Source organism: Salminus brasiliensis, chromosome 2 (assembly GCF_030463535.1).
Source record: "Salminus brasiliensis chromosome 2, fSalBra1.hap2, whole genome shotgun sequence".
NCBI lineage: Eukaryota > Metazoa > Chordata > Actinopteri > Characiformes > Bryconidae > Salminus > Salminus brasiliensis.
In genome coordinates this window covers 10,754,340-10,898,518 of record NC_132879.1, presented here as the reverse complement: position 1 = coordinate 10,898,518, position 144,179 = coordinate 10,754,340, and the positions used below count along the sequence as shown (strand labels likewise).

Below are 144,179 nucleotides of genomic sequence, written 5' to 3'. Positions count from 1 at the left end.
GTGCACTCAAAATCAGCTGTGTCAGGTGTGTCTTTAGCACAGCGTAGCAGCACTCAGGAAGCTGGGCTTCATAACTGTATTAATGCAAACTTAAATATAATCTGATACCGTGTGTTTGGAAACTGCGGATGGAAGAATGGCAGTAGTTTAAAGCGCTGGAGAGTAATGAGCCGCTGTGAGCTGACTCGGTGTGTTAATGTTGTGTGTTGAGATCACGGTGTCTGATAGACTTTGCTCCGTATGATCCACCGATCTTGTTAATCTAAAACGGTGTTAGAAATCAGGTCTGGCAGGCAGGAGAATGTGTATCTCAGCTATGAGTGATTCTGCTTGTAAAAACAACGGATACAAGAAAACATAAGTACAGTAAGTAACAAGAATTTCGCATATAGAAGAAAGTAGTTGAAGTCTTGTGAGCTGGTTTGGAGAACAAAGCTTGGTTCCAGATTTGTCCTGGATGCCCCCAGCCAGCGCATGGATTGAGCGGATAAACATGAACCTATTGGCACTATGCCTAATACCATTGTAAAGCCCCCAGCATTGAGCTGTGGAGCTGTGTTCTCTGGAATGATGGTGCTCCATCCAGTACTTTTGAGGGATGAGGTGTGGTGAACAAAAATCCTCCAAAATCTAGCACCAACTAAAATCTAGCACCAACTAAAATCTAGCACTCCAACAAAAGCAGAATGAACTCTCTTTAATAACCTTGGTTTCAGAAGAAGCAGTGACTGAGCTGGTGCCCCAATCCCAGTCCATATAGTGTATATGTATATATTCAGTTAAAGTGTATGTGTGATGGTTAACTCTGGTGATTCTGTGTCTCTGCAGGTGTTGGTGCTGCTGCTTTTGCTGGGTGTGTGAGTGTGTGTGAAAGAGAGAGAGAGAGAGAGAGAGAGAGAGAGGTAGTCCCACTGTACAGTGATGGAGCAGTGTGCGTGTGTGGAGCGAGAGTTGGAGAAAGTGTTGCACAGGTTTGTGACGTACGGGCACCAGTCCGAGGAGCGTCTGGACGAGCTGCTCAGGAACGTGTGTGAGCTACGCAGCCAGCTGGTCACTTTCGGTAAAGTGTTTTGTAGTAAATTCCACTGTGTTTCTTTTTGGTGTGTTGACCTTATTATTAGGTTTAATATTGAGTATAAAAAGACATGTTTGTGAAGATGTAGAATTGATTTTTAAAGGCTTTCTATATGTCAGTTTGGTTTATGTAGTTCTTCCAGTTTTGGTTAAGTAGTTTAAATAGTTCCTCTAGTCACCATCTTCTACCTCCTCTTATCCTTCTAATTCTTGTGCTGCTGCTGCTGCTTCTTCTTCTGATTCTGCATCTTCTTCATTGGCTTCTGCTCCTGCGTCTTCTCCTTGGGCTTCTGCTCCTGCATCTTTCTCATGGGATTCTGCCCCTGCGTCTTCTCCTTCTTCTGCTTCTTCTTGTGCCCCATCATTTTTCTGATTCTTCTTCCTGTACCGCCTTCTTGTAGCCCTCCTTCTGCTTGCTGCTGCTTCTTGTGCATCGTCTTCTCCCCTTTTTCTTGGGCTTCTGCTTCTTCTCCTTGGGCTGCTGCTGCTACTTCTTCTGCTGCTGCTTCTTCTGCTTCTTTCTGTGCCCCCTCATTCTTCTGCTGCTTCTTCTTCTTGCACCCCTTCTGCTGCTGCTGTCTTGTCTTTTGCCTCCTTCGTCTTCTGCTTCTTCTGCTCCTCCTTCTCCTCCTCATTTACCAATGCCTTTGACATCAACCTCCTAACATCGCAAAAAAACTAAAATCCCAACCCCTAGAGTGTATAAGCGACTTCAGGAAAAAAGCCCAGTTGTTTGAGTGTTCATAGCACTAGCCCCTCCTCCTCCACACCCACTGTACACTTATGACATTTGACTGAATGTTTGAATGTTTCAATTGTGTTAAAATGATGACCCCTTGTCTGCTAGCGAGCTGGAGGTGGGGCTGAAGGAGTGTAAGTTTACATCTGTGCTGTAGAGTTTGTGAGGAGCAGTGTAGTGTAGATAAATTGGCACTGAAGAAAGGTCAGTGAATGGCCCTTACTGGAAAACAAGAGGCTACAACATAGATAAAAAAACAGGGGCTTTGCTTGTGCCGGTAGGCAATGCAGCCCACCCTGTAGATAAGGAGAAACCTGCATTTCTCTGTTAGATGATCTCCTGAACCCCTTGCCCACTCTCAACAGCTGCTTACATAAGCGCAGCTTTGTTTTATACAGATGATTCATACTATTGGTTTAATAGTAGGGCACGGATTTGCTCTCCTGAAGCCTGTTTTGTTCCTCTCAGGTGTACAAGATGCAGATCTGTCTGTGCTCTCTCAGACGATGGCGCAGTGCTGCAAGGAAATCAAAGAAACTGTGCAGATGCTCGCCTCTCGCCACAAGGACATTCATGGCAGCGTGTCCAAAGTGGGCAAAGCTATCGACCGGGTGAGTGGCAGGAGTGGTTGTTTGTAGAGGTGGCACCATACCACTTTTTACACTTACGTTTTTGGTGTTGTCTAAAGTGACTTACATTTGAGTCATGTTACACAGGTAGGAGAATGTAGTGTTAAGAATCCCTATTGGTGTAGTGTGCTTACTTGGCCAGGGAATTGAACCCTAGTCTGTCATTGGGAAGGTGCTGATATCTGCTTCGTTTTTCATACTGATACTGCTCTGATATTTCCAACTTTAATAACTTTAATAACTCCACTCGGGCCTTTTAAGCTGTTTTTTGAGCGTTAGCGTCTGAAATGACAAACCCAAAATAACTCAACTACAGCTTCTTAAAGCAACACTATGTAGCAGTCATACACTAAAATTACAGGCGGAACTGATTACAGAACTCATGGTTTGGATTAGATCACAGTTTTTGAGTTACGGATTGAATGAGTGAAAGTTATACTTAGGTAGCGCCTTCCTAATTCCCAAGAATGCTTTGCCATCAACACTCGTCACAATCCTTTACGGTCAGCACTCAACAAGTACACACTGAGAAGCGAGAAGTGGTAGCCAATTGTGCACAGCATACTCTCAACCAGAAACAACCGTCCATCTGGAGGACTGCGGCAAGCACTGGGGGGTTCAGGAAACCCCTGAAAGAACCCAGGAAAGAATGCCCATGTGGGCATATAGACACACACCAGAGTAACCAGTTCACTTGATTTCCGTGTTTTTGGACTCTGGGAGGAAATCTGAGTCCCATCAGAAACCATGAGAACATGGAAACTCCACCCAGATGGGACTTCACCTTCAGACCCCAGACCCCAATTTTTTGAATGTTGCTCTTTGCTAAAACACCGAAGTGATGTTGCTTAAAATGTGTGGCTGTGCTTGTGTTACCACGATTATATATAGAGATAGACATGCTGTGTCAAAAACTGTGTGGTTCACTCTCTGCTAATTATTTCATTACTTATTAGCAAAGCTAAGGAAACTGACTTCAGAAACTAGACATGACTTGGCTAATGTAGGAGGGCAGACATTTGTATGTGTTTGCACGTGTCTGGTCTGCTGTAGAAGCATGTTGTAATGAATTGTTGTTGTAATAAAAATGTAATGAGTAATATGTAATGAGGTGTTGTCCTGTGTAGAACTTTGATGCAGAGGTGAGTGCGGTGGTGGCTGAGACTGTGTGGGACTCTCCAGAAAAACAGAGAAACCTTAGCGAGACCATTGTGGAGCACCTGTACCGCCAGGGCATGCTAAGTGTGGCTGAAGATCTCTGCCAGGTACGCTTCATATAAAAGTAAAAAAAATGATGCCTTAGAAGTAGTACCTTTGGTTCTCAATCTTTCTATAGGAGGTTCTTTAGATAACCAAAATGATAATAACAGCAGATATTGTCCAAATATGCTAAACAATAAAAGCGACACACTGATGTTATCAGCATTTTTTTGTCCAAACAATAAAAGAGGGTATTTAATACTACATATACAAAATATACAAAGCCTTAATATTTTTAAACATGTGGACATTTGATCTTCATTTGCAAATGGTAAAAGATGGAGATAATATAACTAAACACACAAAACTGAAAAATTAATAGAAAAAGTAGTTGTCAAAAACCCCCCTCATGTATTACTACTGAAAACACCTTAAATTAGAATCAGGTGCAGCATATCTGCTTCAGATGAGAAGAACATAGTTAGAGAGGATTCTGGAGGAGCCTGTCTTATTCTGCATGGAGGAGTGGGGAAAGCTTTCTCTCGGTTGATAATCAGACTGATAGACGGTATATGTTAAAGATGAGAAGGGTTTTCAATTGGGTGTCTTATTTTTTTTCACATGACTGTACAAATAGTCATGTGCAGGTAATAGTTGAAGAATCCAATGTGTGTTTTTCCTGCTGCAGGGTTTGCAGTTGCGAAACTGTAGCAGGTGTTTAATTTGAACAGTATCGAGTACCTTTGCCTCTCCGCTGATTTGTCTGTCTGTGTTTTCCTGCTGTAGGAGTCCGGAGTGGTTATCGACATGAGCATGAAGCAGCCGTTTCTGGAGCTCAACCGCATTCTCGAAGCTTTAAGAATGCAGGACCTCAGGCCAGCACTAGAGTATGCAGGACTCGTCTCTTACACAGCCTCTCCCATCCTTAGACCAGCTAAAAATGCTATGATAACGTGGCTAAATCAAATGATGCAGCGCAAGCCCAAGCCCATCCCCCCTCCCCCCCATTTTTAACAGTTAAAGAGATGATCTTTTGATGAAAACCTGCAACATTTTTTCTCCAAACACACATTTGCTTATTGTGGCCAAAAAGATCCATCATAACTTCATCAGTCCAGTCTTCCAAAATGCATCAGGTTGATTTTTTTTTAATTATTATTTTATTTTATTTTTTTCCCCCTTTGAAAAGGTCTGACTCCGTATTTTTGCGGTGAGCATGTATAAAAGCTGTTCCATGAAAGTCATATTTATGCAGGTGCTGTTGCACAGTAAAACACTGTACCACCACTCCAGATTCTGCTAAACCTTTCTGAAGGTCTTCTGCAAAACATCTTTCTTATAGGTATTTGATTGGCCTTTCTAGCAGTCTTATAATCAATTCGCTAAGAGATGTCTTGGTCCTTTAAGCCTCAACTTGAACTTTGCTGTTCCCGTTGCTCCCATTTCTTACTTAAGGCCACAAACATACTCAACGCAAGTACGCAAACATAAATGACAACACCCAATGAACGTTCTGTAAACACGTGGTCCTCGATATGTGTTCTTACATTATTGTGGTGGTTGGACACGCAGTACTCACGGGGACAATAGGAAGAGAGACATGTCAAACTCACAGCTGGTACAAGACACCTTGGCATTCATGTCCTTGCATTAACTTTTTTCATGTCCAAGAACTGAGGAAACAGCTACCTGAATCCCCTAAAAGCCTTCTCCTGCTTTAGCCACCAATTGTAAGGACATGATTTGAGGAATTTGCGAAAGTTGCAGCATCTGGCTGATCCTAACGATGGCTTTGAACAAGCCATAGCCCTAACAAGCTGATTAAGGTCTTAGAACTTGGTGATTTTATGAGAGAAGTTATAAGAGCTCAAATCTCTTGGGGTGACCAAACTTTTGCATGGTGCTCCCCCCTCCTTCTTTACTCAAATTCACAGTTCAAAACAGTTCACACTAAAATCTCTTTCACTGTTACGTGTGTGTGTTAATGTGTTGGTTACTGTGTCTTGTGTGCTAGGTGGGCTGTGACAAACCGACAGAGGCTGCTGGATCTGAACAGCAGTCTGGAGTTCAAGCTCCACAGGCTCTACTTCATCAGCCTGCTAAACGGGGGCGTGGACAACCAGCTGGAGGCACTGCACTACGCTCGTCACTTTCAGCCTTTCGCTGCGCAGCACCAGAGAGGTGATGGCAGGGGAAACCCAGCTCAGGATGCAGATTACACTAGATCTTTCAACTGTATCCCTTGAGAACTACTGCTGTGTGTGGTTTTAGATTCCTTTAAGTGCTTCTTATTTCAGTTAATAGATAAATCAGTGGTTTTAAAGCAGTATAAACCCACATTATACCAAAACCCAGGGGTACAGTACTGTACAGTCAAAAATGCATGTTGCCATTGATTTCAGTGAGAACAACAAACAGCAGGCACTAACACATAACCTTGCATAAAAAATAGATTCTGTTGTCCTTTTATTAAAGAAACAGTGCCTTTAAGATGAGCATACTTTGATATACCCATGTGTCAACCTATAGGATTTATTGTGGGTTAAGGCTTCTACCTGTTGCATAGCTTTTAAACTAAATGAAAGAGAAATCAGTTGCTGCTGTCAGCTCAAATCTCTTTTGAGTAAGCAGTAGCAAAGAAAAAGAACTAAACGATTTAAATAACTAGACAGAAAAAGTGAGATGATAAAGAGCTATGGCTAATGCAACAGCAAGACACAGATTTTTGAGAATGTGCTTGGTGTTAATGTTTATACACAGCTATGCAGTATCTAGCATGGCGTTAATGAACCAATGCAAGGACCTGGTAAAGTGTAGCATCGCAGCAGGGGAGTGGGAGCTCAGGGGAGAGGCAGCACCAGGACAGAGCAGTAGAAACAGGGCATCTTAATAAATAGAAAAGGGATGGAGTAGAATGACTGGAAGGAAGGGAAAACAAAGTTTTAGGAGAGTTAGGAGGGTCCTGGCAAATCTAGGAGAGTTTGCACAACGGACCCTGAGGAGAGCTTGACCCTGAGGTCAGGGAGGCAGCAGCACCCAACCACGACATTTATTATTATTAAAATTTTACTTTATTTATTTTTATTTTTTTGTTTACTTGGAGAGTAAGGATTATGTTTAACATTAGGTCTAGCACTAGCTTGTCAGAAGCAGATTTGCATTCTCTAACATTAAAACGGCAAGTGTTTTTTCAATAATAAATGTAGAAAAGTTTTTATAGCTCTTTGTGCTTCTGGACTGTTTTCAGTGTGTTAGTATTGGTGTTACAGGTGCTACCAAGTTGCCAAACATTTGTATTGTACAGTTGTACAATTACTTCTAAAAAATTACTTTTACAGTCTGGAACTAAGGATGAGTCAAACAGTTAGACTCTTCAAGGGTCCCTCAGGGTTCTTAAGTAACAGACTTGTCTGTATAGAACCATGACAAGTCAAACAACCACAGACTGCTGGATTTCTTAGGGGTTTGCAAGCAATATTTCTTTTGTCTGTTGCTCCTGTGTAGATATTCAGGTGTTAATGGGCAGTCTGGTTTACCTTCGTAACGGCATCGAAAACTCGCCCTACCGCAGCCTGCTGGAGACTAATCAGTGGGCAGAAATCTGCAACATCTTCACCCGAGACGCCTGCGCCCTGCTTGGCCTGTCCGTGGAGTCGCCCCTCAGCGTCAGGTCAGAATTATGCTGTGTGTTTGGGGTGGGCAATATGACAATATACCACTATTGCAGGTATATCACGAAATGAAGTTTATCAGTGTTTGACTGGATGTGGTGCTGCTTAATTGGCTTAATTTTTTATATACAGTCATGCCCGAAAGTATTCATACCCCTGGCAAAGTTTGACTTAAATTTACTTTTATTTAACCAGAAGTTATATTTTTGCCTTGAAACGACACAGGCATCTCCCAGGAGATAACACGATGATGTACAAGAGGCATCATTGTGGGAAAAAGTATTTCTCAGCTTTTATACACATTTGAACAAAAAGTGGCATGTCCAAAATTATTCATACCCTTTGAAAACTGTCACAGTATATGGGAAAATCCAAAGTTCTATACCATTCCAAATAGTCCAAGCTGTTTTAAAGCATCCTAATTACCCTGATTCATTGGGAACAGCTGTTTTAATCAACTCAACAGGAGAAAAACAGCAGCTCTCTGCAGTTGGTTTGTGGACAGTCATGGCTAAGACAAAGGAGCTCACTAAGGACCTGCGGCTGTGCATTGTGGCCGCTCACAAGTCAGGAAAGGGCTATAAAGCCATATCAAAATGTTTTCAAGTTCCAGTGGCTACAGTGCAAAGTATTATTAAAAAATACAAGAAGTTCCGCACTGTGGAAAATCTCAGAAGATGTGGTCGGAAGCCAAAAGTGACACGTGCTGGCCAGGAGAATAGTGAGAGAGGTGAAGAAAAATCCAAGGATCACCACCAAGGCCATCCTGGTGAATCTGGACTCTGCTGGTGGCGACATCTCAAGGCAGACAGTTCAACGGACACTGCACACTGCTGGGTTCCACGGACGCAGGCCAAGGAGGACACCACTTCTCCAGAAAAGGCACACAAAAGCCCGCTTGACCTTTGCAAATGCTCATCTGGACAAAGAAGAAGACTTCTGGTGTTCTGTTTTATGGTCAGATGAAACAAAAATTGAATTGTTTGGCCACAATGATGTGTGCACCATTTGGCGTAAAAAAGGAGAAGCCTTCAACCCTAAGAACACCATCCCCACTGTCAAACATGGTGGTGGGAACCTAATGTTTTGGGGGTGTTTTTCAGCCAATGGACCAGGGAACTTGATCGCAGTAAATGGAACCATGAAAAAAGAGCAATACATCAAGATTCTCAACAACAACATCAGGCAGTCTGCAGAGAAACTTGGCCTTGGGAACCGGTGGACATTTCAGCACGACAACGACCCAAAACACACAGCCAAAGTGGTGAAGAAATGGTTAGCAGACAAAAACATTAATGTTTTGCAGTGGCAACGTTCTGGTCCTCCTAATATCTTCTTTTGTGCTGCACTGTATGTTCAGAAGTATCCAGGAACCCCTGAATTCTCTTGGACCCTGTATACATGTGGTTGCCTTATCTGGATAGTGTAAACACACCCACACTTATAAAGCAGATACAAATACCATCACTCACACACCTCACTACAGGAGGTGGTCTGAGACGCATTTGATGTTATAATTGCATATTACAGTCTGACTAACCGGGGACACATTTGACTATAGAGTGTAAATGCATGTGGCTAGTATCTGGAGTGTATCCTGGTGGGATTTAAGTGACCAGGTGTAAACAGGGTCTTTTATTTTAAGGTGCTGACACAGCTTGTAGACTTGATTTGTTAGCCTCTCAAGATGTCTCATTTTCAATGAACACAACTACAAAAAATATAAACCCACACCACCAGCACACAACTACTGTATATAAATAAATAAGTAATTACATCATGAAACCATAACAAAGCAATTTATTCTGCTACAGATGAACTGCAATTGAAAGTGCCCACATTAAAAACATGAACTAGTTGTTTTAAAATGAGAAACTCATCCCATCATTCTACAGATTAAGTCAAAGGGGAAGATCAGAATCTCCATAGAAAAGCATTGATCAGTACAAGACGTCGCTCTGGAGCAGCTGCACATGAACTGAAGATCACCATGTCCAGTGACAAGTGTAGGCTAGAGGGGTATAAAGCCTTCCAGCATTGGGCCACTCTGAGTGACGATGCTCAGTCCAATACCTTTTTGGGATGTGGCGGAACTAATCATCCAACGTCAGTAGGTGACTTCAGCAAAAGATGACAAAACACTTCAGTTTGTTCTCTACGTTCTGACTGATCTCATCAGCAGCGCTAAAGACCAGCAGCAATGTTGAGTCTGAAGTAGCCGGGTGGTTACATCACATGACCCACTCCTCTGCATGTGTTAAAAAAAAAAAAAGAACATTGCCTCCCACCATGCCGTTTAGTGTCTCATCTCCGACCCTCTGCTGAGAGCCTCGAGTTTCAATGTTTTCATGCCTTATTGACGGTAGTGTGTTCATGTAACTGTCATGAAACAAAAAGAAAAAGAGAGCATTCAGTGAGATATCTGAAGGGACCATTGCATTTTTAAATTACACTTTTTAAATTTTATTTATTTATTTGTTTGTTTGTTTATTTTAAGCAGACACTCTTATCCAGAGTGACTTCCAGAAGTCTACTACTGTGAACAGACTACAATAGAGTCCAAAGATGCAACAGAAAATATTGGGACAGTTTATACCCCTCTATGCATTAGATATGGTGCCAATGGGCTCATGGTTATCTGCTCTAGAGAGTCCTGTTCTACTGGCAATGTTCAAAACCCAAAAGGCTCTTGGTACAGATCAGGTTTTGATCATTGGTTTCAGGTGCAAGGGTTTGTTAAAAATCTTTGAGAGATGGCAAATGTGGCGTGAGGGCATAAGATTAGAGCCAGTTACATAAGTCTTAAGGTATGTCAGAGTTGGCAGCCCTGCACTTGTTTCTGAAAGAATCTAAATGACCTACAGTCATGTGAAAAACTAAGCACACCCTATTTGAATTGTATGGTTTTATGTTCCAGGACATTATAAAAACATCTGGTCTTAAAATTAGAATTAGACACCCTTACTGCTCCGACAGGAATTAAGAGGGCAAATAGCAGCCAGGCGCTGCTAATCAGATGCCCTTGATTAGCTGATCAAGAAGCAAGACCGTGATCATCTCTGTATACCGAAGTATCAAATATATACCAAAGAGTCAAATGTAAGGCCGTCTATACAGCTTGGCCCAAATTGGATCATGCAACAGGACAGTAATCCCAAGCACACCAGCAAATCTATAACAGAATTGCTGAAATAGAAAAAAAATCAAGGTGTTGCAATGTCCCAGTCAAAGTCCATAAACGAAAGTAACATTGTAAGGAAGAGTGGGCCAAAACTCCTCCAGAATGATGCGAGAGACTGTGAGTCATACATAAAAAGGGTTACTTCAAGTTATTGTTGATAAAAGTGGTTCTGCAAGCTACTGATTTATGGGGTGTACTTTTTTGGAATTTTGTTAAATAATGAAATGGGGGAATCAATTTTGTAATTGTGTTAATCTAAGGTTGTATTTACCTAATTTTAAGACCTGCAAAGGACCAGATGTTTATGTCCTGATACATAAAACCACAGAAATCAAAGAGGGTTGTTCACATGACTATATACTGAATCACTAGTAACTCAGCAGGAGATCATTTATATAATGCAATGATCATTGGATTTGCTTGCTAGTATTTATTGTGTCTGTGTGTGTCTTTTTACCTCAGTTTTGCATCAGGCTGCATGGCGTTGCCCGTACTGATGAACATTAAGCAGGTGATCGAGCAGAGGCAGTGTAGTGGTGTCTGGACACACAAGGACGAACTGCCGGTAAGCCACTCGCTCTCACATTTTTATACCATGTCAGGATGTGGGAACGTACAGAGTTAAAATGACAGGGCATGCTTCTTATTGGGCAGTTTAAAGTATTTGCTTGCAGTTGACTGGGGCAGCTCTAGCAGGGCCAAAAATGTGGTGAACTGACCTGTTAAAAGGTGGCATCCTATGACCATGTCGCATATAAAGCCACACTCGCTGCTAATGAGTACAACGTAATGTTTTGTGTAATAATTAACCAGAGGATTAATTAGTAGATTCGGCTAGCACTGAGCGCATATCTTGGAGGTTCTGCTAAATGCCATAAATGTAGGTTTGTAGTGCAGTAGATTAAATAATTTAATGAAGAAAATGTCTTTGGAGTTTATGAGAGTCTTTTAAGCAAATCTTTTGTTTGAGTCTCTTAACTCATCAGACAGTCATTAAGGTCTTCTGTACAAACCTCTTCTTTTGCACGTAATGTAGTGTTTCTCTATCTGTCTTCAGCCATCTAATTTGAAAGAAGGTGCTGGCTGATATTAAAGCTGTCTGGAAAACATCTGATGTGCATTTCCCGTACACACACACTATAGTCATCTTAATCAGAGCCAGGAGTACAAACCCTTCTTGTTCTTTTATGCTTTGTTACTTTCCCTTTCTCCACCCTCTACTTGCTGTTTCAGTGGACAGTGGAATTTGGATGCATTCCAGGACCCAAAGGTGTCTTTAGAAAACTGCTGAGCAAGCACACTGCCTTTGGAGAAAAATGAGGCTGTTGTGATGCATTATAAATACCAAAAAAATCTATTTTTGGCTTAGTTGTGTGCTACTGCATTATTACTGGAATATGCATAACTATACTTTATTTATGTTTTCTGGCTAGAAAACCCCCTGATAGTGAAATCTACTGTGAGATTAGTCATTGCAAAATACTTTTATAATGGTAATAAAAATTAACTCTTGTCTTTTCAATAGTTTTTATATGGTGGTTCTCAGTTCCAGCAATATAGACTCAATACAATACAATATTTAGCAAAACATTATCATAAAATGTTTTGATACCCCTACAGAACATATCAACGCTGTCGCCCAGAAACCTTGCAGTTTTTCACTTTGTGATCAACGGACCAATAGAAATGCTACAAAATTACTCTGAAAACATCTTTTACATTGACGTCCAGTGAGACGTAAAGTTATTTCCTTCTCCTGTTTCGATTTTGGAGATGCAAGGTTACAGCGATACAAGCTTAGTGGAAGTTTAGCGACTTACTTAAATTGAGCTCAGCACAACTTTAGGCAAATGAACAGTGATGCCTGGTGACTTCCATTCCTTCTACTATCACTAAAATAAAATGCACCAACAGTCAACAAGACAATCACTCTCGTATCCGTAGGGGATTTCTACTTTTGAGAAGGGTTCAGTATTTTTACAGGACAATTTCCCATAACATTTAGTTTTTGAAGGAAGCTGTTTCTTTGTGAATAACAGCAGCAGATTCTAAATAAATTAACATGTTCCAGTTTATTGATGGATCCTTTTTTTTATATATATAAACTGTTATGTTGTGAATATTTGGTGAATAGAAAAAGGCCTCCATAGGCTTGGTTTGTTTATACTGGTGCTGTTCTATTAAAAACGTGGTTTGCTTGACTATGTACTGGTCAGCCGCCTTCTCCTCTACTGCACAGGTGATGCTGAGTGATCTATTCATTATGGCTATTTATTAGTGCATAATTTGAAGTCATGTAAAACACTAATTGCATTATTAGTTGTAAAAATACACAGTGTGCACTTTACCACCCTGTTATGCAAATGTACTGCTGTACTTGTCTATAATTACTGATATATAGAACCTTTAGTACCTAAATGTCTATTACACAATATGCAAGCTGGACAGATGTTAGTTCAACCCTTTTTACCAACCAATACTGATCAACAAACTGAACTGTAGCTCATAGTGATGTAATAGATTTTGCAACTAAAAGTATCTTAATTAGAGACTTAATGCAAATTGCCTCATTAAAGACTTACTTGGAGTCTCTAATTAGTGATTGGAATATGGACCATTCCTTGATTTATTAGTGATTATTAAACTCAATAAACTTCCATAAATCAGTAAACCTGTCACTACCACACACCCACATGAATCAAAGTACTGCCAGTTACACATTAATGACATACAAGTTATTGAGCATGAATTATTACCTAAATGTACCTAACAGGATGGTTACAAAGTGTCTATTGTTTATAATTACAGTTAATAATATATATATATATATATATATATATATATATATTTTTTTTTTTTATATATATACATAACAGACCTCCCAGTTTTGTAAGAATAAAGATTAATGCATTGTGAATAAATAATTTAGACATACTTAGACCAATCCAAACAAAGAAGACAGTGACTTTAATAAATTCCTAATTTGTATTTCTTAAAAATAGCTTTACCGAGGGGAGCATCTGCAACATTGGCAACTGCTGACAGAATGTGAATGTTAGTCTTACTGCCAGTACACTTTGTAAAGACACTATTTGTAAAGGTTGATGTTATGTGTGTCTGTGTGCAGATTGAGATAGACCTGGGGAAGAAGTGCTGGTATCATTCAGTGTTTGCATGTCCCATCCTGAGGCAGCAGACATCAGAGAGTAATCCACCCATGAAGCTCATCTGTGGGCACGTCATCTCCAGAGACGCCCTAAACAAACTCACCAACGCTGGAAAGTACGTTTCTTTCCTCCTTTGGTTTTTAATATAGAGGCTGTTAATGCAGTCAATATAAAGAAAAGCACATACTAATGAAGTAATTCTGATGATTATTCATATGTCATTCATAAGTAACTCCAATGGAAAAAGATTAAAGGAAAAGGATACAGAATTTAATGAAAAGAACACCTCTCAAACTGTTAAATTGGTGGGTGTATCATGCTTTGGACTTGTATTGCAGTCAGTGACATTGGGAGCTTTTCACAGTTGGAGGGAAGAATGAATTCAATGACAAACCAAAAAATTCTGGAAACAAACATCACAGCTGTAAAAAAAAAACCAAACAAAACAACAAAACAAGCTGAAGATTAAAAGAGTATGACTTTGACAGGAGGATAATGATCCTAAACATTACTCAAAATCTACTTTGGACTAACTAAAGAGGTGCATGCTGCTGTCTGTTTTACAGTAAGCCCCCAGTCCCCAGACCTAAACATCAATAAAAGTTGTACAAATCTGAGAATAGACCTCAAAAGAGCAGCAAGTGCAGCAAGACCACCATAGAATCTCACAGTTATAGTGCAGGAAAGAATGGGTGAAAGTCTCCCAAACAAGAAAAACTAAAAACTGTGATGGTTGCCAAAGAGGTGTTACTATGTACTGACCAGGCAGGTGGCCCAAACCTTTGCTCTGGGCCCTTTTACTTTTTTGTTAGTTTTAAATGGTATAAAATGTGAACTTCCTCCCTCCCCCAGGCTGAAGTGCCCATACTGTCCAATGGAGCAGAACCCCTCGGACGCAAAGCAGATCTACTTCTGACTTTGGAGGAGAGCGGATTAAAGCAGCGGAGGCTCTGAGGTGTCGGAGGCTCGCTATACTGGACTGGTTGAGTTGGAATGATCCACGTTCATGGGCACGGCGAGGCCCCGCGTGGCGGCTCGAACCGTGGAGCCGCTTCCTCTCCCCCCTCCCAAGCTTTTAGTTGGCAGAGGCCGGTGGTCATGACAACACGCACCTGTAGATCCGAGTCAGTAAGTGATAACGTCACACGGACAAATCTCAACGGGTCATTTGTTCATACGCACTCAGACTCACAGGCTTTTATAAGTATACGTGTGTCGTTTTTTGTTTTTTTTCCCCCTCATTATTAATTTGGTTTTACTTTCAACCCCTGTACCCATTTTTTTTTCTCCCCACTCTTTCCTCCCCCTCTTAATAACTAGGAGGGTGGGCTGTATGCTTGTGAACAGGTGTGTGACCTCTTACATAGTATGTTGCTTCTTTCCCGATATTTAAACGACTATATATAGGGGTGTTCTGCCTGTGTACATGACAGAAGTGGCTTTTCAGCGAGTATATTCACAGAGATGTATTGAATAAGGCCGTGAGTTGTTTGGTGGAGGGCTTGATGGTGACGTTTTGAGCCTGTGGTGAACAGGACGCTGATTGTAACCAAATGGCGCCACTCTTCCTGATGGTGTAATGATATAATAAAAAGTGTGATTGGACTGGCTGATTTTTAATTAAAATTTGTATTTTGTTATTTTTTATTATTATTATTGGTAAACGTATCTGTTTGGAGAATCGTCAGAGGTTTAATTCCATGAGTGGAAAATCAGGATAATGTCTCGTTCCTCAAAGTTAAAGTGTCTTGCTTTGTGTATATATTTAAGAAATATTTAAAAGGATAACAAAAAACCTATTGCTGTGAACTGTGACTTTAATTTCCCTTCCAGTAGTATTTCAGTCTGTTCCAGGAGATGTTTGTGGAAGAAGCTCAAGCTCATCACTGTTTTCTGAAGTAACTAAGCAGTTACTGATAACTCTAACTTCATTGGATCTACCTTCTGTAACATTCATTAATGCAACACCCAGAGTCTCACTATGAGGAAGAGCCAATATTAAAGTCTTGAAATGGTTCCATCTATATAAACGATACAGCATTTGAGCCACAGAGGCATGTAGGGTACCATCTACCTTGGATAAGAGATGTAATCCACTCATGTCTTGGAATCATATAAAGTGTCTACCAGTGTTTAGCCCTCAGGGTGAACAGATGCATTTTTGTTCCATGCTTTTTAAATGCAGCTTGATGCTAATTTGCTAGCTGTCCCTGTTTTGAAGTGGGAAAGTATTCGGAGCGGTCGGACCAGTGTGTGTGTGTGAGTGGACGTCTGTAGTAGTATAAATATGATGATGAACTCTTAAACCGCCCCCACTTCTTTTTTTTGTAGCAGCTTTTTCTTCAGCTTGGTGATGGAGAATGTACCAGCATAGCTAATCAAGACTGGCTGAGGTAAAACCTTCCTTATTATTTAAATTTCCCCCCCCCAACGCAGCATTTAACCTCACCTTCACACTCCCCACACAGGCGTGAGTGTAATTTATTTTATTTTTTATTCATTTATTTATTTACTAGGTCATCCCTCAGCGTACACCTGAGGGCGCTGTTGTGTGTTTGACACGTTTTTCATCAGTAGACAACCGTGTGTTGCCTCCATAAGCATTGGGCCGCCCTCAAATAAGGCCACCTGAGGTCAGCTTCTCTTCTTTGCCCGTCTTTCCTTGGCCGCGTTTGGGAGCAGTTCAGGCAGGCAGTGTTGGCTGCAGCAAGGTGGAGAACAGGTGTGATATTTGAGTCTGCTCGTTAAATTAAATTAAATTCCATATAATTTTACGTACTTTTTCTGTGACGTTACTGTGTTGGAGAATAAAATCTGCCCCAATAACATAATGTAAAGCTTGCCAGGTTGTTTCAAGTGGTTTAACAACAGCAGTAGCAGTAGAAGACTTGTGTGAAGCCTCTGGCATTTCACATATAAAATAACGACCAAGTCAGACCAGGTTTGGTGGTTTTGGGACCTTTTTTCTTTATAACACAGTTGCTTCAGGTTCATGCATGGTCTCCGTGTTCTCACAACATGGCTGAAGAACCATTGCCCCTTGTCCTCTATCAGAAGTGTTTCCGTGCAGCATGTACGGTCGTTGTGGAAAGGCACAGTAAGAGACAGAGGCTGCAGGTGGAGGTTTGGTAGAAAACTGCTGGAGTGTTGCTTTCATGTGTCTTGAGCAGGGTAAACACGTTGCAGTGTTGTGGACACCTGTGAAAACACCTGTGTACAGGTGTAAGCAGTGCAGTTCAGCGTCTCTGCTGCCTGTGAACGGGTTGCTGGTTCACTGATGACTTGAATATGTTGCGTTTTAGAGCAAGACGAACTGTTTTTTGTAATCAGGACTAGGTTTATATCCGGAGTATATGGAAGGCCATTCCTGCCAGGTAGAGCTGAAATTGCCTTACTGTTCTGGCAGCAGTGTGTCAGTTCTGACCCATGTTTTTTTGAAAACACTGGCTTGCTGTGTGAATTGATTTTGTCCAATGTCTTAAATTTTATATATATATATATATATATATATATATATAAATATATATAAACAGAAGATTTTCTTTTTGGGAAAATTATTAACTCCATAATTAATAACTTTCATTCATTTCAACATGGTATTTTAGAATTTTCTTTTTGACTCAAGAAGAGTCAGAATTTACTTAAAAAATAAAATAAACAAAAAAACAACCAAAAACCTTTTGGACTTCCAACTATTTCACTATTTTGTGATTGCATAGCAGGCTGCATACTCACTGGCACCCTTGGTAAAGATGGGTATGAATCCAACACTGAGAGTCCAACCAATCCAACACTGGGAATATAAGAGAAAATCAAACTTAATGGAAGTACATTTTCCCCTTCACGTCTATCCGTACATCCATACGCTTTGGTGTTGAATCATGTGTTTACATGACTGTAAGTCTTTTTCTATAAAATGTAATGAGATGAAAATCAGAGCAAGGACTCTGAGAACACTCAATACAGAATCTCTCCAGGTTTCATCTGTTGGATTAACCCCTGTCAGGAGGCTGGGAGGGCCATGTCAGAAGCTTGATTGTGCTCATGAAACTATTTTTGCGTGGATCGGGACATGTTTTGGATCACTCTCCTTTTGAAAGATTCTTTTACAACCCAGTGTTAGTTTGTTGACCGAGCCAGATTTCATTAATCTCCTGATACTTCAACAGGATTCATGATGCCATAGATGCTTCCCACAGTTTGAAAACAGCCTGAAAACATCATTGATTCTCCACCATACTTAACGTTGGGGTTGAGGCTCTTGCCTGTGCATTCACGTTACTTTTTTTTTATTTATTTATTTTTTTTTAACATCAAACTTTACACAATTTGCATGTTGAAACCGAAACGGAAAAAAAGGAGTTCTTCTCTACCTGTTGGGTAATGGACTTCCATAGCCCTCCTTGTGGCCCAGACGTGTTATTAATTGGATTCATTTGAGGGACATTAAGACCTGTCAGTAAGACCTTAAATCTGGTTTTGGTGGTGGTTTTAAATCACAACAATAGTAAAACACTTTTTGGTGCTATATAGAACCATCTACCAAAGGCTTTTCACACATCTAAAAAACATTTAATCATCCAGATGTTTTTTTTCCCAGCTGTTCTGGTTCTATATAGACACACTGGTTTCACTAAAGAACCTTTGAGAGTGTAGCAAAGTGAGGAATCACGAAGTACACACCTGGTCTAAGCCCATTCAGAAGAATTCAGAAGTATCGTTCCCCCTTTAAAAGCAGAGCTCCTGGTGGGAAGGCCTGTCTGCATTGCTCCAAAAAAAGGCCGTCAGGGAATAATGGCCTTTGGGTGTCATTTTGGTTGTGCGATTATATATGAAATCTGCATTTCCGGCTAATTTAATGCAACCTTTATTGTAAATATTTATCATTACAGTCTGTTTATTATACTTGCATCAAAATAATAAAAAAACAGAATAAAAATATTTATACTCAGTTTCAGTGTTTCATATGTATTAAAATGAACTGCCTGATTTATATATTGCAGGAATTCTTTATTTTTATATAGGAAAGGGTTTCATTTGAGTCTGCTTCTATTGTGTTACCTGAATAACCTTTAAACATTGTGTGATGTGCCAAAATCCTAACAAGCCGTAGTCCGTTAAACCTGAGGGGCAGTGGTGGCTCAGCGGTTGGAGCTCTGGGCTATTGATGACAGGGTCGTGGGTTCGATACTTGGGCTCGGCAAGCTGCCACTGTTCCCCGGGCGTGTGTGCTCACAGTCGCTGTGTGTGTGTCTCACTCTTGCTGAGAAAAAGCCAATTCCTTCAGCAGCTCACCTGACCATTTACCAAACCAGGTGTTTGAAGGTAACTATAAATAATACTGGACTCCTTGATGAGAGCTTTGAAGAGGTGCGTGGATGTGTGAATAAATGATATACACACCATATGAAAAAAAAAAAAAACACTTGCTCATTCATTGTTTCTTCCAAAATCAAGGCTATTAAAGAGTCCTGTCTTTACTGTCTAGGGAAGGCTTTCTACTAGATTTTGGTGTATTGCTCTGTGGATTTGATTACATTCAGCAACAAGAGCTTTAGTGAGGTAAGAATGTTAGATGATAACCACCCACCTCATCCCCAACTCCCTAACTCTTCCCAAAAGTACTGGATGGAGCACTACCACCATTGTTCCAGAGAAGCCCTCTAGCCCACACCTGTCATTAGGCATGGTGCCAATAGGTTCATGGTTATCTGCTCCAAAGAGTCCTATTCTATTGCCACTACTTTTCTACAGGGACTTGGACAAGCTGTGCATGTGCATTTGCACATCTGTGTCAGCAATGACTGCAACTTAAAGTAGTTGAATGCATTCATTAGAAGGGGTGTCCACAAACATTTGGACATATTCTAGAGCGAGAGGGAGATAGATATCTTTACACAGCTCAGTATATTCCATTATAACACACTTGACAAAGCAGCTCATGGTTTTTTTTGAGGAACATCATTAACCAGAGCTGAGTTTCACCAGAGCACACACTCTTAGACACCCAATCAAGGCTTAAGCCTAGCCCTAGACCAAATTGTACTTTCAGTGAAGAATCAACATTCAGACTGGGCTTAATACCCTCTATCTTCAGGTACTCTTCAACACTAAGATGCTTTTAGGAAACAGGGCTCAAACCAGGTGTGTTTGACATTTCCACAGGCTGCAGTGGCCAAAGGTGAAGTGACCCTTCTTCACCACTAGAGGGTGGTGTTACCATAGAGTGTAGTTAGGGTCAGGGCCCTGTGGTGATGTATGTTAGCAACATGTATGAGTGAATTTCTGCAGTAAGAATAGATGAACCCTGATAAACATGCAAAAAGAAGCCCACAGCTTTGTCAGGTGTGTTACATAAAGCGCACCTCATCTTATTTCAACAACACTTGAAATAATATAAGCGGATGTGTCAACAGTTGCCTACTAAGTGTGTGTATACACACACACACACACACACACACACACACACACACACGCTCATACACATCCTCTCTCGTCCTCTCAAGTGTTGCCTTACGTAAAGCTCTATTTATGAAGAGCCAGTCCGTGGTGTTTATGTAATTTTTTTTATATAAAAATAACACATGAGCCGCCCCTCCGACCTCACACTGTTGCTGGTGGAGTTGAACAGGATTGGTGAAGCTGATATTGTGTCTAACAGCAGGACTGGTCTTATATGTCCATGAAGGAGCAGAATTCCCATATGCCCTGAAATATGAAAATGAGAAAAGTATTGTAAATATTAGTGAGGTCCTGGAAAGGCTGAGCTGTTGAGGTCCTCAGATTGCATCATGTAGCTACTGATGTTCTGTTTATTAAGGTTTGTAATGCTCCACTGTCATGTGGCCAATAAATGAGCCTAGAAAGTAGGTGGTGTCAATGTTACGACTGATCGGTGTATGACTAGTTAAAAATACAGTGAGGATATGTCACCCTGGTGATGTGACTAGTCGTAATGTCTATAGAGCTGCCGATCTGATATTATTACTGGTAATATTTCATAGGTCATATCTGAAATGAGAGTTTATACTGGGAAACTGCATTACAAAGGTTTCTCTACTGGTAAATGATGGTCTGTATCACTGGTGGCATTTTAGGCTCAATCAGCTTGCTGTAGATTCTAACACACTAGTGCTTGTTACCTTGGTGTTTCATATGGATTGGTGGTTGGTTTGTGTCTGTGATCTTTAAAAAAATAAGAAAAACAATTCTGTTGGTTCCTTCATCTCAGTAGAGCGGATTTACACCCCACTGAGAAGGTCTTCTGGAGCTGTGTTGGGAAATGCGAAAAAGTAAAACCTCAAGCACTGTAGGCAGGGGTGCTGTCTGGGATTTTGGGCCCCCAACCCTAAAAAAATGTCAAATATGACTAACAGTTCTGCCAAAATACTCGAGACAAACACATAACTGTGGCAAATTATTCAATAACTCCTACAGCCCTTAACTGAACCTGCTGAACCAGTACCAGACCAACACTAGACCAGCATGATGGACTGTGCTATGGAAAAGTAACGACGGTGTTTACATTATTGCTAATAATCAGATGAAATTCCCACTGAGTCAGTTTTGTTGCTCAACACAGTGCTGCTCATCTCCTTCTTCAGTTGGGAGTAGGGCTGTGATATGGAGATGGGGTGCAGGAACAGCTCATTTAGTATGAAAAGCTGATAAAGACTTTGCCTGTATTGATTAAATTTTAATGCTAAAAGAGGAGGAAAATGTAAACACTGATTTTTTATGAAGATATTATCTAACTTGTGTTAGCCTATTTCACTACATTTACATTTATGGCATTTAGCTGAAGCTCTTATCCAGAGCGACTTACAAGGATACCTGTACCTGGGGTTTCGGGTGTTGAATGTGTCTTGGAGAGAGGGATGTGTTTCCAGTGCTATAACATGTGGCTCAAATGTGTCTCAGACCTCCTCCTGAAGTGGTTTGAGTGATTGTATTTGTATCTGGTTTAAATCTTGAGTCTTGGGTATGTTTACACTTGCATTTTTATGTGGTTTGACCTTATCTAGCTGTAATCCTGATACTCAAGATGCATAAAGTGACCAGAAGCAAACAGGGTTTTAGTGTCCGGTTCCTTTTGTTGTTGTTGTACATTCATGTTGTGGTGTTTAAAACCTTGAATGACTGTGAACAGTTCATTTCCACTTACGGGGGCTGTGTAGCGCACAGCTCCTGCAGGAACACAGTGGGCTTGGAGCGTTTCTGGAAGCCTGTGGTCACCTGAGAGCCGGGGAGCTGCAGGCTGGGGAAGAAGAAAAGACTCCACCTGAAGACAGAATAAGAGTGTTCATTGTCCTCCAGACGAGCCGAGCGTCCTCTCTTGATCAGCCAAGGACAAAATTCTTAAGAGAACCTTTAGCTCCTGTGCAGGTGTGTCTGATCTCTGTGTGTATCTGTGTGTGTGAGGAGCTATAAGCTACTGCAGGTCTTCCTCTAAACAGCTCAAATGTGACTCATGGGTGGAACTGCTTACAGTTGTAGTGTTTAGTTTTAAGAGGTTTCATTTTATACTGGTTTGATGTTTTAACAACAATAATACATTCAAATATGCAGGAACTCAACAGGAAAGAGGAAACCTCTCATTGAAAATACTGAAAAAACATTGAATCTGATTTGGGCCAATTTCAAATATGGTACTGAAATCTGATACATATTCGATACGCTACAATGCGAGGTTTTCATTGTCAGGAGAGTAAGACCTCATTAATATTTGGGGTTCTGTCTCTGTGTTTGAAGACATTTTTTGAGTTTGTTGAATTTTCCCTTTTTCTTCCAATGTAGTACTTCAAATGAACCCACCCATTCATAGCCCCCCTAGCACTTGCGATGTTGCCATCTCCTTTGAGGACTGGTTACTCCTTCTACAGAAGCTCGAAGTCTTGGTGTAGTCGTGTATGATCAGTTATCGTTCTCAAGTCATGTTGCAAACGTAACTCGGTCATGCAGATTTCTTCAAAGGATCTACAGTGGACCATCCAAGTAAAGTGAGACCCCTACAATTACTTAAGTATTTTCTAAACTGGAGAAAAGTTAGAGGTGTAATTGAATGTACATGAAAGTCACATAACATCACATAACGATGTTCTTAAGTAATTTTGTATAAATGATGTCATAGGTTTAAAGGATGCTCTGTTTTAGATCATTCACAGTGAGTAAAGAGACAGAGGTAACAGACAAATATTGAACTTTATTACATAAGAAAACAGAAGAATCAGGCAACATCTGTACACAGTAATATATACATATACAGTCAGCACATAACCCAATATTGACTCCAGTAGTTATGAACACAGCACAATTTCACCTGCTTATCTAAATCCAGTATCAGGGGACATGTTTAGCTCTTCTCCAGGACTTTTCTGTACATAAGTATGAGTCTTTATGGTACCATGATTCTCTACATGTTGAATGTCCTCTTCTTGTCGCAGTGCGAGCTAAGGGCTTTCCATTATAACCATTTATTACTGTCCAATTATCTTCTTGGTCTAAAATCACAACAGACCTTGTTACGCAGTTTTAACAGATCATATTAAATACAATATACACCAATCAGCCATATCATTAGTACCTAATATTAAATAGGCCCCCTTGTGCCCCCACAACAGATCTTAGCATTTGAGGTATGGACTCCACAAAAGCTCTGAAGTCATCACCACCTTCAAGACCTGGCTGTTCACTGGCTGCCTAATATATCCACCCCTTGACAGATACCACTGTAGATGCAGATAACTGTTTTTCACGTCACCTACTAATGTTATGGCTGACTGGTGTAATTTAAAGCGCAAAATCATCAAACAGGCTCTATTAACAGCAATTTAATGATTATCTGGTTTATAAATGAGCATATAAAAATGTATAAGATTTTTATAAGACTTAATGCATCACTTAATGCATGATTTTAGGCTTAAATGATCTGGCTAAACTGAGAAATCCTGCTTTTATTACATACCCAGACAGAGAACCATAGCATTACAATTGGTGTATTAACAGCCTCTGCGCATACACATGATTACTGGGTGTACTATTCATCACATGGTACAATATGCAAATTTTTCCCAGTAATGCAAATCCCTCCTGTAAATCATTTGGTTCAATTAATAATCAAAAGATATGCAACCTCAGTGTCTCAATAGCTCATTTTTTTCAGGATGTCACTAATATATTCAGAACGTTTTCAGCATTTTTCTTATGATCTTTTACATTTCCAGGTTTTTAAATTTACCAGGACATTAGGCTAAATCTGCGGAATATGAATATATCTGCTGCATTTATAAATAATGAACCAATGCTGATGTATTCATATTTTAGATGAAGTACTGCTTAACAGAGCAAATCCTCTAATTATTCAACATTTATACACAATCCAGCTGTTGCAGTGTACATTTAGAGTGGAGGTTCAGTGTGAAATTGCACTGTAGAGAGACTTACTGATTTTTATATATATTTTTTTACAGTGGTGGTTATAGGAGCCAGGGGCCACCATGGCCACACAAACACAAATACAGCCGTTTTATGTACTATCCAAACCCACCAGCGAAGCTACCACTGTGGTAGACTGGGGTTCGATTCCCGGTCTGGGTGACTATGCTGCGCTACACCAATAAGAGTCCTTGGGCAAGACTCCTAACACTACACTGGCCCTCCTTTGCAATATTAGTACCCTTTGTAAGTCGCTCTGGGTAAGAGCGTCTGCTTAATGCCATAAATGTAAATGTTAATGTACCGCCACCATGTGTCTTCTAGTTTTATACATAATGTTGATGATGGTCAAATAGTAGCAACAAAGTTTTAGTTGGGGACTATATTTTACATTTACAGCATTTAGCTGAGGCTCTTATCCAGGGTGACTTGCATTGGAATCAGGTTACACAGGTCAGAGATGTAAGGTTAGGAGTCTTGCCCAAGGACTCTTACTGGTGTAGTGTGATGTGAATCGGTAGAGGGTGTTACTCACTACATATACCTACCAAATGAAAGCTAAGCCAATATCTTAGGAATCAGGCAGCATATTCGTAACTATTTAATGTAATAACTTTTTGTGATGTAGCTTTTAGAGACGTCTATGAACTCTGAACAATTCTACAACTCTAATTGGGTAATATTCTCTATAATGGAGCCTTTCACACCAGACTGCTAGTATATTTCTTGGAATTTCACTTTAAAGGACAGCTCAGTACAATAGCACAGAGGAACTGAAAAGGGGACGCAGCCATACGCATCACTATAGCGCAAAATAAATGTCCATTAGGAGACAGAACTATGGCCATTCACCATGTTCTGATGAATTCCAGTTGTTTCTTTAAAGTGCAACATGCCTATTGTGGACAGCTACTGAAAACCACTTAACGTCTTATGTCCCACCTTACTGTCTCTGCATTTGAGAATGACTAAATGAATATGATATACAGTAGGCCTATCTGTTTTACATTAATCTTTAACAGCCGTGAGACAATCCTTACAACAGGATACAAATAACAACACAGAGCCTGAATACGACGTGCATGGATGCTGCTGTACAAGCCTGCTGTGGGGATTTCATTTTCCCTCCCCATGAAATACAATCGCGTGAAACGTTTAGGACACCCAATGAAAACATATAATATATATATATATATATATATATATATATATATATATATATATATGCTCTTCAGTTACATACATATATATACATTCAGTTCTTCTAGGTATTTTACCTCCATCTTGATGCCAAATGTTTATATATAGAAATAAACACAAAAACAACGGTTTTCATGGGGTGTCCTAACTTCATCACAAGACTGTATTAGTAGGAAAGCAACTCTACAACATCAACATCTAAACACACAGTTTATTTAAGCAAAGGAAACGTGTCTAATAAAACACTTACGCATTCTTACAGGTCTGTGCATATGGGACGGAGTCTCATACAAAAAAAAAAAGCCAGCAGGACAAATTCCCTTTAATGAAAAAAATATCCCTTGAATCCAACTGGAACACGGAGTAATCTTTTAGCTGTCTTCTGCCTTTCAGTTTACAAGATAAGACCAAATGTAATATAGATTTTTTCAAACAGAAATGAAAGTGGGACGCTCTTAGCGTGCGTCTCAGGTCGAGCTCCGGCATCGTCTTCCAGTGTCAGATCCCTCATTTTGACTCTGTCCAGGTACAGTACTACAGACCAGGGCTGTCCTAGTTCTGACCCCTGAGATTCCAGCAAACTGATTGGTGGAGTTCCTGGTCTGAACACTTCTGATGAGTCTGATATCTAATGCTGCAGTGGAGCCAAAAACACCTCCTATTCACTTTCTGTGGAAACAGGCAGCAGTAGAGGAGGAGGACTGTGGGAAGAAAGCAAGCAGTGTGCCGTGTTACGTCTGAAGCCGGGTAATGTTTTGATACCTTCTTTTAACCCTCACGAACATCTCATCTGTTGATTGCTGGGTTTAAATGGACCAGCATGTGAAACTGGAGCTTACTGTGAGCGACCATGTTTTTATCACTGTGCAACAGAGGCGCTATGCTCTTGTTGGATGCACTGTGATGGCTTCGGAGTGAGAAATGCCTTCTCTTTGAAGGAAAAGCTAGTTTCAGTGGACTGTTAGACTGAAGAATAAGGTGCAATCCAAAAAGCTGATGGTTGTTGCAAGGTTGCAGGTGAATAAGGTGGAATGACACTTAACAGCCAGACGTAAAATTGAGCAATTCCTGCTGTTCTCCGTTCATAACCTGATTTTACTGAGCAGATCTTTGAGCAAGAACTTACAAAGCAAAATTTTCGAGTTTTTAAATAGTTTGTGTCCCGAACTGAACTGCTATGCCCCCCCCAATCATATGACGAGTGCTGGGAGGGTTACGGTTAAGGTTCCTCAGAGTCATATGCAGCTCCGCCGTATCGAACTGCTGCTAATGCAACATGATTGGTGATTGGAGCTGAACATGCTTGGTTGAGAAGGTTGGTTACATCAGGCAACAAGTCTCTGTACTGATTTGCATGAGAGGGAGTGCCACTACTCACCCTGGAGAGAACGATACCAATTACGCTCTATGGGACTGGAAACAGATGGCTGTGGCATCACTGGGAATCAATTGTGCATTCTCAAGATGATGGGGGCAGGTCAGAGGGTAGGGACCATTGTTATCATTACTTTGAAAGTAAAAGTGAAAATTATTTGAAAGGAAAATAAGAGCTTACCAAGCAGTACAGTGCCCTGGGTACGATCACACACTCCAACATGCTCAGCCAACATGTGTTTTATGTAGCCATGTAAAACATAGAACTGCGACCATAACCATGACTAACGTAGACATGCATGGGGCGCCGTCTTGTGGCAGGTTTAAGAAAGCGACTTTCTTTATCTCCTGGGCCTGGTACTGAGTCAGCCATGTGCACTGGGCTGAACTGAACTGTTTTTAGGTGTTTCTGAACAAGGAAATCAACCAAGCTCTGCTGGACCAGGGCCCTCCACAGTGATCAGTAATGCACTGGATTTGCTTGATACACATGACTTATTACACAATTATCATATAATTTATTATTATATATGTGTGGAAATTATGCACACATTTGATTGAAACTAAATTCAGTGCATCACTTTTCCTCTGGACACCTTCGCTGTGCATGTTCAGATTTCCGAGGACTCAATCCTTTCGATCCAGGGAAGGCCAGAAGGTGGTTTCTCTGGCTCCTCTGGAGCCCCGCCCCCAGCCCCACCCGCTCCATCCCCACCCTCTCTAAGCAGCCTTAGTTCTTCTTCCAGGCTCTCGTTCTTGCGGTACATTTCCAGGTAGCTGGCCTGCAGCTCTCTCTGGTAACGAATCACCTTCTCCTTTTCCAGCTGCCAGGTGTTGCGCTCTGCCTCAAAGGCCGAGGCCTGGGCCTCGCTCTGTCGCCGCTCCAGCAGCAGCTCTGCCCTCAGGCGCTCCTCTGTGGCTCCAGACTGCCGGTTCTCCTGGGCCTGGCCGTCCTCGAACGTGCCACCCTTGCGGCGCTCCGACTGCAGGGCCAGCTGCAGCAGGTCGATCTGGCTGTCCCTCGTCCGCACCTCTCCCCGCGTCTCCCTGAGCTGAGTCTTAAGCAGGAAGATCTCGCTCAGCTTCTGCGTCACCTCGGCCTGGGAGTCCCTCAGCTGCTGCTTCAGTAAGGAGATCTCGCCCGTCTTCTGACACACCTGCCGGACACATGATACAAACCCGTGGGAATGAGCATTTGAGGCACATTTCACCACTACTCGAACCCTAACCCCAGTTAGATCCGACCACACAGTGGGATTGGCGGAGACGCATTCTATGCCAATAAGGACTGGGCTGCTTTAAAACCAGGCATGACAATGTGACCAGTTTTCACTCATTTTCTATAAGGTCTGGAGATTTCTGGACACAGACGTTGGTGAGTTTAACTTTACACAAGTTAGGAACCACATGATGTTGTGAATTCCGGTGGGAACAGAGCAGGGTGGTGCGTTCTTCATCTCCACCACTGTGAGACAAGGCCCCTTTCCTTAGTTCATAGATATCTGTTCCTACTAGAGATGGATAAAAAGCTTGAATAGTGCTTTCGTCTCAAATAAGCATCAGCCTTGCCAAGAACAAACAGGTTTCTTCTCATACTGACTGCACAGACTGTGATGCACCACGCAATTTAGAAATTCAAGACCAATGCTAAATTTCACTGAAGGATTGTGTTTATTGTGGGAACAAGTCTTATTTGTGTTAAAAGCCATGCGTGAAGGAGTGTGATTCGGGATTTGTGGTGTGTACACTCTCTAGCAGCTATAGCCAGCATTTTCTTAGGGCCTGGATTCTGTTTACACTTGCCATCAAAATGCGTCCCCAGTGTGACCAGATTAGATCCGATTTTACTTTCTTGTGTGAAAAAACACACCAACATGTAGACCATTCCCGTTTTACTTCCTGTAAGTAACACTCACAAACACACATACACAACAGAGAGAGATATGGAGCAGCTAGGGAGTAACTGAAGGAGCTGGAGAAGTGGTGTTGTAATGCGGATAAAATTCTCATTCAAAACATAAATTAAGACACTTAAAACGGACTGTGATCAACTACAGCAAACTGAAGTCTCTGCCGTAGCTGTGAATATAAATTGCGTATTCGTAGACCACCACAAACTTCTTAAATTCGCTGCTTAAACTCCCTGTTGTATTCTGATTGCGGCACTCTCAGTGACTCTCAGTGCGGCACTCTCAATAACCACTAGCTGTTAGATCAGTACCAGCCTGATTTAAAATGACAAAATTAATTAAATCCATCATAAAGAACTAAAATGCATCTGGACAGCAAGCATCAAAAAACAATTACCCATAAATAAAGGTGCTGATTCTCCCACTGTGAAACTGTGGTTAATCCAATCCAACATGGTTAAAACAGTCAAAAACCGAATGAGCAACTAATCCAGGTAGAGAACAGATAGTAGTATTACCCTTCCTTTACATTTAAAGCAACATTATGTAACATTTGTACCTTAAAATAACAGCTTCAGAATCATGGTAATGATTCACTGACTGTAATAGAGGGCATAGTGTCTCTATCATTGCTAATTCATGCTGCTATGAATTTAGCTTTAATGAAGCAGGCAGGAAAACGCTTGTGGGAACTGTGTAAAGCAGCAGTATGCAAGAATTCGTAACTCACTTTTACTCCACTGCAGTAAATACAAATCAGCCCCCCTAATGGACAATATGCAAATGCATATGCTGACAAGCTGAGAGATACAGAAGCAGCATCTGAAGTGAATAAATCATGTGGACTGAGGCGGTAGAGTGATATTACAGGCTACGCAGCATTACGAAGTTCTGGAGAGAGGTCTCGTACAGCTCCACCAAAGTTACAGAGTGCAGTAGCAGTTTTCCGGCCCAGACTGGCAATGACTGAGACACCATTCTCCCATTACAGTCAGTGGAGCAGCAATTCTGAGGTAAAAATGCTACAAAAATGTTGCTTTAAATACAGTAAAGCTTACTTTCTAAGCAGAGGTCTTTTTCTTTACAGTTGTAAACAAGCTTTTTTGTCAGTTGCGTCTTCAAATTGAATAATAAATATCAGTAATCATCATCAAAACTGAGGTCTACCCACAATAATACTTAGTACACACCTCCCACTGGGTCTCCTCCAGTTGTGGGTGGAGCTCGTGGCTGCTGCTGGCAGCTCTGTGTTTCTGCAGGCTCTGGCACTCAAGGCGCAGAGTCTGGAGCTCGTCCTGCAGCCGGCTGCGCTCCTGTTGCGCCTTGTACAGTTGCAGCTGCAGGGTGCGCTGAGAGCGCTGAGACTGCTGGGAGACTTGCCGCAGTTTAGTGGCGTACAGCTGCTTAAGCTCCGTCACCTCCTTCTCCCACAGCCGCTGCTTCCCTTCAAACACCTGCAGCACACACACACACACACACACAGGTTGCACATTAGAGCATGTATGGATGATAATACTAAGGGGGTACGAATCTGCATTGCAAGCAGTTAGAAAACTACTCCTCATGGGAGTCTAGTACTATTTATAGTGATCATCCAACACCTGGTTTGGTAAATCAGTGCTTAATGATGTTCAATCAGGCGAGCCGGTGAGGGAACTGAACACATCCTCACGCTGGCTGGAGGCGTCCAGGAGAAATCTGGAACCAAGCTTTGTTCTTCAGACTAGCTCCGAAGATCTCAACTAGTTTGGTCATGTTACTTTTTACTGTATTTCTGTTTACCCACATCTGTCCTAATGTGATATTTTTTACAGTAAACACTCTCTTATTGCTGAGGTTGATGCTTTATTGATTAACTGCTATATAAAAGGTTCTGTAGTTCTACATATTGAACCACTGCCTTTATTCAAGAACCATTGAAGAATGCTTTCTACTAAATTTTGGAGCATTGCTGAGAGGCAAATTGTCCGTAACAAGAACGTTAGTGAGGTCAGGATACTTGATTATCACCACCCTTCCTCATCTCCAACTCATCCCAAAAGTATTGGATGGAGCACAATCATCATTCCAGAGAACACAGATCCACTGCTCCACTACTTAATGCTGGCATTAGGCATTAGGCATGAAGGCAATAGATTTATGTTTATGTTCTCCAGAGAATCCTATTCTAATGGCAGGATTTCTCTGCAGGGACTAGACAAGCAGTGTGTGCATATATCTGTACACAGTGTATTGAGGAAAAAGGGTTCTCCTCTCGTTGTGAGACAAAAAAACTTTTTTAAAGAGAAGTAATGGTTAATTTTATTACACACCCTATTTTACAAACATATAAAGCCTGTAGAGGGTTCTGTGAGACAGCTGTAACAGTGCTTTAAAGAAGAGATTTCTGAGAGCTTATAAAAAGCGGTGATAAGAATTACTGAGAAACTGTAAAAACCTGCTGGTGCTCTGGAACAGAACTGTAGCAATAAGAGAGATTTCTACCAGACTGTAAAAAGCTGTAGCACAATTAAAAGAGAATGAAACACCAGGCCAGAAGTACTGCAGGCAAGTTTGGAAAACAACGAGTTTCACCACAGAACACTGCAGTGGTGCAGCTGTCCTGCACTCCTACTAGAGTCTGTTCTATAAAAAAAAGCCTTTGCTGATAAAAGTATGGTTTTAAACTCTTTCTGCAACTCATTTGAAGTTGCAAGTCTCTCTCCAAATTTCCAATACATCTATATATAGTCATGTGAAAAACAACATACACCCACTTTGAAATCTATGGTTTTACGTATTAGTACATTATAAAAACACCTGGACCTTAGAAAGTCTTAAAATGAGGTAAATACAACCTCAGATGAACAACAACACACAACACATTCCACCGTGTCATTGTTAATTTCACAAAAACTAGGCCAAAATGCAGAAGCAGTGTGTGAAAAACTAAGCACCCCCTTACTGCTTCCACAAGCATTCAGAGGGTAAATAAAACCAAACACATATCAGCACAAACACCTCATACAACCTGTCAAACACTGCGGTGGAGCAGTGATGATTTACAAATGGTTGTTTTGCAGCCACAGGCTCCTGGCACCTTGCAGTCATTGGGTCGCCCTTGACCTCCTCTGTATACCAAAGTATTCTAGAGTCAAATGTGAGGCCATCCTCATAGCCCACTGCTAAAGCTTGGCTGAAATTGGGCCATGCAACAGGACAGTGATCCCAAGCATACCAGCAAACAGCTATAACAGTATGGCTGAAAAAGAAAAGAATCAAGGTGTTGCAATGGCCCAGTCATAGTCCATAAACGAAAGCAACATTGTAAAGAAGAGTGGGCCTCCAGAAATTCCTCCGGAACGATATGAGAGACTCAAAGGTTACTGCAAGTTATTACTGCTAAAGGTCGTTTTACAAGCTATTGATTCATGGGGTGTATTTAGTTTTTCCCACATGGCTTTTCCATTTTGGCTTCATCATTTTTGTTAAATAAATAATGATACGGTGGATGGTGACACATATAGAGGTGTGTGTGTTAGACCAGACCTGTGCAATGGCGTCCTCGCTTTCGTCCAGGTTCCTCCTCATCTGCCGCAGCTCGTGTTCCTTCTCCTGCAGACGTTCCTCCAGCTCCCTCACCACCTCCTCCAGTGAGTGAGACAGCTCGTATGGGGGTGGAGCCTCACTGCCGCCGCTGTAGCCCTGCAGGCGGCTGAGGGTGGCCATGCTGCGCCCCGTCGGCCCGCCACCGCCCCCCGAGCCCAACAAGGCACGGTCCAGAGAGCCGATGTGGTCGATGTGGCCCATGGAGGCGCTGATGTGGGCGAGGTGGGGGCGGTAAGGCGGGCGGTACGGCGGCAGGCTGCTCATGGAGTTGTGTCCCGAATCGGAAGCAGTCTCTTCACCCTCCTGGCTCAGGGCCCGGGGCGTGGCCAGGACACCCTTGTTGGCACTGGTGGCCCCACGAGACGGAGATGAGGAGGAGGAGGATGTGGAGAGTGACTTGGAGGCAGTCTTGCTGCTGTTCGCCAGCTCCTCTGACTTGGACGGGTAGAGATTTTGCACAGAGCTGAAGTTCTTTGGCGTGACCGGCTTAAACGCAGACGGCCTGAGACGAGGCTGTTGGAGAAGAGGCCGGACAGTTCCTTAGTGCTCGTGTTTAGATGACTGTATAGTAAAATGTTGAGAACTGTGCTTTATTTAGAGGATTTGTGCTTCTATACGGTCATGTGAAAAATAAGGACATCCCATGAAAACCATAGTCTTCATTTGAAAAATATTGTGAGATGACAGTAAAATAACTCAGAAGAAATGTCTTTAAAATCTAATGAAAAATATAATATAAAAAATATAATGTAAAATATAATGAATTAAAATACTATTTTATTACAATCAGATGCAGCACATCAGCTACAGATTATCAGAACATGGTTAGAGAGGATTCTGAGGAGCCTGTTATAGTTAGACCTCAGGCATTTAGTTTAGTTTGCTCTTGATTGGTAAAGTTAGAGGTGAAGATCATCATGGTGAGATCCAAAGAGCTCTCTGATGCCTACAGAAAGAAGGTTGTAGATGAAGAGGCATTAAAGGGGTTGAAAAAGACCCCAGAACACTTAGAAATCAGCCGTTCCACTGTCTGCTAAATTAATTACAAGTGGAGTACAACTGCCCACATGGCCAGGCATGGCCATCCTAGCAGGATCAGCCCAAGAGCAGACCCCAAGATGCAAGTCTTCAACAATCCTAAAATCTCATCTTGTGATCTACAGGTAGCTCTTGCCACCATTCATGTCAAAGTACAGCATCTACCATCAGAAAGAGCCCACACAGGTTGGATTTTCATGAGAGGTGTGTAAGGAGGAACCCTTTGCTGTCAAGAAAACACTTCTTGAAGGACACCAAAACAAAGAACATCTGGAACAATCTGGAACAGCCTTTTCCTTATAAGGAAACTCTTAATTACATTTTACATTTATTTAATTTTTCTTTTTTTTATATATTCTTTAGTTATACGTGTTTAGTTATGTTATATGATATATAGTTATATTATCCCTATCTCTCAATATTGTTCAAATGAAGATAAATGGGGTACCCTACTTTTTTACATGACTATACACATGCAATTTGACCAGGATGCACCAAACCTTTGCATATATCTGAACCCAAAGAGAATTGAGGTACTCAGAAAGGTACAACTTCAACATAAACTTAATATTGCATGTGAATGTACTGATTAATAAAGCTAACACCTCTGACAGGTAACATACTTTCCTTTCCATCCAATTGTTTTAGGTTAATTCAGGACAACAGCAACTCAAGTCCTGAATCCCTGCCAAATGGCATAAATTAATTTAACTCAGTCCACTTCCCCCTCATCTACATTTACCTCGCTCTTCTGTGCGGCTCACTCAATAAATCCACTAGAGACGGGTAATATTTGATTACAATGCTGAATTCATTCCACTAGTCAGGCTATAGGTCTGTAGAGGCCTGGTGAGTTTGTGTGATTTACTCCAGAGAGAGACAGGACGGTGCTGTCTACCAAGCAATCAACTGAACTCACCTCAGAAGAAAAACGCTGCTTTTAGGCAGACAGATTGAACATACTGTCATTATGGCTGCGTTACATTTACAGCCCCTGACAACTACAATGGGGAAAGCATTAATCTCGCTTAAAGAGGCATTACTCACTGACTGCGCTTCAGAGGAAATTGAGGATGTACGTGTCCTGAAAGGCAACTTCAGTGTGTGAGGAATAACAGTTTATTGTATATTCTATATATACAGCTCTGGAAAAACTGAAGAGACCACTTTTTAAATAACTAAATTTGCATCTCTAGCCATTTTATCCCAGGCATTACATTAAAGAAAGCTGAGTTACCTGAATCTGCAGACTATGAATGGCATAAAGTCACCCAACAGCAATGTGACAGACTAGTGGAGAGCCTGCCAAGACAGTGATTTTTGAATGCTCTCGAAGTTTAGATATTACACGCCATAAAGTCGCATTCAAGATTCTGTTGATGCTGTCGCAAAATTCTCCCAAATGTCATCTATCAGTCATGTTTGGTGTCTGAAGTTTGCTTCTGTAGTTTTGCTCTGCAGATACAAGCTTTAAATTAATGGAAGCTCATTTCCCACCAATTAACACTGTGGAAACTGCATGCAAGCCTACACTTTCACACACTCGCCTCGATACCGCATCAAGTCTTCAAATATACTTTAAGGTGATGTGTTGGAACTAAATGGAAATGGCCAGATGGCTGGGCCAAATGGCAAACAGGTCTTGTTGGGTGTTCCCGGTATGCAGCAGTCAGTCCAAAAGTACCAAAAGGGCTCTAAGGAAGGGCAACTGGTGGACGGCCACTGGCTCACTGCAGCAATCCATGGAGGCTCTGCCTCACAATTTACCGGACTTTAATCTACTGCTTAAAGGAATATCTTGGTGCCAGATACTAGGGCTGAGCAATTAGTCAAAAATGAATCAACACTGACATTCAGAACGTATAATTGAGGTGATCTTGCTCATGTGGATTATTTAGATTTTTTTTTTAAATTCAGTTTGTACCTTCCTCACTGTGTGTATTCATGTACAGTCCCCTTAAAAACATACTACTGCTTGTGTAATCATGTGAATCCAGTGTGTGGCATGGAAGCAACATTATAATAATAATTATTTATCTCTCTCTCTCTCTCTCTCTATATATATATATATATATATATATATATATATATATATATATATAATAGTTATATATATAACTGTTCATGAATCGTAATCAGGGTCAAATGTTCAATTAATCTTGATGTTGATTTGAGGTCATATGACCCAGCACTACCAGATACCACCAGAAACTTTCTGAGGTCTTGTGGAGTCTTGTGGATTCAACAACATGGCTACTACTGTTCTTAGCTATAAAAAAACCACACACTTGTCTTGGATCCATTTGAGGAGAGGGGCCAACTGTTTCAACCTGATTTTTCACTAAATTCTTCCTTTACTCTAACAGACCTGATTCAGCTCAACCTGATGAAGCTCTTCAACAGCATCTGAAGAGCAGAGTCAGCGACTAACACCTACGTTTTTGTGGCAATGATGTCCCCATTTTAATCAGGACAACTTGTCAATGTTTGCTGGTCGAGTAGATCTTGAGGAGCTGGGCTGGACACTACACAACTGAAGGCTCTTTCCCTGACATCCATCTGTTTGTTCTCTCATACCTTGTCAAACTTGCCGCCGATCGGGAGCGAGTTTTTGCCCACGTCCACCTCTTTGCCGTCTTTGTGGTAGATCTTGGCGTAGACGTTCTCCTCCTCACTGGAGTGCTCCCTCTTGATGGAGGACGTGCCGGAGATTATGTGCTTGCCTGCTTTGGACTCTTTCTTGGTGATGTTGAGGTAATTGAGCAGCTCTCTCTGGTTAAAGCCCTTCTTCAGCAGCCCGTTGCTCTGGCGCTCCGGCACCTGGGGGACTGCTCTGTTGCTTTTGGTAGGAGAAACGTCTGGCGACTCGATCAAACTGCCCACGCTACCCATGATGCAGTCAGCCGATGCCAAAGAGGACGCTGGGTAAAGGGAGCTGATGCTCTTGCTGGGGTCTCGGGTCAACGGCAGGGCTTGGACAGTTGCCATTGGTTACAGGATCGGGTGGCTCCACCGGGAGGTCTAAAATTGATAAGTGAGAGAGAAGGTAATGAGTGCTTTCTCCAAATCCATTTTTCAGAGCATGCCTGCAAATTTGGCTGCTACTGTAACAATTGGTGTCTCTCACTGGTCTCAAACACCTACATTTATTGTATAGGTACATAAAAGTTTTGGGTCCAATGAGCCCTACTGTGCTGAACTTTAGCAAGGAGATCATTCTGAGGAGATTATTATTATAAGATAAGATAATTCACTAATGAGAAAATAATAATTCAATGGAAAATACTCAAAAACAACAGGAGTTTTCTAAACTGGAGATCCAGAAAATGGGTACTCCTAACAACCGTGCAAGACCTGGTAGACCACCCAAACAGGATACTGTTGTATTATGTTGAAACTGTATTACGGTATGAAAAAAGTGGATTCTGCCCAACCCTATTCCAAATACTGTACTGAAATCGTTACACCCATTATACCAGCAAACATCATGTGAAAGAAAGAATGGACCTCAAGTCTGTGGGTGGGTTTTACCTACACCTGGGCAACTGCCCCAGTTAGGTCAGAAGCAAGTGCTTCTGAAATGCAACTCGACAGTATCTGCCTACATGATGAGGAAAACAACACTACATCATTTCCTAAGGCCAAATCTACCTACGCACAAAGCTCCAGCCCACAAAGTTTATAGAGCTAAACTGAAAAACACATAAAGAACATGATAAACAGTGTACAGTAGATGTAACGATGACAATTCGGAAGTTCAGAAGGCGCCCACTTTTCCACATCCAGCTAGTCCAACAACAGGCGATACAAGACTAATCAGAATCAGAATCAGATTGAAATGAATCTAACAAGTACCCAGATATCAGATAAGGCCCAACTACGGCCGAGTAAAGGCACCTACGGGTCAATTACCTCACTGGCAAGTGTACCGTGGGCAAAAGCCGACCCAGCAGTTGCTGCAACATCTGGAGATTGGGTTTTCAATGGCTAAGTGTATCGATTTTTTGTTATTGCTTTTGAACTTCAGGGCCTAACCCTAACCTACATGCAGCCCCCTAGCATTTCTATTATGGCCCAAAACTGGTTGAGACGTAGCCAGCTGTGACTGCGTTCCAGCACCCAGATTCAGACAAAGTCAAGTGTAGACCAGAACTGGGCCATGACTCATTTACCATCTGAAGAAAAGTCACAATGCATTAAAGTAATGGTGGAAACTGGGAAATACCAATTGTCCTACTTGTAAATCCCACTTGATCAGTCAACATGGGATTACAGATCAGTGGCCCACAACCCTGGTAAATGTTCACTGGCCTCCAGGGCCAGGGTTGTGGATCTTCTGAGGAGCACCTGAATGCGGCATTAGGCTACGAACACGAAGGGGGGAACAGTTATTTTCCCACAGAGTTACTGAAATAATATAATAAGCAAAATCAGTTAATCTGAGAGTTGAGCAGCTTTGTCCAAATGCAAGTTTACGAGTGTAAGTTATATAAGCACAGTGAGTCAAACTCCCACACAAACCCAGATCCTGTGAAACCCAGGACAGACGCCTGGGGAGCATCATAAACCCGAGTGTGATTCAGAAGCCAGTTAGAGCAGCTTTAATTGATGTGTAGCGCTGTTCACTAATCCACTGCTGTAGTGAGAGAACTGCTCTCTCCCTGTCTCAGTCTTCTACACTCTCCATATCTCTCTCTATCTCTCTCTCTCGCTCTCTATCTCTCTCTCTCGCTCTCTTTCGCTCACAGCAGGGAACTGCCCGGATAAAGAGAACCCAACTTCTCCAAGCACTGACCCATTCCCACAAGGGTAAGACCATCACTCAGTCATTCTCTCCCTCCCTCTCCCCCTTATTCCTCTCTCCTCTGCCTTGTCTCCCCAAATTCTCAGGCTTCTTCTCCTCACTCCTCTCTCCTTCTCCTCCCTCCTGTCTCCCTTCTTCTCCTCCCTCCTCTCTCCCTTCTTCTCCTCCCTCCTCTCTCCCTTCTTCTCCTCCCTCCTCTCTCCCTTCTTCTTCTCCCTCCTCTCTCTCACTCTTCTTCTCCCTCCTCTCTCTCCTTTCTTCTCCCTCTTCTCTCTCTCCCTTCTTCTCCCTCTCCTCTCTTTCCCTTCTTCTCCCTCTCCTCTCTCTCCCTTCTTCCTTCTCCCTCCCTCCCTTTCTTGTCCCTCCTCTTTTTTCTCTCCATCCGTTGTTCTTCTTTTTTCTCATCCCCTCGCCCACTGAAGCTTTCCTTTTCTTTTCCCGGCCGCCTCATTAAGAGTGTAGTGTGTATTGATTTTGCTCTGGTGGTCTCTCTCTCTCTCTCTTTCTCTCTCTCTCTCTTTCATGGTAAAAATAAACTCTACTGCCTCCAAACTGCCACAAAAACTAAACACAACACACACAGAGTTCCTGCTTGGGTCTAAACCTCTTCACGCTCATGACTGATCCATAATCGAGAGAATTCAGCAGACAAGCCGGCGATGAAACTTGCTCATGAATAAAAGAACATCCTCTCTGGAGAAGCTCCTCGGCTCTCCGTCCTCGTTCTGGGTCACAGCTAAGCTGATTCCGAGCAACATGAAGCGGATCTGTTCCGAGGACAGAAACGGCTTGCCCAGCATGGCATTTTGCCCATCCAGGCTGGTCCTCCGTTGCCTGTCCTCCATGCCGTTGCTGCTGCTGCTCAGGCTCGTGTCCACCATCTGTGCATGTGGCTTCATTAGCCCCATTCTGCACAAACACTGACCATCAAGTACGGCGCAATCAAACCATAATCAATGAATCACAGCTCTGAGCCGCTCCGGGTCTGTTAGGAAGTTTTACTAAATTAAAATTTGGGACCAGATTCCCAAAAGTGCCCCAAGAAAGCAACTCTTCATATATCTGATTTATTTCTTTATGCTTTTTAAAGAAGAAAAGTCAAGATAGTTCATCTTTAAACATTGTTAAAAAAATGATTCTTAATATAAGTATTTTCTTATGACGGTCTCATCCAGAAGGTTCAGAAGGTCAGTCTAGAATGATCAGTTTGGTCAGAGTCGGTTTACTAGAATAAAAGGAACAGGAGTAAAAGTGGAGATTGTCCTTAAAGCACTTTTACTTTCTACATCAGAAAAACAGCAGCTGTCGTCAGACCACAGTTCTCACTGGACGATCCTCAAGCTACATTCTTGTCTGTACTCGTGATCCTGTGGACCTGTGAAACGTCGTCAGTCGCAGGATAAGCACTGTTCCATTCAAAAGTCTGCCTCTAGCCCAGTGCAGTCCAGATGCCCAGATGTGTTCATGTTCTTGTTACCAGTCTTATTGAGGTACAGCCAAATATCCCAGAATGCATAACGCTCGACGCTGCTGTTCCAATCACAAACTGATCGTACATCCTCTGGTGTTTATACTTGCGAGACGAATCTGCCAAGTCAATTCAACCAAGTACACCAGCCCGAACTTGCCGTACTTTGCCTTGAAAATTACATCTATTTTCCAATGAGGAGTTTACTTCTAGTTCTGGTTTACTGACATTTTCAGAACACTTGCATAATTCTAGTTTTCCTCCATTTTGCAGTGATTCAACTAAATAACAGAACTAACAGGTTATTTGATTTTTAAGAAATGTCTGATGTTGTTGAAAACGGTGATTAGAGTTGCAAAGGGGTGGAACACTTCCAATAAACTTCCAGTAAATTACCGGTAACTTTCCATGGGAACTTTAGCTCGGGAACTTTAAAAGTATTCCAAAATGTAATCTTTCCATGGAAATTTTGGGAACTTTGAGAATGTATGGGACTTTAGTGGAACTAATAGGAAATATTGGATCATTTAAAGGAACTTTATCATATACTATCATCAATGTACCATTTTTTTGTCAACAGCAGACATCAAGACATAACAAAACAAAAATCAATTAACAGGGAATGGGAATAAATGGGAATGATTATGGGAATTAACAGGAATTAATGGGAATAAAATGGGAATATTTGAAGCTAAAGGTAAAAAACTTTGATATAGTTGGTCAAAATATAGTGAAGCATAATCTTGGCTAAAATAATTAGATATGATACCAAAACAGTTGAATAGCAAAGCTGCTCCTTAATCCTAGACACCTGGCACATTACACACTGAAGGGCTATTGAGAGCACAGCCCCTGCATTCACTGTTCGTTACTCCATCACATGTACAGCATATGTCCAGATGACGTCTACTAGTATATTTTTTATGAACTATATGTAAGTTTCTTACCTTTAGCTTCAAATAATCCCATTTTATTCCTATTAATTCCTGTTCATTTTCATAATTACCTGTTAATACCTATAATTCCAGTTAATTTCCATGGTAAATTTCCCAACTTTGAAAATTTATAGAATAGAACGGTTCTCATTAACTTGGTAGTGTTTACTAAGGGGCCAGATTCACAAAGCTAGGGAATAACTTATAATATTAAGACAAAAAGTTCATAAAAAATGTTCCTAAATGCAATTCTCCAAAACGTTCTCTACTAGTCTTTCTTCACTGTTCTAATGTAGCTGTTGGTAACATAATGTTCACTTTGCTTTTTACAGCCCATCTTTAACAACATGAAACACACTTTTCATTCAAATCATCCTTCCCTTAATTTCATTGTTCAGTTCAATCTGTGCAAAATGGCAACTAAGCTTAGTGCTGGGTGATATGATCTCTAATCGATATCACGATTAACTGAACAGTTTATCTCAATTACGATTAACGAACGACTATATAAGCTGCTTGAATTGCTCAGCAGGCTCAGTGCTCGAGTTCTCCTCTGCGTTGATTCCATGTTGCAGACTGGACGGGGTGGAGTCATGTGACTAAACACACAGTAGTATTTTTAAGAGGACAGTACATGAACACACTGAGATTTTTTATATATATATTAACAATTAAAAAATATATATTAATTGCCCAACTCTAACTAAGCTTCATATTTCAGTAAACAAGAACTAAAAGTGATGGTGGAAAAAACAAGAAAAAAAAATAATATATATAGTTAAGAACAGATCTTTTTAAGAACTGTCAGCCCCTCGGTATCGCGCCCTCCCCCAGGGAGATTCCGAGCCGCCGCCCACAGGCCCAAATAAGAACTTCCCCCTCGTTTTTGGTCATGTGTTTGGTTCAATTGTATCAGTTCATGTTTGTTTTGTTCATGAGTTACACCTGGGACTGGGGGATATTAAAGGAGCCTAATTGTACGTACTGGAGCCTCCAGGACGACCTGAGGTTCAGGATTTACCCACGTTCAGGAGTCGGTCTCCCGGCTACTCGTGTATCAAGCGAGGCTCACTCACTTCCTGTTTGGATGTTTAAGGTACCCAGGCTCCAGCCAGGTGACCCAAGCTCTCAGCGGCGCGCAGCAGTCCCAGGTTTGGTCGGCCTTGCCGTTTGGTCTAGCGGTGGGTTCCCCAGCCCACCTCATTTTGTTAACGAGCGTTGCTCATTTACTTTCCGTTAATGAGCGTTATACCCCCTCTATGCCCAGGCGCTGCCTAAAGGGTTTAGTTCTATCTCTCTTTTGGTTCCTCTCCTGTCATTCTCCCCTTTGGTTCCTGCTCAGCTCCCAGCTTCTCCCAGTCCCAGGTTTTGTTCTGTTCTGTTCGCCATTTCGTTTGTCAGGTTTGAGTTTTTTTGTTCATCACTGTTGGTCACTGTTTGCTGCATTTTGCCTCACTTGCCTCCTTCTTATCTGTTTTTGTTAATAAATCTGTTTGCTTTGAATCAATCTCTGCGAGTGTTCTTCCCATCTTGGTCAGGCCTAACACGCCATAACAAGAACACTGATTTTCGTAATCTAAAAATTAAGATAAAAAAGAAGATTTTTGTATAGCTATGTATAATTCTTTGTTTTAATTTCTTAAGACACTTTTTTATTATTCAAGTCTCAGATCTTGGCGAGAGAAATCATCCTAAATATCCTAGAAATCATCCTAAATGTTGTCCCAGTGTTTACATATTGTAAGTAATGTAATCTATAAAATCTTCCTATTTCAAAATGATCTTATTTAAATGACTTAAATGAAGTAAAAACACCTGTAAACAAGTTACTTACCTACCATCTCAAAATAGGAAATATTAGGCACTATTACTTATCAGCTTCCATTTCCTGTTAGCTACTTGTCCCCAATGTTAGTTACAGCCTCAATCAACAATTCATGAAGACTCTCTGACTGGACTATGAATAAATTAATCTGGGTTTGTCCACTGATGACCTACATTTGCACAGAGAATCAGTCTATATAAAAACAAAAGTAGGTCCTTATTTCGGGCCGCCTTGATGTTCTTAGCAGTTCTCATGTACTGGAGTAGGTCACTGCATAAAGTGGCCATGAAGTCATATTAACAGTTCAGCTACCGAACACTGAGCCTAAACTACATCAGAACTGAACACATGCTGGAAAAGACCAAACAATGGGTCAGTGCCTGCTGAAATCACTACATCATCCACAATGTGATATGATATGATCACACTGGACATGTATATCATCATCAGCCCAGAATTCCTATATTGCTGCATCAATGATTTTACGAAGATTCTTGAGCCACTATACTTCTATTTCGAATTTTAAAGGATTTGTTACAAATTGTGAAAACTTGACTGAAAATGATTATTTTATTAAATATTTGATACAAATTATTTGATATATTTATATATTTAATATTTATATAGTGCTTTTTACAACACATTTACCAGGTCCCTTTTCCCCATGGTAAATTTCCCAACTTTGAAAATTATAATTTTGCAACCCTAACGGTCATAGCGCATTCAATAACTTGGCAGTGTTTACTAAGGGGCCAGATTCACAAACCTAGGGAAAAACTTACAAAGAATATTAAGTTCATGAGAAATGTTCCTAAATGCAATTCCCCAAAACGTTCTCTAATAGTCTCTTAAGAAGGTCTTCTTCATTCACTTCACTGTTCTAATGTATTTAAATTTTCCAGGTCCCTTTTGAGCAAGCCAGTGGCGAAAGAGTGAGAAAAAGTGAGAAAAACTCCCTCAGATCGAGAGGAAAGAACCTTGAAAGGAACCAAAGACATAATAATAATCAAATCTAAATAAATAATAAAATAGAAATATTTGAGTCTGTGTGTGCTGATACTATTTTTACCCAAAATACTGAAACAACATGCGGTACAGTCTAAATGCTAGTAATGGCATTAACCTCCCCCTACTCACAACCCTTCACGGAATGAAAAATGAGCTGGTACTGGCTTACATCTGCCACCAGAGGACTTACACTGCATGTCTGTTTACACAAAGCCTAGGAAAAACAGATCAGGGTGTGGAATCAGCGCTTTCTGTGAGCTACCATGTTTTTATTGCTGTATAAAAGATACATAGGTGCAAGTTTTATTGTTGGATGCAGTGTTTTTTCCTAAATGCAGTTTGAATCATTAAGCACTTAGGTTGTTTTTTTATTAATGATAAACAAGTCATTCATGTTATTTTCTAGTTTTTAAAAAGTGAGAGTTTCTGAGACTAAAAAAAAATAAGAATCTATGATAATATTGATCATGTTCTTTACATATCGAGTAAACGCAGCAACGTCAGTGAGGCGCCGTGTTATCACTAGAGAAAAGTAGGCTAAACATCAGGAATGGCAGCCACTCAGGTTCCTCCAGGAATGGGTTAATAAATGTTCATTATGGGGACTGACCCTGATTTTTCATATGGGCGTGTCCCAAAATCCACCATCGTTTTAATGCGCCCTGCTGGAGCTGGTGCTCTCGTGCAAACAGATAGAAAGAGAAGGTTCAGTGGTGCTCAAATGCTCGCCTGGAGAGATCAAAAAGGCTCCTCATGCTTTTATTCATGAGAGTTCGGGAATGAGTGGCTCCCTCACTCTCTCACTCACTCGTTCTCTCTTACTGCCTGGAGAACGCGAGAACTTGCACTGTAACCAGCTGGGCACTTGCGCAGTGCAGTAGTTCCAGACACCTCCCAATTACAGCTTCAATCACGCCGACATGATTTCAACCCTGAAAACATGAACCTGCTCATTACACTGAAACAGCTGCGAGGGAAAGGTGAAGGACTGGGGGTCAAAATTCAGTACATTTAGCAAACAAGCTTCTTTGAGACCGCCAAGTATCAAAGCAGTACTACATTACATTACCCAAGTACTCACTGGTAGATCAATGGTGATTGGCTGTTTAGGTTACATGCCATAACGCTACAGGATAAAGCCGACCAAGTGTAGTCTACAGCAGGCTTAAGTAACACTGGAATGGATGTACTTTACGTAGTGTTGTTATTCCTATATATCAGGAATTCTGGGTCTAAGCAGTTTTCCTCCTTCCTTAAAATAAGGTATTGTCATGCATACTTTTCTCCTCTGAAAGTCTCAGGGGTCCTTTGAATTACAAGGTTGCTAGGAAGCTAAATTTTCATTAAGCCAAGATCATATTAACTGTCCAAATGTAGCTTTTCTTTAGGTTGTGCATTGGAGCTACAACACTACAGCATTACTAATACATACCAGAAGTCAATAGTCACCCAGATTTGTACTGAATGTGCATGCTGACACACTTCTCTCAACCTGCTTAAACCTTCTGTATGATGCAGCAAATATCCGATAGTCATCCTACGGGATTCTGATAGTATGTTAGAGCGAAGAAAGTGGCAACACACCTTTCCGGCCATTGTAGATTCAGCACAAACGACACACCCAAAATTACTCCCTGCTGAAAAATCTGGCTCATGGCCAGCTTTTGCTGGTAGCTGGTTTCAGATGGTCTATGCTGGTCTTTGATGGTCAAGGTGGTAAAATAAAGTTGATCATCCAGACCAAAACATACCCTATGCTGGTACGCTAGTAGGTTAACCAGCTCTTGACCAGCATGGTGTATGTTGCATTTTGGTGATTTTGATCACACTTGGTCATGATGGTCAACCAGACAAAAAAACAAAAAAACGTGAAGATCTAAGCTGGTCAACCAGCTTAACCAGCATCACTAGATATGTATTTTTTAATTCCCAGAAATCATCAGGACTTCTCTGAAGATCTAGAAGACCTTGAGGATTTCACTGGTACTGATTTTAATGTCGATTTTGTCGGTCTGTACTGACTGAACTACTGACTCATGATTCATCTTTGGCTCAAAATAGGGTGTTGAAGTGACTGTGATATGTGTGTGTGTGTGTGTGTGTGTGTGTGAGTAAGCAGTGAGTGTGAGGTTGATCATGACAGTTGATTGTCCTGTGGAGCTGCACCCCCTCCGACACTTCCTCCATCAGCACGCAATCCAAACCCCCTTCTGTCTGATGTACTTACACACACACACACACACACACACACACACACACACACACACACACACACAAAATCTGATATAGCCTACAGCCCACATGCATAATATTAAATCAGCTAATAAATCCCAGCAGTGGTGGCATTAGCTTCTTATTATTAATTCAGTCAACTGTATTTCTGTTAAGGTCCTATCCAAATCATCCTAAAAAATCTCACAAAAACATACACCAACTGACCGGTGAAGTCAGTGAACAGTTATTGAAGCAGGAACAATGTGGGTAAGAAGTGTAAGTGTAAGAATATGAAACACTTTGACAAGAACAACCGGACCAGAGAATCTCCGGTCTTTTGGGATGTTCCCGGTATTAAGTGGTTCATGGGCACCCAAGGCTCACTGATGTAATCCATGGAGGCCCCACCTCACAAATCACAGGCCTACTTCAGAGGTCTTTGTAAGGACCTTCAGAGGTCTTTGTGAAATCCATGCCTTACCTTTTTGGAGGGGTTTAGATTGAAGGTTTAAGGGTTTTATAGACAGTTTAAGTAACAGGGCACAAGAGGGCGCCAGAGAGAGTACTGCTTTAACAAAACCAAGGATCGGAAGTGGATCGGGCTTTAAAATCCAAAACCTGATCCATTAAAAATTCCTAAATCAGCCCCTCATCCCACCCCCAGTCACTGGATCGAATCGAAACATCCCTATTAATAGTAGACACTGAATCGCTTATTGTGATTACTGAATCATTTATTATAGATACTGGATAATTTATGAAATATTGAATAATTAATAGATGTTGCTCATGATAATTACTAATACTACTAATCTTTAACCACTTAAATGGTCAGTGGCCCGCTGACGGCCCAAACATTTCATTACACACTTCGTTACCAAATAACAGCCCCACCAGTTTGTACAGAAGTCCCTGTAGTTACTGAATACTACATCTCAGTGATACATACGCCTTGAGTGAGTGTTAAGGGGTTAATATTGAGAACTGCTACTAATAACAGATCTCAACAGTTAACATAACAGTCTAGGGTTGCAGGGGTTAAAAAAGAGAAGGTGGGGGAGGCGGGGGTTGGGGGGGGGGGTTTGTAAATTAGGTAAATGATGATTAATGGCTTTAGGCTTTTAGTCTTGATCAGACTCCTAAAAGCTTCAGGTGTTATAAATCTGCAGCACAGTCTTAGCTGACGCTCCTGTTGGTGCAAACAGGGAGGCTGACCTTAAAACCCCAGTTCTACGTTCTGTGGAAAGTGTAAAGAATGTGTGAGGCTGATAACACAGAGCCTGCAGCTTTCAGACGACACAGCGGAGAGCAGAGAGGCCTTTTAAAGTGCGGCCGCAAATCTTTCAGCTTTAACAAAAAAAAAAAAGATGCATCCAGTTGTTATCTGCATCTGCTCTACAGACTGAACAGCCAGCATGAGCTCAGGTTTGATTTACAACCCTGACAACCTGAACCCCCCCCAACACACACACTCACACTACTATGTGGAAAAGCCTTAATTAAAGACTTGAGTGTTTCAAAGGTACAAAGGAGCACCTGAAATGCTTTCTTTCTCTCTCTTTCCACATCTAACCCACCTGTGGACAGGGCCCTGCCTGACCCTGAGAGTTAATGCAGGGCGAAAGCTCTTCACATGCAAACTGGGTCATTTGGGTAAAGCATGAGAGGTGACTCAACCCCCGACAGCATGTCGTAATTCTGTAGAGAAGCTCTATTGGGAGGTTTTTATAGGGCGATTCTGCAGAAACTACAGATTCGAAACTTTGAATACCACAGTTGTGAAGAGCAAGTATTTTATTAGGATTGAAAGTGGATGAAATTTTACTTTCATGTTTTGTGTACAGTCTCTCTTTGTTACCTGAAAGAAAGCTCTAGAATGGAAGCTACAGTTACAGTACGGTACATGGAAGTGACAAACTGTGAACCTCACACACTGTTGTTCCTCCTCCAGCTTTACAAGAACAGAGCTGTAAAACGGGCCAATTCCAAATCCCCCAAACTGTTAAATCATCAAACTGACATAAACCCAGCCCTCTAGAGAAAGCTCTATTCAAAGCTGGCGAAACGGTAAAATATGATGCCGACTTTGGGGGAATTTGGTGGTGTTAATACTAGAAAGCAGCTCATCACCATCAGTCTCTACTAGTTATGGGTTGCAATGTAAAACCAGGCCTCATGACTACAGCTTTTCTTGTACCAGTGTCCACAGATGAGATGCACAGACTCACAAACATGGTGAAAGCAAATGCTTCTTTGCTCCAACCCCAACTGCCACGAAAACAAACTGGACTACCTCAGCTCAGCCAAACTGGAGCCATACACACACACAAAGGGAAATAACTGTTTATTTTTCACTGGTAAGACTTGAGAAAGCTGAACCAAGAGAAGCCAAAGGGGCAAGGCTAAAAGCTAACCAGCTACGACCTCTTCAGCTTGCTAACAGCACATAGAGCTGAGAGGACACAACCAGAGGACAGAAACACTATTCGGTAAGATTTGTTGTTGTGATCTAATAAAAACAGAGCTTTTTTTCACAAACCCACCGTTAAAGGAAAAATCTGCGTGTTTCATTCTGAGGTAAAATAACAGGGTTGTAAAAATGTTCACCCCAACCAAAGTCACTTACTTACCATTTACACTATTACTTACACTATTTACCTATAATGCATTCATCCTTGACATATTTTCATATATAAAACGGAACAGAAAAGGCCAGATTTGAGCCAGTCGATAAAGAACAGAAACCAAACGCAATGTACTTTATGTAACTAATTGTGAAACTGAGCTTCGATAATGAGGCCAGTACAAGCATAAGAACTCCAGACATGTGTGGTTCAACAACACAGCAGCTCTGGAGTCTGCAAGGGGATCTGCTGGTTGAATGTATAAACATCTCATCTGAGCCAGCATGCTGGTACTGAGCTTTGCTCACATTAATCATGACTAAATGAGGTCATAAAAGAACTGTACAGAAGCACAAGATCATAAAGGAGTTGAGTGAGGATACCTGACTTTGGCTTTGTTGTAAAAATACTCCTGTAGGTGGTTAGTGGGGCTGCACAATATTGGGAAAACTGACATTGCAATATATAATTTGCTATATTAGAACAAATAAAAACAAATACAACCACAAATATGGTTGGTGTGGCGCTATGGATAGCACCACTACCTGCCTGTGAGTTGCCACACCACGTGGGAGACTGGGGTTCGATTCCCAGTCTGGGTGACTATGCTATGCTACACCAATAAGAGTCCTTGGGCAAGACTCCTAACACTACATTGTGTAACCTTGTAAGTTGCTCTGGATAAGAGCTTCTGCTAAATGCCATGAATGTAAATACAGGAATTTTAAAGAGAACAGAGTGAATTTTCTTTTTGTATAAGAAGCAAAACAGCTGACTGCACAAGACATTGCAGGTCATGATTGTAAGATGATATATTGTGCAGCCCTAGTGGCTAGGCCTCAATTCACAATTTCAACCACAACACAAGAACCTTAGTTTACAGTGTCCTCAGGTGTTGGATGTTCTTGCAGTTCTTTATCGCTGCATTACTGATTAGTAAGAAGTGCAGAAGAATCAACCCTGTTCTTTTTTAATTGCATCCCTTTGTTAATGGATATAATTATGCTTACGTTGAGTTTTTACATTTATGGTTGACGAGTTAGCTAATGCCACATAGCTGACTGCAACAAATGGACTTTTCCAAAGTCAAGCTTCTGGTGCGGTGAATGCTGTTCAGCTGGCGTACATGATCCATGTCGTTACTTACTTTTCTTTGGGCTATTTGGACAAGATATTGTGCACATAGCGGCATGTCTGCTAGCTAACATTTAGGGCCCAAATTTAAAGATCTTAGGCGAGCTGCTTAATTTACAATTGTCAGTGTGACTTTGATTTAATGGGACACAAATGGATAGAAGTGCTATCTTGGATTGTGCACCCAGGGCTGGTGAGGTTCTGCTGACTTTCAGACTAGGAAATCCCACCTGTGGGGGGCGTTCCAGTTGAAATTTCCTACTTGGAACTTGGAAAATCCGACATCCCAGTTCAAATGGAGCATAAGTCTTTAAATGCAGTATACTTCTTTATAAGGGGACCTTCTGGACAATAGTTGAGGTAGCCAAGGTAGCTAAAGTTAGCAGTGCTTATTTTATCTGAAGACACATAAAGGACCAGAATGGCAGTGGTTGTGTCAATTTTCAAATAACATACAGTAAAGTGTCTGTAGATTTTTAGATGATGTCAAACTGAAGTGTATTGGGCCCAACCGGTACTGCGTCTCAGCCATTTTTGTTCGAATACATTAACTTTACAGAGACATATGAATCTTTTATCTTTTAAACCAGCTACTGGACAATTATTTTAATGGATTAGCTGTTGAAGCCCTTTTTAAAATTCTACCCAGACTATAAGTCAAATATCGAGGCTGGGAGAGAAGCAGGTAAAGCTCAGATGTGCATGAAGGCAATCAAATTCCAAAGGCAGGTTAAGTCTTGCCGTCCACCTGATGCACCACAGGACTACAGGAGGGCTCACAGCCAACCAGACTCACATTCTCCTAAAAATATGCCCTCCTTCACTTCCTCATCTGAGCTTTTGATGTTAAAAAACGCTGTTCCTTCCTGTTCACATATTTCTGAGACACTCAGCCTTGATCCTTGTGACGCATCCATCTACTGCACTGATTGATGGGCTCCATTAAAATGGGAAAAAAATACTGCATGGTCACAGATGTTTGAGCTTGTAGGCCTTTGGGGGTAACTCTACTCCCGTGCTGGACGTCTAACCCGCTGCCACCTCACTGTTGCAAATGGCACACTGTCCATCAGCTGCCAGCTCCAGCCTGGTTCATCTGCTGACCCTCAGCAATAAACCCTCCCTGCTATTGATCAGCTGTAGTGTGTTGAGGCTCACAGGCACGCAGCTTTCTCAGCTGCGCAGGAACGCAGACGCTGCAAAGCGAGGGCTTCCCGTGCCAATGAAGTGTCAAACGACTGATTGATGTCACGGGGGCGAGTTTGGGCCGCATGCCGGAGCCAAAAACACTTTCAGACACAAAACTCCAATAATCATTCCCCAAAGCAGCGTGGCGGCACAGGCCATAAAGTAAGAAGCCTTTAACCTCAGGGAACACGCTATGCACAAATGAGCCTTTTCACTGTTAACAGGTAACCAATCACGGAAACAACAAGCTCCAGCCCACAGACACTACATACTGTAGGTGTGGCTACATCAGAGCAACCACACAAGGCCCTGGGGACAGACGCAGCCCCCTCCATTAAACTCTACCCGGCCCCTCTATAAACCTTTAATGAGGTTTGTAATCCTGTTCAATATGGCTGCACGACACTGGAAGAAAACAGACACTGTGATATATTTTGTTCTGCGATATACGTTGCGATATTTAAAAAAAATACATTAAAAAAGAATAAAATACATTAAAAAAGACATAAATTGGCAACAGATTTCCCCAGAGGTCAATAATGCAACATGGCATGATATTAATAATGCACTTCATGTCTCCAAGATTTCAGCTAAAAAGTTGTAGTGTGATGTGTTTGGTTTCATTTGCCTCACATGACATTGCATGTCCTGCGATGTGACTACTGCGGATGTGCAAGCTGACATAATGATGCTGAAATGATAAATTGTGAAGCCCTAAGAACAAACATGTTTTTTTTTATGGATCAAAAATGTATAAATCCATCTGAAGCTCCCTTTATGTTTAGGAGGGTTTTTTGGAAAACGCAGGTTTATCCTCTCAGTCTTCAGCAGAGCTTCTGAAAATCTCTACAATCACATGAGAATGCAAAAAAAAGGCCCCAAAACGTTCACCGGAACATGCCACCCCAGCATGAGGCGTGAACACCTCACAAAGGTTAATGTCCAATTCCTTAAAGCAGCATAATGCGAGATTGGACATTTCTTGCTCCTGGTCTCCCCCTACAGTCGGCAGGAGGAATTTGCTTTACACATGCATTTGTGGATAGGCTGAGGTTAAAGAAGAATGTGGACAGAAGCGGCAATAAGTAATATTACAGGATTTTATACTAATATGACTCTAATAGACACTATCCTGCCAATTACAGATCAGTGGAGCATCACAGTGATTTTGAAGCTGCTATTTAATGGTAAAATGCTACATAATGTTGCCTCAAAAAGCAGCGTAAGCAGCGGCCAAAACAGAAGTAAGTACAGTATGAAGCCGAAGCACATTTTTTCAGAACTGCTCACCGTGGTGATGAATGGAACTATGATTAGAAATACTTTGTTTGGCATAAAACATGTTTTGTGAAGCCCTTCATGGCAGAAAGGGGGAAAAGAGGGCAAAACAGTACACAAATAAAACAGGCTGTTTCAGGTCTACCATTATTTGACTATTCAAATTCTGAAGTCTTTTCTGCTAGTAAACAAATGGTACCCATCACCACCACTGTAAAAAAGTTTCTCTATAACAAATACAAGTCACACCAATCCCACCCTGAATCACTTTGCTTACCTCCCAAACACTGAGTTACAAAGTTTGAACAATCAGCAGAACAGTGTGTGTTGTTCAAACAGCAGGTCTCTCAAACTCCATCTCACACACGGCCCAAACCCTGATTTGTACCAGGAACAAGCTCACAATCAGAAAGCAAATCTAGCGTTGGGGTTTTTACATTGCCGTGACGCCGACTGCAGTCATAGAATCCCTCACAAACTTCTGATCAGGCAGAGAAATGGGAAAAAAAGCTGTGTTTTGTCCATCCACACGAAAACTCTGAAAACTGACGAAAGGCCAAAGCACAGAGAAAAAGCCGGACTGGGTCTTAAAGCATTATTTAGCATTACTACCTTTTTTGGTGATCGAATCACATTCAGATTGAACTGAAAAGCCAAGTGGAAACACCCCCAAGTCGTACTGCGATCAGATTACGATCGGATCACTCAAACCAAATTTGCATTGCATTGGTTTCAGTGGTAAAATTCCTGACGATTCCTGGCCAATGCAGATATTGCCAACTTTGGTGGGCTAGAGAACACTGATGACTTGTTGAGGGTTCGATACCCAGGCTCAACAAGCTGCCACTGTTGGGCCCCTAAACAAAAGCCCTTCCCCCTCTCTGCTCCCCGTGCGCCACAGCAATGGCTGCCCACCGCTCCGGGCAGGTGTGCTCACTGTCATGGTGTGTGTATTCGATCATTAGTGTGTATGGGTGTGTGTTCACTGTTAAAGACGGACGGCAAATTCTATCTGTGTCCAACACAAAAGGTCAATATGGTTGTCTCGTATTGTCAGAGGTGGTCAGAGACGGATCTCGTCCACATTCAATACGAGTGTAAATCAAATGAGTTTCCTGTAATCGGATTCTGTCTGTTGATTACTGGGGATCTTGGCTTCTCTCTCTCTGTCTCTCTCTCTCTCTCTCTCTCTTTCTCACTGTATGTGTGTACGTGTGTGTGCGCACCCTCATGCTTGTGCTTAATGGTCGATAAGAGCAGCAGTACAGAGTTTGTTCCCTTGTGGCTTAAATAGCTCGTTATGGGAATGTGAGAACCATCTATTGTTCCACAGTGTTGTAGTATCCTGGAGCAGGACAGGTTTGATGAGAAACATCAAATTGGTGGGATTTTTACATGGGAAAGTAAAATCAGATCTGATCTAATCACACTGGGCACGCATTTTAATGACAAGAATAAACAGAATCCGGTCAAAGTAGATCCAGATACCATCCAGATACAACACGTAAAGTGTGTCCTTTAGGGAAGGCTCAAAACATAAATTACACTAACGGTAGGGGGAGGAGCCTGAAATACCAATTCTCTCATAATCGCATAAAGCAGCCATGAAGAGAGCGGACAGATGTGGGTGTTGTTTGGGCATTTATCTGACTTTATGAAACCGATCCTTGTATTTAATGGGCTGGAGAACCCCCAGCCTAGTTTACAGCAGAATTACCATTTTATGAGTAGTTCACAGTCACCAATTCATAGTCCAACCGCAGAGTGACCAAGCAAAATGTCCTTCTCCATAAACAGCATTAATTACGCAAGGGCCAGATCATTTAGTCTTAAGGCCATGGCTCCACTGTTCCCCCAACACTGCTCTGCTTTATTGGAGAGCAGTTATTTATCTAGGAGAGTCCTTCAGTCCTTTCACAGACACGTCTTTCACAGTCCACGCTCCGGCACACAGGGGCCATTCTGCCGTTCAGAGTGCGGGGGCACTTTTTCTTTTTAAGGCTCCCAGTGAGGTCAATTTTCTAGAACCGGTCTAGTGCCAAAGAGGTCACTTGCAGTTCAGAGTAGTGATTTGCAATTTGGTCATATTTGAGTATTTTTTAAAATATCACAAAAATAAAAAAGAAATATATATATGACCAGTGAGATGACCAGTGAACCCACATGTCTTCTCATACACTGGTCCAATTGAACACAATTATTATCTTTGCATATCCTAGCTTAAAAAGACTGGGCCAGAGCACAGGATCAGCCATGACACAGCACCACTAGAGCAAAGAGGGTTAAGCGCCCAACAGTGGTTGTTTAGTGGACCTAATCTTAAACCCGCAATCCTGTGATCAATAGCCCAATGGCCTACCACTGTCTAATGATTTTATCATGGATTTTATAATGACTGCCTAAATGATTTTATAATGGATTTAATCAAACTTCACACATGTGGGTTCACTGGTCATTTTGGCTCATGAACAAATGGGTCCCTATAATCACTGTAAAATGTTCACACCAAAGCCACCAAAGTCACACCAACAGTTTGAGCAATAAGTGAAATTCCCCTATACTGCAGTGCAGGTGGCCAACGTGCCTGGTCAGGTTTCATGATGGTCCACTCATCCTTACCAAAACTGACACACTTATAATGGCGATACCAAGCAAGTATTTCAGCACTCATAGTGCCACCTAAGTAGTTGCACCTCCATCTCTGACACTTACTCAAAACACTGATATGACAAAAAACATGCTGACCAGAGAGTTGCCTTTTCGTCAACACCACAGAGACTGTATCTATGCATCTACAGACCATAAAAGCAGGTAAGCCTGCTTTTATGGTCTGCTGTCAGAGCCAGGAGTAATTACACAAACTGTGAGGCCTGATTCTGGTCAATGCTTAAATTCAGCAGATGTATCAGTGATCAACAGATATACTAGATAAAGCACCAATAGTTGTAGTGTAGTGGGTAACAGTGGCCTCACTGTGACTGACTAGGGTCCGATTTTCAGGGCTGGTGACTACACCATGCTACACCAATAAGGAGATTTTGGAATCCTAACTATACATTCTACTACCTGTGTAACATAATTCAAACCTAAGTCACTCTGGATAAGAGCCTCAGATAAATACCATAAATGAAAATGTAAATATCAGCCAAACATCAGCTTTATTAAACATCAGTAACATACTGTGGAGACCCTAGTCTTAGACTTCAACATGTAAGAGTTTGTTACCTTCCGATGCTGATTCTGTATATCTCAACTTGTCAACAAATGCATGTGAGCATCTGTCCATGAGGGAGCGCTTAAAGCAAGATTTGTATTTACTGCAATGGAGTAAAAGTGAACTCCATGCCACTCCACAACTGCAAGGGGATCCCAAGAGCAGAAAATACCAATACCTCGCACTCACAGTTGCACAGTTCTTGTGAGCGTTGTCCTGCCCGCTTCAATTAAGTTACATATTACAGTTAACAGCATGCGGACCCTGGAATTTCAATATAAGGCCTGACATTCTCAAAGAAAAGAACTTTTTTAGTTCCAATGATTTTATCCAACGCCAGAAAACTGAGCTAAACTTAGCACGGCATGTTGCTAAACTACTAATAGCTTATGGTTTACCGATGGAACTTGCCACTTGGGAAATTTGGTTCCATATTATGCTCATAAGTCTTTGCACTTAGTCTACTGTGGTCATTTTTTATGGTTTATGAGTAATGTGGGCGTTGAAACTTTGTGTAAATGTTAGAAAGGAAACTTCAATGGTTTCTGGTACCCTACAATATAACGGCCATAAAAGCAATCGGGACATTCTTGAAACATTGTAGGGAAAATATGTCCCTACAATATGTAGGGACTGAAAATGTGTCCCTGTATGTTTTTGGGAACTATTTTCTATTCCAATTTACAACTGTCAAGCCACTCTGAGGATGTCAAATGCGAGTGATGAGGTTTATTAGTAATAAGGGTGTTGAAACGTGAATGTCAGAAAAAACAACCGTTCAAAGATGAAATTTGATTCTGCATTACGCATATGAGTCTTCGCACTCAGTCTTCTGTGTGTTCTCTGTACGATGGCATGGACTGAACTGCAACCTCAAGATGATGTACTGTTACATCCCTACTGATAATGCTGGCTAGCTAGTTAGAAACTAAAGCCAAAAATCTATGTTAGCATTATGATAATGACGTGAATCCAAGCCAATTGTTTTAATCATAAAGTGGAGACTAAAATAACACCCCCAGACAAGTTTCAGTCCAACCAGTCAAGTTTAAGAATGAGAGAACCTTGAATTCACTTGCATTCTCATAGTTATTCAATGGTAAGTGTTTTTACAGCTATTTAAACCAGATACCAAAAGGTATTTTAGATGCAGATATTTCAAAGCTACTTACTAAATAATGAATAATCTACTGTAGTAACGCCTCAAATCAAACCGTTCAAAAGTGATCAGACATGCATTATGTTGCTCAGACATACATGCATAAAGATGTGGATCGCTTAGAAGGCAGACACCACAGACGCCACAGCACCACTGGCTAGGACCTAGATTTCAGAATGCAGCTCAGAACAGTTCTGCTGACCTAGAAACAGACTTTATGGTTAAAAACGGAATAAATATGCAAATGAGGTCTGATCTTAGATGTTCTGTGAATACCAGTCCTGCTCCACAGATATAGGAGTGTAAGTGAGTTGCAATATGTAAGTGTGTGTGAACATGTGTGTAAGGCTACGTTCACACAGTCAAGCACAAATCACAAAAATCTGATCTTTTGACACAAAATCCATAATTTTTTGCAAAGTTCAATGTTTATCTCCAACAATGAACAGCTGAGAGTTGTTCGGAGCAAATTATCTTCACAGAGGGTGGGTGGGAGGGGGGTAGTGCACTAAATAGGTCATGAAAATAGGGGCTTCTGTATTCAAACAGCACATTATATGTCTAACAAAGAGGCAGTCAGCCTGTGTGAACATGAAGTGTTTACGGTGCATTGAATCCATAGTTTCATGACTTACAGAGTGCACTAGGGACCAAATTATTCGGAGAACGTCTATATAACATTATTTTATACCCATTTGCAACTTTTGGGTCATTCCAGAAACATCCTAAAGATGGTGGTGGTTTAATAAGAAATGTAGTGAAAATGTAGTGATGACAGATGTCAGAAAAGACATTGAAAGGACACTCAAACAATTTTTGGGATCCTCCCCAAAAAACATCCATATAATGTTATTTTAATATAGATTTACAATGTTTAAGCTATTTTGAGGATGTCAGAGAAGACATGGTTTTCTAAACGATGGAGACATTCTTGAAACGTTGTGAGGACATCAGAAAAAATGTCCCTTGAACAGTTTCTGGGACCCTTCAAAAATAACGTCTATATAACGTTACTTTTATTCCTATTTACAACTTTCAAGCCTTTCTGAGGACATCAAACACAAGTGATGAGGTTTATGACAGCTGAAGCGCTCTGAGGTGAGGTTGACCGGTGCTGTTTTAAGAGGCTAAAACGGTGTCCATGTACACACACTCAAATACACACACACGCAAATACACACACATACACACACAGACACAAAGTGCACCCCAACCCTTACTGTGGCTGAGCGACTTAGTGCATGTGCACTTCCCTAATTAAGTGTGAGGGAAATCTGGACTGAAGCAGCTTCACGTGTTCCATTACTCAGATGAAACAAGCAGGTCAAACTCTCAGAGCACTTATCTCCACAGCTTCACACACTTCAGCAAAGTGGGGCTCTGGCAGTTAAACGCACTGCATATTCAGCACAAACTTCTGCAGTCTCATTCTGATGGTAGATGCTGTACTGTGCAGGTCACATGAAAGACTCCTCCAAAATCCTCTCCAACCCTGTTCTAATCATCTGCAGCTGATGTGCAGCACCTGATTCTAATTTTAGACATTTTCAGTAGTAATAATTGTGTGTGTGTGTGTTTGTGTGTGGTCATTTCTTCAGCCTTTCTTTAGTTACATTACCTCCATTTACTATATCGTTTATTATATGTAAATAAGCCCACACAGGCATCAGCTCTTCAAACTACAGTCTGAATAACCACATCTGATCAATGCGTCTTGATACTGAAGCATCTGCTTATTACTTTCTGTGTCACACAGAGTCTGTAGCAAATCTCCACGTCCATCTGTGCTAATCCAGTGACCTTTCAGTGCTGGATGATTTTCAGAGGTAAATAATCATCCATGTTAATCTCAGCAAACACTAGATCTGCCTAACAAAAACAGGTGACCCAAGAAGAAAAGATGTTCATAAAATGAACATAAATTTTCTTTCATTGTTTCGGTGTGGCATTAGAGCTGAAGGTTCAGAGAGCACTAAATTAAGTTTTGATGAGGGAGGACCTGAAAAGTACTGAGAAGTACTGACAGTACACCACTGAGAAGTATTGAGAAACTTCCAGTGAGAAGTACTGACGGGACTCAATTCAGAGGTATTGACAGTAGTCCACTGAAGTATCGACAGTACTCAACTCAGGAATACTGACAGAACTCAACTCAGTGGTATTGACAGTACTCCACAGTAGCACTGACAGAATTCAACTCAGAGGTACGGACAGTACTCAATTTAGAGGTCCTGACAGCAGTCTACTGAAGAATTAGCGTACCCCAAAAAATATTGGTATTGACAGTACTCCACTCTGAGGTATTGACAGTACTCCACTGAGACGTATTGACAGGAGTCCACTGTAGCATTAACAGTACTTAATTCAGAAATATTGACAGCAGTTCACTAAAGAATTAGCATACTCCACTGAGACGTACTGACAGTACTCCACTGAGACGTACTGACAATACTCCACTGAGACGTACTGACAGTACTCCACTGAGACGTACTGACAATACTCCACTGAGATGTACTGACAGTACTCCACTGAGACGTACTGACGACACTCAACTGAGACGTACTGACGACACTCAACTGAGACGTACTGACGATACTCAACTGAGACGTACGGACAATACTCCACTGAGACGTACGGACAATACTCCACTGAGACGTACGGACAATACTCCACTGAGACGTATTGACAATACTCCACTGAGAAGTACGGACAACATTCAGTTGAGAGATATTGAAATACTCAATGGAGACTTATTTACAATGCTCAATAAAACTGACAGTACTGAACAGAGGAGTATTAACAGTGTTCAAGAAGTATTGCAAGTACTCAATTAGGATGTATTAAGACTACTGAATTGAGAGGTAAGTGGGCATTATTTAGCCCACTACAGTAGTCAGCTGTTAAGTTCCTCACACAGTCAAATGATAATGTATACAGAATCACAACGGTACTGGCTTTTACACAATGAACCACTTGTTCCAGAGTTTGCACAGTTCTGTTTGTCATGGCAAAAGCTCAAAAGATCTTCCAGCTTTTGTTCTGTTTGCCATTCTTATTAAGACTGGTTTTTTTCTCCCTCCCTCTTTCTCTACTACTTTTTAACTGAGACTGGAGCTCCCAAGGTGGAGAGGTGCATTCTTTATGGGTAGAGAGACTGAGATAAGTCATGAAAAAACGGCATTCCTCACATTGCAGCGCAGGTAATCATTAATTTGAGGGGCCAGTTAATCTTGACAGGGTCAGTAAGATAAGCATACCAGAGGAATGTCAAGAGTCAGCTTAGCATATTTATTATAGCCTGTACAATTTCTAATGATAATGGTAATACGATCATTATTACTTCCAAGTGGGATGCAGAGATATAAAATTTCTGGGCCAATAATGATAAGTGGCAATTCTCGCTGCCAATTCGCATACCAATAACTGTTCATTTTACATTAATTACATGACATAACAACAGAAACATGTAAAATAACTGTCATAAGTCACATACAACAGTGTTGTCTAGTGAGAAAGGACATGTACAGCACTAATGGTAATCTACTACTGTGCAGCAGTAAAAAAAATCCCATTTTCTGTTAATAAATGTACATCATGTACCAATATAATGTGCACCCTTACCAACTGAACATGTGTTGATACCAATACATGTACATATTAAATTCAGAGAGTGAGAGTCGGACCAACACTGAATAGGTAACATTAATTACAGACCTTTCTGAATGAGATCTCTGACATATGAGATTCTGACATGTCAACAACAACAACAACAACAATAATAATAATATCCTTAATAAGCTTGTAATTCAAATCAGTATTATCGAAGATATGCACACACACACACACACACACACACACACACACATATATACATTAACTTCCAATACCTGTATCAATGTCTGTCTTTGTTAACATCCCAATAACTGGACAAACTAAGCTCAAACTGAGGACTATCCAAGGACGATCCAGCATTTACAAAGGAGATTCTTCATTGAAAAGAAAATATAGTCCATGATTAGACTTAAACAAGTCCTTAAAAAGTTATGCCCTGTTTACTTTTGAAACTAACAATCAATCACCCCAATAGATAACTCCATGATGATCAGATCATCAACCAGTCAGTTATTCAGTAAATACACCATATGTCGATATCTTGTACATCAGTGAGGTCAACCAATGCTATCAACCTTCCCCCCCCAGTTTTCCTCCAATTACCCAACCCAGTTGTGATCACTTTTCCCCATCACATTTAATGCTCGCAACACTGGGAGGGTGAGGACTAACACATGCCTTCTTTGACACATTCACAAGCACTGTCTTTTTTGAGCTGCCACTGATGAAATGCCACCGGGCAGCCAACGCACTCGAAGGAAAGCGCCGGCTACCCAGCTCTGATCCATTGGCTAGCAAACACCAGAGATGACGGGCAGCATGATACAATACCTGAGTTAGGATGTAGAATGTAAAGTATGTACAGTTAGAGAACGTAGAGTTAGGAGTCTTGCCCAAGGACTGGCAATCGAACCTCAATCTGCTATGGGTGGGGCAATGCTGTAACGGATAAAGCCAAAAGATAATTTCCTATTGTGTTGTAATTGATTCTCATTAACACAGCAATTTAATTCAAAACTAGGCTCAATCTGTGTCCAGGGAACCAGCCTCCATTGTGTAAACAGGTCTAGGAGTAAGAACAAATAAAGTTAGGAAGTCGCTCAAACCCCCCCCCCCCCTAAAAAACAAACAAACAAAAAACAAACAAACTCAGCACTGTGTGTTTTTGTCTCTGATACTAAACTCAATGCTACCCTTGGGCCACTGTGGTACAGTCTTTGTAAATCCTGACTGGGGTGTATTTATACAGTACATGACAGAAAAGAAAACTCATCAGTGTTTTTAAAGCCCAGAGGGCCAAACTAGACAATGTCACTGTGGTCAGCTCAGCTGTGGTCACTGCCACATACACACTATCCAACAAAGCCAATGCTGCCATTCAACAGAAGAAGCCTCTTGCTCTAGTTAGAAGAACAAGTTGGTGAAATGATTTCAATTGCAAATCAGCTTCCCAGGGGCTAGTAGAAGTCACAGCCACTTTTTTTGCTTTGGCAGCAAACAGAAAGGAAGTTAATGAGATTTCGAGAGCTGCGCATGCTTTTCTGAGTGAACATGTAGTAACAGAAAGGACGGAGCAGGACAGAAAAGCAAAAGGAAAACATACAACCAATGAAACCTGAGGTATCTATTCAGTCACAGTTTTCACCACTGATAACATTTGTTATTTCTGCAGCTTAAATAAATGGAGCTCTGACAGACCTTTGTGTATGCAAGTAAAAAATGAGAATTTTAGGACATTTTGTCTGTTTTTGTCAGGATAAACATAAAAGGTCAGGGTAATGCTTTATTTTAAGAACAAATAAGACAACAAATAAGGGCCTAATTAAAGATAGAGCTGCAAAATGTATCATTTCAGCATTGCCATTACAATGTGTGTATGCACATTAGTCACATCGCAAGGTGTGTAATGTCATGTAGGGCAAATTAAATCAAACACATCATGCTGAGATATCTACCAGATTATATCTGCCCCATATCATTTATTTCACTCCAATTCACACTACACAATATTCAATATTAATATTGTGACCTGCTGGATTATTGACAAAATATCGCTATGACAGTTTTTCCAATAATGTGCAGCCCTAATAAAGGACTTGTGCATAATTTAGACATTACTAAATGATGTATTCACTGTGCATTAATCATTAGTACATATTCAGGTTGGAAATCACCAACAGCTGCAATATTAGTTGTAATAATGCACAACAAACTTTGTTACCACCCTGTTATGCAAATCATTTAGTGCTGTTTAGTCTCTAATTGGTGATGATTAGAGCCTTTAGCACCTGAAATGTCCTGCACACAACATGCAGGCTGGGCAGATGTTAGTTTAACCCTTTTTAACAGCAAACACGGATAAACTGAGCGCTTGTATTAAAACACATACCGAATACAGATTTGCTTTTGCAAACTATATACCATAAAGAGAGACTGAATATGTGATGCAAATGCATTAATTACAAGACTTATTCAGTGCTTTTATGTCTCTAATTAGTGAGGAGTAGAATATACATCTCAGTTTAGAAAATACAAAACCTCTTGATGTATTAATGATTATTAAGCACTTGGCACTTATTTTGGCACTACCCAGAACCTACATGTTATTAGTGTGTAAGTACTGCCAATCACATTCCAACAACATGTCAGTTGTTGTCATTAGTCAGTAACTAATGCTCAATAATTTATATAACAGAGTGGGAAAAGGGATTTATTGTGCATTATTACACTAATAATGTCATTATAATGGTCCTAATCAATAATATCATATCTATGCATAGTGAATAATCTTTAAATAAAAGTTAGAAATGTTTAATTCAGCCTTCATTGAACAAAGAACAAGACCATAATAAGCCCCTAATTTGTGTTTCTTAAACCTGTATACAATAACTTAGTATAGCAAAATGCCATTTCTCTTAAAATGTACTAAATAAATGGTTATTATTGTATTAAAATAGCACAACTTAAACCAGTTTAATTGTATAACATCAGTATTGTTCAATGTTCATTCAATCACTGATTCCAAAGCCTGGAATTTGAATACAGCACAGAAAATCATTCACCTTAAACAGCTTGAGTTGTTTCTTGGAAACCTCCGACCCCCTGCCACCACCTGACTCCCACTACTCAGATACACCTGCTTCTGTCCAGTGTTCTGGTGAACAGGCTTTTCAGCCTCTGACCGCCCTTTGCTCCCCTTATTCTCACAGAACAGCTACAGGCCTCCGCCAGGAAAAAGTCCCTGGGAAACTTCCCCGAGCGGACGAGCGTCTCTGGTTACTCTTATCTTCTTTTCTCTGTCTCTTTGTGAAGAAAGCAGACCATTCTGCAGCCTGTGGTGGCTGGACCTGTTCACCTTGTTCAGTGACAATGCAGGAGGATATGGGATTAGCAATGGGCGGCTGATTCTGAAAGCTGTTTACACTGCGGAACCCTGGAGGAACCTTTTTCATGTGAAAAGGGTTAATGTCCTAAGCTGTGGATTTGCGATGCCACCTGTGCTTATTCGGGCCATCCATGTAGGACCAATAAAACTGCCAATTCAATTGAGAAGCTTCGGCTCCAATCTCCAGTCTTGATGCGCTCTCGGAGAGGCCGTTTCACCTTGCAGTTTGTGTCTGAACAATGGGCTAAGGCTCCCACACTCAATCAAGTGGACTTGCACGTTTGCTACAGGATCAAATTACATAATGCTGGCGGAGACACTTGAATCTAAAAGGCGAAGCAAACAGAAAGAGGGTCTTGTTCTCCGTGAAGCACTTTGAGGGTCAAAGTGGCTTGGTTTCCTTTTGTCTTCGTGCGGCAGCGAGACTAATGGCTTTGGGTGCCAAGAAGTGCCATTCACACCTCTGGAATGCCTTTAGCTGCAGTGCTATCAGATCAGCTCCGAGTACCGACAGTACTTTACTCCTGGCTAAGGCCCAGTCCTGACAAACACTCTTAGAAAGGCTCTGTTTACAGCCTACAAGAGTCATCAGGGTCAGGCTGAGAGTGAGCTTCAGTCGGAAAGCCACAGAGACGATTCAGGAATGAGTCAACATATTCCAGCGCTGTCTTCCCCGCAGACACGATCAGTCTATAGGAGTTTCCAGAGTTGCTTTGATGATGGGCAGATATTCAGACTACACAGCAAAGTTACACTCAAAGCTGGTAGCAGATTCATTTGCAGTCCAAGTGAGTAAAAATGAAACTACTCACGGTTAGAAAACTAATTGTAGTTGCATGGGAAAGAACCAGTATCGGTACTTACTACAAATGTAACTGGTCCTGAGTTACAAACATGATGTGTGCCGGAGTCAGGAATACAAATACCCAGTTGACACGGAAGGTGTCTTAGGAATTTCATTACAGATTCCAAGTGAATGATAAACCCCGGTAGTCGTCTGGAACTCCTGAAACATCCTGGTTACATTAGCAATTATGCTGCCTTCGGATTCCATTCATTTAGCCATCCTCTTATTCACTTCTTCTTGGTCAGGGTTGCGGTAGGTTGGGAATCCTTGGGTGCTAGGCAGGAACACCCCCTGGACAGGACACTAGTCCATCACAGGGTACCGCACATACACATATTCACTCCTAGTGGCAATTTAACAGTGTCAGTTCACATACCATGTACGTTTTTGAGAAGCAGGAGGAAACTGGAGGCGTATCTGGAGGAAATCCACAAAATAATGGATGAGAATACCAAAGGATAACACACCAAACCCCTCATAGACAGAAGTGAGGAACTGTGTGGTACACACACTACATACGGCACCACAGATGAACGTCAGAAAGTGTCCGAAAAATGGTATTTATAGAATGAACCTACATGAACGCCACCACAAAGCCCTATTGACTTGTGGGAAACCCGGATTTTTCCAATGAGCACCAACTTTCAGAATTGGCGGAATGACAATACATTTATCATTAGAATTATAATTTAACAGGTTGTATTTTGATTATTCAGCAGCAACACATAAACACTGCAATATTGACTCCAAGTGTCTCGGTGGTCAAATGCACTACCACTATGGCCCGGGGGGTTGAGAGCTTGAATCCATCAGCCATCAGTCTGAGAGAACAATGGGCTGTGCTTTCATCAGTCATACTGGGCAACTTGGTTGCCCCAACCCAAGACCAATGTTATTTATTAAAAATCAATACCATGTTTTTGAGAATCAATACAGTATCGCAAAACATAATAGTGCAATACTTTAATATACTGATATTTTCTTACACACCTAACCAGCACCAACCAAACATAATATTAATCTTCTGTAAACTGAAACGTTTCATTTGAAGAACCATGTTTAGGTCATGCTGATGCAGCTAATTTCTCATTTTTAGGTGTATGGCCTGGAACAGAAGACATAAGGGAGCGCACAGAGGAGCAGAGAAGGGAACAAGGAGGGTTGTGTATATATGTGTGTGTGGTGGGGCAGACGAGTCTAAGCCTGTTGTCCTACCTGTCTGACTGAAGAAAGATTCTCTCTTCAAGCCAGACTAATTTCCTAAACCAAGGCCCCCACAGATACTTACACAAGCAGCATTCTGAGGAACCTCAGAGAGAAAAACCACAACAGCTCCTCAGAAATAATGTAGGCCCGAGGGCCTGAAAGAAAAGAGCTCGACCACTAAAAGGCACTGATTGATCTAAGCATGCATCTTTGACATCTCTGCTGACAGTGAAACTATGAGGAACTGGAAAACCATAAATTGTGCCAACAATAATAATTCTCTAACAATTAAATGTACCCCAGAATAGAAAACTGCATTTACTGCTTGGCATAGTTAAATAGTGATGTTTTTGCTACTTCTCGCACCTTTTCTAAGACAATCTTTCCCCCGGAATGACTATCACTGCCAGACTCTGCTAGCTGTCCTGACCGTGGCTTTGCTTGTGCCAGTGTTCACAGTTAGAGTAGCCCAAATCGGTGAGCCATGAAGCTAAACTCTGAGACACTAAAAGCTAACCTTAGCTCGCTGTGGTGACGTTCGGAGATGCATGCCTTTTCGAACAGTACAGCAGACAGCTGGAAAAAGTGTCGTTTAGAGATACTTAGCTACGAAAAGCGACCTTCTGTTTGACAGCGGAGGTAAAAGATCGTTCGAAGGAGCATAGTCAACAGCCATGAAAAGAGGCCCCTCTGGGAAAGCATCGCGGGTATCAGTTAAAAGCAAAACCCTGGCAGACTGGGTCATCTTTTCAACTCTCAACACACAGAGAAAATAGCAACACTATCCAGTAAGACTCAGAAATAAATATAAAAAATAGCTGTAATTCTTGCTAAAGATCTAAAAACAATGTTATGCAACTATGCAGAGTTCACTCCACAGTAAAAGATTACAGGAAGATGTCAAAACCGGGCACCTAGAAGTTGGAAGGTAATGTAAAATAACAGAGTGGAAAATAGAATGTAATGTAATGTCTATGTAAACTGCATCTGGACATCTGGACACAACAATATGACACAGTATAGCAGTGGGTCATACAGCATCGGAAACAACACAGTACCATTATTACCAGTACCTACCATTAGCCCCACAGCTTCCAGTAGGCACTGGACGCCAATTTGACGCCAGAAAGACTCTTTAAGCCGCACAGAACATATATTTTACCGGGTTAACGTCACACACTGAATTTTGGTTGGACATCAAACTCACCAAAGAACATGCAAAACATGAAATTTGGTTACTTTTTTACCAACGCTTTGGTACGTTGTTGTTGATGTTAACATTAAAACATTTGGCAGATGTTGGTGTATGGTCACCATCTTACAACTCACAGCTTAAAACCAACAAGATATCAATGTCAGCTGTCATCACTATTCCATGTATGTTGACATTGATGGCAAGCTGAGTCCGGTTAAAAACCAAACCTGCCTTGGCTGCGATTGTCGACATTTGAGGTAAGAGATTAAAGAGTGGCAATTAGATTTCTGTCGGGCTGTTGTACTAGGAACAGAACAGCAGTGTGTATTAGGTATTTTAATCCATACAGCTCTGTTGTAGAAGACTGGAAAGCAGCCACTTAGCTGCCTATAAAAAGCACCTCTTACGTGCAGGAATTTGACTCCTAACCTCGCAGTGTGCCATGCAAACAACTCCTAGAGATTGAAGTGTTGGGAAATATCGCTGTGCTCTAAATAATATGGGCTTTGTGTGTACAGTCATACACTCTCACTCTCAGCGCAGAGGGGGCTTGAATTACAGCCGGTTTTACCACAAAAGAGATCACATGAAGCAGGCGTTAGGTGTCGGAAGGGATCCTGGGAACAATATCGATGTGATTTCTATTTACAACCAAGACCTGCTTGCAGGTTAATGAGACAAACAACAGACAAGGTCAGGATTAAAAGTCACCCCTCCCCTTTCCTCACCAAGTATGAACAGTATACGCTACTATAGCTGTGAAATGCAGGTTGGGTTAGTCTTTCCTAGTCAATGCACAATGGTTCTAAGGTGTAAAGTGGCCATATTTTGGTTTTCAAAATAAGAGGACACTGGGGACACATATGTATTTACTGTGGTTAGGATGTTGTGGCCAAGTAGGCCCAAGTTGTAGGACCAAGCAGTGTGTGTGTGAGAGGCTGGGGGGGCTTAAATACCTTTAAAATCATGCAGCTATGTTAACATTTACTCATTTATCCGAACTAATAATCTATGTGACTAAATCAGCTTTAACTTGTGTCTTACAAACAAGACAAAAATCTAAATAAGTGTTTCGCTTTTCCCACCTTTCCAAGAACATGTTTCCATGTCCATGCCAAAATAAAAATGTATAATTATAAAAATACATAAGTAAAAGTCAATTGCCAAAAATAAATAAATAAAAAAATAAATTCTAGAGATAAATTATTGTAAATAGTATCTCTTCCACTTTCTAACCATCAAATGATCTCCAATAAGATCCCCTCAGCTATTAATCATGTTCTGAGGAGTAGTTCCTATTACTATATTCATAAACCCATTATATTGTTCTGGATTACTATTCTGTCTTTAATCTTCAACCCCTTTCAGACATGCATCCTAACCCAGACATTTATTCCAGACATTACCTGGAGGAGCTGTATGTGTGAACGCAAATGCCCAGATCAGTTGTACGGAACAAAGTCTGCGTAAGGCAGGTCATTTTCCAGAGAAAATTCACAGCAGGTCATGTCGTGCGCAGTGCCTACACCGGTGCTGTCCCTCACCTAAACCATGCGGAACATTTCCTGTAGTGAGAACGTGTCTGACACGGAAATCTTTGGCTGTACGCTACAAGGGCAAAAGGGCAACTTTGGATAATGTGCAGACCTGATTTTCAGACAGATTGAAAACTGAGAATGGTTGACCAGCACAAGCACACTGGTTGACCAGCATGACTGACCTAACCAGGCTGGTGCACCAGTATGACCAACTCAACCAAACAGGACAACCACATTGACCAGTCTGGCTTTATGAGCAGCTGGTCCAATTGGCTCATGCGGAAAGACCAGCTAGTCCATCAAACTCAAATATGCCAACATTCACTATAGCATGTCCTTACGGCAACAGTGTACACCAACCAGCCATAACATTACCACCTGGCTAATATTCTGTAGGTCCTCTTTCTGATCCACTAAATCATGGACATCCTAACACCTCTGCTGTCAAAAAAAAACATCACAACAAGAGATATGCTGAAGCAGACCAACATTGAAAGCTCTAAACATTTCCAGGCAAAGTGGATGAAGATACACACAAAATTGGCAACATTTCTCCTGTAAAGCTGTAAGTCGCTTAACTGTCTGAGAGATGGACTTTACATAATGAGAAAAGTAAAGCTTTGGGTGAACCTCCTTTGGCGAAATAGATGTAATACTGGTCAACTGCAGCTATCAAGGCTAAAAAGCTAACACAGGCAGTGCCTGATAAACTTAGCTCATTATAACGAACCATCAGACAAAGAATACAACCAAGCATTTTCACAGCAGCTAATCCTTATGACCCAAATTCTAAGTCTTTATAGGTTTGTAGTTTCACCATCAACAAGCTAAATTCGGTAGTGGCTAACAACCACAAATCAGGGTGACAGGCTAACACCATCACTGCCCTCAGATACAGCAATCTGATGCCCACTCCGGTAAAATGCCAAGAAAGAAATGCAGAGTACTTCAGTAGAAGCATAGAAGCATTGCTGGCGATCTCATAGAAGAACCACGATAGGATGCATATAAAGAGTCATGTTTGAATCAGTGTTAATGTGAAGAACCTTTGAAAGGTCTGAAGAACAGTCACGTGGTGTACAGGTTTTTCCCCACAAATTTAAAGGTTCTTCACACTCACCCATTTCTTTTACAAAGCTCACAATTTGCAAATAACAATTTGCAGCACCTTTATTTTGTAAAGCCAAATTATTCACAAACTCACTCTACAGGAGTATCGTATTGCTGAGTTTGTAGCACAGTTTGTATTATGTAGTAATCTGAGTTGTATTGCAAAATGCCTGCAGAACCAAGAGCCAACTGGCCTGACTAAGCCGCTCCCTGCTCAAAGGAACCGACAGAAGAAAGGTTTCAGATCACTGGCAGCAGCAGAGTTTGGCACGGCTGCAAGGCGGGAGTACCGTCCCAATGTGCTTCTGTCATTTTTCATACAAAATAATCTCGAGCTACAACAGGGAAACTGTTCTGGCCTGAAGCTCCAGCAGAAACAACCAATTTAAGCCTTACCCATCTAGAGTAAAAGCTACTTTTTTGAGCCTGGGAGTCTCAACTTACGGGAAGCCCACGTTTCCAGTGACCTGATGAGTTTCAGAGAGGCAGATTCTGTCCTCATGTGGGACAGGGAATCATCAGTAGAGTGAAAAGGAAAGTCCGAGTACAGTCTCCAACACCATGAGTCTTTAATTACAACGACAGCCGCTTCTCTCAGCAGATAAAAGGATCTAAGGGCAATGGGGGAATCTTAGCAGTGTGTGCGCATGTGTGTGTGTGTGTGTGTGTGTGTGATGATGATGATGATGATGTCCCGAGAGACAAATCCGTCTAATCCTAATCCAGCGCAAGACTTTTGCCAGAGTGTCAGATGAGGCTCTGTGGGACGAGGAGTAGAGAGCAGAAGGCCATGAGGGACGATTACAGCCGTGATTAGCTCAGCTGCCCGGGGCAAAGCCCAGCTCACAGTTCAATTCCCAACCAGTGCCCTCCAGCTGGACCGCAGGGAGCATCTGCTTCTGCAGATATGGACTTACGTCACTGTTCCGAGCAGAGGGAGATTTTTCCTCATTTAAGCTTTGCATGTTTTTATGAAATATGTTATTAATTTGTTTAGTTACATCAATTTAAGACCTTCAAAAATGTAAATTTACACTGATTTATTTACTCTTTCGTTCTATACTGGAGCGACGAGGCTAACTTAGCTAAAACGTCATGGAAGCTAATTCTTCAGCATTTAGTTAGGTGATAACTACGTGTCTTAAACATCACATACTTGCCCCAAACCATGACAAGTGTTAAATATTCACAACACAAAAAGCCAGGCTTGTTTTTAACCCCCTTAGCTTTTATCTAAGGTGACCATATATTAGTTTTACACAAACAAACAAAAAAAAGGCACCGGGGACACATATGCATTCACCGTTGTTAGGATGTCATGACCAAGGGGCTTCAAGTAGGCCCAAGTTGTAGGACCAAGCAGAGTGTCAGGCTGGGATCATGCAACTACGTTAACATTTACTCATTTACCAAAACTAATAAAAGGCCCACGGTGGGAAACAACATCACAATTTCCCCTGGCAGACTAGGGTTCGATTCTCCAGCCAGGCTGGCTGGGGTCCTTAGGAGAGACTCACAACTCTACTACTACTGCAACATGAATTAAATGCAAGTAGCTGACTTTAGGGTAAGTGGAAATGTGAAATTCGAAAATGTAATTCTCACCAAACCATCACATTAATATGATAGAAAATACAATATATTGAGATATTATGTTGTTTGTTCCTGGATAAAGAAAACAGCACTGATGAGCACCAGCAAAATCCTGCAAGAAAATCATGTATCTCCATTTTTTATTATTGTTCACTTTATGACAATTCAATTATGGCTGTTATTTCATGATGAATGGACCAATAGAAATGTTCCAAAGACAAACGGGAATGCATTTTTTACATTGACTTCCAATAAAAGTAAAGGTAAAGGTGTACGTATTTGGCACTGTACACTGTACAGCGAAATGTGTCCTTCGCATTTTACCCATCTGTGGTAATGAACACACACACACACACACACACACACACACACACACACACACACACACACACACACACACACACACACTAGTGAACTAGGGGCAGTGAGTACACACACACCCAGAGCGGTGGGCAGCCAACTCCAGCGCCCGGGGAGCAGAGAGGGTAAAGGGCCTTGCTCAAGGGCCCAACAGTGGCAGCTTGCCAAGCCCGGGAATTGAACCCACAACCCTGTTATCGTTATATTTTTGCTTCTCCAGTAAAGATGCAGTTTGGCTGATAAGGTGTTACCATTATATACACAACCATTTAATACCAACAATACCAGCAGTTCAGACCTGAAACCAGCACTAGTACTGGTTACTAGATCTCCGTTTAGTGTTTCAGGAAGCTACAGGGAGACTGAGACAGAGCAATGAAGCGAGGCTCCGTCATACACAGGAAGATTAAGCATGTAGTAAACTGTGGTTTGTTGCTGCCTCAAAGCCTCAAGGCTCCACAGGTGATTCCTCATGACGCTGATGAGTGACGGACCACGTGATCACTCCTGCTTCCATGATATTCACATACTCAGGTCGTATTACTCATGGTTGGGTTGCGGGCATCAGTTCACACTGGTGAGTGTCAGGAAATGACAGATCCTCTGCCAGTGCTGTAAATGAAAAGTGCCAAGTCACCACAGATGATAGAAGGGAATGGCTTAAAAAACACCAAGCCCCCAGTATAACAGAGGAACACACAGCTCATGTGCTAGAACAGTCACATGGTGGTAGTGCCGGGTGATATTGATCAAAATTAGCATCACAGTACACCAGTGTGTCAGGGCATCAGATGACTTGTTAATTGATCGTGTTATACGGCCCCTCAGAGATGGTACCCCAGTCCATTATTAGAGATCAGTATATAACACATATATAAACCAATAAGCCAAGACATTATGACCACCAGTCATAATGATATGGCTCTTGTGTGTATAGACATTTGTATTTACAATTTTACAATAAAAAGTAATTTGCTTATTCTTTTTTTTTTTATTCGGACTCTGTAACCAATGAGGGGTCTCATTTTTTGGCTTACTTTGAAGAGTAAATCCCTTAAATTACATTAATAACTGCAATTAATCATTTATTATTAATTAATTTGCAAGTACGTGCAGTAGTAATTCAAGTGTAGAACTCCATTATTGGGGTTTCTGACCATCTCCCTCTGGCCATCACTCTCACTGCGCACCGTGCACTGTGTCTGGATGGGTCAGGGGTCCTAGAGTGGCCTCTGGTCTCCACGGTTACTGGCCAGTAGAGGACAACACTGTGACCGTCCCCTTTTGTCCCCAGACTCTGGGCATCAAAAGCAGGGCAGCAGTGAAGCAGCCCCATAACAGCACTCCCCCCAAAAACCTCACAACAACAGAGCGGGAACTCCGTTACTCCATTCCAGACCACCAGGGTTGATAACAAGACCAGGCAGGCGGCACTCCCGCCAGGCAAAGCACCACTTTTATTACACTGTGGGGCAGCCCATTAGAGCTCCAATGAGGGATTTGTAGAACAATAATCTGGCAATAAGGTATTTGCAAAGCATTTGGTTGATGTAAACATGGACATTGTTCAAGCTTCGAGGTGGTGTTAAAGTTACATTGCAGTGTTGGGGTTAGGGCTATGCCTTGTTCACAGCCATTGTTAGGAAAGGCATTGTTAAGCTTCAGAAATACTCTAACTCCTCAAGCCTTGTACCAACAATCAGCAGAAATGGGCTTCTCTAAGCACCTGCCTAGCACTCTGAACATTAAATGAACTCCCACTGACTCCCACAAAGCAGGAGAAGGCTGTAAGAGGTCAACATTTTCAGGTCAACATTTGCTCAGTTAGTTAGGAAATGGCAGTTAACAGGAACGCTGAAGGTCTTGGAGATTAAAAAAAAAAAAAAAAATGGAGAGAGACTTGCTAGAGTATTATTAGAAAGCCAAATCAGAACCCCTGTTTGGCTGCAAGAGACCTTCAGGAAGATTCAGCAGACTCTGGAGTGGAGGTGCACTGTTCTACTGTGCAGCAACACGTGCACAAATGTGCCTTTCATGGACTGATGAAGTTTAGCCGTAATGAGCAAAGCTATGTTTGATGAAAAAAGGAGCCTAATTTAATGAAAAGCACACTTCTCCAACTGTTAAGCATCGCTTTGGGCTTGTGTTGCAGCCAGTGAAAAGAAAAAAAGATAAGATCAGATAAAATGAGGAGAGCTTTTACAGCAGGACCTACAGCATGATCCTAAACACCTTCAAATCCACAATGGACCACTCTAAGAAGTGCAAGCTGAAGGTTTTGCCATGGACCTCCAACCTAAACATCACAAAATAGTTGTGGATAGACCTAAAAAAAAAAAAAAGCAGTGCACATAAGACTTCCTAGAAATAAGAATTCCTGAAAGACTCTTAGCTGGTTGTAAATGTTTCCAAGTGTTTTGCAAAACCAGGTCAGATGCCATTCTGCCATTCTGTCACTGTGAAATGTCGGACTGTGGCTTTAATGAATGTGGCTTGCAAGAGGGGAAAGAAAATCCCCTCAATGACCTCACCTGTGCCCTGCTTCAGAGCTTATCCCGTACTCCGTCACTCTACAGCTCTTCTCAGTACAGGCAAGCACTGCAGCAGAACTGCACATGTACCAAGCCCACAGAGTCTGCAGCAAGTGTGCCACAGCTTTCCACACTGCATGAACAGGCTGAAGCAGACGCAGACAACATGAGCAACGTGGAGCTTCACAACACAACACACAGTCCATTTAATCCAGGTCTGGAAATGAAGGGAGAAATTCCAAAGTAAAGACACCTCCATTAGTCACTACTACTATAGAAGGTCAGGCCTAGTTTCTTGCCCAACTTCATATAATTTGTGGTTCTTGACAATGTGTGTGAAAGCAGACTGCACTGGAATCCTTATCAGGGAGATTAGTTTAAGAAGAGTCAACAACAACAACAACAACAACAACAACAACAACAACAACAAGCAGAGCAGCAGAGACAAGAGAACCAGAGACCAGAGACCTTCCCACTCCCACTCCCACAGCAAACCCAGTTAAAGCTACAAAACATAAAGAGTCTGTGTGTGTGTGTGTGTGTGTGTGTGTGTCTGGTTTAGTGTTTCCCAAAACACTCACCATAATTCCTCAGGCTGATCCACGGTGTGTTCACTGCGCTCTCAGTCTAATCAGTGCTCAGCTGTAAACACAGGGCTGAGGCATTCCTCCGCGCACTGAGCGAGTCTAGGCAAAGCAGAGGCGACCAGCAGCTCCTCAGTCAACATGTAAACGCAGTGTGGTGCTTTTCCCTCTCTGAGATTTGAACCCTCTCTCAGGCTGGAAGGGAGGGAACCTAATTCATACAAAAGCATAGGCACTGCTGACAACCCTACAGCGCCCCCTGCTGACCACCAGACCACCTACAGCGATCACAGGCCAACGTTTGTGCGCAATTCAGTGGCTGAGATGTAAAGCAGAGGTCTGAAGAGTTCAGGGTCTCACAGAAAGCAGAAAGCACATCACATACTTACAGGACTCACAGGAATTGCAACATTATCTTAAGGTATTGCAAGACACATGAGTCCCCCTGTTTTACCCTCATCATCACTGGATATCGCTGCTGTCCAATGAAAAACAAGTAAGTAATATATAACTAATATATATATATATATATATATATATATATATATATATATATATATATATATATATAATACATGTAAGGTTTTGCAAGACAAATGAGTATATATATATATATATATATGTATATATGTGTATGTGTGTATATATATATACGTTTTTAGCAGTTGCACAATACAGGATATTAATACAATACAACAATTACAATAATAACAATAAATTGAATACATGTAAAAAATATGCATAAACAATAAGGAGTGACTAATGTGCAGGAGGAGTGGATACCCTGTAGCTGCTCTGTACCCTGTGTAAATATTTCTAGATATATGGACCAATAGAAATGCTCCAAATTGACTTGGAATAATATCTATTACATTGACTTCCTTTAAAAGATTTTTCTTCTCTTGTAAAGTTTCTGTTTTGGAGATACATGGTTTTCATTGGACGGCACCACTGGATATAGCACTCAGAAGATATGCAGACATGCAGAAAACAGCACTGACCAGCTTATGTACAAGTTTGGGCACCCCTGTTCACACATCTACAAACTTAAAACATTAAAACATTTTAGTCTTGTATGCACACACACACACACACACACACACACACACACACACACCATATATATTTCCTATATATTGCTATTTATTTACTACATTTAACATATTGGAACAAATAACAACACTTCTGTAAAGGACGTCACTTATTTACATTTAGAAAATGAACAACGCGTGTCATTTAACCAGGGCTGCCCAAAGGCACGACTGTATCTACAGCGGGTGACATAAGTAATGAACACATCATCAATTTCCCAAGTAAATATATTTCTAAAGATTCTATTGACATGACATTCTCACCTGGTGTGAAATCAAACCATAGAAATAAAACCATAGATGTCCATAACTTAAGTTTTGTATATATAGATTTTCAGCTGGATTCGGGTCAGGGCCAGACTGTCTGGACTATTCTAGCAGCTTTACTTTCTTTCTCAGAAACCAACTGAGAGTTTCCTTGGTGGTGTGTTTGCGATTGTTGTCTTGCTGAAATGAAGACAATGTCCACCCTCGTTTCATCTTCATCATCCTGGTGGACGGCGGCAGATTTTCATGTTTACTTAGAAAATTGGTGACGTTCAGAACTTACTTCACCTCTTATTTTTAAATAAACAATTAATTAGAAAAATAAGTATATGGAGGACACTGTTAGTGCTTAATAAACACTGATCAGCTGCAGGTTTCATTACTAACAGTGTAATTAGACTGGTTTAATTAGATACGGTTCAGCAGATGATGAATATAAACCAGTACAGGAGAGGATCTGATCAGTAGTTTATAAGAATCTGTCGCTACTGATGTTTTTAGTCTGTAGTTACATGTATCGTGATAAATATTGTGTATGGCGGAAAAAAGAAATATCGTGATGTAGTATTTTTATCATATCGCCCAGCCCTATACAGTATAGACTCATTATTATGTGTATCCAAGTGTTTCGCCTTAAATTCTAAATCACTTCTTAAACAAATCGACCTTCTTCAATCTGGATTTCTGTTTAAATGCTATAAATGGTTTAGTAACCTCTGTGAAACCAATACAGGAATGAATTAGATGTTAGACATCTCAATTTCAGCCCATTTGTATCATTTACTGTTGTACATTTTGCTGCAGTGTGAATTACAAGCGTCCTTGGTCATCCTGCTGTTGACGTCCACTCTCTAGACTTTATGAGATCCACCTGAGTAAGCAGTACAGCACCCTGTTATTACCATACCACACACACTCACACCCTGCTCACTGGAGCCCGCAGGGCGGAGTGCAGTTAGGATGGATCACATCCTGCTCTATAAAGATAAGAGAGAACTTGTTGAGGAGCTTCCGTTGAGCTCAGTGCTGTACACAGCCCCAGGACAGAGCCTGGTCAGTAAACAGTGGAACAGGTAAAGAGATTCAGGTTAAAAGTTCTGACATTTATAAATATTAAACCAGTAGTTTTGAAATCCAGGGGGGAAAAGGTCCAGAACCTTGTATTGATTCTGTGAAATCCACAGCTAGAACTAAAAACCTCCAAACAAGTGATGCCCCCTGCTGGTCACATTGAACAGTTTACAGACTGATGTGAAGCCAAAAACCACCTCACTGTTTAATGAAGTACTTATAACCATAAAATAGGACTATTCTTATGAATGCTTATGAATGGCCTAATATTTATTTTTTAATGGTTATTAATTATCATTATTTTTCATAAACACATTATAATTTGTTACTCTGATTACTTGTATTATTATTATTATTATTATTATTATTATTATTTAATCATTACATTTAATTATAATATATTATTATATATATGATCTTATCATATTTTCAAGCCTAGATTTTTTGTTTTCTTAGTTTCTAAGTTTTTTTTATTAAAAAAGATTGGATTTTTTCACAGTTTTTTTTCACAAAACTCTTTTTTATGTTAATTTGCCTTAATATTTTCTGTTTCTGCTTTTTTTTATTAAGTCATTTGTTCATTTTATACTAATCTTCTATGATCTTGATTGTATGATCTTGAACTCCTGCAGAGTAGCCTCAGGTGTCTTGGTGGTTCTTGGTGATGGATTCAGCTTAACTCTAGGGGAGGTTCAGTGACCTCTCAATGACCTTTTCTCTGAGTTGTGCGGAGTGCTCTTTTGTTTTCATGGTGTATTTTGTTAGCCAGGAACACTGATTAACCAGTGACTGGACCGCCCAGACAGGTGTCTTTATACTACAGTCACTAGAGATGCAGTCACTGCTGTCAGACAATCTCCATTTCACTGATTGCAAGACTACCAGCACCAATTACCTGGACCTCTGTTTTTATCTCAGTCACTTTAAAAGGGGTGAATATTTATGCAATCAGTTAATTTACATAAATGTGACATAATAAAAAAAAAAATATTGTAAAAAAAAAAAAGAAAAAGCCAAATTAAATTGACCATGATTCCATATATAAACACAATAAAAGGACATAACATGGTAGAATACTTTCAACAGGCACTGCAAGGTTGTATTTGAGGAACTGGTTAGAGAAGTGGGTTTGGGACAGGAAGGTCACTGGTTTATCCCCTGGACTGGCAGGACAAGGGGGAGGGGGAGTGAGTGAACAGCACTATAACAGCTAGCAATAACCATCATCACCAGTCCACCATTTCATGTATATAATGACGAGCATCACCATTTCATGTATATAAACAGACAAAAAAGCAGTAAACTGTTTTATTGGTACATTTTGAAATGTCACATCAAACAAGTGCAAAACTGTGTATATGTCTAGGGATTCAAAGTGGAGGCGAATAATAAGTGTAATGAATTCATCTAATATCAGCAGCATAAACATCAACAGAAGAGTGTCTGTGTCAGGTATTAGACACTTTACAACTAGATCAAACAAACAAACAAATAAAAAAACAAAAAAAATACTATATAGGGTAACATAAGTCAAGGGTAACATTAAGGCTAATATTACTGTAATTTGTCATTTGTCAATGCTAATCACAATAAGTCATTAAGACTTACAATGTTAAATAGAGACCTTAATGTTAAAAGACTAGAAAAGAACTAACTTAGAAATTAGCCACCAATCAGACATTACATTAAAACCACCTCCAGGCGACGTGAATAGCATTAATAATATAGTTACAATGGCACCTGTCAAGAGCTGGAATATAGGTCTACAAATTAGGCAGCAATTGGCATTTCTTACTCCTGGGCTCCCCCTAATGTGGGAAAGTGGACTTTGCGCTTTGAGCTACTTTTAAAGGGCACTCTTGCATTTCTGGACAAGTTACAGAAAGAGATACAGAAAGAAGCATGTGGACTGTGTGTGATATTATATGTTGGGGGAGCATCAACATGATTTTGCTTGCTACTTATTGCTGCTTTAGGGAGGACACTTCCCTCTACCCTCCCTTTATTACATCTGCTCAGCCACTAAAGCAACAGAGCATTCATAAGAATCTCAACTGAAGGCCTTAAATACATTATATGTTCACTATGTTTGTGGACATCCCTTTTAATGAATGCATTCAGCAACTTAAAGGTGCATCTATTGTTGAAACAGATGTGCAAATCCACACACCCAGCTTGTGTAGACCCTAGTCCCTGTAGTGCCAATAAAATAGAGTTCTCTGGAGCATATAAACATGAACCTATTGGCACCGTGCCTAATGCCAGGCATGGGCTAGAGGGGTATAAACAGCATTGAGCTGTGGAGCAGTGGAACGCCTACAATGGACAGTAGAAACAGTTACTCCAACCAAAGCAACATGAACTCTTTTGATGAGTAGGTGTCCCAAAAGTTAAAAAAACCTCAAAATATATTCACTTAGCCATGTTTGGTGTCTGAGCATACCAATTTTTTAGTTATACACTGGAGCAACGAGGCTAATGTAGCTAATAATTAACTTCTACCCTAAGTCATCACACACTTGCCTCACAGCTTGTAAAATCTCTTTAGAAAAGAATACATGTAAAGCAGCCACGCTTGAGATAAAGGTCACCACACCCAATGCCAAACATAAGCTAAAAAGGTATAAAGCCACCCAGAATTGAGCTGTGGAGCAGTGAAAATGCGTTCTCTAGAGTGACTGAATTCTATCCAGTACCTTTGAGCCTTTGGGATGAGTTGGAGTGGGAGAACTAATCATCCAGCATCATTGCCTTACCTCACTAATGCTCTCTTTGTGGCAGAACGCAACCAAATCCTCCTCACAGCAATGTTCCAACCCCTAGTGTAAAGCCCTCCCAAAAGAGTAGAGGCTGTTGCTGCAGCAAAATGGGACAAATTCCCTATTAATACCCTTGATTTCAAAAAACTGCATGAGCAGATGTCCACATACTTTTGGACATACTCTCAGCTATCTAGAAGCATGACTACATTCTGCATTATCTGGTAAATTGTGTAAATTAGAATGTTTGGCAAACCATCACTTTAAGGGGCCACACACAGTATCTTCAAAGGCAGACCGGTCAGTCTATGATCATGTCAGTTAAGACTGTGACGTGGTACAGTTGGTCCCCACTTTCACGGTTTCTTTGGTTTGTTAGCACTGCGAGCTGCCAGCACTTTAACAGCAGTAGAAGCTGAGCGTGACCCCTCCAGATTTTGGGCGGTGCAAGTGTAGGTGCCCTGGTCCACCTCTCTGACCTCGTCCACCAGCATCACGCTTTGGGAACGCTGTCGACTTCGTCCATCCACCTGCACTGTCTGGATGTTTTCCTGGGTGTAGAGGGGACGGCCGATCTGAAAACGAGACAGCAACACCAACACAGTCACACCTGGAGATGACGTTGAAGGTTGTTCGGAAAGAACTAGTCCCAGGTCTGTCCATGATCTGCCCATAAATGGGTTCCTTCGTAGCTAATTGATGCTAGGTTGGACAATCCTGCAAAACCCCCCATTACAGACTGCAGACATCCTGTCAATGTACAGTTTATCAGTCCTACCCCATTCACCAGTGGTCAGTTTCTGACCACAGGACCACTGTTGACCAAGTATTATTGGATTTGCGGTTCATTCTCAGCACAGCCAGCACAGCAGTGACACTATTATGGTAGTGTTCATGGTAGTGTGTATGTGTGGTGCTGGTACGAGTGTAAGCACTTCAGTGTCACTGCTGGGTTAAGAGTGGGTCCACCACCCAAAAACATCCAGCTAAGACCAGCTGGTGAGAAACTGACCACAATCATGGGAAGCACAGACTGCTACAGTCTTGCTGAGCACCAGCAAAGTGGAACTACAAGGAAAGGGTTTCTAAAAAGTGGCCAATGAGTGTACCATCTTATGGCCTCTGGACTCACCGTTTGACCAGGGTAATCCCAGGTGAATTCCACCTGTACGTCCTGTTCTCCCACCACTGTGCAGGACACCTGCAGGTTCTGTCCCACAGTCACAGAATCAGATGAGGCCTGGACGAAGGGCGCAGGGGGGGCAGCAGGGTCTGCCAGAGACATACAGGGAGCACACAGTGTCATCAGTGATATTTTGCACCCGCTCGGATTCTTTATATACCTGATCCCAAAGGACAACAACATTCTCATAGAGTGATGTGAGGCCATGTGACACACACTGATATCACACACTGACATCTACACAACATTCTGATGAATAGTAAAAATAAAAATGTGATGTGAACTGGACTGATACTAATTCAGTCTAGCAGTTAAAGCAACATTATGTAGTATTTGTACCTTGAGATAATAAGCTCCAAAATCACAGTGATGCTCCACTGGCTGTTTTAAGAAGAATAGCATCTCTATTGTTGCTACCCCGGGCTCAGGGACGCCACTAGGTGCACTATGTAAGTTTGGTAAAGTGAGCTGGACAATGTTCGCGAGAACTGTGTAACGCTTGTATTTCGAGTCACATTTGTTTACAATCCTGTGAAATTACTCTACCGCCTCCAAGTTCAAGTCCAAGTTCTCTAACTTTAACTGACCATTCTGTATCTCTCAGCTTCTCCAGAAATGCATGTGTAAAACGTGTCCTTTAGAAGAGGCTCTAGGGGGAGCCCAACAGCAAGAAATATCAATTCTTGCATAATGCTGCTTTAAATGGACCACACCAAATCTAATTTAATTTACGTTATTGTTATATTCATATTGTTATATTGTTATATTGCTTGTAGCTCCATTTTTACCAATTTTCACTTTTCAACATAATCTTGTGCCAGCTGTTCTTTACTTCTCTTGTAAAGCTGTCATGTCATGTCAGGTAAGGGTTGCAACAGTTTCTGAAGGGGTTGCTGTCCATTTTAGCCCACTCTTCTACAAACTGGGGGCAGATTTTACCTAAAGTTCCTGTGTTCCTATTTCAGCATTTTAGCTGCTGTTTCAGATTGAGAATTGGGATTGGTGATTCTGCTAGTCAGTCAAGCTGTTGCTCTGGTCATTATATCCAATGCACCCTTGTTTGGGTAATTTAATATAGTATAATAAAATAAAACTATAATATAATTAAATCAATATCAATAATCTGCCTTTGTTGGGCGGTTGGTGTAGTGTAGTGGGTAACAACACTAGCATTCGATTCTCCAGCTGGGCAAATACAACACTCACTATTACTGTGGGCGATATCTGGAATGTCGTGTAATTTTATATAAATCATATAAAAGAACATACTTTACTTGAAGAAAAGTTAGTCTTGTGGGTCTTGTTTCGCTGAAAAACATTCCTAATGGATAGGCAGGGTCTGCAGTGTGCACTCACAGTTGACGTAGATGAGCATGTATTTGGTGGAGCTCTGCCGCAGGTTGCCCAGGCTGGCCACGCAGTACAGGGAGCCGGCATGGTACTGTTTGGGTCTGTGGATGGTGAACCCTCGAGTGACCTCAAAAGAAATCTCCACTCCATCCACCTTCACCTCCGTGGGGGGATACTCGCGGTGCAGTGTGACTTTAGCCTGCGGAGACGTGACCTGGCAGGGCAGCACCGTGGGCCTGTTGGTCCGAAGCTGGATGACCTCGTAGTAGTCGGCCGAGGGCACAAACAGCTCCTGAGGGTCTGAGAGGGACACACAGTCAATGCGTATTACCCTTCTTCCAAATTCAGGCATTCATCTGAGACGTGTTTTGTGTCGGAATAACACTTGCTTATTTAGTTTTGGGCTGGAGCTACGAGGCTAATGTAGCTAATCAGTAATAAAAGCTTAGACCTCATGCAAACGTTATGTCTGAATCATCACACACTTACTTGAAACAGTGTGGAGGTGTTCAGTGTCTCTAACAGATATTCAGTGGTTTCTGACTCTGTATGACTCACTGTTATCTAAAGAATCATTCTGATGAGACGTATTAAGCACAAAAAAGGTGCCAAAATGTTTCCAAAGCCTAAATCAATTAATTCCGGTATATTTTCTAATACGTTCTATTGGTGATGGCAATTAGGAACACATTGCATTTTTCTCATTTGTTTTATATATTACTCATCAAATCATCTACATATTGTCCGTGACGGGGTGGTACAAAAATAACTGAATGAAGAGGATAATATTATATTATATTATATTATATTATAAGGATTTTATGTCTAAGGTGGGAAGTTTTTTTTTAACATGACTCTATAAATAAAGGTGCACGTATTTGTCACTGTACATTGTACACTATACAGCGAAATGTGTCCTCCACATTTAACCCATCTGGTAGTGAACACATACATGTGTCAGGGGCAGTGAGTACACACACACACACCCAGAGCAGTGGGCAGCCAACTCCAGTGCCCGGGGAGCAGAGAGGGTAAAGGGCCTTGTTCAAGGGCCCAACAGTGGCAGCTTGCCGAGCCCGGGAATCGAACCCACAACCCTGTTATCGATATCCCGGCGCTTTAACCGCTGAGCCACCACTGCCCATAATAATGTAATGTATGATGATTCAATTGGTGGAGCTTGTATTAGTTGCTAGCTTGTTTGCAAACTGTAAACTGTCTCAAGGTTCTAGCAAGCAAGACCATGAAGCTAAGCTCCAGCTAAGCTACATCTGGTTACAAAGCATCAGTGGCACAACACTAAAAGCTAAAAGCTGAAAACCACACATCACTGAAGAAAGGCTTGCACTCCCATGGAATAAATATGGTAAGAAACTGCCCACAGTTATGCTAGCTTGCATTTCTGCAAGAACTGGAACCCAGATATCACCTTTTAGTTGCAACACCACACAGAATTAGCTAAAAAAAAGTGTGCAGACCAGCCTCGCTAGTCTTTATTACTTATACTTATTATTTACAGTGTGATCAGTTCATTAAAGAGCAAGTGTATTTTAAAAAGCAGCTTCAGAATCAGGTGGATGCTCTGCTGACTGTAATAGGGAGAATGGCGTGTCTGTCATTGCCACTCTTGGTCAGAACGCTGCTATTGCACTTGGGAACTTTGGTGGAGCTGCAGAACTGCATAGATATATTTGTGTAAAATCCTCTACTATTACTCTGCCGCCTCTGTATTTCTCAGCTTGTCAACAAATGCATGTGTACAACTGTCCATGAGGGGGCGCTTAAAGCATATTATGTATTTACTGCAGTGCTTAAATGTGATTTACACTCCACAGTTGAGAAGCAGAAACTGCTAGTGTGCCATAAAAGTATGAAAAAGGTTTTCTTTTAGAGTCCTTTCACTCAGATGTATTTTGGGTCCTTTCTTTACACCTCTATTGAACAATAGCACAGTTTCACATCTCTGATATTCACACTGTGACTGAAAGAAGCAGATTACCAGCGAAAAAGATGAAAACTTTCACGGCTTTATCGTACTCCTTCCTGCACTCCACATCCTCACAGTACATGGGGTAGCAGGTGTACTCTCCGGTGTCGGCTCCTGTTGTGTTTGCTAAAATCAGTGTGCCATATCGCTCATGCTGGACCATCCTGAACAAAAAAGCACTATTAGTCTTACATCATATGTCATACAACTTATACCACAGGTCAAACAAGGACAGCCAGTACCAAAAGCTACTTGAGTACTAGACGTGGCCACCTGTGGAGAATATTCAGCCTGCTGAATGTGAGTGAGTGCGTGAGTGAGTGTGTAAATGGGTGAGTGAGGAAGGTACAAGCCAGGTCACATCTAATAATTATGAGAAACCAAGCATGGGCTGTGTCTCAATCCACATACTAGCATACTGACCAGTGTGTTTGATGTTTGATACTGGTGCCATTGGTGATATACTAAGAGCTCAAGGCCAGCTTTTGCTGGTGGGTGGTTTTAGATCTTTTAGTCTAAGCTGGGCTTTGATGGTCAATGTGGTTGAAAAGCTGGTCATCCAGGCAAAACCGTACCCTATGCTTGTAAGCAAGCTGGTTAAGTTGGCCAACCAACTTAGCTCTTGGCCAGCAGAGTGTGTGTTAAAATATCAGTTAGATGGACTAGCTGGTCTATCAGCATGACCAGCTTGACAAAACTGCTCAAGTTGGTCATACTGGTTAACTAGTTTGGTAAAGCTGGTCATACTCTTGGACCTGGTGGTCACGATGGTCAACCAGCATTGTTATAATTATATATATTATATAATTATAATATAGTGGTTAACCAGCTTGGTTACAGTGGTTGACTAGCTTGACTAGCTTGACCAAGATGGCCATCAAGCTGGCCATACTGGTCGACAAGTTCTGTAAAACTGGTCATGTTCATTGTCAAACATGCTTAGCCACACTGGTTGACTAGCTTGGACAAGTTGGTAATATTGATGGACCAACTAAACCATCAAGCTCAAATTAAAGACATATGCCGGTCGAGACCTATGTAGGCTGGTGTTGGGTGTCAAAAAACGGGCTGACCTAACATGCAGCAGTTTTGTCAGAGTAACTGATAGTGTAGTGTTTAGCGGGTTTGGCCACAGCTCTAATCAGATCCACCTGATCACGACCGTTACCATCATGACAACCTGCAATGGCCATGTACCTGAGTCGTCCATCATCATCCTCTTGCAGGTAAGGGGGAACGGCCCACTGGACGGGACTGCCCTTACACCTCAGCTCCAGTGTGTTTCCAGCGGGAACAGAAAGTGTTTTGCCCACCTTCTGGAACTTCCCCCTGTCCAGTACCTGAGTCAGGTGTGTCTGAGCTGCTGCAGGCTGAGGCGTGGCTTTGGCTTTAGGTTTAACGGAAGTGCTCTTGGTCCTCTTTTCAGCGGCCTTCTCAACCTTAGGCTTGACTTTCGGCCTTTTGTCAGCCGCTGGTTTCAGCTTCTGGTCATCCTTTTGGCTCATACCTGTACATTTACAGATATAGTGCAGGTACAGATGCTTCGGTCAACTTCAGGTGCACTGCAGCTTAGATTTAGCATAGTTTTGTCAGTGATCTTCTAGTCCTTCATCAATGGTCAGTTTCTCAGCAAAGAACCGCTGTTATCTGAATATTTTTGGGGGGTGGACCCACTCTCGAACTAGCAGTGACAATGTGTAAAAACCCCAACAGCACCACTGAGCCTGATACAGTGACTGACCAGTGATGAAACTGACCAATGATGAAAGTGGCCAGTGAGTGGAACTACAAGGACTGTGTTTCTAATAAAGTGGCCAGCAAGAGGAAGCAAAGCACAGGATAGGTGTTTCTAATAAAGTGGCCAGTGAGTGAGAGCACAAGGTAGGGGTTTCTAATAAAGTGTCCAGTAAGTGGAAGCCCAAGGGAGCTGTTTCTAATAAAGTGGCCAGTAAGTGAAAGTACAAGGTAGGTGTTTCTAATAAAGTGGCCAGCAAGAGGAAGCAAAGCACAGGATAGGTGTTTCTAATAAAGTGGCCAGTGAGTGAGAGCACAAGATCTGTGCTTCTTATAAAGTGGCCCGCGAATAAAGAAACAGGGTAGGTGTTTCTAATAAAATGGCCAGTAAGTGAAAGTGCAAGGTAGGTTAGACAGCTTAATATCATGCATGCTTGTAGGCTTAAAGGTTATGTACAGCAGATGTACAGGCGCTAGATGGAGGTTTGATAAACGTTGTATCTTACAAAGTCTATAATTCTAGTCATTTAAATGAAGGCATTTTCCAGTTCAGTCTGAAACGCTGTAAGGCCTGAGAGTGACTCACCGAGCTGAAAGAGTAGCGTGCAGAAGAGCAGAGCCAACAGCACCACAGCCAGCTTCATGGTGGAGATGCTTCACTGCAACCAGAAAACAAACTACACAAATAGCACTACTTCTATAAAAGCCTTTCAGTTCATTACAGAGCTGGAGCAGATAGAGCAAAGCCCCAAAGACAAATGAGGTGGGGGACGGAGGGTCTGGTTGTGTGTGGTTGTGTGTGTGTGTGTCCGTGGGCAGCTGTTTTGCTGCGTCAGTCACACACACACATTCCTGCTTTCAACGGTAGCATTAACACCCCAAATTCCTCCAGCCAGACTCAATGGCTTCTTTCTACAGCCAGAAAGGAAGGCCATGCCCACAGGCTGAAAATTCAGCCATGTTTATTTAGCTGGGGGAGAGCACATCGCTGACCGGCCAACAGGCCGAGAAAACAACCGGCCAAAAGTGGCCATCAGATAGGGGTTTAATAAAGTGACCAGTGAGTGGAAGCTAAACACAACATAGGTGTTTCTAATAAAGTGGCCGGTAAGTTAAAATACAAGGTAGTTGTTTCTAATAAAGTAGCCAGTAAGTGAAGGCACAGGATAGCTGTTTCTATAATAAAGTGGTCAGTGAGTAAAGACACAAGGTAGGTGTTTCTAAAAAAGTGGCCAGTGAGCGGTAGCAAAGCACAGGTTAAATGTTTCTAATAAAGTGGCCAGTGAGTGAGAGCATGAGGTGGGTGTTTTAAATAATTTGGCCAGTAAATGAGAGCACAGGATTGGTGTTTCTAATAATGTGGCCAGTGACTAAAAGCACAAGGTAGTTGTTTCTAATAAAGTGGCCAGTAAGTGAAGGCACAGGATAGCTGTTTCTATAATAAAGTGGCCAGTAAGTGGAAGCCCAAGGGAGCTGTTTCTAATGAAGTGGCCAGTAAGTGAAAGTACAAGGTAGGTGTTTCTTATAAAGTGGCCAGCGAGAGGAAGCAAAGCACAGGATAAATGTTTCTAATAAAATGGCCAGTGAGTGAAAAAACAAGGTAGGTGTTTCTAATAAAGTGGCCAGTGAGAGGAAACAAAGGAAAGGATAAGTGTTTCTAATAAAGTGGCCAGTGAGTGAGAGCACAAGATCTGTGCTTCTAATGAAGTGGCCCACGAGTAAAGACACAAGGTAGGTGTTTCTAATAAAGTGGCCAGCGAGAGGTAGCAAAGCACAGGCTAAATGTTTCTAATAAAGTGACCAGTGAGTGAAAACACAAGGTAGATGTTTCTAATAAAGTGGCCAATGAGAGGAAACAAAGGAAAGGATAAGTGTTTCTAATAAAGTGGCCAGTGTGTGGAAGTACGAGGTAGGTGTTTCTACTAGTCAGGGCCTCATTGTATTGTGCAGTAACTGTTTAGCTACATCTTCCCCTTAAATCCAGGCCTAGACTTAATCCATGTCTCGGGAATGGGGGTGTGCTAGTAGATTAATGGCCCACCTATATAGAGGTGACTGTGGTTCATGTCTGCAGCATAGGGATTAGGTACTATACAGTGGAATGGCCCATTTTCCTGTGCCAAGCTTTCCCATGAGGTTTAATTGCTTATCTGTGATTTATTTCAGCACAGGTAAATCCTCATGAATACAGCTATTGTTCCTGTGTGAGTTTGGGGTAATGAGCAGGAGTTAAAGTGCCTGTGGGGCTTTTTCATCACTGAAGCATGTGAACGATTATTCTATGCTCATTTTACCCTTTACATCATATACCTCCACAACCTAAGGCTTATTATTCAGTAACTGCATGGAGCCAGTGCAGTGAGTTATAATGTGTTAAGGGAGGTTGGAACAGAAACCTAGACCCACAGGTGGACCAGTGAATTATTATTGTATTTAATTCGATTTTTAATTATTCATCAAATGTGTGCATTAATAAGCAGTGTCAGTCGAACTGTAAACAAGTTACAACAGATCTTATAATAGCACCCTAAAATAATTTATTAAAGGAAAAAAATGTTTTTAGCTTTTATTTGTCTGCAGTACTTTATTCAGACTTTGAGATGTCAAATAAAATAAATTAATTTAAAAAATAATTTTCTTTGAGTACTAAAAACAGTTTGCACTAACAATGACCAGCATGTATGAAAAATATATGTCAAAATTGTATCTATTTTTCAGTTTTTAATTTTGTTTGTTGAATTTTCCCCCTTTTCTCCCAATTTGGTACTTCCAACCCACCCGTGCTTAACTCCCTCTAGCACATGTAAAGCCAGACACCACCTATTTTTAAACTCCCCCTGAAATGCATTGCCGGGTAGCCAACACACTCGGAGGAAAGTGTCGGGTCTCCTGCTCCACCGCTGCAGCTAACAGACACCTGTGCTGGCCCATATCTCTTTAAGAGTGATGATGGGAGAGTGTGCCATCCACCCAACTGTATAGCACACAGTCAATTGTGCTCTCTTCGAGTTCGGCCACTGATGGCAAAGCGCCATGGCTCGGGATTTGAACTCGCGACCCCCGGGCAGTAGCACAGCAGCACATTAGACTGCTGAGTTTTGAGATATTTAAGGGCTATAAATGGATTTAAAAATATGCTTTAGACAAAAATCTCTACACTTTGGCATCAGGCAGTGATTTCATAACTCCGGACTGGGAGGCCTTAAGCTCATCCATTCACCTCCACTGTGAACAATTCTGACTCTGAACTGCCATAACTGCATTTACCAAAATATGTCTTAGACCAGAATCTTCTCTTCTATTCACCAATAAACCAGCAGGACTGCCTTTGTTTATATTTTAACTATTACATTATGCAGACATTATCCATAGATCATTCAGTGAAATTCCCCATTAACACTATTCTACTATGTATTCCATACTAGGTTTGCTTACAGTATTCACTACCACACTTGTGGTACAGTTTTGTGCCGAAATAAATACAAAAGTTAGGAAGTGATTCAATTAATATTTTCTTTAATAAACAATTATAATGTATTAAACACACCACACATTCAAAAAGCTTATCTAAATCTTAGCTCCCTCCCCTGAAGCCCCTTTTCATTCGTAACAGTTTAATAAATCAGTCCATTAAGCCTCAGACATTAGGTCTATGATATAAAATAATATGAAACATTACAAAACCGGAGTATAAAAAAATACAAGCATAAATCCATAAATCATCGTCATTGTCACAATGAAACATGAACTGATTGCTATAAAAAGTTAGCTGATTGCCAAAACGCTGGCTGGTGCGTGAAGTCTAACTGTCCGGACTGGCACTGTCCCCTCCTTTGGTCGCGTCTTTCTCAGGCTTTGTCTCTGTGGTTTCGATGGTGACTAGGTTTCCAAGCAACCGCTGTTTCTGCACGCTGTTTCGCACACCATAGCCAAAGTAGATAAGGAGTCCTGATAGGGGCAAAGTCATGCACACTTTTAGGCCGAGGGACTGTCTTCCTTAGCAAACATACTGATGTTTAACACGGGACGCTTCTGAGGTAGCAATATGAGCCGTAACTCAGTTTTTACTTGTAAAAACTCAAATCCAATCCCAGTAGAAATTTTCATTTCAGACATCAACTATGAATTTTGCACTAGTTATGATATCAGATCTACAGAAGACATATTGAGGAGATATCCATAATTTAATTGATGGGTCATATGTAAATATTGATGAACATATTAACATTTCACGCCTCTTACATTTTTACTAGATTTCTAGGAGAGAAATCTTTATTTTTATTTACTAGTAGAAATTGTAGTTCCATATATCTACATTATAATTCTGACTAGTAAATAATCCAGGTTCACATATCCGTAAAAGAATACTGTGTAAATGTTAATTTTGGGATGAATTATGGATATGTAATATGAACTTAAGGTACATTATATGGACAAAAGTATTGGGACACCTTCTCATTTACTGTTACTCCTGAATTTAAGGGCATTAAAAATAACTTATCCTGCTTGTATTGGAGTTACTGTCTCTACTGTCCAGGAAAGACTTTCTGCTACATTCTAGAGCATTTCTGTGGATTTGATTGTATTCTTTGACAAAAGCATTAGTGTGGATAGGATGTTGGACAATCACCACCCCACCTTATCCTCAACTATCCAACTCATCCCAAAAGTACTGGATGAAGCACCAACCATCAATGCATTCATTAGAAGGAGTGTCCACAAACATTAGGACATATAGTGTATGTGCAGTATTAGATCTCTAGAAAGATAAGAGAGAACGATATTCCATGTATATCAATGGTAACACATGACTAGTCAGAATTACAGAAAGGATTTGTCTGAATTTCTTTATAGAGTTGGATATTATTACTACATTTATTGATTTATTGATTATCACTATTACTACTATTAACACATTTCATAATTTATATCTAAAAGAAGAATTTCTGCTTGTAAAAATGCATTTCAGAGGTCTTGAAAATTGGGTCACGGCTTGAATTACTGGTGGAATTTTAGGCTAACTTGCCATAGTTTTCTGCATCTCAACACTATATCTGTAGAAGCTGTACCCCACCAGTTAGCCTCATACCACATTGACGTGTTCAGTAACCCTAACAGACTTGCTTTTGTGGGTTTTGGCACTGTATGACTCACTGTTATCTATAAATATGGACTAAAATTGTCATTATCAAAAATCTTGCATATCCAAAATAGCAACATTACAGGAGAAGAAAAGAAAACTTCTTAACTTTCAATGGAAGTCAATGTAAAAAGTCAGTTCAAAGTCATTTGGATAATTTCTATTGGTCCATTCATTACGTTAATTTGACACAATGTAAACTACCAGATTTTCAAAAAGATAAAACTGGCCACAATGGAGATACAAGGATTTTGTGTGACACTGACAATATTTTTAATGCTAATATACTCAACCAGCCTAGACAGCCCAAACTGCAACAGTAACACAGATGTGCTAATATGCTAAAACAGAAAATGGGCCTATACCTGGCCCAGAACATTAATACAACTATGCTAACAAGCGAAGGCAGCTACAGGGTCTAGCTGTGTCAATGTACTTTAGTATTAGGTAATATTGGCTATTTTAGAGAGATCAATTATATAATTCTCAGGATTTATGATCACTTTTGGAAACCTCATACCAACTGACAATATTTTTAAGACATTAAATTAGTGTAATCATTTAAAACACATTTCAGTCTTGCTTTTGGGGATCTTCCACCCTGGAGAGTTCAGCTCCAACACACCTGGATCCAATATTCAGTTGAAACCTTGAAGGTCTTCACCACCAGGATCAGTTGGTCTAGATTAGGGTTGGAGATCAACTCTGCAGAGAGGTAGATTTTCAGAACCAGAATTGGGCCTCTCCTTTTTCTCCTTGTTTACTTCAGCACTTACCCACAGCCATCCAGACGGCATAGCGGATCCACGTGTCCCCTCCCAGCTGAACCATCAGATAAATGTTGATAAACACACTCACCACAGGGAGTAAAGGCAGGAAAGGCACCTACACAACATATAATATTAGTTCAAGCTATATATACGTAGACTATACAGTAAAGCACTGAGGACTTGATATACTCGTTGTCAGGCTTCAATAAGGCTCCTGAGATCTAAGCAGGTAAAATGAAAGCCACTGGACCATCTGAATTATGAGGTGTAGGACTAGAATTAGAACTAGCACATAGGAAGCAACTGGGAATTAGGTGCCTTACACAAGGGCACCTCAGACGTGGACACTGCAGGGTGAGAAGTTCCTGCCAGTCCAGGGGATTGAACCAGCAACTTTCTGGCCCCTAGTCCACTTCCTCAGCAAAATCTTCAAATGTGTCAAATGTGGTAGTTAGAAAGCATTGGCAGTGTTAGGCTACAGTCTAGGTAGCTGGTGTTGTTATATAATAGTGTTAAGGTTTAGTAATAGTGGGGTTTTCATGTAATGCCTTTTTAATGTGCAAGATTTCCTGTGTTGTTGTAGCATGTAGCATTATTCTTTACTCTACTAAATATCCCACAGTTATTGGCTGAGAGACACACAATGTTTTTAAACGTTGAAACCTTTAATTATGAATTATTTTATGGCATTGCTATAAAACCCTATGTATGTACCTTTATTTCTGTGTATCAGTTCCAATATCTCATGTTAACTGCTCAGTAAAAATCTGTCAGCCTTTTTTTTCTGGTAACCTAGCAAGAATGACGAGAAGCCATAAAAGTCAAGATTTGACTTAACACCTGACTTTGACTTAACACCTGTCCTAACAGCAAGCGGCAGGAGAGACAGTGAAGCTCCCTGTACCACCATCCCTCAGCATCTATTAGGAAAGCTTAGACTGCTGGGCTTGTACACCTCCCTCTGCAACTGGGAGACCTCAGTCAGTTAGGATCAGCATCTCCAGCACCATCATGCTGAGCAGTGGTGTCCCCCAGGGCTGTGTGCTCAGTCCCCTGCTGTTCACTCTGCTGACTCATGACTGTACGGCAACGTAGCTACAGCTCAAATCACATCATCAAGTTTGCTGTTGATGTGACTGTGGTGGGTCCTATCAGCAGGAGCAACAAATCAAAGTACAGACTGGTGCAGAACCAACAACGAGTCCCTTAATGTGGACAAAACTAAAGATATGGTTGTTGACTTCAGAGGAGCACAAAGTGAGCACCCACCACTGAACATCACTGGCCCTGCTGTAGAGATAATCAGTAGCACCTTGTTCCTTGGTGTTCACATTGTCCCTCAACAATAGCTCCATAGCCAGGTGAGCCCAGCAATGTCATTGCTTCCCCTCCCATCATCACCATGTTTGACAAAGTGACTGTAGAGAGTATACTGAGCAGCTGCATCACTGCTCTGGCCATACGAGCCTACAGCATATAGTAAATAGAGTTGGGAAGATCATCAAGGTCTCTGCCCCCTCCACCATGGGCATCATGGATTTTCACCACACACTTCATCTGCAAAACCACCAGCAACATGGACGACTCATGCCATATACTCTTTTCAGTGATGTTGCCTGGCAAAGGTACTAGAGCCAAGCCATCCCTACCAGACTCCGCAACAGCCTTCTCCACCAGGGCATCAGACTCCTTAACCCACAGAATCTGAACTGACCCCCAAAACACTCAGACACACTCACACAAACCTTTGATGTACTGTCCCTTTGCTCTATGTCTGCACAGATGTTTGTACATTGCACTTCCGGTAGTCTTTTGAATTTGATGTTTGATGTTGTTCTTTGCTGCACAATGGTCCCGAAGAAACACTATTTCACTTCACTGTGTACTTGTAGATGGTTGCAACCACAGAAAGGCCTCTTGAACCTAAACTTGTTCTGTGGACACCCTGTTCGAGGTTATGTGGCATGCGGTAGTGCAGAGTAAGGTATGTGTATTCTGTGTGCTTTTACCATGAAGGAAGCTTTGGTGGGGTTCTGTGGCTGCCTCCAGATGAGCAGAATGCTGACCACTATTAGTAAGAGGATTACAGACACACACACCAGGCTCCAAACCTCCAGCAGCAGCAGATTCCTGATGGCCTTAGTCAACAGTACTGTCAGGATCAATACCATGAAGACTGCAGAGATCCCATAAAGAGTAAGAGCGAGAGTATGTGTGTGTGAGAGAGAGAGAGAGAGAGAGAGAGAGAGAGAGAGAGAAGAAAACAAAAATAACACAACCGTTCTAACTTGCTAATTCAGCTAAAGGGCCTAGTTGGCCCAAAAAACAACAATGACATAACTATGCTAATATACTAAAAGAGCTCCAGGGCCTAGTTGGCTCAAATTACAACATTAATGCAACCATGATAATATGCTAAAAGAGCTAAAGGGCTTTTTTTTTTTTTGAGTCAAACCACCTATAACACATATTCTAATGTGCAGCAATAAAACAGCTATTCTTTACACAATAATAAAACAATGATGCTAATATACTCAACCAGCCTAGACAGCCCAAACTGCAACAGTAACACAGATGTGCTAATATGCTAAAACAGAAAATGGGCCTATACCTGGCCCAGAACATTAATACAACTATGCTAACAAGCGAAGGCAGCTACAGGGTCTAGCTGTGTCAATGTACTTTAGTATTAGGTAATATTGGCTATTTTAGAGAGATCAATTATATAATTCTCAGGATTTATGATCACTTTTGGAAACCTCATACCAACCTCAACCCAACTTTTATTTTTTGAGCTGAGATGCTATTGTGAGGCTGTAGCTGAAGTGTTTTTATGTTGTTGATTTCTTGTCTTTTTACTAATTACTGATTGTGTAAAGCTGCTTTGTGACAACGAGTAAAAAGCGCTATAGAAATAAATTAGATTTGATTTGATTAGACTTTTCCAGAAATGCACTGTAAACAGTAATAATACACTTTACTGCAAAGTTTATTTATTTTTGATAAATAATTTTTGATATTCCATTTCTTTTCTGAAAACGTTAGTCAAAAATGATTTGACTAAAGTTTTCAGAAAAGAAATGGAACTAAATGGGAAAATGTATATAAATATTTTAAAACATATAAATATACAATATAAAAACATTTTAATTGTTACTTTATAATTGCTTTATAAATATACTGTATATAAGTAAAAATCAATATCAGTTATAATTCTAATTTTTTTAGAGTTTAGTTTCCAACTGTTTTCAAAGTCATGGTTATGTGGCTTGCGGTAGTGTAGAGTAATGTATGTGTATTTTGTGTGTCTTCACCATGAAGGTGGGCTTTGGTGGGGTTTTGCCTGCAGAATAGCAGAATGCAAATATACTGAGATGCACATATAGTGAAGCTGTAGACATTTTTTTCTGAAATGCACTGTACACTGTAAACAGTAATAATAAACTTCACTGCAAAGTTTACAGCAAGTTTACTTATTTTTGAACAAACTGATATTTTAGTAAAATAATAATATTTATAATATAAGATAATATAATATTTAATATAATATTTATAATAAATATTTATAATAAAAGAAATTTGACAAATATTAGCATATCAAATATTATTAGAAATATTGTTCTGTTGATCGTAATGATCTTTTATAACTTTATAAATACTTTACTTTATAAAAAAACTATATTTGAGTTTATTCAAATATTTTGCTATTTGTGTTATTTATCTTTCTATCTTTCTGTCTGTTTGTCTGTCTGTATGATGCATTGTTGCAATGAGTGAATTATGATTTTAAGAAAAGGAATTTCTGTGCACAAACTACAAAAGATCCTTCAACCATTCAGATGTAACGATACATCTTTACTAATTATACAGTTTACTAATACTGATACTGATCATAAGTGCATCAGAAGTAAATATGTGTAATGGCCTGTTCTCCATACCGATAAATGCGGTACACCCAGTGACAGTGTTTGAAGTTTCTTTGGTCGGGTAAGAGGGAGGTTTTAAAAATCCAAACATGGAGCTTTGTGTGACGTGCACATCATTTTCTGCAGACTCCAGCTCCTGATACCTACAGGGGGACAAATAGGGGGACAAATTTCACGCTGTCTGAATTCTCTGGAGAACATTACCACTCTTTCATTTGGGTTAGAGTAATGTGTGTGGAGCTGGGTCACCAACCTGAGTATGAGAATACAAATGGCCACCAGAGTGTAGGCGAAGAGCGTTCCAATAGACATCATGTCAACCAGCGCCTTCAGGTCGAATAAAAGCGCCATTATTGCTGCGGATAAAGAAAAGTTTATGATTTTCTTTCTTTTCCTCTTTGTAGGTCTTTTGTTTTGTGTACAGAAGTGTTCTCTGAAGCTCATTCATCAGATAGTGAGAATGGCATCTTGGTCACACAGAGTCAGTCATTATTTAGAGTGGACGCAGCAGAGCCTGGGAATGAGGTTGCTGAATGATAAATGATGATGACTGAGGCAAAATCACACACTAATGGTAATAAAACACATACTCTTATAAGAGTCATTGGGTAAGACTGCTAATTCTGCATTTTTCTACATGTGCAGCATGACTCAAGTATCGTATATATATATATACTTCTATATATTCTGTGTATACAGTATTTGGGGGAGGATGAGTGTGGTATGTGTTTGATGTCTTTCACATTGTGCTTTTGAGAAATGCCATCTTGTGCACACCTATACAAGCTTCCCCTCTCTTCCTTTACCTGCCACAGTGCCGGACGAGAGAGTGGCCACCACCGGACTCTTCCTGGAGCTGACCTTACACAGTGCTTTAAAGAGGAGGCCGTCTCTGGCCATGGCAAACATTACTCGAGGCATTGGGAACATGGAGCCCAGGAGACTGTAAAGAAATCAGATCATTATATTTCAAGTAAATTATGTTGTCCTAAATACAACTTCCAAAAGATCAGATTTAAAGGAATAGGTTGGTAGAAAATCTACTTTACAGGAATTTAGACCTGAGGCTTCAGCTGTTTTTGCCAAACTCTCTGCATTGTTAAGAGTGACCAGACATATCCTAATTTTTGGGATGTGACTTATATGGGATCATTCTGTGTGCAGATTTTTACAGCTTTAAACAGCATCTGTTTGAGTCCCGCCTTCTCACCTCCATTATTGGTCTACATGTACCTTCATCTGCATCGACCATTGGGCAAAATGCAAACCACTAACCACGACTAAAATGATCTGAATGCAAATGCCAATCATCATAAATCATTTTTTTTTACTTTTGACATTGGCATTAAAATAAAAACATCATGTAACTGGGTGGTAAAAGTCAAAACTATGATTTTTTATTATTTTACTTGGGCAAACAAAAGAGAGATGATTTGTCCATACAGGTTATTAAGGCTATGTATTAGTTTTTGTAAATAAATAAATGTATTAATATGTATTATATCAGTGCTCATAACTTTAGAGATATTTGACTCCTTACTACCCTCATACGTACACACTGCTGCGGTTCTACAACTTAGGCTTACTTGAAGCCCCCCAACCACAACATTCTAAACATGACATACGTTTGCCTCTGTGTCCCTAGTGCCCTGTTTTTGAATACCAAAATAATGTCACCCTTCAGTTGTTACTGTCTTAGTGTTTGCTGGCCTCATCATCTGTGAACTCTTTGTCCCTCTGTTTTTTAAAATTTTGTATTTTCCTTCATGACTTTTGTCTGCATTGGGTTCATTTACCCTGTATCTCATAAAACGTGCACTTGGATTCAATATTCCCCTGTCTTGTGTGATAATAAATTCCCCAACAGTTAGAGCAGCTTCAGGAAACTAGGTACTAGCAACATAACAATTTAAATAGTATTTAAATACCTGGTAGAAAGAGCACACAGGGACCCCACAGCCACCACGTACTTGGCTGCAGCCCAGCCTATGTAGGAGAATGCAACAGGCAGTGGGCTGTGGATGTTGAGCAGGTAGTACGGCATCATCAGTGTGAGAGCAGCCGACACACCGAAATAAGCCAGGAAACAGACAAGCAGAGCGATGACGATCCCCAGCGGGATGGACTTCTGAGGGTTCTTCACCTCCTCTCCTACAGAAGCATATTTCAAATCTGAGTTCAGTTCAGTTCATGCCAGCTAAGCTCATTTCTAAATGATCTCTGGTGAAGCTGCAACTTAATTCACTGTGACAGCATTTCCAAGTTAAGTGTCCAAGATAACAAACATGTCTAGCTGAGTTACCTGTAGTTGCAATGCAGTCAAATCCCACAAATGCATAGAAACATGTTGCTGCTCCGGCCAGCGTGCCCTCAAACCCATATGGGAAGAACCCGCCAACCCCAAACTCTGAGGTCACATTCAGTGTGGATGTCAGGTTTCTGAAAAAAGACCATTGTGGAGACTCTCATACAGCATTTAGTCTTTATTTGTAGTATATGCAGTACAGTTTGTGCCCCAGAGACACAAAAGCAACACCAGACCTCTGTTCTGTTAGTTGGCACATATTTAAAGGAAACGTTTGGCAAAAAAGAAATAAATGTGAACAATTATTCCCTCATTTCAAATATAATTAATCCCAGATCAATGGTTTAGTGTCTGAAGTTTAACTATCAGCAATGCAATCTACTTCAATCCATGATTAATGAATGCAAGCATTTAGTCGGCACAGGCCTAACTGGTGCAAGCTTAATAAATTTACAAAGTTTTTATTAATTACTTGCCTTATTACTTATTACTACTTATTACTACTTGTTATTAGCCTTGTAGATCAGAGCAAAACTTCAGAAACAGACTTCAGACCAAACTTTATATAGAGGGAAATTTTAACTTTTAACGAAATTTCTACATAATTAAATGGTTAAGATGTAAACATAATCATTCAGAGTGGTTTGGTGCGAAACAAGGGGGCAATTCACTCTAAGTGGACTATTGCGTATTGTTATATCTCCAACCAATAACTCTCAGGCAGTGGTGGCTCAGCGGTTGGGCAGTGTTGGCTCTGCAGTTAGACCCTCGGGCTATTGATGAAAGGGTTGTGTCTTCAGTTCCCGGGCTGGGCAAGCTGCCACTGATGGCCTTGGGCAAGGGCCTTAAACTTCTCTGCTCCCTGGGCACCTCAGCGATGGCTGCTCACTGTCACTTTCTGCTCACTAATGTGTATACAATGGGTTAAAGGCGGAGGCCAAATTCCATCTGTGTCCAACACAAATGTTAAAAATGGTTATCCTGTCTAGTTTTGACTCTGGAAAACATGGGTGCCATGATTCCATTCCCTTCCATTCTATAGAAATTATGTTTGAAAAAAAATTGTCCGCCATGTTGTCAAATTTACAATCAGTAGAGACCAGGCAGAGCAGAGCCAGACTCACTTACTCATTTGTTAATGCAGACAGTCTATTCCAGCCTAGGCTGTCAATCACTTAATTCCTAGCAGGCAGGTCTACATTGTGATGGAGCCCGCCAAAATAGATCTCTTTCATAAGATGAAAGCACATTTGAACACTGCCTGATGCCTGAGACACTGTCTATGATGGTTTGGCCTATTAAGTATATTTTAAATATATATCCACAGCAGAGAGGTACATGCATGGTGGTAAATCTTTTTGTTTTTTACATTAACGTTACATAACAGTGGTGATAGCTTCACTGCTGGGTTTGGATAGTAAATAAAATGGCTATATCTGTGTTGAAGTCATGATGATCCCTGGTTCCATTCATCACCGTTGTAAAGAATTCAGAGTTGATGAGTCTCTACAGTAAACCATTTTACACCAAATCCCACTCTGATTGACTGTTTATGTCTCAAACACTGAATTACGCAGCAAAGTCTGAAATGTTGCTGGAATGTCCCTTTAAGCACTCCTTTAATAGTTTAATACTTGGCTGTTTATCTGTTTCCACTCATTACGGACTGATGATTAGTTGAGGGTTAGGAATGGGAGAGCACACAAAGCTGACCTGGCAGTGGAACTAGGGGGTAAGAGGCCCTGAATTACATTGGATTAGATTGGGACCATGGACTTACTCGAGTTCTGCTGTTACATTCAGCAAGGTTTCCTCTGTGATGTGCCAGTTTGCCAGTTTCCCCTTGATGAAGCCGGCGATGATGACGAACAGCAGCACCAGTATGTTGACGCTGGTGAAAACCTTGTTGACTGTCGTTGACTCTTTCACACCAAAAGCAAGCAGGCCTAAAGCACATGTGATTTAATTGCTTTAGATCAGATTTTATTTAATTAAACTTTTTACACTATTAATGCAAAGAAAATAATATTTTGTATTTGAAGAATATAACAGTTGATTGACACGTGTGATAGGACAGAAACTTGAATAATCACATGAATAATCTTAGAGTGAAATATACCACCCCGTCACATTTTGTTGTGACTGTGGCTTCCATGTCTAAATAAAAATGGTAATATTAATATCATAAGAAATATGTAAATGTATCAGCCTTAAAGGCACAGTCACAAAACAGCCTGTTTGCGAGAGAGGGGAACCAAAAAAACTTGGGATGAAGTTCTGGGCAGCTTCAGCTGATGAAACGTGAAGCCAGACCCCCTCTTACTGAGCAAAGACCAAGCATGAATTGGAAGTGAAGGAGGAGCTGGGGTGGTGGTGGGGTGTGAATTTTCATCACGAGAAGCTCAGGGAAGGGGAGTGTTTATAGGGGTGTGTAATAACGGAGAGGAAGAGCTTGGGCATGGTCCTTCTCCCCAACTTTAGTTATTTCATAATTCCATTTTAAATCCCATCCTAAAGATCAAGGGAAGCTGACTGGCATATAGAAATAAACGATGACCCTTTTTAAAGCATAAACTCACACAAATGTTATAGGAAGAACTAAGAGGGCAAAAGGTAGAATATGGACCCTTTAAAGTTACAGTGGAACAGGTAAATCAGAACTATGTAAAGGTAAATCTGATACCATACCAGCCAGAAGCATGATAAGACCAGCTGCAAAGAAGTCTGGGTAAGGAGCCAGGCCAGGCAGCCCCATAGCTGCGTGTTTGCTGAAGTAATTAGCCATTATATTGCCAATGAGGTCATCAAAGGTGCCGCTCCACGCTCGGGCCACGCTGGAGGTGCCTACAGCAGGAGAAAGACATAGAGTAAACTGAGCTATAGATTTGATTTGACATTATATAAGGGATCATATCATGGAAAAAAAAATAGCCCCGCCTATTTGCACTTAACCCTTTAATGCAGAAAGGCTCATTACACACTAAGGCTTATTATTCAGTAACTACAGGGCCTTCTGTACAAACTGGTGGGGTTATTCTTTGCTAATAGAACTTTTGTAATAACACTTTTGGCCCACCGGTGGTCTAAGGTCATAGGCCTGTTAAGAGGTTACTCTGCCTATTTTTTTAATTAGACACGATGCAGAGCAGCTAATTCGATCAAAGGTTATTCCTATAGATCAGTCCGACAAGTACAGTATCAAACCAGGACAAGCGCATGCAAAATGAATTAGGGCTTTTTTTTATACATAATATTGCACAAACTTGTTGGAAGACCTCAGAGGTACAAAAGATATTGCAGAAGTTCTATTATAAAGAATAGTCCCACCAGTCCCTGTAGTTACTCAATAATAAGCCTTAGTGTGTTATGACAGTCCTTAGTGGGTTAAGCACAAATAGGCAAAGCTAAATCTCTGCAGGTTGATTAGATGCATATACTGACCTGAAATGTGGCAAATGTGTTTTAGTAACATCATAAACATAATAAACTTAAAACGGGTTGTTTTCGCAGCTCAGGCTCCATACAAGGACTTTTCCATGATATAAGCTAAGTCACTTTTAAGACAATAAAATATATGTATATTGTAGTATAGTATGTATGTTGTAATTGTATGCCTGAGCAAATTCTTATTTTATTGTTTTTTTATTTGATTATTTTTTATTTAGTACTAATTTTAGAAGCATACAGTGGCCTCCACTTTTTTAAAGCAGCATTATGTGAGAATTTGTATTTTTTGCTCCTGGGCTCCCCCTACAGTTGGGGAGTGTAATTCACTTTTATACCATTGCTGTTACATTTTGAGTGCCCCCTCATAGACAGCTGTACACATGCATTTGTTGACAAGCAACCTCCGAAGAGAAAGAAGCATATGGACTGAGGCGATAGAGTACTATTACAGGATTTTATAAAAATATGAAAATATGATGAAATATGAAATATGAGCATCAACATGGTTGTTATTTTAAGGTTAGGTTGCTACACAATGTTGCTTCAGTTGTTAAGCAGTTACACAGTAAAACACACTGATAATAGAAGCCGATGGGTTAAGGGCCTTGCTCAAGGGAATAACAGTGGCAGCTTAGCAAATGCAAGTATCGAACCCACAACCCTGTGATCAATTACACAGCCCTCTAACCACCACAGATAGAGGTTAGGTTGAAATCCGTTGGAGCACTAACACACTTCTGAAGGAACTATTTTGTCCCCACCTATGACATAGGAGAGCAGCAGGTTCCACCCGGTGATGAAGGCCCACACCTCTCCCACAGTGACATAGCTGTAGAGATACGCAGAGCCGGTCTTGGGCACCCTGGATCCAAACTCGGCGTAGCACAGACCAGCGAAGATAGAGGCCAGTGCAGCGATAAGGAAGGAGATGATGATGCTAGGGCCGGACAGAGATCGGGCCACCTCACCGGACAGCACGTAAACACCAGCGCCAAGCGTGCTGCCCACGCCCAGAGCCACCAGGTCCACTGTGGTCAGACAGCGGTGGAAGGTGGACACCTCACCCTCGGGCTCCAGAGGCTTCCTGCGGGAAAGCCCTCGCAGGAACGAGCAAAACGTCTGTCCACACATTGTCAGCTGCCCTGCCAGAGAGGGGACCAGAGTGAGGGAGGCAGGGAGGACTGCTGACTTATTAACTCATTTTTAATATATATGTGTGTGTGTGTGTGACTTTAGCTTTAAAGTCTCAAATTAGTTTATTAATTATTAACCCATTATTGGCCATATGTGGAATTTCAACCTCTCCGAGGTTGTCTGTCTGATCTGAAGAATTTTAAAGAATTGTGGACGTTAATGAAACCTTATGGTTAAAAATGATAAAATACTTAAAAAAAAAATCCACCCCCTCACCCAATGAGACATCAATCTTATTTGATGCTATATATACACTTTAATTTATTTTAGCACCAAAATGTTGTGATCCAGTTGCGGTCAGAAGTTCAGATACACTCATCATGGACATTGTGGAGAGGTTTTCAATGATAACTGCTCTTTTTCTAGGGCAGAATAAGTTACAACATACAAATAAGAATTTGGTGTAAGTTTTCAGTTTGGTTTTTTTTTCCTAAAACCAACATAGGGTCAAATATATAGATATATAGGGTCAAAACTATACATACAACCTCTTAGATTATTAATTAAGTTGTGCTGAGAGTTCCAACATGTCTTTTAACTTGCCCAGGCCAAGGCCTCCTAACTTCCTGCTAGTGATCATGATTGACTACAGCTAGTAGTTTCTCTGTGCCCGCACACAAAGGTTTGTTTGACAGTATTCATTAAACTGACCAACACACAGTACAACAGGAAAGTGCAATGAGCTCAGTGCAGATCTGATAGATATAGATATAGATAGATTATAGATATAGAACTGTCACCCAGAAAACTGGAAATTGGCTCAAATAGTCAGTGAGTTTAACGTCACCCACTACAGTTAGCAGCTGAACCACATGGTCAAAGAAAAAGCTTTCTGGAGGACAGTTTTATGGTCAAAAGAGAAAATGCTGTTTTGAGAGGTAAAGTTATTTTAGACATTATATAGGGGAAAATATATAAGACATATGTAACCCCAGAAACACTGTACTGAACTGCTAAGCATGGTGGTGGTAGCAACATGCTTGTAGGTCTGTTTCTAAACTGGTACATACACAAAGTGGATGGTATAATGAAGAAGGAGGACTGTCAGAATGATTCTGTATAACCTCAAACAATCAACTAGGTGGTTAAAACTTTTGGACACAATTGTTCCAACAAGACAAGGACTTCAAACACACATGGTGGCTGTGTAATTGATAAAGAAGGCATTTAACATTAAGCCTTCATGTCCTGACCTCAAACTGTACTGAAAAATTTGAAAATGATGAAAATATGTTTGATCTGTCCCAGAATACCAACAAATTTAACTGAACTCCACCAATTCTGCCAAAAACAGTGGTCACATATCCAACCAGAATTCTGCCAGAAGCTTAACCCTGTATGTGTACATCTGACCCTGTCTAAATTTTAGACCCCCCCCATAAAAACGACTATACAGTATATAAATATAATGCATATATAACGTACAATACAAAACAAAAACACATTTTTAAACCTACGCATACTATTAAAAGTTTTTTTTCAAGGGTTCTCTTAAGTAAAGGCAATATTTCTACATAAAACAATGACAATTTAAAGAACCCTTTTTATGCATAGGTGATTGTTTGCCTGGTTAAAGGATCTCATGATCTTCATGATGAAAAACCTCTTGTAGATGGTTTTGTAAAATATCTTTGACAAAAAGTCTTACCTTTTAAAAAGTCTTCTATTTAACATGAAAAAATGAGAACCTTTTTTGGTACTATATAGACCTGCATCCAAAATTCTTCAAAGTAACATAACCATCCTCTCAAAAGTATAGCATGTGCCTAAGATCGAACTGTGTCCAATAAAGTTTATAATTGATGACTGTCTCAGGAGAAAGAGGGATTTGTAAGCATTTAAGCATTCAAACGGTTTTACTACTATATGATAATTACCTCTTTTTAACCCCTCTCTAGAAACGTATCATCACTGTAATAAATGTAGTTTAAACATTTATTACTGTGATAATTACAATGAATCATTAATAATTCAATTATTAAAGATGAATAAAAGTCCACGCCTTATATATCCTTCATCTCTTCACCTACAAGATTTGTTTGATGTCCAAAATGGTCCTTAATGGTCACCTGAGTAATCTGTGCGAAGTTGGTGCTTACCTGTGCCTGATCCTCAGCTCCAGTATGTGTGTCTGAGATGGAAAAGACGTGATGGGTCATTCTTAAGCCCTTTCAAAAGTCCTGACTGCAGCAGATCGCTTTATCGTAACTCTGCGATATGACATTGCTGATGGCAGTAAGTGCACCAAGCCAGAATCAGTCTGAAAAGTGGCATTACACAAGCATCCTTGATGCTCATCTTACTGTATAACTGAATTCTGCATTCATTATATGGATATAAATATTGAACATTATTTGATATTGGGGAAAAGAATCAGTCGACTCACTTACCCTCTCACACAGTGCTCATGCTTTTAGGTTTCTGAGCTGAATCTTGGAGTCATTCCTTCTTTACTCTGGACATAAGGGGAGAAAAAAGGGAGGGAGTGTTTCACGTGGTGTACATGAATTAAGATTAAGGCCTATGGTAAATGTACTCTATCTATCTTTGTGTGTGTGTGTGTGTGGGGGGGGGGGGGGGGGTATAGGGCTCTGTGCACAGCAGCCGCCACGTTCACTCCACCACACAATCTTTCCCAGATAAAGAGGTTTAGGCAGAGTGAAACGTGGACCACACAGGGGATCAGGGGTGACATTGGAGACTGGAAGGTCATATGGTAAATAATAAAGCCTCTACAGTAGCAATTATGGCCCTCGTACACTGTTAAATCAATGAACTGGCCTTAAAACAGTTGTCATTCTTAGATTTTGTATTTCAGGGCCCAACTCCTGCTTGTTAAAGAGACTATCAGATAAGCTGGGAAAGGCAAACACCTTTCCTCAACTAACTGATATACACTGTTTGTAAGACCAACACCATAGCATTGAACAAGCTTGTTCTGTACATGTACTATAACGGGTTTGTATAATGGAAAACCACATTTACCTTCCTTTGTCTTAATAAGTATCTAAAACGCACTGTTCTGTCCTGTCTGGCACTGAAGTGGTGGAACCCTAAGATTTTTTTAACCCCCTTTCAGACTCATCTGCGTCTACAGCCTGCTTTCTGAAGGCCTCAGAGAGCTCTTTGGATCTTGGCATTATGATTCCACTCACTTCAGCAATCAAGAACAACCCAGTCTAACTGTCTGTGGTTTACATAAGCCTCTCTGACCATGCTCTAATCATCTGCAGCTGATTCTAATTTTAGACATTTGAAGTAGCAATAAATGTGGGGATGTTCTAATGTTTTCCCTCACAGAAAACTGCAAAGTTATGTCCATATGTTTAAATATGTTAAAAAAGAAAACGGTTTTATTGGGGTGTCCTATTTTTTTTCATATGACATTTACATTTACATTTAAGGCATTTAGCAGACGCTCTTATCCGGAGTGACTTACAAAAGTACTTTGCTATTTACCCAAGAAAAACCTCAGCTAGTTTGAATAGACTAATAATTCAAAGATACCTCTAAGTTTAGACACTACTAAACACAAGTCAGTAAGGTGACCACTGTACTATTCGCCCAAGTATTCTCTGAAGAGGAGGGTCTTCAGTCTGGGTTTGAAAACAGCGAGCGACTCTGCTGTTCGGACTCCCAGGGGAAGTTCGTTCCACCACTTCGGTGCTAGTACAGAAGAAAGCCTGGACGCTTGTCTTCCGTGGATTTTAAGGGATGGCGGGTCGTGCCGAGCTGTCCTTGAAGCGCGATATGACTGTATATAGAAACAACTACTAAGCTGCCGATACAGCACCTTCTGAATTCTTGTTTTTAAAAAATTACATTTAAAAAAAAACATTTTGTTTGATTGATTTATTCACATGTCTGCATGTTCGGCCCACAGCAGTATTAGTATGACGTTATAAAGAGTGTTGTGGCCTGACTGCTTTTTTTTTTGGGCACAGTACAGGACAGCCAACCAGAACTGAGCTCTTTTATAAACAAAATACACTAAAACATGGGATAAGGGCCCTTTAAGTGTTGTTCATACTTATCCTATCCAGCATGGTGTTTAAATGTGAAGAATTTCTTCTCATTGCTGAAATTCCTGGCTTATTTAAGCCAAGACAACAGCGCTGTGTAGACCGTTCCCTCCTCAGTCCACACACTTCAGAAAGGGTTGTTCAACTGCCAGAACAACGCTTTCGGAACCCTGAAGTTTTGTGAGGTCAAAAAAAAACATAAACATTGACATGATCAGCCTTTAGCAGTATTAGGCTGCCTTTATAAGGCCGAAGCTGAACAGCTTTTAGAAAGAAGTTCAGTGTTAGAATTTCTGGCTTATTTGAACCAAGACAACAGCGGCGTACAGACTGTTGCACATTTAGCATCAATTTAGAACAGTGTTCTAATCTGAAATCTGAAATTGAGTAAATGTAGTAAATGTAGACACACGGTTGGTTAAAGATTTCTTGTGTAAAATGTATTTCTATTTGAGCAAAAGTAAATGTACTTTTTATGTTATATTAATTAGACTCCAGAAATGCAGTATATGTATACCACATACCATGTTACATTTTGAAAAGGTGGTTTATGGAGACACTTTTAAAGAAAATAATTGAAAAATACCTAAATAGTACTTGACAAATAAGCATTTAATGAGCTCCTGAGTGTTGCAACTGTGAAAGTGTTGGCCTTGTCATTGGGAGATCATTTTGCGTTTTTTTTCATGTGCTATTTAAATATTTCTAAACTCTTTTTATTGGGTTTTTGCTCCACAAACGTTACAAAAAAAAGCAGTTGTCAGGGTCATTATCCGACTTTGTACCATGTCTATGTCTTCAAATCATTATATGCTATAGACTCAGTTCACTTTATGACAAATGAGAGTTGTTGAAATCGTTTCTAAAAAGGTTGCCATATAGTATATAGACTTTACTGGCCTTTCTGCTCAGCAAATGAAGTGTTTTATAATCTCTACTAAAGGTTTGGTTTGTTTCCAGTTCAGTAAAATCAGTCTCTATGCGAGCAAAGTAACAAATGTGAGGACATTATGTTGATTATTTGGCAGTAATGGATAAGTGGTCTTAATACCTAACAAAGCTAAGGCTGGGTTTGGGGCAACATTTCTGATTGGGAAAATCTTTAGACCAATAACTCGTAATGTGAGGGCAATTCCAAAACATATGAGCCAACAATGCTGGTGCTTTTCCACAGCGGCTGCAGGTTGGATCAAAATTTGGAAACATCTTGGATAGTTTTCATTTGGACAGATGCTGTCTGTGTCCTTTTTAAGCATTTTTTATAATTCTCTTTAAAATGTAATACATAATCCGTATGTGCTGAACATCTGGTCCCAATACTTACATCCCAATACTGAATATATACCCTAGTTATCAGGTGGTCATTAGCTGAGTCATTGGATCAGGTGTGTTAGTGCAGAACACACAGCACAACATGGGTCCTCCTGGACGAGGGTTTCAAACCACTGCTCTTGGACAACCGTCTGGCTTCCAGCCCTTCTCTGAGCCCTGTGCGTCTGTCTGTCAACTCGCCAGTGTCTTCTCTCCTCCGAATAATGGAGTGACAAAGACAAAGCAGCTTTCATGGTCTTGGCGGCGGCAGCCCTGCACACTTTGCTCTTTGTGAAGGAGCTTTCTCCAGTGTCCCATTAAGGGCTTTTTTTTTTTGGATCTCCCCCTAATCTCACTTGGCATCCGCTCTGGCATGCTTGCACACTACAGCTCACCTCGGGACACACAGAAGCAAGGACCAATGCTGAAGACCATGTTCCACTGAATAGCCATAATAACTGATATCACCTATAATGCTGTATTTCATTTCTGATTAATATTGCATCCACTTTGCACCTGCCAGAGACATTCTCAGAAATGGACGCAGCAGCTTCTGCACCACAATTCATACACATCCCAATCATGTAGGCTTCTATATGCATTCATGACGAATAGGACAGAAGAATAGCTATACAATGTAATTGTATGCAGTGTGCAAGTTCTCCATTACCTTCTCTGGATGGTGCAGCAGGCTGCTCCTATGGCAAATACATCCTCTCTCTGTTTACTCTCCTGAAGCAAAGTGATTTTTTTGGCACAATATATATATATATACAAGAGTGGTCTGTTTGACCCTCCCACTTGGTGGAATTAGTCACAAAGTAGCCCTTTCTCCCCGCGCTTTTCAGCTTGACCCATAATGTGCCCATTCTTACTGCCAGAGCGGCCACTAAGAGCGGACACAGCCAGTCTGTGTATCAAAGCTGCTTTTGTAGCATGCTTTGTCATGTGAGGGGGCTTTGTTTGAATGCTGCTGTAGGAAACTGCAGACAAGATTGAAAGGTGTGTATGTATGTATGTTTTGTTGGAACAGTTCAGAAGGCTGTAGACTGAAGAGTAGTTTAACACAAGCCAGTCTGTGGCTTAAGCTCAGCTGCAGTTGTGCTTCCCTGCACTAGAGGGCACCAGAGAGCTTTCCCAGAATATGACTTTGGCCCTGAAACCTGGGTCACTTAATGTACACTGGTGTGTACATTAAGGGCCCATATCATGGAAAACCATATGATTTTCTTTACTGTGGTATGTAGACGCCATTAAAGCTTTCAAAATGCACAGTTCTCTCCAGGGTCCATGTATGAAAGCTGCAAAAACAGCCCATTTTTAATTAACGATGTCCTAGAATGTATTTACTTTGGCCTGTATGTACCTTTGCCTCCAAAATTTGCATACACTCAGTCCACTCCGTAACGGCTACTTCAGAAGATTAGGGAAGCTGAACAGGCTAAAAGGCAAACTCTAGCCAACCAGGTGAAGCACTGCTTAGAAAAGGGCCGCGCGAAGGCCTGAGGAAGGTGGGGGGACAGACCTTGCTGAAGGGGCATCCTTGCTAGGCTAAAAGATAATCCTAACAATCTCTATAGCTATCGAACCGCACACCATGCCAACTGGAGACTGAGGTTACCGCGAGAAGGCAGCAACACTAGTAAAATAATGGTAAATTGTTGTTATAGTACAAAAACACTGCATTGCAAGGCTGCAGGTATCTGTGCGGAGGCTAGGGGAGCATACAGTGCTGAGAGGGCATCCATGCTAGGCTAAAAGCTACTCTTAACAGGACATACTACTATATCTCTTCAGCTTTCGAACCGCACACCATGCCAACTAGAGACTGAGACTACCGCGAGAGGGCGGCGACACCCTCCAGGTAGAACTCAAAGATAATTGTACTGTTGTTGTTGTTATAGTGCTAAAAACATTGCTATGCAGCTGTGGGCCATTATGGTGATGTAAGCATACTGACGTTTTTTACGAACCCACCCCTAAAAATCTGCGTGTATCATTCTGAGATAAAATAACAGGGTGGTAAATAGACTTTAATAATCAGCATCTAGCATTTTTCACCCCAAAAGTCACATACTTACTGTTTCCACGTCAAACAACAACTGAAATACTCAATAAATGCTTTCTGTGGCAGCTTTAACTGTTTTAGTAAAATGTCCATAATAGAAACTCTGTATTGCTCTATGACAAAAAGTTAAATAATCATTATCACTCCCTGTGGTAAACAATAACGTTTAGTACACATTTTTCTCCTGAACATCACAGGAGAGTTTTTCCTATTGGCTCTTGGTTCCTCTCCATAACTGGTTCCTATCAGTGGTTCTTCCTCATGCTCTTGGAGAGCTTCTTCTTTTGAGTTTTGGTTCCTCTCAGTGGTTTTATCTCATGCTAATAGACCAGGGGTGGGCAATTCCGGTCCTGGGGGGCCAGATGTGTTTTTCCTGCTCAAGCACATCTGAGTTTGGGATTGAATATGTGAGGAGTTTGGTGTGTCTGTGTGGGTTTCCTCGGGTTACTCTGGTACATATGGTGGATGAACTGGCTATACTAAATGACCCCAAGGTGTGACTGGATGGGTGTTTGATGAACTAGTACCCTGTCCAGTGGGGGAGGTGGCTCTGGACCCACTGTGACCCTTGCTAAGAAGCAGATAAGAAGATGGATATATGGATGGATGGATACACTTAATCCACTAGTGAAAGCCCTGCTAGCCCTTGAAGGTCCTGGCTCAAGGGTCCAATAGTGGCAGTTGCCGAGCCAGTGTATAAAACCCAACCCTGTCATCAATAGCCTGGAGCTCTAACCACTGAGCCACCACTGCCCTATCCTTGCCCTACATCTCTGTGTAATCCTAATATACCAACATTTGGGACTGAGTCAGCACAGATGAAACTGTAAACCATGTAAACCACTTTAAGAGAATACAGTGTTCTGGAGAGCAGCTCATCACCATCAGACTCGTTTGCTAGTTATGGGAGTACGGGTAGCTGTGTGAACCAGGCCTCGTAACTGCAGCTTTTGCTGTGCCAGTGTTCGCAGAAGAGGAGCTCAAACTCAGCATGTTTCATTCCAGGGTAAAATAACAGGGTGGTAAATAAGCTTGTTAAAGCACATCTGACCATTTTTCACCCCACCAAAGGTTGCAGAATTGCTATTTATGCATTAAAGGGCACTTTTAAATTAGATAGATTCTTTGCCCAGTTCTTAGTATTTTTGGAAAACCTTTTGTGAATGGTTCTATATGGATATATTGCTTAGAGTGCAAGAAAGCTGCTTTGGGACAATATCTGATGTAAAATTTGCTGTTTTAATCTGTGAGCTAATCGGTTAGGTTTTTTATCCAGGTGATATTTCTGTAGTCATGTGAGGGAAGGTTTGAGATGGGGGTGCTGCAGGAAGCTAAGTCACTTCCCGTAAATCTTCAGATAATTAGTAGCTGAGTCACATCCAATTCTGGAGACTGATTATGATACTTTAGGAGTTTAAACTATAAGTGTCCTAAAGCCCACCCAACTTTCTCTCTCCCTCTCTTTCTTTCTGTTTCTCTTTCTATCCCCAGACCACCCCATCCCCCATTCCCTCGCTCCATGTTTGCACTGCTCTGAATTCTTCAGCTTCTTACCGGATTGACCCCTGTGCTGGGACCGAAATAGCTCTGTCAGGACCTCAGACCAGGCTGGATATGCTGAGCCATGGAGCTCACACATCACGCACACTGCTCACCTCTCTCCTCTGATTCATACAAGTGTGTGTTTGCTTTTACCATTCCTACAAGCCTTTTGAGCTCTACTCCTGCACTTTAATTTAACATGCTTACAAACAGTGAAAACTAGGGAGACGCTTCTGACTAAACAAGGCAAAGCCTGCTGAGGCTGAACTTGATATATAGCCCCCATTTCTGGCTGGCTTTTAGTTCAGCTGTAATTGAAAGCTTTTAACAGACTACATGCAGCAATAACTACCATAAGTCACCCATAAGCACACACTGCACTCATTAATGTATGACATTAACACCTCATAGTGCTTCACTGAGTCTTCTGCATCAAAATCATGGAAATGAATGTGGCCAAAACTCAGACATATTCTGGTGGTGTTATTTATGGCTTTGCTGTGTGGTATTACTCTCCGTCCCCAGCATCTGCTGCACTCCACACCTTTAAACTACATATCTGTGCAATCCTGATGTACCGACACTTTAATATAGGACTGATTCAGCACAGACCCTTACTAAAGACGTCCACTACAGTGCACCAGCATAACAAAGAACTTATGTGGTGTTTCTACCATTTCTTAGTCATTAATAAGTAATTAATACCCCTAATGCAATTAAAGTAGTTGGTTGGTGTGGCGCAACAGATAACACCACTATCTGCCAGTGAGCTATTACGCCATGTGGGAGATGGAGGGTTCGATCCTGGGTGACTATGCTGCGTTACACTTATAAGAGTCCTTGGGCAAGACTCCAAACACTACATTGGCCCACATCTGTAATATGAGTAACCTTGTAAGTCGCTCTGGATAAGAGCGTCAGCTAAATGCCATAAATGTAAATGGATGTCTCAATCAAATAGGAAAATAAAAATGAACAGAAAAAGATTATACAACATATTTAATAAAATAAATGCATGTAAAGCAAAAACAAAAGATTAAAATAAAATCTAATAAAAAATATTGTTTTAGTGTAAATTAATTAATATGTTTCCCATAAATGTGTATTTATTATTTTTCTAAAATGTGATTAGGAAATAATAAAAATATACAAAAATATATTATAAATATGTAAAACTAGCACACCTGCATGCTAATGAAGAATATTTAAACAAATAATTGTCTTTCAAAAATGTTTTTAGCACTGATGAAATAAATAATATATTTATCAAAATAAAAATATTTAATAGAAATAGAAATATAAAATATAAATAAATAAATAGTGTTAATATCTGGCAGATAGTGGTAATATTAATAAATAAATAAATTTATGTATTTTTTTATTTTAAATATGGTTGCCATTGTGGTTGCTAATAGGAACCATTTTTTTTGCCACGCGAGCAACGACATCACGTGGGCCCGTTTTTCGTTTGGTCACTGCAGGGAAACCGTTCATCCCACTCGGCTTGGCAAGCGGTGTACCATAGAGATGCTGTTTTTTTGTTTTCCCACCCGTATTCCGATAGGCCCCGCCCTCCGCGCTGCGATTGGCTGATATCTAACACTCGCACGCACTCTGACGTTCAAACAAAAGTTCAAACGTTCGGTTCAAACGGGTTCCACTCGTTCCATTCAAACGTTCCGACTGTTCTAAAGCCTTTCTTCTTTTTTTTTTTTCTTTTTTTTTAGCGTTCTAGAACGGCCCACTGCTTGGCAGGCTGCACTGCTAGCCAGCCAATCGTAGAGCAGGAAGGCGGGGCCTGTCGGAATACGGGTGGGAAAAGCGTCCACTGCCACTGCGCGTATGACGTCAGAGCCGCAGGAGCGAAGAACAGCTGTTTCTTCTTAAGGTCTCATTCAGGCTGAAAGTGCGGACTGGGGCTTTTCTGCTGTGCAGCACGAAATCACGCTACACGAGGTGAGTTTCTCTCATTCAGCAGTGCCAGTATTGCCTTTTACACTTATGTATGGTATGTTTTAAAAGAACGGTGTATGGGCTGTTTAGTGTAAGTTGTAGGCAGCCAGTTTGCATATAACATGGTATAACCCACTTCTTATGATCAGTCAAGAGGGAAAGTGATCAGTTTAGCAGTTCTTTTGCACCTCCTAAACATGACACACCTGCACTGTATGCAACCGTGTGAGTGTATACTGTCCCTAAACTGTCTCCTGCCTCTTTCTATACACTGAGTAATGTATTATGTATAATGTATACTATATAATGTTATTATGAGTGCATGTAAGCTCTATGGAAAGTGGGGTTTTGCCCTCAGGGTGTGGCAGTGCTCATGGCTGTCTGTCCTGGCCCTCGCATGTGTTACTCTCCCACCTCAACAGTCTATTTTTGGCCTCCAGATTAGACTTCATACAATGTAGTAATGTGTTACTGCTTACTTCCATCTTTTATGACTGCTGTGAAGAGCTGGGTGATGTGTAGACTAATAGTGGGCATATCAGGCAATGGCCTCTTGTGCAGGACCACAACTTTAAGGCCAGATTAGGGAGGGATGATTGGAGGATCATGATCTAAATTGTCTCAGTTCGGCTGTTTAAAGGTTGCCGTTGTTTTCTGACAGTTGACGGGATCACTGGACTGAACCTGGTTACTGGGTTGAGGAAAACTAGATCTCCTCTGTGGATCTGGAGTGTATGGGTTACTTAGCAGTTTAGCATGATGATAATGCAGATTTTGAGTTCTGCCCGGGTGTTTCTTACAGTAAACTCAGAAATAACTCAGCCAGTTTGCATTGCTTTGCATGCACTTACTGATTAGTAATACTTAGGGTGTAATAAAAGGCACAGAGCATAAGGGGTTATGCCTTGTTCTGGACTATATTTGAATATGTTCAGTGACTACAGTTCAGTCCTTACAGCACTCCTTTCTTTACCAACTGCATATTTTTCACCCTGTCTACAACATATATATATATATAGAAATATTTATCACTGTCCAAACCCACCAGTAAACCTACCACCACCATGTGTCTTCTAAATGTAATATGTAATGATGATTATGATGATAAAATAGTGGGAAATATTAAAGAAATATATGAAATATATAATAATATAGTATTAAATAATAAGTAGAAAATACACTGTAGGCCTTCTCAAAACTATGGTAAAACAGTGTATCAGACATCAGCATGATAATAATGCAAATTTTGAATTCTATATGGGTGTTTCTTAAAGTAAGAGACATAATCTGCCACATAGGGCTGGTTTCTAGGGCAGGGTTTAATTCAAGTTGTGGAATATATATTTTCATGTGTTGTCTGGCACTGTAGTCTCCTTTTTTAATCTGTATTACTCTAGGATTAATTTTAGCTCAATTTGTGCCATTTTCCATATAGCTGGACCAATAGGAATTCTCCAGAATGACTATATAATTACATTAACATCCACTGAGAGTCAACCTCTTAACCCCCTGGTTTCATTTCCCCATTGTTATATTAAATATAAACTTAGAAACAACTCAGCTAGTTTGCATTGCTTTGCATGCACCGACTGATTAGTAATCTTTAAGGTGTAATAAAAGTCACAGAGCATAAAGGCGTCATGCCTAATAAGTTCAGTGACAACAGTTCCCTAGTTCAGTGTCACAGGACTCACAGGACTCCTTTCTTAGCATATCATGGATTGTGTCGCCTGTGTGGAGACATGTACCAACTGCATATTTTATTACAGAGGGAGCATAATTAGTTCTGTTTACTCTAATTTACTGTAGTTTTAGTGTGCAAACCAGGCAAGGGTCGCCATATCTAGAACACAGATATAGCCATTTTTCTATTTTGAAACGACTTAGAACACATTTACATTTATTTTTACATTTAAAGCATTTAGCAGATGCTCTTATCCAGCTTTGCTATTTACCCAAGAAAAACCTCAGCTAGTTTGAATAGACTAATAATTCAAAGCTACCTCTAAGCTTTAGACACTACTAAACACAAGTCAGTAAGGTACCTATAGTACTCTACTATTCACCCAAGTATTCTCAGAAGAGGTGGGTCTTCAGTCTGGGTTTGAAGACAGTGAGCAACTCTGCTGTTTGGATACCCAGGGGAAGCTTGTTCCACCACTTTGGTGCAGGACAGAAAAAACTGGACACTTGTCTTCTGTGGATTTTAAGAGATGGCGGGTCGAGCCGAGCCGTACTTGAAGCTCCAAGGGCTCTAGGTGTGGATCGGCTTTTGACCATTGCCATCAAGTACGGAGGGGCTACATCTACACCCTACATCTATCCCTTTTACCATAAATGTATGCTTCAGACCTTCGTAACACTATGGTAAAACAGTGTCTCAGACATCAGGCAGTGTATTTCTAACTTTCTGTGAGGGAACTTTTAGAGGCACTAACCTCTCCAGACGTCGGCTTCCATTCCCCACCACTGTGAACAGTCCTGACTCGCTTTTACACATCAAACCCACTCTACATGACTTTGTTTACATCCCAACCACTGAAGTATACTGTATAGAAATAGTCAGGATGTGTGTGAAGTCATGTTTTTGACATATTTGACATATATCGCCCAGCCCTGCTTAGAGAACGAGCACAGTGTTTAGAGCACTGGGGGGAGAAAGTATCCTGTGGAAAACGTGGCCTTGCTTTACAGTGCTCTGCCTGTGGCCAAGAGGCCTTTTCCACTGCTGCATCTGTCTGGAAGGGGGGGGGGGGTTACTACAGACTACACCATAGTCTCTGGGTTTGTTTAACCCCTTAACATACCAAGTCTTATATAACTACAGGGACATCTGTGCAAACTGGTGGGGCTATTCCTTGGTTATAGAAGTTTAGAAGTGATACCCGTTCAGCCTGCCGGCGAGCCAGAGGCTCTTTAAGGGGTTAAAAGACTTAGTTAATCTTACCGAAGGTGTGAACAACTAAGCACATTGCTGTTTTGGTACGATAAAGGAGTGGATGAAAACCTTAATGAAAGCCCACTGGAGTGGAAATGTCCCTCAGAAAGCTACCTTCAGTGTCAGTGTGTACATTGTGTTGTATACATTAACTGTCTCTGTTACGTCCACTGATTCATTCCTTTCAGCTGAGTCATAAATGAACTCCTAACCGTGTCCAAGAGCAGCTTTTAGTCTGAGGAGAAATGTAGGTGTTTCTTCCCCTCTTTTTTCTATTTGGAGAGGACCAGGGTCCAGTGTTTCATTCTACACTTGAGGTTAAGAAAAACAGTCAGTTTGCAATGTTTTCTATGTAATAGCTACAAATAAGCCTTAGGATATAACAGGCCTGGGGCCAGCAGGGGTTAACTGTACTGTAACTAAGCTTCTAGTGTCTAAAATCACACATTCATGTTTTTTTTCCCAGGTTAAATTTCAAGCATCATTCCACTGACACCCTCCATCTGAGACAATCATGGGCAAGGTAAGCCAAAGCTTCTATTCCTTCTATTTTAATGTAACAGCGGTTTATTCCAAGACCTGTTCCTGTTGCTCCATTCATTATGAAATGGGCAGCTAAACCATAAAATCCATTTAATGGGCAGTACTGTACTGAATATGATTACACATCATAATTTACACATCATTTAATTGAATGACAACTTTCTGCAGAGATGATGCCATGCTGTGTACAAACTCTGTGTCAGAATAGGGGAGAGAGAGAGAGAGAGCAGAAGGATGGGGGCATTTATTCAATTAGCATTCCTCAGCCATAAGTGGAATTACTTACAGATTTCAACAAGTAGCTTCTGTGGCTTCCTGACCAAATGCATAAAGCATCGTCAATACTGTTTTTATATAGCATTGGGCAAATTCTTTTTAGCGTAGACAGACTAACACACATACTGAGCTTGAAGTTTTGATGAATTTAGAGCTGCAAGTATCTTATAACATTACCTAATTAACAACCTTTGGAAACAGGCATTTTACTGTCATCCCAAAACTGTGTAACTTACTTTTGTAGATGTATGGCTAGCTAGCTAGATAGGCAGGCAGACAGACAGATAGACAGCGAGATAGAGGTAGATTGATAGATAGATATATAGATAGACAGACAGACAGACTTACATACAGGTATGTGGATGGATATATAGAGGAATGAACAGAGAGACAGACACACATGAGAGAGAGATAGAGATAGAGAGAGAAAGAAAGAGAGATAGATAGATTGACAGACAGACAGACAGACAGACAGACAGACAGATGGATGGATGGATGGATGGATGGATAGATAGAGGGATGGACAGAGAAACAGAGATAGACAGATAGATAGATAGATACATAGATGTCTTTTGTTATTATTATTATTAGTAGTAGTAGTAGTAGCAGTATTATTATTATTATTATTATTATTATTATTATTATTATTATTAGTAGTAGTAGTAGTAGCAGCAGCATTATTATAATTATTAGTAGTAATAGTAGTAGTAGCAGTATTATTATTATTATTATTATTATTAGTAGTAGTAGTAGTAGCAGTATTATTATTATTATTATTATTATTATTATTAGTAGTAGTAGTAGTAGCAGTATTATTATTATTATTATTAGTAGTAGTAGTATAATTATTCCAGTTGTATTACAATGTAGTTCTAATGCAGTCTGGTCACTGCAGCGTTTAATATATCAGAGCTAGTCACTACAGGATATACCACTTTATCTCCTAAATATGTGTGTGTGTGTGTGGGATGTTTGTTTGCTGAGGTCACTGTTGCTAGGGTGGCTGTTGTGAGTTAAACCTCACAGCTGTCCCTTTGAGGAGTGGTCTTAAAAATGGGCCTTGACAAGAAAGCTTTGCGCATGCATGGAGGGTTCTGGATTCATTCCAGTCCGAGATGCAGACGGGCAGGAGGGGGAGTTATGGGACAGTAAGGAGTGGACGCAGAAATGCACAGTCATGTAGCATTAGTGCTCGCTCAGACACAAAACCTCTGTGTCTGTGAAAAGAGTGAACGATACCCCTGCAGTCTGAATGGAGCTGCATGTGTAAGGTGAAACCCATACTGTCTCAAACACACACACACACATGCATGCACTGCACCCAACCGATGAGGCCACTGGGCAGCTGCAGACTTGGACAGGTGTCAGCTGTCTACCCACTATTCCCTGCTTATAGCTTCCTAGGCTGTGCTAAATGTCGCCTAAAGCCCACCAGGGCATTTTGCAGGCCGTAGGCGAAGCTGCACTGGACAGAAGAGTGGCTTTAGGTGGCTTCTTTCACTTTGGAAATGCACAGTAACACATACGTGGCAATTCACACATGTGTGGCCCAGAATAACTGCTTTAGTTAACGGCCAACTGCAGCAATTATGGTTCAGTTGGTTTGGAAGGCATCCATGTGCTTCACTGTGGGGTTAGGACATTTGTGAGCTGCCTGTAACTGACCCAAACACTTCATTGCTACATTAGACTCATAGCAGGAAATACATTAAATTCCCATGCTGAAAACCTCAGCTCAAGAACAGATGATCTAAGCTGGCCTTTGATGGCCAAAGTGCTTGAAAAACAGGTCATCCAGGTCAAAATATTCCCCAACTCTTGACCAGCCCATTTGATTTTGGACTCATTTGATCTTGTTGGTCATGCTCATCAACCATTGTGGTCATGCTGACTGTGATGGTCGACCAGTATGATGATGCTGGTCATGCTGATTGACCAGTATGGTTATCCTTGTTGACCAGCGTGGCCATGCTGGTCATGCGGATTGACCAGCTTGGTCATGCTGGTTAACCAGATCTTGACCAGCTTAGTGTATGTTGCATTTGATTTTGGACCAGTTTGATCATGCTGGTCATGCTCATCAACCAGTGTGGTCATGCTGGTCATGATGGTCGACCAGCTTGGTCATGTTGTTTGACCAACTTGGTCATGCTGGTTAACCAGCTCCTGACCAGCTTAGTTTGTGTTGCATTAGAATTTGGGCCAGCTTGACTGTGCTGGTCATGCTCATCAACCAGTGTGGTCATGCTGGTCATGCTGATTGACCAGCTCGGTTTTTCGTGTTCCTTGCTGGTGGGTTTCCTTGGTCATGCTGGTCGATCAGCGTGGTCACTTTTTGGTTCATTTAGGGTGAGGAGGAAGTTGAGTGAATGTTCTTTGTGGCAGAACAACAGTACAATCAGCCCTGTGGTTCACAGGGTTAAAGACAGTGGATACAGCTGAAAAGGATGTTCTGCTCCAGGCTGGTGACAATCGTCACATGAGCCTGTCCCATTGTTGCTGTAGGTGTAACTGCTTGGCTAACTGCTATGCACTAAGTTAGGGAATATCTACATTATTGAACATAATAAGGGCTGGGCAATATGTTGTTGTTATAAACAACACAATGCCACAATAATCTTTTCTGTGCATTGCCGTTTATTTGAGACCCCTGAATAACTGCATGTTTAATTCAACAGACATTTAGAAGAGGCCCCTAGAGTGTGGTGTAGCTGTCTAAAGTTTCCCCCTATTGTCAGGGGCTCACAATACAGGAGTTGAAGAGAGCATAATTATCCCCTGCTAATTGAATGTAATGCTGCACATAAACATCATCATACTCAGTTTGACAAAAAGTGACACAAGTCATGCAGTTGGTATCAAAATAAAATCAATCAAAGCAATCAATATAAAATTAATTATTATATTGAAATCAATATAAAAAATAATACAATTCATAAATTTCAATTATGATATAATCCCTATTGTAGAATCCAGCTCAAGACTAGCTTTTTCTGGTAGATGGTCTAAACTGGTCTAAACATACCACTATGCTGGTAAGACAGCTTAGTACAGCATAGCAGATGTTTTTGTTTGAGCTTGATGGACTAGCTGGTTTATCGGCATGGCCAGCTCGACCAAACAGGTTAAATTATTGGGTAAAGCTTGGTCATGCTGGTTATATTGATCAACCTGCTTGGTCAAACTGGTTGACTAGTTTGGTCAGGTTGCTCATGCTGGTCCCCCAGCTTAACCAGCTTGATCCATTCAAGCTCATGGGGATGTGCTGTGTACAATGAATGATTCTTCAGTTTCAGTCAAAACTTGAGAAGTGATTGGGTGTTTTACGTAATCTAAACTTCAGATAATGTGTTAAATGTACTATCATCTAAATCAATAGCATTATGTTCTCATGTTCTGTAATATTCTGTATTAGTGGTCAGTGAGTATGTATACCTGTAAAACTCTATATAACATTAGACTAAACCCTAATAAACATGGAATCAGTGGTCAGTGAGAGGTCTGTGGTCAGTCAGGTCTTTAACAGAATTTGTGACAGATTGTTGCCATTGTTTGATGATCAGTACTTTCCAACTTTTCATGATTCCTTTCCTCCTAACTCTATATAATGTTAGAATAAACCCAAATAAACATTAAGACAGTGGTCAGTGAGAGTGTCTACCTGTAAAACTCTATATAACATTAGAATAAACCCTAATAAACATAAAGTCAGTGGTCAGTGAGAGTGTCTACCTGTAAAACTCTGTATAACATTAGAATAATCCCAAATAAACAAAAGGTCCGTGATCAGTGAGAGTATCTACCTGTAAAACTCTATATAACATTAGAATAAACCCAAATAAACATAGTCAGTGGTCAGTGAGAGTGTCTACCTGTAAAACTCTATATAACATTAGAATAAACCCTAATAAACATAAAGTCTGTGATCAGTGAGAGTGTCTACCTGTAAAACTCTATATAACATTAGAGTAAACCCTAATAAACATAAAGTCAGTGGTCAGTGAGTGTGTCTACCTGTAAAACTCTATATAACATTAGAATAAACCCAAATAAACATAAAGTCAGTGGTCAGTGAGAGGTCTGTGGTCAGTCAGGTCTTTAACAGAATTTGTGACAGATTGTTGTCATTGTTTGATGATCAGTACCTTCTAACTTCTCATGATTAATTTTCTCCCTGTTTTCATCATTTCTCTGTTTTAGGGATTCAGAGGCACAGTGGTAGATTTCCCTGACTTTGATGCTAACAGTGATGCCGAAGCCCTCTACAATGCTATGAAAGGCTTTGGTGAGTTGCTGCTTTTGAACCAACTAGCTTTCTGGGCTACCTGACTGGGCTGGATTAAGAGCATTCAGTGGCTAAGAAAACAGTGATTTTAGGATGTACAGGCTCAATTCAGGCTTTCGAAAAGACTTGCCTAAGATATCCACCAAGCTAGAAATGAAACTACTGATGTAAACTTGTGATATTTGTGACTGTGGTGTTTTAGGAAGTGACAAGGAAGCCATTCTGGACCTGGTCACCTCTAGAAGCAACGCTCAGAGACAGGAGATTCGCTCTGCCTACAAATCACTTTACGGGAAGGTACTGGACCATCTCCAGCATAAAAGACTCTCAGCTAATTACAACATGATTGTTGTTTAGCCTAAAGCAATGTGCTTCATGTGCTGACAATCCAACTTCCAATCAACCACTGTCTGTGCAGGCTTTTTTAGTCTACATTAAGCTTCTGTGTGAGAGATTCATGTGATATCAAAAACTCTGCCTCATCTCCAAATATTTACTGTTGATCTATGAATATCATTCTCTCCAGGACTTGATTGAGGATCTGAAGTATGAACTGACGGGCAAGTTTGAGCGCCTGATCGTCAGTTTAATGAGAACTCCTGCTTATCATGATGCCAAAGAAATCAAGGATGCGATTAAGGTAAGCCAGCAAGTCCAAAGCAGTGGCCACCGATCCTCTTCCTGGAGATCTACACTCTTAAAAAGAGGGGTCCTGGTGTTATTATTCGATCCTTGAGAACTTGGACTGGAGTCCCAGAGAGCACAATTGGCCTCGCTCTCTCTGGGTGGGTAGGATGCCCCTCCCTCTCCCCCATCCCTGAGCACGATGCTAGTCAATATTGGTGTTGGTCTGCTGAAGCAACAGAATTAGAGGTTAGTGTTCTCCTCCAAGTGTGTTGAGCTCCAGTTGTCTTGAGTTAGCATCACTTTAAAATGATGGTGGAGCCTCTTGTGACTTGGAGGAAGCAGGTTGGCCTTCCAGCACTGGTAGTATCGTGTGATGGGGGAGTCCTAGCTAGTGGGTGGGACCTGGAAATGACCAAATAACCAAAAATAAAGGGTTCTTTATATAACTGTGACAGCTCAAAGAACCATTTAAATGCTTAAATGTAAGTTAGGTCTGAGTGTAATCACTAATCGAGCATTTCCGAAGTCAGTAAGTAGATGATCAGGTTAATTAGGGTTGGAATAAACTCTGCTAAAAGGTAGATCTCCAGGAGCTGAAACGCTGCAGCAGCTTAAACTGGGCCGCTCTGAGGTTGATGGTGTTTTCTGCATGGTGTGCATGTTGGTGCTAAGCTTGCGTGGATGGAGAAGTGATCATTTGAATGTGCTTAAGTTCAGTTCTGTTTTATTAAATGTAGATTTCTATTTATACTCACAGGCACTTGTTTATTACAGTATCAGGATTAAGCCTGCTTTCTAATTACATAACAGAAACAGAAGGTTATTACAGTATAATAATCATAAACTGGACTAGATCATCTCAAATATTTGCCAATTTCAGTAATACAATTCGCATAATAATTATAATAATTATAAATAAATGCTGTTTTTGTATTTTATATTTGTGTTATGTTAAAGCAACACTATGTAGCATTTCCCAGCTTAAAATAACACCTTCAGAAGCATGTTGATGCTCCACTGACTTGCAATAGGAGAATAGCGCCGCTGTCATTGCTACTCTGGGCTCAACATGCTGCTAACTGCAGTATGTAACTTTGGAGAAGCGGGCAGGATAATGCCCGCAAGAACTGCTTATCACTGTGTAACCATATTTGTGTAGAATCCTGTAATTGTACTCTACCACCTCAGCCCACATGCTTCTTTCACTGTCAGTGACCGTTCTGTATCTTTCAGCCTGCCCAGAAAAAATGTTTCCTTTAGAAGTGGTTTAATTCTGAAAGTGGGAATTTCCTCTCTGTAGGGGGAGCCCAGGAGCAAGAAATGCAGACTATCCATAGTGTTGCTTTGAAGTCAGCATATACACTTAGTCAAACAACCTCCTTGGGTCATTGTGTTTGTTCTCATTTCTGACTGTTGACTGTATTCTTGCACTGACTGATGTTCTCTATGTATCTGCTTCACTAATGCTGGCATTAGAGCGCGGTAAGTGAATTTTCTTCATCAAGTGGTGTGGATATGGCTCCTGACCAGGCTCTCTGTGGCCTTCTTTAAAGGCCTCTCACCTCCTTTTACATATGCACTGTGACGAATTACAGGTAAAAGCAGGATGAGGTGAATTGGTGCAGAATCAGAACACCCGTGGAATGCTGAGTATCCCTCTGCAAAGTGTGAAGAACTATTAAACATGAATTCACTGATACTGTATGAAATGACACAGGTTTTTGAAGGTGTGAGAACTGCAGAATACATAATACTTTAATTTTACAGTTTAAAAATACAATGTGTCTACCTGTAAAACTCTACATAACATTAGAATAAACCCAAATAAACATAAAGCCAGTGGTCAGTAATTGTGTCTACCTGTTAAACTCTATATAACATTAGAATAAACCCCAATAAACGTAAAGTCAGTGGTCAGTGAGAGTATCTACCTGTAAAATTATATATAACATTGAAAAAACCCAAATAAACATAAAATCAGTGGTCAGTGAGAGTGTCTACCTGTAAAACTCTATATAACATTAGAATAAACCCAAATAAACATAAAGTCAGTGGTCAGTGAGAGTGTGAGATGAGTGAAGTGAAGTCCAGATACTGGATAAACACTTACTGCCCATATAAATGGCTTTTCCCATTTAAAATGTACACTAGGTTGTAGATCATTGCAGTTATCTACTTTCTAGGCAAGTAATGATTGAGAATTTCTCTCAGATATACTGGGTATACTGAGTGAACTATGTAGAAACCACACTGTTTATATACATAGGCCTTGATGCTGAAGTCCAGTCTCTAGTACAAGGAAACATTCATTGTCAATGGACTCCCATTTCAGGTAACCATAAGTAACTGGACCAAATGAAACTAGCATGTTTTCTACTTGATTGCAGATTTCTTCTAAGCAATAAGTCAGTGAACTCTCAGATATCAGCAGGGGCTGGGTTTTCTGACGTTCCTCTAAACCTCTAATGCAGCGGTTTCAGTTCCTTCTAGTTTTGGAGGCTTTTTACGTTCAGTCATGTCTTCAGCAGTGAAATGTTGCTCAGTGAGGTTCACATCAGAACCTGACCTTACGAATGCTCTCGTGAGGCTGAATGCAATCAGATTATCACAGCAATGTTCCCGAATCTAGTGATAAGCCTTCCTTATAGAGCTGAGATAAATCTTATAATTTCCTTAATTTCTGAAGAATCATTGGTTGAGGAGTTGTCCACACAGTATTCTTCTTATTCCACACATGTACTTCAACAGGTTAGTGTTTGTCCACTACTGTGACCATCTGTGGTTTTCCAGGTTGATTTTCAGTGTGTCCTTGCTTCTTTTCAGTGTACACTACAGTTCTTTTTGCCATGTTTGGGCAATTTCTGATTAATCTATTCTAGTTTGTCAGTGTCTTGCTGGCTTCATTACCAGATATGTCTTTGAACAAAAAACAGATTTTAACTCTGGACCTTCATTTCATGAACTAATGATGAAAGCAACACATATCTGGCTAAGAATAACTGAGCAGTCATCTGTCCAATTACTTAGGGTTCCCTGAGATGTATAGTCTATTAAAAGTGTTAATTCACTAAATAACCACATCATTGTCGTTAGACAAGAACCTTGTTTTTCACTTTTTGGCATAATGTGAATCTTTACATTGTATCAAAATTTCCTGATGAATGGACCAATAGAAATGATCCAAACTGATGTGGAATAAAACAAAACGTTGACTTTCCTTGAAAGTTAAGAAGATTCTTTCTTCTCCGGTAAATTTGCTATTTTGTAGATACGAGGTTCTTGCCTGACAGCGACAGTATACTTAACCTCACTGAATTTAAAGCTGGCATTCTGGCCCACAGTGATGTAACTGGAGTGCAGAACAGCAAAAACTGTCCCTCTGTCAATCTGTGATGGACTGAAGTGTATAGCACTGCATGGTTTGCAAAGCAGCTTGTGCAGCGCTGATGCTTATAACAAGCTAGGAGGCTTTTTTATTCAGATGCACATGCTGCACCATGACTGCACTGTCGCAAATGAAGTCTCACATGATAACAGTCGTCAAATCCCTGGTGATATTGCACATCCTTACCTCTGCACTGGAGCAGGACCAGAAACTGACTTGGGGTCAATACTTTTGGTTGGTTAAAAGTTAAAAAGCTTTGTGTAAATATCTCTTCTGCAGGGAGCTGGGACAGATGAGAAATGTCTGATTGAAATACTCGCATCAAGGACTAACCAACAAATCCACGACCTTGTGGCGGCATACAAAGATGGTGAGATCAGCTTGTTCCTGAAAGCATGTTTCAAGAGACACTAATGGTGTGGAATCAGTTCACAGTGCTTGTGTTCGTGTGTGTTCACAGCGTACGGTAGAGACATTGAAGAGGACGTTATTGGAGACACCTCAGGACACTTTAAGAAGATGCTGATTGTTTTGCTCCAGGTTGGTATTTATGATATGTATGTAAGTCCCTTTATTGTTGCCATGAACCTCCCATGAGTTCATGGCAACCTCTAGAATTGATTATGTACTACAGGACAACCCTCAGAATTCTGTATATATTAATATACTAGAATATACATTTTTACTACATTTTACTGCATTTTAATACATTTTTACATTTTACATTGTATATACTACAAGACAGCTTACATAATTCAGTACATACTATAAGAAAACTCTGGAAACCAATATATACTACAAAAAATTATTATATATTACATGAGAACCCATAGAAGTCATTATATACTACAAGACAACCTGCAGAATCCACTTTTTACAACAAGACAAACTACAGAATTCAGTATATAATATACGAAACACTCTAGAAACCAATATATACTATAAACATTTATTATGTAATACATGAGAACCTCTAGAAATCATTAAATTTACTACAAGACAACATCCAAAAGTTATTATATACTACAAGACAACCTGCAGAAGTCATTATGTACTACAAGACTGCCTCCAAAATGCATTATGCACTATAACACAACCTGTAGAACTAGAGTTTATTATATACTACAGAAAAACATCCAGACCTCATTATATACTACAAGACAACCTGCAAATTTCATTATATACTATAAGACAATCTGCAGAGTTCATTATATACTACAAGACAACCTCCAGGTTTCATTTTATACAAAAAGTAAACCTCCAGAGTTATTTATGTACTACAGGACAACATCTGGAATTCAATATATACAACAGGACACACTCTGGACCTCATTATGTACTACAAGACATCTTTCAGAAACGAATCCTGGTATTTGTCTTATAATAATGACTGTTTCTGGACGACTCCATGCTCAGTGATGATGACCTCGTCTTTCTCCCTCAGGGGACCAGAGAAGAAGAAGGTGTGGTGTATGAAGAGCTAGTGGAAGAAGATGCACAGGTAAGTTGTGGCATGTCTCTTTTCTTAAAAGGTGGCTAAAAATGTACTTTCTCTGTTTTAGTTTTACTCAATTTTAGTTTCAGAGATATTTTTACTTATTAATCAACATTAGGCTTAACTTTACTATAAATGCTAAACACTGGTAATAACCAGCACACCACAGGTACCCCACAACACTAGATGTGAGCCGACACTGTGTGTGTGTGTGTAGGCTCTGTACGCTGCTGGTGAAGAACAGTGGGGGACAGATGAGGCGATCTTCATCATGCTCTTGGGGAACCGAAGTGTGACCCACCTTCAACTGGGTACAAAGACACCAAACACACCTAACCACTAAACACACACACTTCTCAGCATACATAACCTCATGCCGGCCTCTTGTAAATGTATACAGTCTCCATGGACTTTCCCAAACAGCTTCTTAAACTGCAACCTTATTGTTCACGTTTGCCTTTGGCATTGACGTCATTCTACTTTGACTATATACACTGATCAGCCACAAGATTAGAACCACTAAATATGAATAACACTGTTCTTTTTATTGCAATGGATGTGACAAAGGGGTGGGATACACTTTTCATAAAGACATAGGTTTAATTATTCTGATTACAGTGGCACCTGCCAATGGACGGGATATATTATTCATCTTATCTTGAAGGTGATGTGTTAAAAACAGATCAAACATAGGAATCTGATCCGCTTTGACAAAGGCCCAACTGTGATGGCTAGACGACTGGGGCAGAGTATTTCCAAAACATCATGCAGGTCTTATGGGGTGTTCCCGGGATGCAGTGGTCAGTACCTACCAAGTACTGACCACTGCATGCAAGATGCAAGTGGGGATCTAAGGCTAGCCCATCTTATCCAATCCCACAAAAGAGCTGCTGTATCACAAACTGCTAAAAAAGTTCAATGCTGGCTTTGGTTTGTAGAGTCAATGCCTTAACAGGTGAGAACATGAGGGGGACTCACACAATATTAGGCAGCTGGTTTTAATGTTATGGCTGATTGGTGTATGCATTTGCTTATTTATGTATTTATCTAATTAAATTGTGCATACATTACATTCCTGGACTGCAGCAGAGCTGGGACAAAACCCTGGATTTTTTCTATGGACCAGAATTTGACGTGTTTGTAACTTCTGTGTGTCTCTGGTGTTGTTCAGTGTTTGACGAGTATCAGAAGATTGCAGAGAAATCCATTGAGGACAGCATTAAGAGCGAACTGTCGGGGGATTTCGAGAGGCTGATGCTGGCTGTTGGTACGCTTCTGTTCTGTGAGCTGTGCTGATATGAGCCGTGTTCATATGAGTTCTGTTGATGTGAGCTCTGTGTGTGTGTTTGTGTGTGTGTGTTTCCCTCAGTGCAGTGTATCAGGAGTCGGCCCATGTTCTTTGCCAAACGGCTCTACAAATCCATGAAGGTAATTGCTGCTCCTGCCAGAACCATTTTAGGCTTTCTCAAGATTGTTTGTGTGTGTGTGCTTATGTGGGGTGTTTTAGGTATGGGAGAAATATTCAGTGCAACACAGAGTAGTGGTGTTTCAGTACTCTACCATGCAACAGATGGAGTAATACGGTATTACCGTATACTGCGGTGTTTATGAAATGCTGACAGTATCAAAAAATTAAGACGGGTCTAAGTTTTGTTCTGTGTATGTAGTACACGGCCAAAATAGGTCATTCATTCTTGTGCATTTAAGAGAGCCACAGGGTAGGGGCGCTCACTGATTGGTGACGTAACGCTCTGAAAACAGGTGGGGGCAAAAAAATGCCTACCGTAGTTGTGATTTTAGCGACATGCTGAGTTTGAGGAAGCAAACTTGGATCAACCAGTCTACTAGTCAAGTCAAGTCAAGTCAAATTTATTTGTATAGCGCTTTTTACAACTGTTGTCATCACAAAGCAGCTTTACATAATTAGTACTTAATAAAGGACTAAATGTTCCTGTAATCAGTCGAAAACACTCCTAAGACCATTCACTCGACCCCGTGCTCTCAGATATGAGGCCTTATCCTCTGAACGTCTGTGATTTGAGCCTTAGTTAGCTGGAACACGGTCTGTGCTCTGGTGTTTAGCCTGCTAGCTAACGTATCAAAGCCTTGATAGCCAGCTACAAATCCAAAGACAGCAGAACCGGCCTCATTTCACAGCTGCTCGACTTCGCTTTCTAAAAGATGAGTTTTTATTGTCTACACCTGTGTTGGCAGCAGTTTGTGGCCACAACTATATGTGTGACCTCGTCGTGATGTCACATGAGGCCAAGTTGTTGTTTTTTTTGGAGGAATAATTTGCAGTCAGTAGTAATAAATATATCACAATACACACATATCTCCATTTTTCAGTGTTTTACTGTTTGACATATTGTGAATGTTTGTTGCCATTGTGTTGTTATGATACTCCAGAGCGCCCTCTGGTGTGCGCTGCTATGCAGCATGTAAATGTTTTACTGTTTAACTATAAGATAACTTCTATCTATTGTAATTAATCCCCCCCTCCCCCTTCTCTCTCTCTGTTCAGGGTTTAGGTACAGCTGACAACACTCTGATCAGAATAATGATTTCCCGCTCTGAGATCGATATGTTGGACATTAGAGAGTGCTTCAGGCTACGCTATGAAAAGTCCCTACACTGCATGATTCAGGTACTGTACTGTACTTTACTGTCAGGTTTTTATTAATATTAGTATAATACTAATAAGAACATAATACTGATAAAAACATGGGTCTTGAACCCCAGTACTGTATTGTGTATGTGACTGAGAAAAGTAATGTGTATAATTTGTGCACATCGTTGTATAAATCAAGTGTGTGTATAAATGTACATCAGTCTGCGCAATATGTAAATAAATAACAATAGAAATAACAGTATAAACTATATAAGAGTTATTGCCAGAAATACATATTGGGTAATTTGGATTGGTTAAGTTTTTTTTTTTTTCATTGCAAATATTGCATATATAAATATATATTGCATATATATATATAAGTACATTTAATGAAATATGTTTATAGTGTAAATGAAAATATTCCTCCAACAGGATGACACATCTGGAGAGTACAAGCGCACTCTGCTGAAGCTGTGCGGCGGAGATGATGAGTAAGTCATGTAATTATTCTATTTTTTTCTCCAATTCCGTCCCCCTCCCATCTTTATATAACCCAAAACCCCTCGTTAGCTCTGTTAGTGCTGTTTTGTCAGCATGAGAGGCATCTATACCATTTTAAGCATTGGGCTTTAATGTTATAGCTAATCTGTGGTCTTAGGAGAGGAGGAAACAATGCTCTCAGCGTTACGAGATAATGGAACAAGGCTTTCTTCTTGTTGTGTTTCAGCATTGCAGGAGAGTTCTTCCCTGAAGCTGCACAGATTGCCTACAAGATGTGGGAAATCAGCGCCATGACCAAAGTCCAGGTTTGGCCCCTCAGTGCAAGCTGTGGCATGCATCAAATGACCTCATATTACCCACACTCACAAACGTGCACACATACGCCTCCCCAGTGACCTCTTGTTAGCTGTTATGGCTGTCCTATCCTGATAAGTCATGCCCTGTGGAGATACAGTAGGGCTTTTGTTGGAGTGCAGATAGCATCAGAATGCCCTTCATTTCACAAATGCGCATCGTGAATTGAGCCGCCACCAGTTCCAGTCACACACTGCCGTCCTTCACCCAGTGTCACCACTAGAGGTCTCCAGAGTTTTCTGTGGTGGGATGGTTAAAATGGTAAAAATAAGTACACTTCCCCTATAGCAGTGGTCCTCTAATCTAAACTAATCCCTGACGATATATGCCCCAACACTAGGAGTAAAGCAATATCTAGGTCCATCTGGGTGTCCCTGTGGACTGCTTAGAGAACTGATTAGATCTGGGCAATGTAAAGCACAGTTTTTTTTTATTGTAAACAGTGTCGTTTTTTTGACATTGTCCCCAATTTTGTCCCCAAATTAGTCATTTCCAAATCTCACCCACTAGCTAGGACCCTATCATACAATGTTATAGGACTGAGAAAGAGAAAGCAAAAGTGTGAGAGAGACATATTCCCCAATTCAATTCAATGTTATGGCTGACTGGTGTATGCACTGAGACTAAACCCTGTAGGTGCTGTGTTTACACAGCCTCTTTCCTGTGCTATCTCAGGCAAAACACCCACTACTGGGTGGACCTGCTGATCTGGACAATGTAAAGCACAGTTTGTTATTGTAAACAGTGTCGAACAATGTTATAGGACTGAGAAAAAGAAAGCAAAAGAGTGAGAGAGACATCTTGAATGAAAAGTAGCTGATATGGAACACTGAGCATACACTTTATGTCCAAATGTTTGTGGACACCCCTTCTAATGTATGCATTCAGCTACTTTAAGTTGCACCTATTGCTGGCACAGATGTGCAAATGCACACACAAAGCTGGTCAAGTACTGCCAATAGAATAGGACTCTCTAGGCAGATAAACATGGATCTGTTGGCACCATGCCTAATGCCAGGCGTGGGCTAGAGGGGTATACAGCCCCCAGCAGCTGAATGCCATCAAATCTTCACAGCAGTGCTCCAGAAAGTAGAAGAAAGCCTTCCCTGGACAGTAGAGACAGTTGCTCCAACAAAAGCAGGATAAACATTTTTATACCCTTAAATAAAATAATGAACAAAATAATAAATGAGCAGATTAAAATCCTTTGTCCATATAGTGTAATATCTGCTCACACATGTTATTGTGTGAATAAACACAGTGTTTCTTTTTTAGCCTTCACTACTATCCTGCTTAGATGGGCATCGAATAAAGAACAGCTTTATTTTAAATCTTGTACTTTTTGGGCATTTTACACAAATGTAATAAGCTATATCAAATCCCTTTCCAATAGCTTGTGGCTGTTTAGGAATTCCTACTACACAAAGCTTCCAGTGCTACCAAGGCTAGCATGTGCTTCCTCTAAGCCACATGAAGCTCCACCCCATCTTTTTAAAATGCCACCAGTATAATGTCATTGGACAGCTGAACACGCTTGGAGGAGAACACTAAGTGCCAGTTGGTATGTCAGTTCTGTTTTGCTGCACTGGCTAGTATCATGTTGAGTGATGGGGAGAGGGTTGCAATCCTACCTTGGGGATCTCCTAATGATAGAGCAAACGCTGTTGGGGACTAAAATCCAATCTAGTTAAATCCAATTAGTGTATTAACACAAGGCCCGTTGTTAGCCACTTCATATTGTTGCATTATAGACAAGTGTCTCTCATTCAGACGCTGCTGCATCATATCAAGTCAAATATGTAAATGTGTGAATCGTCATTTCTGTAATGACTATGGTGCTCTAAACTCAAATGCATGTATGTGGTCCCAGAAAAAGATGTTGCCCAGTTATGACTCCCAAAACAAACAACATCAACAACATCTCAGAATAAGTGTGTGCTGACGTGTCTGTAAATGTCACTGCATGTGTATGTAAGTCCATGTGTGTATTAGGCCTGTTCCTCTCTCTTGCTGTCTCCATCTCCAGTTGAGGGGAACAATCTACCCTTACGCAGACTTTGACCCCGCCAGTGATGCCCAGGACCTGAGAAAAGCCATGAAGGGCTTCGGTGAGGAACATCACTCAGAAATAATCTTTACTAACACCTAATGGGCAGTGTGTCCAAGCTGACTGACCGCAAGCCTCTTCATTAACCCAGCACGAACGTCTGTTCTCTGCAGGGACGGACGAGGACACAATCATTGAGATTGTTGCACGGAGAAGCAATGCTCAGAGACAGGAGATCAGACAGGTCTTCAAATCGCTGCTGGGGCGGGTAAGGCTCTTCACACTGTTGGACTAAAGTAATAGTTCAGTACAAATCTCTAAACACACATTACTGAGGGAAAAATGTGTGAATTGGATTTTCTGCTGAACTTTCACTTTACCTGTTGATCCTAGATATGGGTTTTTGCTGACAAGTTTCTTAACTGCTCTGCAGGACCTGATGGCAGATCTGAAGTCAGAGCTATCCAAGAACCTGTGTCGTCTCATCATGGGCCTGATGATGACCCCAGCAGACTTTGACGCCAAAATGATGAAGAAAGCCATGGAGGTACAGTGGAGCCTCCACTTTTCATAAATGAATAGATTTACTTGCTGCATGTATGTATTTCTATCTGGTTCGAATGGCTCCTGTTAAGGGGTGGGATATCCATATTAGGCAGCATGTGAACAGTCAGTTCCTGAAGTTGATGTGTTGAAGGCAAAAAGCTGGGACAAGAACACAAGGCCCAGATTGTAATGGCTAGAGCATCTCCAAAACATCAGTTGTTAACCACAAGAACTTCTCATGGGTGCTCGAGGCTCATTCATATGATCCATGAAGGCCCTACCTCACAACTTACAGGACTTAAGGGATCTGCTGCTAACGTGGTGCCAGATAATACGTGATGCCTTCAGAGGTCTTGTGGAGTCCATGCCTCGAATGGTCTGGAAAGCTGTTTTGGTGGGGCTCTAAACAGTGTTAGGCGGGTGGTTTTAATGTTATGGCTGACTGGTGTATGCACTAAGACTAAACCCTGTAGGTGCTGTGTTTATGCTCTTGGGAAGATGAGAGCAGCCTCAGAAACGGGACTTTCCTGTGCTATCTCCGGCAAACACCCGCCACTGGGTGGACCTGCTGTCAGGCCTGAATGTCTGCTCTGGTTGGTAGACTGAGAGGCAATGACCTGTCGGACGTAGAGCGGGGGTCATGTGCTGTTTATGTACATGTTACGCACATTCCACACAATCCAAACTTACGATGTTAAAACTAAAGTAAATAGACGCTCAGGCTTATCTGTGAACAGAGCAGCTGCAGGTCAAACTGTACTGATCAGGGTTTTTTTCTGATTGTGGTAGAGGAACCTGTCCCAGTTGCTACACTGCTGTTGAGAAATGAATAGTTTACAGGTTCTATAGACCTGTAACATGCCTGTGTAGTGCATTTTAAGATTTGAGAAACAGTGGTTTATTGTTGCCCTGCTAGCTGAACATGCTGTGGCTTCCACAAACACGCTTTTCACCACTTTCGCTACCCTACGATATTGTATGAATATAATAACAAAAACGATTAATATATCAAGATATTCCAATGTTTTCAATGCTATTATGTGGTTTGTTTACACCAAGAAACATTGTTCATCTCATAACAGTGCATGTGAAGGTCTGGGATATCTCTTAGACAGTAACTGAACAGTCAGTTCTTGTGGTCGACGTGTTGGGATGTGGAAAAATGGTCATTGGACCCATTTCACAAGGACCAGATGTTGTGGCCAAAAAAAGCAAGGGCTTGCGGTCAGCAGTAGGTTAAAGAGGGACAAACCACAATCGGACCATAGCCCATTAATGCAGGAGGGCAGCGAAGGCTATCCCATCTAGGCCGAACTGACAGAAGAGGTACAGCCGCACAAGTCTTAGAAATGTGTAATGATGGTTACGGGAGGAATGTGTCACGCAACACAGTGCAGCGCCCGTTTCAGCGTGGCTGCTTGCTGGTCAGAGTGCCCATGCTAACCCCTGTCCACTGCAGAAAGCACCTTGTATGCATTGCATACCTGCTTGAGGCGCTTGAACAAGTCACACAGAACAAAGTATTTGCACTTCATTACTTGACACCTCTGGTATACACCATATACCTGCGTATAAGCACCACTATACTAGAGAACTAAAAAGTCCTGGACTCTGCCAGCACAGAATTGTCCAGTGGTCCAATCATTTGTTTTGCACTTGGTTCTACATTCTCAGTAGTTTTGGAATTCTAATGTGATAAATCTGTCTTGTGTGTATTTCCACAGGGAGCTGGAACAGACGAACACGCTTTAATTGAGATTCTGGTGACCAGGAGCAACCAGGAGATCCAGGCCATGTGTGCTGCTTATCAGAAAGGTAAGAGAAAGGTGACCATGAAAGGAATCTCTCAAGAGCATGAAAAACTCATTATAGGTCGTGGTGAAAGAATGACTCCTCTAAGTCAGGAGAACCTCGCTCGGGTCCTGGAGGTCATGGAGTGCAGTTTAGTGATGTCCCTGCTCTAACACACCTACTGAACTTGGTCATTAAACTAGTAGTCAGATCAAGTGTGAAAGATCAAGTGTTTCTGTCTCCAGCTATTTTTGAAAGGCAATATCTGTTTTACCAGTAGTGTCCTCCAGAGGGCAGCAGCAGTACATCCTGCAGATTGCACAACTATATCACCACCAGAGTCAATAATTCACTGTGCTATTAAGCTTTAGTTATACATATACATCTTTTTGAACCAGGCACTAAGCTCTGAACCCAAGCAACCCAAACCATCGTTCTCGAAGGTAAAGATAGTGCATAGTAAAGTACATCATAAAGATGATCTTAAAGGGCCCATCTCCCACACTTTCCTTGTCCTCTTGTGACGTTCATGTGGGTTTATGAACCAAAAACAAAATTAATTTTACATAACTAAACTATAAATTCATTATATACATCTTGTAAAAGTCATTGATTTTTTGATTTTTTTGTGAGGACCAATTATAACATGTGTGCAGCTCTAGGTTTTTGACTGATCATATTTGGTGTTCTTTTCACACAACCAGTTTCCCCAACTTTTCTTTATATTTTTTAATTAAACAAGCTGTTACTGTGATGGATATAAGATAAATGAGCTCTGATTGGCTGGCCTGTTATTTGCCTCATTTAAAAAGCACTCTTTACAGGCAACTTTACAAGAGAAGAAAAAAACTTTGTTAACTTTCAATGGATTCCAATATAAAATATTTTACATATATATATATATATATATATATATATATATATATTTGATTTATATGTAGATACCAGGTTTTTGTGTGACAGTGATGTTATAGGGATTGTATCAGCTAACTTTCTGTTTTGAAATCTTAAGTGTTTACATGCATGTTTTATACTACATTTAAACTCCTTTTTTTATAACTAGCTCTTTAAAGTTATATTAAATCTACCACCTCAAACGACTCTTTGGAAAGTGTATGTGTATAATTTCCTCCCAGCTTTTAAGAAGAGCTTGGAGGATGCCATTCGCTCCGACACCTCAGGACACTTCTGTCGGATCCTGGTTTCCCTGGCACAGGTAGGCAGTTACTCAAAATGAGTTATCATTATTTTGTGTAAAAAAAAATGTTGGAAACACTTTCCTGTAGGGAACCAATAACAAGGCTGTATGACCCCTACATGACACCTGACAACAAAAAACCTACAGAAACTATCAATCAGACTTATATTTATGCATTGATATAACAATCAGATCAAATACAAAATGATTTTACTGACAAAATATAACATTACAATAGCTTTAAACATAATAAGATAAAAAAAGATAAATTATTGGAAATGATACAGGAAATAAACAAAGTGCTAATGTTGTAAAATGTCAATAAATAAACAGAATAAAAACTAAAATCTATCAGTAATAAAATGTAGAAATTAAAATAGAATAAAGATAATAATGGTAAACTAGCGAGAGTAAATAAAATGAACTACAGGCTAAACTAAACATACATATTTATAAAGGCATATTCCAACGAGCACTAGATGTCAGCACCTTTTGGGGGTGAAACAACCTCGAAATGGTCAAAAACAGACTTTATGACAACTGACACTTGTTATAATTAGCCTAGGTTTGTGTAGGTTCACAGTTATCATGCAAGGCTGATGTACTGTATGTGTGATGAAGTCTTATCATTCAGTCAATCAATCAACCAACCTTTATTTAAACTCAGACTACATTGAGGGAGACCCTCATTTACAATGTAGCTGAGCCATTGCATAAAATATAGAAATTAAAATAAGGAAATTAATAATTAATTAAGATATAAAACAAATAAGATCAATTATAATTGTTAATCTCATTTTAATAAACCACAATAATAGCACAATGAGAGCAAAGAGCAACAAACATAGATAATAAATAAATAAATACATACATAAAAGCATGAAAACATAAAACAGTAGTTATGCAGATATTAACAATATATATTTTTTTATTTATTAAGATAAAATAATGATAAAAAAGGTAAACTACAGATAAAAGGCAACTACAATGTGTCGAAAATAAATAAGCCCTGAGCTCTGATCAGCTGGCCTGTATTGTGCCTCATGTGAAAAAAGCACTGAAACACTCCAGAGAACTTGTATGAATGGGTGGAGCTAAACTGCTGTAGGCTGAATAGGTGTAAGTAGATGCATGTTTAATAAGATAAGTCAAAGAGCCAAAAACTAAACTAAATCTTAACAAATTCACATACAGTGATATCTAGAACCAAACCAGTGAAGAATTGTGGCCCACATTAAAGTGGTCCTACAGTGTTTATATCTGCAAGCTAATTCAGTCACACTGACTGTGTGTTTCAGGGAGCCCGTGAAGAAGGCCCTGCTGACATGGACAAAGCAACGGAAGATGCCCAAGTAAGTAAGATGTCTCCAGGTTCTACTCCAGTGTTGTTTATTGCTGTTGACAGAGGCCAGAGACACATATTGTGAAACTGGGTTCGTGGGTTAGTGAGCTAATTTTGGGTGCAAGTTCACATAGTTCTAAGTTTAGCTGAAAAAACGGAACTTGGTATTTAATCTGAGGCTTCCTCAAAGGAGTGCTTCACCCAAAACACTAACATTTATGACGAGTGAAAGTCACTGTTGTCAGGGGGGATTGGTTCACATGACCTTGTTTGCATAACTCCAACAGGCCTCTAATAGTGTTAATTCATTATTAGTGTGAGGGCCTTTTAATGGGTCCTTTAAATAGAACCAGTTAGATCACTAGTCTGCAAATCAAACGTCAGCAAGTAATCCCCTCTCAGAAACAGCAATCATGAGTCAACACTGGATTTACTACGTCTCTTCTCTTTTCTCAGGCCCTGGCCGACGCATGCAATGCTGACTCTGACGAGATGATTGATAAGTTCATGAGTATTCTGTGCACACGGAGTTTCCCTCACCTGAGAAGAGGTAGAGAAAACACACTTAGTTAAAAGTTAGTACAATGTAGCTAGTACAATGAATACACCAGACCAAGACAAATTAGAAGCATTCATAAAAATAATGAAACTCTATCTAACATTAGAATAAACCCAAATAAACATAAAGTCAGTGGTCAGTGAGAGTGTCTACCTGTAAAACACTATATAACATTAGAATAAACCCAAATAAACATAAAGTCAGTGGCCAGTGAGAGTGTCTACCTGTAAAACTCTATATAACATTAGAATAAACCCTAATAAACATAAAGTCAGTGGTCAGTGAGAGTGTATACCTGTAAAACTCTATATAACATTAGAATAAACCCTAATAAACATAAAGTCAGTGGTCAGTGAGAGTGTCTACCTGTAAAACTCTATATAACATTAGAATAAACCCTAATAAACATAAAGTCAGTGGTCAGTGAGAGTGTATACCTGTAAACTCTATATAACATTAGAATAAACCCTAATAAACATAAAGTCAGTATTCAGTGAGAGTGTCTACCTGTAAAACTCCCTAAACCTTCTGTTACAAATGAAGAAAATGTGTTTTTACTCCTTGCTGCTCATCGTATAGCAAAACACTACCTGGTAAATGCAGGTCACTGCAGTCAGTGACCCAGAATTAAACATGTAGCCTAGATACATTTTCCTGCTTTAACTACTCTGAGCAACCTGCGCTTTTCAAAACGTCACTGAAGTCCTGACCAGCTGGAGAAATTGCTTGACTCTAGATACTGAGAAAAAAGAAAAAAAATTCTATCTTTTGTTTCCAACCAAAAAATGCAAGCAGTATAAACAAGAGCATTACTGCAATATTTGATGTCATTAATTTAGCAAACATGATGAGGTTGATGTGGTTGGTGTAGCATAGTGGATAACTACACTGCCTTTCCCTTGGCAGACTATGGTAAATTAGTATTCCCAGGCTGGGCATGCCAACCTTTCTACACCATTAAGAGTCCTTGGGTAAGACTCTTAACTCTACATGCTCCTACCTGTGTAACCTGATTCAGATGTAAGCCATTCTGGATAAGAGTGTCAGCTGAATGCCATAAATGTAAATGTAATGATTGTGTTTCAACAAAAATGCCATGTCAAAGATCCTTAGACTTTCTCTGAAGGCCTTGAAGGCCCTGAGACTTCCCCACTGCTGACAGCACAGATACGGCCGCAAATGCAAACGCTGACTGGTTGTATTTTCTCCATAGTGTTCCAGGAGTTTGTCAGGTGCTCAAACAAGGACATTGAACAGATCATCAAGAAGGAGATGTCTGGGGACGTCAAAAATGCCATGTTTGCTATTGGTAAGAAGCACTCCACTCTGTGTGATGTGAAACCACCTGAAAAGCAGGAAATCCTCGTTTGTCATTTGACGGCTCTGCCTGTAAGTGTTGTAAAGGTCATTATTTTACAGTAAGGACATTTTTCTTTCAGTGAGGAGCGTGAAGAACCAGCCCTCATACTTTGCGGACCGTCTGTACAAAGCCATGAAGGTACAACCATATTCACAACTATGTATTAACATCAATTCTGTAGGCCTCTCACTTTAAGTGCCAGGAGGTCCTCTATCAGTGAGGTCTGCTAGTGCCTGTAGAATGATTTAGAAAATAGTGCATGTTTCAATGCATGCCTATGCCTATTATTGTATATTTTATTGAAGAAGCCTGTTGGCCTACTAGCTGTTCAATTAGTATCAGTATTTCTATAGCACTTTTTAAAACGAACATTGTCACCAAGCTAGTGGCAAAAGTGGCAAGGAAAAAACCCTTAGATTGAGAGGAAGCGACCTTGAGATATACATGTTTACTAGAACTGCATTAAAACCTGACTTTACAATTCAGTGAAAATCATAAAATCCCCTTATTGCTGAACATTTTCCTTAATTAAACCTATCTAAACTTTGTTGTGGCAGCTAGCTGCTTGTACAGTCTTCAGTCTTCAGCCCTCAGTACTACCTTTAGCACTTTAGTGTTGTCCTGGTAGTAACATTGTAGTGCTGATTTTAGCACTTCAGTACTACCTCTCAGCAATAACTCATTTCATACTAATATTAGCATAAAAACATTAGCAAAGAAATAGTTCAAATAGATCAAATTAGCATAATTAATTACTGACTGGTCCCAGATGCAGTCAAAGACCCAAGTTAATGTTTGGTATCTGACGTGTGTTTTATTGGTTTAAAATAAGAGATGGTAGGCTAATGTTGCTAACAAACACTAGATGTAGACTGTCACCAATATATCTCTGTCAGTACATATCAACATGTTCAAAAAGTTGCTGCATTAAAAATCTATGGGTAGAAAAAAGATGTAAACAATAATACTGCATGCTTAGATGTCATTGAAACAACTAAGGTCTCCTCTAAATCTCATCCCCACTATTCAGCTATGCAGAGATGCCTGTATTTGTGTTTATGGACTAAAGCCAGTGTTTCCTGTGCAAAACAAATAAAGATCTGAACGCTTTTTGACAGGGTTGAGAGGCCCTTTTTGGGTGTATATTTACAGAGATTAGATGGTGACAGTCTAAGTCCAGTGTTCATTAGCAATGTTAGCCTAGCATGTACCTTTCTAAACTAAATCAGGGGTCAGTGGTCCCCCATGTTCATTTGCTTTTTCTCCAAACGGTTTCTTTAGCCCTTGTGTTGTCTTAGCATGCTGTATACTACTTTCTTTAATGTTGGGCTCACTCTAGGAAAAGTCATTCAATTTCAAGCTAAAAAAAAGACCCCTAAATGGTGTTTTCTCTGCTGCTAAACGTAGTTGCGGGTCATATTTGACCCTCAAGACAACACAAGGGTTTTTAGTCCTTGGGGTCTGGTGTCCTACAGAATCCCTATTACTCAGTACTTTTTATACTGCATGCTATGTTGTAGCTGTGGTCACTAATTTCAAAAGGGGAAGCTCAATGTATGTTGTTTTGTGGGGCCCCCAGTTCTGTATTGATGTGGGTGTGGTTCCATTCTCTGTCTCTCATAAGGGCCTTGGTACTGATGACAGAGCTCTGATCCGCATCATGGTGTCCCGTTCCGAGGTTGACCTCTTCAACGTCCGCAAGGAATTCAAGGAGACGCACGACGCCTCCCTCCACGAATTCATCCAGGTAGAGACCCTTGTCGTAAGTGTTCTTCTCCTTGTCTCTCGGTGGCACTAGCCATGGCCCGTGTGATGGGTGTATGAATGAAGAGACTGTGTCTGTCTGTGTGTGAGGACATCCTGTACCCTGTGGTGTCTCGCTGTGAACGTTGCACATCCTCATTTTGGTCTGGGTGGAGGGGAACGGAGAGCTCGGCAGGTTTCTGCGGTGTACATGCTCAGCTGTTTAGGAATTTCCCCAGTGCACTTCCTCTCTCTCTCTGCACAGCGTTTGATTGGTGTTAAGCGTTGTGACAGGAAGTGCTCTGTAACAGGTCTATACTGGCTCTACCATCAAAACCCCCTTTGAAGATAAATAATAACCTTCATGCTATCTACGATGAATTTTTTTTTTTCAGTGTTGACACTGATAGGTTGTGGTACAATAGTGTGAAATGAAGAACAGAGGCTATCAATGACATATAAAACACACTTAAAGCAGCAGATGTAGGAAAACATTGTGCATCGTGGTTGACTGCAAAGATCCCGCAATGATAGAGATGTTTATTAAGCTTTCCGTAAACAAGTGTGTATGTTTGAGTGAGAAGGACATGCTTAAATGCTCCGCACTAGAGCTACACACACACACATATATATATATATTACGATATAAAAATGTTCCATATTGCCCTGCTCTAGTTGGAAGCATTCCTTTGAGTCCAACCCAATCCTAGTCCAACCACTGACATGATTGAGTACCTCCAGATCCAGTTAGTGGAAAGTCCACTGAAGGAACCTGACAACTAGTTTGAGACGACTTGCTTTGTGACATGGTCCATCATCATGCTGGAAGTAGCCGTTAGAAAAGTGGCCATGAAGGAATGGACATCGTCTGCAACGGTAGTCAAACAGGTTGCAGCATTTAAGCAACAATTGATTGGTATTAACAGTGCAAAGTGGACCAAGAACACATTCTCCACACCATTACACCACCTCCACCAGCCTGGACTGGTCACTCAAGGCAGGTTGGGTCCATGGATTCATACTGACCCTACTATCCGTGTCACTAAGCAGAAATCCAGATTAATCAGACCTGGCTAGGCTTTTCTAGTCTTCAGCTGTGCACTTTTGGTGAGCCTGCACCCACTGCAGCCTCAGCTTATTGTTCTTGGCTGACAGAAGTGGAACCCGATGTGGTCTTCTGCTGTTTGTAGCCCATCCACCTCAAGGTTGAACGTGCTGTACATTCTGAGATGTGTTTTTTTTTCTGCTCACCACAATTGTACAGAGTGGTTATCTGAGTTACTGTAGCCTTTCTGTCATTCTGAGGAAACTCTAAAGACTGTTATGCTCAACAAGCCTGCCTGGCATCAAGAGATCACTGAGATCCTCATTCTTACGTACGGCTGCATGCCTGTATCTGCACGGCTGTATGCGTTGCACTGCTGCCACACGATTGGCGGATTAGAAAGCTGGATAAATGAGTAGCTGCACAGGCCTTCTTGATAAAGTGCTATAAAGTGTCTGAAGTCTGTACAGTATGTATGAACTTGCAGATTTGATCTGTTGTAGCTTTAGTGCTGTTGTGAGTTGTCACGGTTCTTCTGCAGAGCTGCATGTTGGCACTGGGTTGCTGGGAGCTGCTTTACTGTATTTGGTTTGTGCTCTGTTTCCAGGGGGACACTTCAGGAGACTACCGTAAGACTCTGCTAATACTGTGTGGTGGTGAGGATTAGAACCCTGGATTGCGTTGATCTAGCTGACTCTCCGCTACATCGCGACCCAGCCCTGTACCACTGAGGTCAACTATGTTCGCCCTGTACTTCTGCCTCTGCCACCGCCGCCACGCTCGTGCCAAAGCTGGTAACCATCTGACTCTGCACTCTTTGGACAAACTCAGCCAAAGTCACCAGTGTTTTGCAAATGATGTGATTTTTCTTTTTTTACTGTTTCCAATGTTGGTTTTATGTTAATATGTGAGATAAAGAAACTGCTTGGCTTTGAAACCGGTCCACTGTAGCTGTTGTGAAAGGTCAAAATCAAAATGACAACGTGGGACTAAAGTGAAACTGCCTTAAAATAAACATACTGGTCCTGTTATTTTGTTGGTGTTGGGTTTCATTCATTTTCCACCACTGGCCTTCTTCGTAGACAGCGGGAATCATCCTTGTTTTGTACCGTGAAGTACTGTATTTCTGAGTGAAAAATGCACCAGACTTGATAGCGATAGTGGAAGGAGATAAAATATGAAATAATTGGTTAATATTATTTAGCCCCACCCACTGGTGCATGGTCCAAAGTCGTTATATTGAGATAACAGAAAAGCAAGAAATGATATAACGTCACAATTTTATAAAACACACACAGACGCAATGATTTTCCTTCTGTCTTGTGATGTCCACAGAAGGTCTCGTGATGATTGTGAGAGGAGGAGCTGAAACAATCATATAATTGGTTCATATAATTGTGCCCTGCCGACATCATCATGGTGACCAATCAGAAGACTTACATAGATATTTTTCTGTACTGTAATGTTCTGTATTTCCACATGATAAATGCACCATTTATATATCATAAATGACATTTTACATTTACATTTATGGCATTTAGCTGACGCTCTTATCCAGAGCGACTTACAAGGTTACACGTATTACAGAGGTGGGCCAATGTAGTGTTAGCAGTCTTGCCCAAGGACTCTTATTGGTGTAGCGCAGCATAGCCACGGGAATCGAACCCCAGTCTCCCACATGGTATGGTAGCTCACTGGCAGGTAGTGGTGTTATCTGTTGCGCCACACCAACCACCAACCACCAAAATGACTTAATTATACTATTATATGGTTACTGGTGGATGGTGACAATATAAATGTTTTTTAAATTATATAATAATAATGATGAATCAGGCTTAGGATCAGTAACTAACAAGGTAAAAGAAAAAGTATATTTTGATATAAACCTTAAAAACTATTATAGTCATAATTGAATAAAATACACTTCCACTTCCAAAAGCTGCCTTTCCTTCTGAACCATGACATACTGTAGTACAGGGTGCAAAATGCACCAGAGTTTCTTTTGATGATAGTGGGAGAAACATGATATAGTGGGTTAATGTTTTTTTTGCCCCACCCACTGGTGCATGATTATGTCATCGCCAAACAGAAGCTAAAGTTATAATAAATTCCTGAGACAGAAAAACTTTTATTTTGATTATTGTAAATTATTGTTAGTAGACATTTTTAAAGGATTTTTGGAGTTTCCACAAATGCAAAAAAAAAAATCAAATCCAGATTACAGATACAGATTTTATACCATTCATAAGCATTAAAGAACATTATAAAGTCATTTCTGATAGCTTAGGCTAGTAATCCTAAAATGGCAGTGATCTAAGATGTTTTAGTACATGAAGTAAATGACATTATATTGACATTACAATCTTTACATAACACAAAAATGGTGATATACAGCG

The 144,179-nt window shown here is 40.8% G+C and overlaps 5 protein-coding genes across 9 annotated transcripts in view; 2 read left to right on the top strand and 3 right to left on the bottom strand.

Moving 5' to 3' along the window:
- rmnd5b (required for meiotic nuclear division 5 homolog B) overlaps window positions 1-15,287 on the top strand; it is a 20,403-nt gene extending 5,116 nt beyond the window's left edge. For 2 of the 3 annotated variants that reach the window (XM_072674316.1, XM_072674318.1), the window contains exons 2-10: window positions 829-1,060; window positions 2,282-2,424; window positions 3,570-3,707; window positions 4,429-4,529; window positions 5,657-5,823; window positions 7,147-7,312; window positions 10,957-11,059; window positions 13,622-13,776; window positions 14,514-15,287. In XM_072674316.1, coding sequence (XP_072530417.1) covers window positions 922-1,060; window positions 2,282-2,424; window positions 3,570-3,707; window positions 4,429-4,529; window positions 5,657-5,823; window positions 7,147-7,312; window positions 10,957-11,059; window positions 13,622-13,776; window positions 14,514-14,577 — 1,176 coding nt within the window. In that variant the 5' untranslated portion in view covers window positions 829-921 and the 3' untranslated portion in view covers window positions 14,578-15,287. Of the gene's footprint in view, window positions 367-828; window positions 1,061-2,281; window positions 2,425-3,569; window positions 3,708-4,428; window positions 4,530-5,656; window positions 5,824-7,146; window positions 7,313-10,956; window positions 11,060-13,621; window positions 13,777-14,513 lie in introns of all 3 variants that reach the window. The other variant, XM_072674317.1, reaches the window with a different exon arrangement.
- Window positions 15,288-25,335: 10,048 nt separating this feature from the next.
- Window positions 25,336-74,153, bottom strand: n4bp3 (NEDD4 binding protein 3). 2 transcript variants are annotated; one of them, XM_072673543.1, is made up of 6 exons: window positions 74,015-74,153; window positions 60,500-60,607; window positions 35,783-36,226; window positions 32,108-32,680; window positions 29,770-30,033; window positions 25,336-27,826 (listed from the first exon to the last, which is right to left on the bottom strand). In XM_072673543.1, the coding sequence occupies exons 3-6, from the start codon at window positions 36,191-36,193 to the stop codon at window positions 27,281-27,283; spliced, it is 1,794 nt and encodes a 597-aa protein (XP_072529644.1). In that variant the 5' UTR covers window positions 36,194-36,226; window positions 60,500-60,607; window positions 74,015-74,153; the 3' UTR covers window positions 25,336-27,280. The 2 variants fall into 2 exon arrangements, with proteins under 2 accessions (XP_072529644.1, XP_072529643.1); XM_072673542.1 differs by lacking the exon at window positions 60,500-60,607.
- A 3,626-nt stretch (window positions 74,154-77,779) lies between these two features.
- On the bottom strand, window positions 77,780-86,184 carry LOC140549796 (platelet-derived growth factor receptor-like protein). Its single transcript, XM_072673541.1, has 6 exons — window positions 86,046-86,184; window positions 84,923-85,232; window positions 83,738-83,889; window positions 81,745-82,038; window positions 80,338-80,477; window positions 77,780-79,780 (listed from the first exon to the last, which is right to left on the bottom strand). Exons 1-6 carry the CDS (start codon window positions 86,101-86,103, stop codon window positions 79,562-79,564), a joined length of 1,173 nt encoding a protein of 390 aa, XP_072529642.1. The 5' UTR covers window positions 86,104-86,184; the 3' UTR covers window positions 77,780-79,561.
- Window positions 86,185-89,261: 3,077 nt separating this feature from the next.
- On the bottom strand, window positions 89,262-104,515 carry LOC140549795 (cationic amino acid transporter 2-like). The gene is given in 12 exon segments (XM_072673540.1): window positions 89,262-89,407; window positions 91,376-91,484; window positions 93,379-93,545; window positions 95,308-95,438; window positions 95,549-95,651; window positions 96,102-96,238; window positions 97,224-97,446; window positions 97,598-97,734; window positions 99,381-99,546; window positions 100,289-100,444; window positions 101,809-102,189; window positions 104,341-104,515. Coding segments are annotated over 12 exon segments (2,031 nt in total).
- An 8,530-nt stretch (window positions 104,516-113,045) lies between these two features.
- On the top strand, window positions 113,046-142,815 carry anxa6 (annexin A6). 2 transcript variants are annotated; one of them, XM_072674315.1, is made up of 25 exons: window positions 113,046-113,140; window positions 116,542-116,598; window positions 121,095-121,179; window positions 121,382-121,476; window positions 121,706-121,819; window positions 125,471-125,561; window positions 125,652-125,731; window positions 126,636-126,692; window positions 126,904-126,997; window positions 127,858-127,953; window positions 128,056-128,114; window positions 129,211-129,333; window positions 129,730-129,788; window positions 130,025-130,103; window positions 132,179-132,260; window positions 132,373-132,467; window positions 132,633-132,746; window positions 134,470-134,560; window positions 135,673-135,752; window positions 137,033-137,086; window positions 137,533-137,626; window positions 138,849-138,944; window positions 139,075-139,133; window positions 140,620-140,742; window positions 142,391-142,815. In XM_072674315.1, exons 2-25 carry the CDS (start codon window positions 116,590-116,592, stop codon window positions 142,448-142,450), a joined length of 1,989 nt encoding a protein of 662 aa, XP_072530416.1. In that variant the 5' UTR covers window positions 113,046-113,140; window positions 116,542-116,589; the 3' UTR covers window positions 142,451-142,815. The 2 variants fall into 2 exon arrangements, with proteins under 2 accessions (XP_072530416.1, XP_072530414.1); XM_072674313.1 differs by having other exon boundaries at window positions 140,620-140,757.
- Window positions 142,816-144,179: the final 1,364 nt, after the last annotated feature.

What these genes read in the sequence shown, in the direction of transcription:
- n4bp3 (XM_072673543.1), bottom strand. Translation starts at nt 36,193, where the DNA reads ATGGCAACTGTCCAAGCCCTGCCGTTGACCCGAGACCCCAGCAAGAGC. An exon ending in TCGGCGGCAAGTTTGACAAG is followed by an intron (nt 32,681 to 35,782) that starts GTATGAGAGAAC and finishes CTTCTCCAACAG; the next exon opens with CCTCGTCTCAGGCCGTCTGC. An exon ending in TGGAGGAGACCCAGTGGGAG is followed by an intron (nt 27,827 to 29,769) that starts GTGTGTACTAAG and finishes TGTGTCCGGCAG; the next exon opens with GTGTGTCAGAAGACGGGCGA.
- anxa6 (XM_072674313.1), top strand. An exon ending in ACAAATCACTTTACGGGAAG is followed by an intron (nt 121,477 to 121,705) that starts GTACTGGACCAT and finishes CATTCTCTCCAG; the next exon opens with GACTTGATTGAGGATCTGAA. An exon ending in TGTGACCCACCTTCAACTGG is followed by an intron (nt 126,998 to 127,857) that starts GTACAAAGACAC and finishes GGTGTTGTTCAG; the next exon opens with TGTTTGACGAGTATCAGAAG.
- LOC140549796 (XM_072673541.1), bottom strand. Translation starts at nt 86,103, where the DNA reads ATGAAGCTGGCTGTGGTGCTGTTGGCTCTGCTCTTCTGCACGCTACTC. An exon ending in CACGCTACTCTTTCAGCTCG is followed by an intron (nt 85,233 to 86,045) that starts GTGAGTCACTCT and finishes GTAAATGTACAG; the next exon opens with GTATGAGCCAAAAGGATGAC. An exon ending in AGTTTTCATCTTTTTCGCTG is followed by an intron (nt 82,039 to 83,737) that starts GTAATCTGCTTC and finishes TGTCCCTCTCAG; the next exon opens with ACCCTCAGGAGCTGTTTGTG.